The following is a 114,160-nucleotide window of genomic DNA, read 5'->3' on the forward strand; positions in this document are numbered from 1 at the left end:
AGAAAAGGGGCAGGATGTATTTAGGTATCTAGCTCCCACTGGTCTGGTCCTCTAGATGCCTGACTGACATGCCAGAAGGAGGCACTTCCCTCTGCTCAGAATTCCAGGAGAAGGTTCATGGCTGAGAGTTAGGCACCAAAGCCAGGTCAGCTGCTGAGACAGAGGCCTGCTAGGGCATGGGCTCTCATGAAAAGCTAGAGAAAGCCCCAATTATAGCCAATAATCCAATGGTCAGCAGTACCGGATTTACCATGGTGCCAGGCCCAAGGTCCAAAGGGGGCATGACCCACTCTTCTCCTCCCCCCGCTCTCTCCTGTGGGGGCAGAAGCTTGCCAGAGCAGGGCAGGCTCCGCCAGCAGCCAAGCTCCTCCCCTGCCTCTTCCCACAGCGTGCTACAGTTCCCTCCCCTCCTCCTCTCCCTGCTGCCGATCAGCTGTTTGCCGAGGGGGAAGAGCGGAGCCTCAGCATGCTCGCTGCTCCAGGGAGGAGGTGGAGAAGAGGCAGGGGTGGGGCCTTGGGGAAGGGACTGGAATCGGGGCATACCCCCTCCAGTCCCCTTCCATGAGCACCCCCATGACCCCAGCCAACACCCCCAGCCCTCTGCCCATCCTGACCCTTGCACCCCCTCACGCCTCCCCAGCCCCCTGCCCTGACTCCTGCAACCCCCCGCACATAACCAGCCCTCCCTGTGTCCTGACTCCTGCACCCCCCCACATCCCCATCCCCATCCTGAGCACCAAACGGGAGCTCCTGCACCCCCCCCTGTCTCACCAAACAGGAGCTGCCCCAGGTAAGTGATCCACACCCCAACCTCCTGAGACCCCTCCCTCACCCTCCTGGCCAGACCCCGCACCACAATGTTTTTTTTACAATATTTGGAAAGATCATTATGTGGTCCATCGAGACCCTCTGCGATTTTCAAGTAGTCTGTGGAAAAATAAGTTAGATTACAAAAACAACCAAGGTACCTCACTTTATTTTCATTTACTTGCTATTACTTATAGGAGGAGAATGAAGAAAAAAAAAGAACAAAAAACGGGGGCGGGGGGAGATAAGAGAAAATGTTCTTTTTCTTGGCTGGGTCCCAAGGAGAGGCCCCAAAAATGAAGCTGAGCACAGGGATGGGGGGCACCACTAACTCTAAATCCACCACTGGCTGTCACATCACCTGGGCTGGGGATACTGTGTCGACTGATCCCCACAGTCTCCAACCTACCTGGGCAGTACAGCAGATATGGCCCTGTGGGAGGAGGGGCAGCTCAGTGCAGAGAGAGACAAAGAGAATGGGCTAGAACCAGGTAGGTACCCGCTCTATGTGGGCAGAGGCGGGGGGGATTCTGTTTATCCCCTCCCCAGCCCTGCTGTGCTTGCAGTTTACCCCTGGCCCCTTCCTTGCTCCAGGGAGCAACCCAAGCTGCCACCCCACTGTGCTTTTGACCCCAGCCCCTTTTACAATCATTCCCCAGGGGGGCCCACAAATATGTTTGGCGCCGGGCCCACAAAAAGTTAATCTGGCCCTGGTGGCCAGGGAACTCCCCTGAAGGGTGGGAGATGTGGTTTCAAATCCCTGATCTGCCTGCTTTGGAGCAGAGACTTGAATTCACATCTACCACCACCCAGGTAAGTGTCCAAGCCACCAGGCTACTGGGTATTGTAGGGTGGGAGGTCACTCTCTCTTGTTGGAGCTGTTCTACTTCGTATAAATAATTAAATATTCATTAGGCCAGAGAGAGAGAAAATGACTCTAGTCCAGTGGTTAGGGCATTCAGGTGGGATGTGGGAGAGACAGAGAGACCTAACCCCAAAACACTCAATAGTCTAGTGGGCTAGGGCACTGACTGGGAGGTCGAAGACGTGAATAAAAGTCCCTGCTCCAAATCAGGCAGAGCAGGGATTTGAATTTGGGCCACCTACATTCATAGATTACAAGGACAGAAGGGCCCATTGTCATCTCCTGCTCTGACCTCCTGTATAAGACAGGCCATAGGACTTCCCCAAAATAATTCTTGTTTGAACTAGAGCAGACGTTTTAGAAAAATGTCCAGTCTTGATTTTAAAATGGTCAGTGATGGAGAATCCACCACAACCCTTGGTAAATTGTTCTAATCGTTAAGTATCCTCATGGTTAAAAATGTACACCTTATTTCCAGTCTGAATTTGTCTAGCTTCAACTTCCAGCCAGTGGATCGTGCTATACCTTTCTCTGCTAAATTGAAGAGCACATTATTAAATATTTGTTCTCCATGTAGTTACCTATATATGCATCCCAAGTGAGTGCCTTACCCAGTAGGCCACCAGATGCGCACAATTGCCCCCACCTCGGTTTTGTGACAAATATAATATTTTAGGTAGGCTTTGAGAATGCCTATGGGATTGGGCCCCACTGGAGAGAGAGGCGAGGGAACACCTCATTTAAGAATCCCTCTTTGGACGGCAGGGGCTTCATCTTCATCTTTCTAAGCCCTTGTTACATGTGGGGCAGTATCAGCACTTAGGTGGCTTTGCACATGCCTACTGGCCGAAACTTTTACACCTATGGGACTTGGGCATCTCTGGGGTTAGGTGGCAGCTGAGCAGTGATTTTGAGAATGTCAGTATTGCATAAATGGTTGATTTAGGCACCTAAAGGAGCAGTTAGACACATAATACCTTTGTGGATCTGGCCCTAAGTGTTTACAGGACTGGGCTCCAGTAAGTTGTCATCTGGCTGTGGAAAGGGGTAGTAAGGCATTTCTAGTTGTTTTAAGTTCACCTTAGTTATCAACAGTAAATGCAACATCTCTTGTTCGTGATAACTGGTTAGATAAGTATGGAAACTAGTGAGGCAGCACCTGTGCCTTCAGCGTCTATACTGACTACTTCACTAGAGAATGGACAACCATTAATGTAGAATAGCTTGTTGCTTTGGGGAAAAAAGACAGCTCAGGTCCTGAAGACACATCTTCATTGGTTCTCTCAAGCCCCTGCAAGAATCAATATAGTCCCTAAGAAAAGGTGAAAACCTAATAGTTTTGTATGGCCTAGGTAGATCAGTAACATAATATTTATCCCTGGGGATCTATTCAGTGATGGCATATTTAAATAGTCTCCTCTATTCCATTAGCATTCTAATGCGGAAGAATATGCATAATTTTTAAAGGTATACTTATCTTATGGCACATAGCCGATTACTGTATTATCTGACAGTGAGGCGGAATTGGATTCTTCCTGTATAAATTTACTCATCCTCATTGTTAGAACAATCTGTTACAGGATGTCATTTAGTATTCAGTGGCAATGCTGTCTGTCATCTCTTTAAAAGTAGGTATATTAATAAATACTTTCCATTTGTACTTGGAGTCTGGCAGGTTAATCTATTCATAAGTCAAGAAGCAATCCATTCTCACAGTTTAATTCTGTGTACAGATTTTTTATCTTCCAAAATACAAAGGTGCAAACACAATGCGTGCCCCAAAGACTTTACAATCTTAAAGACAGAGCTACCAGTTCAACTACTGCTGACAAGTGAATTTATTTTAGACTCTTTTAAAATGTATTTTTCAAATAATAGTTGATCCCTTTAAAAGTGTTTTGCTACATCTGCTAACGGGTACTGAACAATTTGGACTCTGCACTTTTTTCTAGGGTTGTTAAGTTTCCAATTAACTAAAAATTAAGCATTAACTAGAATACCAGAAATGAGAAAAAATATAAAAAAATGAAGTTCATTTTTAAAATTAAAAATTAATTTATTGATTTGTAACATCCATCACTAATTATCTAAAAGAAAAAAAATCACACTTTTTGTTTGTCTCTAAATGTCTATGGTGCCTGGGTCTTTAAGGCAAGCAAACATGAAAAATGTCTTGTCCCCATATTAACTTTCTGCAACACTTGTTCAAGTGTAATTTGCTTGTGTTGTACCTATTGCTTACCCAGATGACTGAAGTACTCTCCACATACCACACAGTGACATTGCTAATTGTCCAGGATATAGTGAAAGTCAAGAAGCATGTTAGGGATACAGATTTTAGCTTTGATATTTTGTTTTGGTGGAATAGGAGCTGTTATTGCTGCCACTGCGTCAAATGAGTGGAAAGTAACCAGCAGAGCAACATCAGTTATCACTGCAACTTGGGTTTTCCAGGGTCTTTGGATGAACTGCGCAGGAAATGCACTGGGTGCTTTTCATTGCAGACCTCATTTTACCATCTTCAGACTAGAAGGTAAGTAGAGGTAATTTTACTCGAACTATGACAGTGCATGAAGAACTACATCAGTACAGGGTGATTAAGTAACATTTACAAATAACTCTGAGAATTTCAAGATGTGAGCCTCAGGAGGAAGATAATGATTTTGGTTTGTACAACAGGGTATAACTAGAAACAAGGGTATAAATTTAACAAAAGGAAAATATAAAATTAATATTGGAAATAATTTCCTGACAGTAACATGCATTCCTCTCCTGAGGAAAGACGTAATTCCACTATGTAAGACATTATACAAAAAAAACAAAACACTCCATACTGGACAGAATTCTGGCAAATATACTTTTGGTAACAAACTTCTCTTGGCAGAGGTGGACTAGACTCCCTTGTAGAAATTGGAGATGATAAAGGTCTATGTGAAACTAAATATACTGCTGACAGGAGAGGGTAAGTTATGACAGGATCTCTGACACGTATCAGAACTTCTTACAGTAATTAGGGGCCTGGTCCAATGGTGCATTTGTATATATTCTTCACTATAAGCACATGAGTGTAATGGAACTACGGACATGCTTAGAGCTAAGCACCTATGTACGTGTTTCCAGGATTGGGGATGACATTTTACATGTTAAGTTATAAAGCAGGATATTGTCAAAGGTGAGTTAGAGAGAGAGAGAGAGAGAGATGTATTGTACATCATCTATTGATTTGTAAAAAAGTAAATGTCGGCTGCTCAACTACTGAGTGAAGATGGGGGTGGTTCTCTGTATAGAACAGCATATGGAGAAGCATTTGGTTTAAAATATATGTAGTACTAGTTAAACTTTGAGACACTAAACCATAAAGTCCTTTCTAGAATTTGCATAGTAGAACTACTCAGCTACCAGCAGTCATGCTCCTTCTTTCCCTTGAGGACAAGGGCAAAGGAATTTGCTGAAGCTGGGCTCTCCTGGATGACTGGGGCAAATGAACAAGGTGGAGTAGGTCCACCATAATCCAGTGCGTGGTGGGGGACGGTACTAAAAGAAGACACCGCTAGTAATTTCATGGAATCAGGGAAGAAATCCAGGCCGGAGGCAACCTTGCAAATTCCTCAATGAGAGCTACAAGAATCACTAGTGGGAGTCACTCGTGGCCTGTGGGTCATATAGGCCAATTCCTGGACCTATTGAAGTCAGAAGTTTTGTTCTAGACCTCAGTAGAACCAAAATTTGGCCCATCATGAATAGCTATGAGTTTATACATCTACGCTGCCTTCAGAGCATTTACCTGCTTTGAATACTAGAAATCCATAAAGGAAAAGTTGATTGTCAAAATGACATTATGATGATGATGCAATTATGGGCTTAAAGTTGCAGTCTTGGTATAGGCAAAGCTCCCAGTAAGATCAATGGAACATTTATGTCTCTTTCTACATATTTTATCAGACAGTCCTCAGAACGGCAAAAAATCATGTACTAATTATCTGAATCAGTGAGAAACCTTTTACTTATGTTACAATATAGCTAAAATTAATCAAAAATGGAAAAAAGCTATAAAAACTCAAGTGTACTATTTAAAAATCTGTTCTCTTCTTTTTGAATAGTTGTTTATGGATTGTAATGCTTATTTTTTCTTTAAGTTTTTTTAAAAGAAGAACACTTTCGGTTCAAGAGTATAAGTTAAATTTGTCCTTTAAGTACTTCAGTGACTATAAACTCTCATTATTATAATAATTGTTAGGAAAGTTATTTTCAATATAATCAATCACATTTGTGACTTAAAATTTTACTGCTTTGAACCATTTAATCATTGACTGACTATAACTGGCATAATAAATATGATATGAATATGTATGAATTTTTTAAACAATGTATGTGCAAATCCCAATAAGCTTTTGCTTATTAGTAGTTTATAATAATACAAATATGAAATTAACAGCGTTGAGCAACATGTTCTTATTAAAATGAGATGGCAGCAATAATTTGAATTGACATTTAGGAAAACTAATTTTAATCAGCCAGTGCAAGCACCTCCAAGGTGTCATATTACATGCAGAGAAAAATAGATATGCAAAAATAATGAAGCATTTTGTTTTGTAAAATTACTTAACATCATGATACTCTGAAGAAAACAAGAAATCTGCTGGAAGAGCTTTGCACATAGTGCTATATTGTAAAATATTAATCCACTATTATTCCAAAAGTAACAAAAACTGCTAATGTGTCTTCCAGAGCCCAGTGGTGCTGGAACAGTTTTTATAGTTGGGGTGCTGAAGGTGGAAACCATGTATCTGGGTTATTATTACTACTTCAAACCAGACGGTGTGCCATACCCTTAGTTCCAGCACCTATGCCAGAGCCTCTAGATATCATCATAATTGTTTACATAGTGACTGTGGGCAGGGACTAAGAAATAGCTTTACTATTGCTCACTTATTTTATAGCACTTATTTGCAGTTTGTTATAGCATAAAATACTAAACTGGCTATGCAAGCTCTTCGTTTCTTTAGTAATCTTTAGACAGCTGGATGGGGGGCCAGGAAGAAACAATGCGTTCTAGTCCAAGCTCTTCCACTTACTGGTGTTAATAAACTTCATGGCCTTATCATTTAGCAAGGTATCTTTCTAAATTAAAAGGCAGGAAAGTCTCTTTTCCACATTTTACAAATGGTATAGCTGAGAAGTTCCAGAACTGGAAACTGAATCCTATCTGTCGCATAGCAGACCCAGTTCTCATTCACAGCTATACTGTCTTTCAGAATGGAATTGCCAAACTTATGTGTATGGCAGAGATGTCTGTAACCGTTATACTACCATCATCTCTGCAGCCAGGAATAGTACGCAGGAATCCTGACTGCCAGTGTTCCACTAGGGGTCACCAAATGAAATTAATAGGCAACAGGTTTAAAGCAAACAAAAGGAAGTATTTTTTCACACAATACACAGTCAACCTGTGGAACTCCTTGCCAGTGGATGTTGTGAAGGCCAAGACTATAACAGGGTTAAAAAAAGAACTAGATAAATACATGGAGGATAGGTCCATCAATGGCTATTAGCCAAGATAAGGAGGGATGGTGCCAGAATCTGGGAATGGGCAACAGGGGATGCATCACTTGATGATTACCTGCTCTGTTTATTCCCTCTGGGGCACCTGGCATTGGCCACTTTCAGAAGACAGGATACTGGGCTGGATGGACCTTTTGTCTGACCCAGTATGGCCGTTCTTAAGTACTGACTAGCAAATAGTTGTTTAAACCACTGGTATAGTATGTCACATCTCCTTCTTGTGACTGGTTTACCTAGAGGATAATAGCGTACTACTACTACCAGGTACTCCATTAGCTCAAGTGGTAAAGGTCTGTGTAACTCATGTAAAGGTTCTGGGTTCATAACTTGAACTCATTTTGGTTTAAATATTAGTTATTTAAAAAACATATGTTTAAAAAACATTAAGGTTGCAAAGTCAAGCACTGAAAACCTTAATCCAGCCCCATTATGAGTATTGGTTTGTCTAATTACACAATCACATGCTTTCTGATCTACTGGATTCCTGCTTCACCCAGTGCACAAGATGGACAGTGAATGGGGCACAGGGTTGCAAGAAGGACAGGGATGTTCTCTTGTGGTTAAGGCACTGGAATAGAAGACGAGAGCTGGGTACTTTTCCTGGCTCTATCACATCATTGTACTGTATATGAGGTTGGGCAACACTCTATCATACCCAAATATTAGAAAGTCTAGAACTTAACAGAGAAGGCCCTGATCCAGCAGAGCACTTAAGCGCTGAAATAATTTAATGCAATTCTCATTGTCCCCAACTTACACTGCTTGCCTAAATGTATGTTTGCCCCTTAGCATATGCAATGGTCAAAAATAACAAACCACTATGAGATTACTAAGTACCATTTCCAATAATCTTCTAGAAACAAGTTAAAATATAGGCAAAGAAGTAAAATTAAGTGTGTAGAATTTTTGTAAAGAAAACGTAATATTGGTCTGAGGTATTAGCTGGATACCACTGAAACATTCTTGCAGCTTTAATTTGTGCATAACAAAGGTGTTTTGGTTTTTTTGGGGGCAGGTGGGGATTGGTTTTCTTTTAATAGCACGCTAAGCTCCACATTCTGTATTATTGATTCTTCTGCTGTGTTAAAGTCTTCTGAAAAAAGAAAAGGAGTACTTGTGGCACCTTAGAGACTAACCAATTTATTTGAGCATGAGCTTTCGTGAGCTATAGCTCACTTCATCAGATGCATACCGTGGAAACTGCAGAAGACATTATATACACACAGAGACCATGAAACAATACCTCCTCACACCCCACTGTCCTGATGGTAATAGCTTATCTAAAGTGATCATCAAGTTGGGCCCAACTTATCACTTTAGATAAGCTATTACCATCAGGACAGTGGGGTGTGAGGAGGTATTGCTTCATGGTCTCTGTGTGTATATAGTGTCTTCTGCAGTTTCCACGGTATGCATCCGATGAAGTGAGCTGTAGCTCACGAAAGCTCATGCTCAAATAAATTGGTTAGTCTCTAAGGTGCCACAAGTACTCCTTTTCTTTTTGCGAATACAGACTAACACGACTGTTACTCTGAAAGTCTCCTGAGAAATCCTTGCTTTTGTTCATTAGGGTGTACTATTTTATACCATAAAGTAGATATTTTATTAATCTTATGTAGCAACATTTTCCTTGAAGACCCAGAAAGTCTTCTGTTGGAGTTTTAACTTCTAGCTCCTTATTTTTGAAAAGATAAATTGTGAAGATTTAGCTCGTTCAAACCAACGGATTTCAAAAGCTAAATCCACCCACACCTTACAGTTAAGTGCAGTTATTCTTCTCAACTGGAAGGCCTTCTATGAGGTTTTCCCCACATGCTTCTAATTTTTTAAAATATTCCATGTTGTTCTACAGAAATCAGTGACACCAACATGCATAACTGTTGATATTTTCATATTCAAAGGAAATCAACTAAAATGTGGTATCTTATTTAACATGAGGCTCTTCTTCTACCGCTGACAATCAGATACAAGACATGTCTAAGATTTATATTTGGTTACACAGTACATTTGTTCAAAGTGATGAACACTGATTCATATTTCCAAAGGAAATGTGAACTTAGGAGTTCTGTATTTCCTTTCCCAGATGGAGATGTTCCAAAATGCTCTCCTATTTGTAGACTGCTTTTCCTTTCTCCAAAAGTGACATTATGATAAGACAGAATGAAAACTACTTCTACTGACATCAATACCCTGTATATAGCAGAAATAGGAGAACAAGCCACACCAAAAAGAGTGAAAAGTGACTCACTGACCCCATTTTATCATGTTAATTAATTGACCTACCAGCGGATTCATCCTTCACAGGGACATAAGCACCTTCTCAGCTACAAGGCTGGCCAAAAAAACAAACAAAACAAAGAGCTGTTCGGAGCTCAGCCTCCAGGGCAAGCCTTGCAATGCACAGGTCAGCTCTATTTTCAATTCCAGAAGCGGCACAAGGTAGGGGAGGAAACAGTATAATTAATTAAAAGAACAACACACACTGCCACCACCACCTAGCTCTTATATAGTGCTTTTCTTCAAGAGATCTCAAAGTACATTACAAAGGAGGTAACGCCATTATTGAGAGCGGGTTCAGAGGGAGAAACAATTTATGGTCTGATTTTACCTCCTTCCAGCATCTTTGGGCTTCACAAAACCTAAGGCCAGCCCTGCTCTGTTGCTATGAAATAGCCTCTCATATCCTGGTTACATAATAAGAAAAGGAGTACTTGTGGCACCTTAGAGACTAACCAATTTATTTGAGCATGAGCTTTCGTGAGCTACAGCTCACTTCATCAGATGTATGCCGTGGAAACTGCAGCAGACTTTATATATACACAGAGAATATGAAAAAATACCTCCTCCCACCCCATTGTCCAGCTGGTAATAGCTTATCTAAAGTGATCATCAGGTGGGCCATTTCCAGCACAAATCCAGGTTTTCTCACCCTCCACCCCCCCACACAAATTCACTCTCCTGCTGGTGATAGCCCATCCAAAGTGACAACTCTTTACACAATGTGCATGATAATAAAGTTGGGCCATTTCCTGCACAAATCCAGGTTCTCTCACCCCCTCACCCCCCTCCCAAAAACCACACACACAAACTCACTATCCTGCTGGTAATAGCTCATCCAAAGTGACCATTCTCCCTACAATGTGCATAATTAAGGTGGGCCATTTCCAGCACAAATCCAGGTTTTCTCACATCCCCCCCACCCCCATACACACACAAACTCACTCTCCTGCTGGTAATAGCTCATCCAAACTGACCACTCTTCAAGTTAAAATCCAAGTTAAACCAGAACATCTGGGGGGGGGGGGGTAGGAAAAAACAAGAGGAAACAGGCTACCTTGCATAATGACTTAGCCACTCCAAGTCTCTATTTAAGCCTAAATTAATAGTATCCAATTTGCAAATGAATTCCAATTCAGCAGTTTCTCGCTGGAGTCTGGATTTGAAGTTTTTTTTGTTTTAAGATAGCGACCTTCATGTCTGTGATTGCGTGACCAGAGAGATTGAAGTGTTCTCCGACTGGTTTATGAATGTTATAATTCTTGACATCTGATTTGTGTCCATTTATTCTTTTACGTAGAGACTGTCCAGTTTGACCAATGTACATGGCAGAGGGGCATTGCTGGCACATGATGGCATATATCACATTGGTGGATGTGCAGGTATACGAGCCTCTGATAGTGTGGCTGATGTTATTAGGCCCTGTGATGGTGTCCCCTGAATAGATATGTGGGCACAATTGGCAACGGGCTTTGTTGCAAGGATAAGTTCCTGGGTTAGTGGTTCTGTTGTGTGGTATGTGGTTGTTGGTGAGTATTTGCTTCAGGTTGCGGGGCTGTCTGTAGGCAAGGACTGGCCTGTCTCCCAAGATTTGTGAGAGTGTTGGGTCATCCTTTAGGATAGGTTGTAGATCCTTAATAATGCGTTGGAGGGGTTTTAGTTGGGGGCTGAAGGTGACGGCTAGTGGCGTTCTGTTATTTTCTTTGTTAGGCCTGTCCTGTAGTAGGTAACTTCTGGGAACTCTTCTGGCTCTATCAATCTGTTTCTTTACTTCTGCAGGTGGGTATTGTAGTTGTAAGAAAGCTTGACAGAGATCTTGTAGGTGTTTGTCTCTGTCTGAGGGGTTGGAGCAAATGCGGTTGTATCGCAGAGCTTGGCTGTAGACGATGGATCGTGTGGTGTGGTCCGGGTGAAAGCTGGAGGCATGCAGGTAGGAATAGCAGTCAGTAGGTTTCCGGTATAGGGTGGTGTTTATGTGACCATTGTTTATTAGCACTGTAGTGTCCAGGAAGTGGATCTCTTGTGTGGACTGGACCAGGCTGAGGTTGGTGGTGGGATGGAAATTGTTGAAATCATGGTGGAATTCCTCAAGGGCTTCTTTTCCATGGGTCCAGATGATGAAGATGTCATCAATATAGCGCAAGTAGAGTAGGGGCTTTAGGGGACGAGAGCTGAGGAAGCGTTGTTCTAAATCAGCCATAAAAATGTTGGCATACTGTGGGGCCATGCGGGTACCCATAGCAGTGCCGCTGATCTGAAGGTATACATTGTCCCCAAATGTGAAATAGTTATGGGTAAGGACAAAGTCACAAAGTTCAGCCACCAGGTTAGCCTATTTCCTCTTGTTTTTTCCTCCCCCCCCCCCCGCCAGATGTTCTGGTTTAACTTGGATTTAAACTTGGAGAGTGGTCAGTTTGGATGAGCTATTACCAGCAGGAGAGTGAGTTTGTGTGTGTATGGGGGTGGGGGGGATGTGAGAAAACCTGGATTTGTGCTGGAAATGGCCCACCTTAATTATGCACATTGTAGGGAGAATGGTCACTTTGGATGAGCTATTACCAGCAGGATAGTGAGTTTGTGTGTGTGGTTTTTGGGAGGGGGGTGAGGGGGTGAGAGAACCTGGATTTGTGCAGGAAATGGCCCAACTTTATTATCATGCACATTGTGTAAAGAGTTGTCACTTTGGATGGGCTATCACCAGCAGGAGAGTGAATTTGTGTGGCGGGGTGGAGGGTGAGAAAACCTGGATTTGTGCTGGAAATGGCCCACCTGATGATCACTTTAGATAAGCTATTACCAGCTGGACAATGGGGTGGGAGGAGGTATTTTTTCATATTCTCTGTGTATATATAAAGTCTGCTGCAGTTTCCACGGCATACATCTGATGAAGTGAGCTGTAGCTCACGAAAGCTCATGCTCAAATAAATTGGTTAGTCTCTAAGGTGCCACAAGTACTCCTTTTCTTTTTGCGAATACAGACTAACACAGCTGTTACTCTGAAACCTGGTTACATAATATCTTCGCTAATGCCCCAGTTGCTTGCATTTAATCTATACAAACATTCATGATTTTACAGTTAAGCATCCTCCTTTGTAATTTGACAACAATTCAAGGACTGTGTTCTGGATCTGCTAACAATGCAACAGCAGTGTAACACACCTCCTCTACAACGTAAAGTCTGAATTACTCACAGCCACAAGGATATGTGATTTGTGCATTGGCCTACTAAACCCAGGGTTGTGAGTTCAATCCTTGAGGGGGCCATTTGGGATCTGGGGCAAAACTTGGGGATTGGTCCTGCTTTGAGCAGGGGGTTGGACTAGATGACCTCCTGAGGTCCCTTCCAACCCTGATATTCTATGATATGGATACTCATCTACAAGAAGGGGTTCTACCTGAGGGGTAAAAGGTAGTGGTATTCCAAACTCTGCCTACAAAATAAACTTCATCTATTCAAGAAGCCAAAATGAGACACCATTCCCAGCAGATAGTGCAGATGTTCAGAATATGATTCTGTGCACTCCAGTGGGTAGACTTGGGCAAAAAAAAAAATCAGCAAAAAGTAAATTCACCCCCCCAACTGCATTTTTCTGCAAACAGTTTCAGCTGAAAAACAAAACATGCAAAAATGTTGAAACAGTTTGTTTTAGCCATTTCAAAAGGAAATGTTTTGACTTTTCATTCTTGAAATGATATTTGTTTTCAAAAGTTAGCTAAGAAGAAGTGAAAGCCACTCAAAAACAACCTGAAATAAGGCACCAAAAGAGTTGTTTTGGGTCAAACAAATGTTTCATTTGACCCAAAATGAATTTTTTTTCATTTCAGCAAGAAAAAACAAAAAATTTCCATTTGGATTTGGACAGAATAATCAATTATTTGCTCAACTCTACTACTGGGCTCCCCTCAGTGTGGTTTGGAGGGCCACAGAGCCCAGCAACTGCACATGGCTGCCCTGCTATCCTTCTTGGTAACATTGTTATTCTTCCATTGACTGCCTTCTTTCCTATCTGTGCAGCAGCAGCTTCAAAGAGCATGAAGAAGCAGCTAACGCTGTCTGGAACAGCATTAACTCCCAATCACCCACTCAGATATCTAGGTGGGTTGCAGGAAAGCAGACTGGAAAGAGTAACTGCTCCCCTATAGAGCCCTGCGTGGGACTATTTTTTTAATCCCGCTCCCGTCCCATCCCACCCCGCAATACCCACTCCCACCTGCATTGTTTCTTGCATTTTTTCCCCGCTCCCACCTGCAAAAACCTTAGATCCCACAAATCCCGCATGAGAGACAAATTTCCCCATGCTACTAAAAACTAAAACCAACCAAACAGGTTGGTTAATATATTAGATATATAAACAGAATTCAGAATCAACTTTTACCAATAAAAGAATAAAACAAATCTTGCTTAAACCATGTAAAAAGATACTTCAACTCCTGTTATAACAGACATCTAGTCTTTCTATCCCTCACTATAATTAAGTATTAAAAACTTTATTTAAAAACAAAAAAGAAAAACTTGCTTTACATTGCTGAAAGTCTATTTATGACAAACTGATGAGCGATGTTGTGGTTTCCCACAAAATTACCGCTGTCTTGTTTTTTGCACATCCCATCCCGCCCAAAGAGGCGACGCTGGGGGCAGAGGAGGTGGGAAGGGTTGGCCGCCTGCCCCCCCCAGAAGCCTGCTAGGGGCACTTGACTCAGTAGCCAGCCCCGGCTGGGGAGAGCAAGGGGCGGGGCCAGAGCCTCTCCTCTTCCAGCCATGCTGCACGGTGCAGCGCAGTGGCTGCCCTGGGGCTCAGCTTCTCTAGGGACAGTGGCCGAGCGAGCCGGAGCCCTCCCCAGCATCCTCAGAGACAGCTCCTGTCCCCAGAAGCTGAGTCTGGGCAAGGCAGGGAGTGGCGACAGTGGCAGTCCTCTCCCTGCCCGGGTCAGCTTCTGGGGACAGGAGCCAACTCTGAGCGTGCCGGGGAGGGTGGGGGACTCTGGCTCGCTTGGCCACTGTCACCAGAAAGTGAGCCTGGGGGGGCAGGTGGCCTTTGGGTTAGGGTTAGGGTTAGGTTTAGGGCATGGCTCCGCAGCCTGGCTGCCAGAAGAGCAGCCGAACAGCCAGGGGAAGCCAGGCCGGCACAGCAGGAGGACAGCCCAGGTAAAGTGGGATGGGGAGGATGGGATGGGGAGAGTGTGGGGGCCCTCACCTGGGGGCAGTGCAGGGAAGAGTCACATGGGGGTGTCACCTGTCCCTCCCCCTTAGCTGGTGCCCCTCTTTGTGTCCCTCCCACTAGTCACCTCTGCCTGCCTACAACAAAGTATATTTTATCCATTCCCACTATTATAGCAGTGGATCCTGCAGGACCCACAGGATTCCAGTCCCGCCGCAGGGCTCTACTCCCCTGCTCAGCTCCCTCCCTAGAGAACGACATCTTATCCCTGCAGTTGACCGAGGGCTCATAAAATACTTCTAAAGAGTAATTTTTTGCTTTAGGAATGCATCATATGGCAGGTATTTTCCAAAAAAAAACTTCCAGAGATCTTCATTCTCCTCCCGCACTTCAGTCTGAGCATGCTGAACTCTGTGTGCTATCCTATCAATACAGTCACTGTACTTTACAGGAACAAAGTAGAAACATTTCCAGCAAATGTACTTAATACAAGTGTGTTTGCCAAGTGACTCTGCAGCCTTCTTTGGTTATGATTTCGAGAGGTGTTTTTGTTTAAATGAGAAACCAAGTGGAAAGGTTTCCTATTCCCTCACCCTTCCTGTCTGCAAATACTTGCTTCCTTGGTACACAATCATTGTAAATTTCAGAGTAGCAGCCATGTTAGTCTGTATTCGCAAAAAGAAAAGGAGTACTTGTGGCACCTTAGAGACTAACCAATTTATCTGAGCATGAGCTTTCGTGAGCTACAGCTCACTTCATCAGATGCATAAAGTGGAAAGTACAGTGAGCAGATTTTATATATACACACAGACCATGAAAAAATATACATTGTAAGGAGAGTGATCACTTAAGATGAGCTATCATTATATCATAAGCATTATAAGATATGGGAGAAAATCATGTGATCCTGTTGGTAAAATGCTGGCAGTACATCACTTGCTTATCGTCCACTTTCCTGTCTATCATGTAGCTTAAAATAAGAAAATGTTCAACTATCGCCTTTAGGATCACGGATTAATATATCCACTGCAGGGTCACTATGGAGACCCTTCCCGCTCCCAAATGATCTTAAGAACGACAATGGGGAGCAGGAGAAAGATGTAGGTCAGTGGCCTGGGCCATCAGATCAGATTCACACCCATTCTAAGACCTTAAGGAGCCAGGGTCAGTGGTGATTTAGCCTTAATGGAAGCAGAGCCAGGAAGAAGGTAGGATCAACTTCCTCCCCTTCCCCTATTTACCTGGAATTTAATAGGTCATGTCTGGTGGAATATGTGGCAACAAGTAGTTCCAATGTGGAACCCCTTGGGCAAGAGATCATGAGACTGAGCTAGCAGAGAATGTACACAGCAGCAGCTACTTGAGAGCAAATTGGGCAGCCTTACGGCAGTGTGAAATTAAGAGAGTGGGGAAATTAAAAGGCTGAGTCACATGGAGCCTGAGAAAAATGTGGGGGTGGAAAAGAAGCAGGGAGTAGAGCAGGCCCAGACAAGGCAGCTGCAGGTCTATAGATGGAATCAGAACTGGGACTCAGTGATTAGAAAAGCTGTCCAAGCAGAGCAGTGGTAACTAGCCTGGAGTCGGAGCAGAGGCAGCACTGGGAGGCAGGCACGGTCCAGAGGAGTATTACCCCAGTAATGTGTCCAGCCCCTGGTGCTCTGTTCACAAATGTTTGTAGCTGGTAAAAGGAAGTAGAGGAGATCTGGGAAGCAACTCATGTGTTAGTATTAGTGTTTTGTGCACTCTCACCTCTAGAAAAAAGAAAAAGAGGACGGACTTGTGGCACCTTAGAGACTAACAAATTTATTTGAGCATAAAATTTCATGAGCTACAGCTCACTTCATCGGATGCATCCGATGAAGTGAGCTGTAGCTCACGAAAGCTTATGCTCAAATAAATTTGTTAGTCTCTAAGGTGCCACAAGTCCTCCTTTTCTTTTTGCGGATACAGACTAACACGGCTGCTACTCTGAGACCGCTCACCTCTAGGGCGCCCCTAATACCTGTTACAAGGAACTTCGCTTCTTTTGACCACTTTTGACCCTGGAGTGGCCTGTCTCTCTCCAAGTCTTCCATGGCCTGGCTCTCCAGCCAGGTCACCTTTAAGTGCTTTAAAGTGCAAGCCAGCCAGCAACAGCCATTTCAAATTGTGACTATTGTCTCAGTGCTGCTCTCACTGAAATGACTTTTTTTTTTGCCAGTAGGCTCACTCCTGTTCCTGTTGAAATCAAAGTTCTGTCTACAGTCTTAGCAAAGGCTAAATATTAAAACAGCAAAAAATAGACCATTTAAAAGAATTGTGGACATTTTTGTTAATGAAAAGCAGAAAAGTCTAAAATAACCGAGAGAACATGGTCAAGGTATTTTCAATACTTTATCTTTATTTTTTAAACTTTATGTCCTCAGGGAGTTTGAAACAAAAATCTGTAGGAACAAAAAATGTAGCCCATACTTATACAATGGGGGACTATCTGCAAAGCAGTGACTCTGAAATAGGATTTGGGGTCATAACGAATCATCAGCTGACCAGGAGTTTCCAGTACTGAGATCACATAGGCTAATCTGACCTTTGGATTTATAAACTGCAGAATCTTGAGTTGGAGTAGGGAGTTTAGATTACCTCTGTATTTGGCACTGGGACAATCGCTGCTAAAACACCATGTTTTGGTGTCCACAGTTCAAGAAGGATGTTTATAAACTGGCGACAGTTCAGAGAAGAGCCAGGAGAATGTTTGCAATTTCGGAAAACATGCCTTATTGTGATAGAGTGAGCTCCTTGAGTTTATTTTGCTTACCAAAGACAAGGTTCAGGGGTGTCTTGATCAGTCTATAAGTACATATGTGGGGAGAACAAATCTGATAACAGAGGTTTCTTGAACTTAGCAGAGAAAGATCTAACATGATCCAATGGCTGGAAGTTGATGCTAGGCAAATTCAAACTGGAAATAATGTGCACATTTTTAACAGTTAACCATTGGAACAATTTACCAGGGGTTGGGAAAATTTTAAAATCAAAATTGTATGTTTTTCTAAAAGATATGCTCTCATTAAAACAGGAATTAATTCAGGCAAGTTCTATGGCCTATGTTATACAGGAGGTCAGACTAGATTATCACAATGGTCCCTTCTGGCTTTATAATCTATGAATTTTCAACAACAGAACTCCATGTATGATGAACTTTCTGTGAAGATGAAAAGTCTGTTTCTAACCAAGAATAGTTGTTGCTGTGAGTGAGTCATAGAGAGTTACTTCCTGAGACAGAGACTTTATTGGCAAACTTCACTTCTCTCCACTAAGGAAAAACAATAGTATTGTTCACCATAAGGAAACAAAATATGCTCTTTTAGGTCTTAAGTGTTTTGTCTCTTGTTTGCTTTTATTTTAATTTTACCAATTAGCCGATTTTCTATATAGCTTTATAGTTTTCTTTCATTTTCTTTGTTCCATGAAACTGTGTACTAGTCATTGTTAAGCAACTGTGTAATTTTACTATCCATGCCAAAAACCGCAAAAGCTACCACCGAACGTTTAACCTCCTTTTTCTAAGTAAGCTAGTCAAGAAGCCAGCAAAACCACCTTTCAGCGCCATCTGTCAGCATTATGGATTCTTTGAGGCAGGCTTCAGGTCAGGGCATGATACAAAGACAGCACTTGTTGCTCTGGTGGATGATCTCTTCCTGTCCATAGACAAGGGAAGTACATCCTTGTTCATCCTGCTTGACCTTTCTGTGCCATTTGATAATGCAATGCTGATCACTATATTCTCCCGACCCATCCCCAGGAACCTGCAGGAGCAAACAGAGGTACCCTGAACTGGTATTCTAGTTCCTCCACCTCCAAAGCGCTCATCTCCAGCATCCCATAGGACACTGTCCTCTCCCTCTCATAATCAGCATCTATATGAAGTAATTGGGAGAGCTGGTGAGGCAGCGTGAGCAGAAGTGCCAGCAGACGTCTTCTTTATGTCTAGGCTTAGAAGGATTAGATTGGTATCGGTAAATGTCGATTCCACCATTCACACACACAAACCAATGAAAAAAATATTTCCATTGATAACAATAGAAATCTACAGATAAGCAAAGTAAGAAAAAGGTCTGCTTAAGAACTTTAGTTAGAGTTTGATTTAAGGCTAAAATTTTGACATATGATGTTGACAATTTCTTGTAACTGTTATCAAGCTTTAAGTTGTTGAATCTCAGCATCTGTTCTCATTAAATAATTATTGTCTCATCCCTCCCCATTGTCTGACCCTCCATGATTTCCCACAACTGTAAAAATTTAAATATATGTAAGCAGTGTCAGGATGAGCTCCACCCTGACATCTGGTGGTGAGGTGTGGCAAGTTGTGGAAAAGAACTTCAGGGGCTGATCTCATTTGCATAGGCACACCCACCACGCCTAGAATGAGACCATAGCTGCCCAAATGGTCACTTTGGCTGTTGTGGGATCCCCAGTGTCTCTGTTATTGGGGCAGGAAGAATAAATTGTTATTACCCTGATTATGGGAACTGTGCTTGGAACTGTACGTGGCCTTTTGTTATGATGGAGGGATTCACCATCAACTAAGTAGCACTCGCTAGGCAAGGGTCATGGGTTCCAAAACTGTGTGAATGGAGAGAGGCTGGGGACAAGTATTAATACTTGGTGGCATGGGCCCCTTGGTGAGGGCCTTACATGCTGATTGCACTTCCTCCTCTCTCCACTGTGGAATATCAGAGCTAATTTTGGTTTCATTAGAAGTCTGGTTATAGGCTGCTGAGCTCACTTTGGGCTGACAGTGCACCAGCACTGGGGCTCCCCTACTATAAGCTGAATTCACCTAAGAGCTGAAATCACTGAGTGTTGTGTTAAGTAGTGGGGGAGCCTGAAGATATATTGTGGAGCAGTTTGCGGGACGGCTGGTGAAGCAGTTCGACGCGGAGCAGTGTGTGGATGGCAGGAGCTGCTTGTGGGCCGTGGAGCTGAGCGAAGGAGTTCGTGGGGCGGCTGGTGGAGCGGAGCGGAGCGCAGCTGAGCGAAGGAGTTCGTGGGGCGGCTGGTGGAGCGGAGTGCAGCTGAGCGAAGGAGTTTTGTGGGGCGGCTGGCGGAGCGGAGCGCCGCTATGGAGCTATGGGGTGGTCAGCTTCAGATCACGTAAGGTGCCTCTTACCCCTGTCCCATTTCCACCCAGGTTGGGAGGTAAAGCTCCGCAGATAAACTTTCGAACTCTGGGGCTGCCCTGACCAGGGACAGAGACTTTTGGGGCATTGGACTTTTGGGACTTTGGGTGATTTGGGGTTGCTGGACTCAAGAACCAAAGGGAAAAGGGCATGCCCCAATTTGCCTGGGGTGGGGTTGTTTTTGCTCATGGGTTGTGTTATGAATCCTGTTGGTGGTGTTTCCCCAACATAATGCCACATTGTTTCTCTCTGTTATTAAAAGACTTTTGCTACACTCAGACTATGTGCTTGCGAGAGGGGAAGTATTGCCTCTTGGAGGCGCCCAGCGGGGGTGGTATATATTTGTCCCAGGTCACTGGGTGGGGGCTCGAGCCGGTTTGCATTGTGTTATTGGAATGGAACCCCTAGATATTGAACCCGGCCCTTGTTGCTGCCAACTCTGACGGGCAGAAGGGTTACATATATAAAAATTGGGGGAAAAAAAACCTTAAAAACAAAGATCAATATTATCTGTCAAAAATACAAATCTAATTCTACCAAGCCTATTTATATCAACCATAAACAGCACCATCTCCCTGCTCTATCAGGGTTTAACTAAAGTCAGCTCCTGGATGATGAGCAGCTGGTTAAACCTGAAGTCAGACATAATTAAAGTGATGCTGGTAACCCTCAGACAGAGACAAACACCTACAAGATCTTTATCAAGAATTCTTAAAACTACAATAAGGGAAGTGAGGAAACAGATTGACAGAGCGAGATGGGTACCTAGAAGACAGCTACTGCAGGACAGGCCCAACAAGGAAAATAACAGAACACCAATGGCCCTCACGTACGGCCCCCAGCTAAAACAGCTCCTGCACATCATCAGTGATCTACAACCTATCCTGGAAAATGATCCCTCACTCTCACAGACCTTGGGAGACAGGCCAGTCCTCGCTTACAGACAGCCCACCTGAAGCAAATATTCACCAGCAACTACACCACACCACAGAAACACTAACCCAGGAATCAATCTCTGTGGCAAACCGCATTGCCTACTCTGACCCCATATCTACCCTAGCGACACCATCAGAGGACGCAACATTAGCTACACCATCAGGGGCTCATTCACCTGCATGTCTACTAATGTGATATGTGCCAGCAATGCCCCTCTGCCATGTACATTGGCCAAACCGGACAGTCTCTATGTAAAAGAATAAATGGACACAAACGAGACATCAGGAATGGTAACATACAAAAGCCAGTAGGAGAACACTTCAATCTCCCTGGACATTCAATAACAGATTTAAAAGTAGCCATCCTTCAACAACAAAAAGAACTTCAAAAACAGATTTCAAAGAGAAACGGCAGAGCTACAATTTATTTGCAAACTTAACACCATTAATTTGGGCTTGAATAGGGACTGGGAGTGGTTGGCTCACTACAAAAGCAATTTTCCCTCTCTTGGTATTGACACCTCTCATCAATTATTAGGACTGGATCACATCCACCCTGACTGAATTGGCCTTGTCAGCACTGGTTCTCCACTTGTAAGGTATCATAGAATCATAGAATCATAGAATATCAGGGTTGGAAGGGACCCCAGAAGGTCATCTAGTCCAACCCCCTGCTCAAAGCAGGACCAATTCCCAGTTAAATCATCCCAGCCAGGGCTTTGTCAAGCCTGACCTTAAAAACCTCTAAGGAAGGAGATTCTACCACCTCCTTAGGTAACGCATTCCAGTGTTTCACCACCCTCTTAGTGAAAAAGTTTTTCCTAATATCCAATCTAAACCTCCTCCACTGCAACTTGAGACCATTACTCCTCGTTCTGTCATCTGCTACCATTGAGAACAGTCTAGAGCCATCCTCTTTGGAACCCCCTTTCAGGTAGTTGAAAGCAGCTATCAAATCCCCCCTCATTCTTCTCTTCTGCAGGCTAAACAATCCCAGCTCCCTCAGCCTCTCCTCATAACTCATGTGTTCCAGTCCCCTAATCATTTTTGTTGCCCTTCGCTGGACTCTCTCCAATTTATCCACATCCTTCTTGAAGTGTGGGGCCCAAAACTGGACACAGTACTCCAGATGAGGCCTCACCAATGTTGAATAGAGGGGAACGATCACGTCCCTCGATCTGCTCGCTATGCCCCTACTTATACATCCCAAAATGCCATTGGCCTTCCTGGCAACGAGGGCACACTGCTGACTCATATCCAGCTTCTCGTCCACTGTCACCCCTAGGTCCTTTTCCGCAGAACTGCTGCCTAGCCATTCGGTCCCTAGTCTGTAGCTGTGCATTGGGTTCTTCCGTCCTAAGTGCAGGACCCTGCACTTATCCTTATTGAACCTCATCAGATTTCTTTTGGCCCAATCCTCCAATTTGTCTAGGTCTTTCTGTATCCTACCCCTGCCCTCCAGCAGATCTACCACTCCTCCCAGTTTAGTATCATCCGCAAATTTGCTGAGAGTGCAATCCACACCATCCTCCAGATCATTTATGAAGATATTGAACAAAACCGGCCCCAGGACCGACCCTTGGGGTACTCCACTTGATACCGGCTGCCAACTAGACATGGAGCCATTGATCACTACCCGTTGAGCCCGACAATCTAGCCAGCTTTCTACCCACCTTGTAGTGCATTCATCCAGCCCATACTTCCTTAACTTGCTGACAAGAATACTGTGGGAGACCGTGTCAAAAGCTTTGCTAAAGTCAAGAAACAATACATCCACTGCTTTCCCTTCATCCACAGAACCAGTAATCTCATCATAAAAGGCGATTAGATTAGTCAGGCATGACCTTCCCTTGGTGAATCCATGCTGGCTGTTCCTGATCACTTTCCTCTCATGCAAGTGCTTCAGGATTGATTCTTTGAGGACCTGCTCCATGATTTTTCCAGGGACTGAAGTGAGGCTGACTGGCCTGTAGTTCCCAGGATCCTCCTTCTTCCCTTTTTTAAAGATTGGCACTACATTAGCCTTTTTCCAGTCATCCGGGACTTCCCCGGTTCGCCACGAGTTTTCAAAGATAATGGCCAATGGCTCTGCAATCACAGCCGCCAATTCCTTCAGCACTATCGGATGCAACTCGTCCGGCCCCATGGACTTGTGCACGTCCAGCTTTTCTAAATAGTCCCTAACCACCTCTATCTCCACAGAGGGCTGGCCATCTCTTCCCCATTTTGTGATGCCCAGCGCAAGAGAAGGGTAACTCCCTTCTCTTCATGGGTCAGTATATCTCTACCTGTATCTGTAATTTTCACTCCATGCATCTGAAGAAGTGGGGTTTTTTACCCACGAAAGCTTATGCCCAAATAAATCTGTTAGTCTTTAAGGTTCCACCGGACTCCTCTTTGTTTTCGTGGATACAGACTAACACGGCACCCCTCTGATACTTGCAGCCAAGAAGGGAAGGCCCATGAGTGCAGGAGATAGACCTTTGATGGAAACTGAACATAGACTAGAGAATTTACTTCTGCAAGAGGGCACTGCCTATTCCCAGAACTGAATGTGTAACTCATTTCTCTTACACAACTTTTCTGTGGTACATTCACTACATACACAAACAAAAGCTCTATAAACGGATCAAGTTTCTCCTACAGGCTAGGAAGGAAGGAAATTCTTATTTTTATTTCTATTCTTGAAAGGTACTCCAATAATATGGGGATGGGACACACCACCACACAGCCACTGGATGCTCCTTCCACTACCATGCATTCCAACAGCACATGTGGAGGAGGAAGAAGTGGTAGAAGGACAAAGTTGCTATAATGCTGAAAGGTAGCCATGTAGAGGCTCCAGCCTCCTCTCTTCTCTGTCAGTGCCTGCCTGCCTACTCAGCTCCAGCCTGGACTTTGAAGCACTGTTACTGGGAGTGAGCCTGAAACCCTACTATCCCTTAAGCACCATCATCCATGAGATACACACTCCACAGGGCCTCCCCCATCACCAAGGGCAATCACCTACAGTCTGAAAAGCTCCACCCATTCTACAAAAAACAAAGGGAGCCTGCGCTCTACTTGACCAATTCTCCCACAGCCAGAGGCCACAGGGAAACCCCTCTGATACCACAGCTGCGGGCCCCACCAGTGCGGAGCAGCTGACAAGTAGGGGAGTTCCATGGCAAGGTCTCTGTAGTGAGGTAGTGAGTAGGGGGAAGATTAATTGATGGAGAGGCTGGGGATGAAAGAATGTATAGATTGGGGTGGGGAGTGATGGAGCACAGAATAGATGGACTTTTGCGGGGAGTGTTTAACTTTCAGAATGTCACAGGCTGACAGAACATTTTTGAAGGAGTGCATTGTTCAGATTTTGGCAGCATTTGCCTGGTTAGCATCAAATAAATTATTCATAGTAGCTAAGAATAATGATAACAAGATAAACAGAATTTTTCGGTCAAGTCTGCAACTAAACCATCAGCAAGCCTCATTTAAAATCCCTCAGTGTAACTGAGGCATAATTACATTTCTAATCTTACTGTGAGTGAGCAATTCAGTCATAGGTGATGAATAAGTTACACTGTATAAAGAAAAAGGGATTTCTGGGTGTAATTAAAAATTATTTTTGAATTGCTGGTTCCAAGAACCCAATGGCAAAACTCTAGAGATTCTGAGCCTGATTAGTCACTGAATTGCTCCAGTTTTATGCCAGGGAAACTCCAGTTTTGATAGAGTCAAACCAGCCTACAGCGGAAGTAAAGAACTGGTAAATCAGGCCCTTACAGGCTCGGGAAGTAGGAGTGCATGGGGTGCTGCAGCACCCCCAGGTTTTATGCAGCTCCCAGCTGCTGGCTCACACGTGGGGTCCGCTACTGGCCTCACACTTGCCCCCAGCCTCGGCCCCCTTATCCCTGTCCGTGTCCCTCAACCCCCGCACCTGGAGACATGGCCCTGCTCCTGGCCTCATCTGCAGGGAGGGCAGGGAATGGGGGAGAACGGGGGACAATGAGGTAAAACGTTTGGGGATAGTTTTGCTGGCTTTCAGCACCGCCACTATAAAAAGCATTCCAGCCTCAGACTACAGAACTACTTAACTGCTATTTGAAACAGTAGCGTTGCCAAATATTTTAGAAGAGGGGTTTGGGATCTGTTTATAGAAGAATAAACATTCTTAACAAGGTGATCTAATCATACTCTTTCACTTAGGACAAGATTGTCAGCAACTAGTCCCTGCTTGATTGCTTTATTCCAGTTACCAAATGTACTTCCCAAAATAAGATAAATTTCTAAATTAAAAATAACTTCAATCTACCTTTATCATTTTCCTAGCTTTGAAGTACAGAAAAAGAGTACTAATTGCCATCTGATAATATGACATATTATTTGCTACTTCTTTCTGATTATCCCAGTCACACCCTATGTAAGTGATGTGGGAGGGAGGGGCGAGGGGGGATATTCTTTTAACATTACTTAAATCTACCCAATGTGAATATTATATTTCCCCACACTTTTTGATAACTAGTGAATGGTCAAAGGGGGAGGTTCAAAGAGGGGAGTAGTAGGGGAAGGGAATGTTGCCAAAGGGTGGAATGTCTGACCAAACTATCAAGCTGCAGTTCATAAGAGAGATACAGGAAACTTTTCAAGAGTTGAGCAAGTTATAAATGGTACTAGAAAACTTCATTCATTAGTTATTTACTTCTCCTGGTCAATAATCTAAGGCCAACATTTTCAAGGTTGGGTGCTCAAAGTTGGGCATTTAAATCCATATTTAGGCACCAGAACAAGTGGCCTGGTTTCTGGGGTGCTGAGCATTCATAGCTTCCACTGTCATTTGTGGGAGAGAGCAGCATCTCTGAAATCAGGCCACTTTATACTGATGCTTAAATATGAATTCGGGGACCTAAATCACATTTAGACTGGGGCTATTTTAAGGCCCTTTTGTGCTTTCAGAGCAGTGTAAATATACTTTACTCCCACATAAAGGCTCCTTTGACACTGCCAGAGTGGTGTAAAGTGGCTTTAGCATAAATAAGAATCAAGTTCTCATTACATAATTTCAGGCACCCAAGTTTTAAACTTTGGCCTAGGGTCTTGCTGTCTGGGTTGAATTGTGGCTTCTCTGCACTGGCGTACCCAAGGGGGTGCAGTAAGCTTCGCCCACCCAAAGAATCCACACAGGCCCAGGCAGAATGCAGATACCAATTCACCCTAAAGCCTAGGCAGTGGAAGAGGCCGGTTAGCACACCTAATTCTGGCAATGAGCCATGTGGAGAGGGAGTGGAATCAATGCCACCTTACACACCTTTTAGCGTATTTCTCATTGGAATAAAATTTGACAGCAGAGATTAGGAAAGGTTCACATTGCACTTTTCACCAGTACAGCTCCTAGAGGTGTTCTGCATGCCTCTGTCCTGCGCAGGTAGGTACAATGTTTTAAAGCACTTCCAATTGGTTGCTATTAACCCCCACATTGACAGCAGCACATTCCAGGACTTGCAGCTTCCTCAGAGATAGCAGTGATGGGAGTAGTGTAGACAAAGTGCTTGCAGACATCTGCATTTTAACCTACATCTCATCTATATTTGCTCTGAGCAGAGTTAGATAATAAAGTGATTAAACCATTGGCGGCTGTTTGCATGCCTACTCACAAGAGCACTCTCATAATTGCTACCACCAATGAAGATCCACTTGTAGTAGCAAAGACAGTAAACTGTAAGGGGAAAAGTCTGGTGTAGACTCAGCTGTACTGCTTTCGTCATCCATACTGAAATCCAGCTGTGAATGAACAAGTCTGGTTCAATTTAGGACTACTGCTCACCACGGTGAGAAAGGGATACATAGTCAGGCCTCAAATGTCTCTTTGAAAATGAGCTCTGTCTTCTGACTGACTGGTGGAGGGGATGTTGGAAAACAAAAGCAAACTTTAGACTTTCAGGAAGCTGAGTTCCAATTACATCTTTTATTTCCCCAGCAGCCACAGGAAGAGAGAAAATATTTAGCAACAAACTGGTCAGAAGAATTGACAACAATAAATACCCCCAAATTAATTAAATGTCAGAACATACTGGATGACAGCGTTCTCCCTCAACAGAGTCACACTTGTTGGCTAACCAATAACCTACCTGAAGTAAGAGACTCATCCAAAATATTGAGAAATGTTATTGTACTAATTACTTTGTACAATTAGTAAACGTTATGTTGTTAAAGTCTACCTGGACTTCAAATTTACTTAGCTTAGTGACTCTGTAAATGAAAGACAAGTAAATCTTAAAAAAAACAAACAGTAAGGCACGTGCCTTTGCAAAAACAGGTGTATAAAAGAGGTTGGGGAGAGAGTACCCTTTCAGCTTAGAAGGCCACAGGGAATATGATTTTCATATTCAAATTTGGCAAGCTAGCCGACAGACCTCTCAAATTACTACACCCACATACTTGGATGTGACTTGTGCACATACATCAGGCAGTTAGATCTCTATGCATTTTACTTTTTTGTGTCAGTTTGTACTGATCATTGAAGGTGAGTTCCTGATGGATACAATGGCTATTACTTTTTAAGAGCCAGATTATGATTCCTCCTCCCTTACACTGCTGAGCAGTTGCTCACATGAATTGTCCCACTGAAGTCAAATAGGAGTTCTTATGTAACTAAGAAATGTGTGTAGGACACCACATAGCCCAAGAATAAGGGTCAGATTCTGTGACCTACAGTACACTCATGTTGAGTGGTGCCTTACACCCACAGGTAGTCCCAGTCAAGTCATTAGTAAGGACAGTAGAATCTAGCCCTAAATAAATACTTTTTAAAAAGTACAGGATGCATAAGCTCCCGCATATGTGGTCATGCAGACAGAGGCCTGGATGAGACCATATTGAAAAACTGGCAAATAAAGTGTCCGAAAGTAAACTTTTATTACAAATCACTTCTGATGGTCTGTTATCTTCCCTTTTACAGTCTCCTGTATCTTCCATATATTTTCATTCCAGCACTAAGTGCCAGTATCCTTCCTGGAAGGGAGAGAGTCAACTTGAAATCCTATTTCCATCTGAAAGTGTTGTGCAATACCTCATGATTACAAGTAACCACTAAGTCTTTGAAAAAGGTTAGAGGAAATATTTTTGTTATTTCAGTTTGTTTTCTTTGTGTATTTGGCATCATTTTGTGTAATTATTTTCACTGTTCTGCAATGTGTCATAGGCTGGAAGGATGATGTTTTCATGCACTGCTCTGTAGGGGAACTGACATTCATGCTCTTCACCACATTCTGCAAGAGGGCATTTAATAGGAACTGCGGCAGTGACACTGAGACTGGCATGTCATTTATTATGTGTATCCTTGTAGCACCCAGGTGCCCCTGTTATGGAGGAGGACCCCATTGTGCTAGGCACTGTACAAACACGGAACAAAAAGTTAGTCCCTTCCCCAAGGTGCTTACAGTCTAAGTAATAAACTTAAGAAATGGCAGGCAGGCATATACATAGAGAATGGGGGAAAGGGAAGGAAAAGCAGATCCAAGCATGTTAGGTGATGTTGCTCTAAACATCAGCAGAGGAGAGAAATCCTCTATTTTTAAAAAGAGTCAGGATATACTATTTAAAGATGCTCTAACCCATTGACAGAATTCCTTCCAATACTGTATGCAAGCTACTTCAGCCATCTTAAGGTCCCCTAAACCTACTCAGATCTTTGGGAAGCTGTTGCTTCAAACTTTTGGGATGTACTTCATCTGGCTCCACTGCTTTCCCCCTCCACCCCACCCAACTTTTAATTATTTTGGTCTAGTATCTTCTTATGCAAATACAATACCTAGCCCTTCCTTTTTAAAGATATTTTACATCGCTTGGATATCCTGTGTCTAGAAAAAATGAGTTAGAATGACAAGTCAGGCTGCACCCAAAAGCTAAGAGGTAAGAGAGCTATTTGCAACATTCAGTACTATAGGTGCTGACTTTTATTTTTCCCTGGGGGTGCTCCACCCCGAGACCCTGCCCCCATTCCGCCTCTTCCCCCAAGGTCCTGCCTCAGTCTGCCTCTTCCTGCCCCTACTCTGCCCCTTCCCCCAAAGACCCACCCTCGCTCCGCCTCTTCCCACCCATGCTCTGCTCTCTCCCTGAGGCCCTCACCGGCTGCTCTCCACCCTCCCCCAAGCCTCTCTGTGAGCCAGCTTGTTGGTGGTGCCCCCGATCAGCTGATCGGTGGCAGCGCTGAATAGCTGTGGCTGGTGGGTGCTGAGCACCCACTATTTTTTTTCCCATGGGTGCTCCAGCCCTGCAGCACTCAGGGAATCAGCGCCTATGTTCAGATAGGACACAGTATGTACAATAGCCGTGCTCTGTAGCATCACATAGGAGTTCAGGGTGTGCTCCCCAGGTCTAGTCATTAGCCTTGAAGGCTTTGGTGGTGTGGCGTTAGCGGTTTAAACAGCCATGTAGAAAACCTGGATTTCATTCCAAGTCCTCTTCTTACTTAACTATGTGTTTCTACCTGGTGCACACAATCTTGAGGCATTTCAGTAAGGGCCTGAACTGAGGCCTAGATTTTGTCCTAGCCTTCTGTGCAGGGTTGAACTTTGCCCACATAGCCCATAATCTTAAATGTTAGTATGAAGAATACACATCTTCATTTCCTTCGCCTGATGACTCGCATATGTAGTTATAAGGAACATTAGTTTGAGCAGGGATAGAAGCTCTTGATACAGCTGGTTGCACCTAAACAGATAGATAGTCTGCAATACTTCACCCAGAAGAATTAGAGGTTTGCTTTGGTGGCAGAGTTACATTTGATTTTAGCCTCTAGAAGTAACCACCAATCAGTCAGTCAGGGGATGTCTATACTACACAAAAACACCCTCAGTTGGTCCATGTCAGTAGGGCTGTGAGGCTATAAAATTACAGTGTAGACAGGGCTTGGGCTGCAATTTTATAGCCCCCAGCCCTAGCCCCATGAGCCCACCTCAGATTACATGATCCAACCATGTTTATTTTACCGCAGTATAGATTTAACCCGGTGTCCCTACTTAATGTCCATTGTTCTTTTTTCTATTTGTGTCCACTGCTAGAAAAAGGTCATTCAAACAAACATCAGTGAAAGGGGAATCCATGCAGGGAGGTGTCAGCAACATTCCAAATCCAATGTAATAATGCTGTGTCATTTCTTATTCTTAGAGTAATCAAGATAAAAAGGCTAGTAGGTCTCTGAGACATTCAGCAGCTTATTGTTAAAGAAGAGTTCATTAATTCTGAGTCAGTGACAATGGTGGCTGTAGAGAAAAGTTAATTTGCATGAGATGTTAAGCCCAGTTTTAAAAAAAAATCACTAACTAGAATTGCAGAGTGTCCCCCTCTCTTCAAACACCATTTCAAGATCCAAGATGATGCAAAGAACCCATTCTTATGTAATCCTGGAGAAGGGCCTCTCATTCAAAATGTTTCTTGATAAATAGCAATTATTTTATAAAACTAACAGCCCTAAGGTAGAGCAAATTTACAGCAACATGAATCAGCGAGCTATAAGGGCCAGATCTGCATTCTAAACGGACAACAGCCTTCACTTGTAAATAAGAGCAGAGTTAGAAATGCTTTTAAAAAAAACCTGCATAATTACAATACCTGTTTTATAGACCTATCAGCAACAAAGTAGTTTCTATTTGCTACTTAGTTCTACAACCTGAAATGAATGACTTAAAATTGTTCAGAGAAATTCGAAGTGTCCTTGTACGTGCTAAAGAGAACAGGAGAGTGTCGATAACCCAGGGCTAGAAGAATAACTAACATGTTCATTTGTGATATGCAGTGTAGTTGTAGCAGTGAAAAAGAGCTCTTTATAAACTCAAAAGCTTGTCTCTCTCACCAATAGAATATTATCTCACCCACCTTGTCTCTCTTATGTTCATTTGTGATACATTTGGGGCCTCCCTGTAATAAATTGCCTGTAATATCAGAGCTAAACACGCCATAATAGCTTATATTTATGCTATCCCAAAAGAACCCAATGGTTTTCTATCCCAAAGGAACCCAATGCCTTTGGAGCACTTAGGGATGATCCTGCTATCTTTACTGCCACAGAATTCTCAATGAATTGGGATATGTCCATTGAATGAGAGTTTCTCATGAGAAATACTGCAGGACCAGGCCTTATAGATAGAATAGATGGGACAGACACACAAAGGAATCACTTCACCCACCGCTGAAATGCAGCTACCTTGGGAGTGGAGCACAGCAAACATTCACAGAGCAATTTAAACGGTTTTCTAATGCTAGATAGAGAATACAGATTAACATGGTTTTTTTACTAATTAAAAAGCCAGCAGTTGTTCATTACAATCTTAATTTTTAAAAGCTTTTCACTTCCACTTAATGCACATTTGTGGCACTATACAAGTAGTAGCTATGGTGCTGGCTGTCAAATCTCAGAGAGTCCACAAGGTTATTTTTCGAGAAATCGTTACAGCGACAGATAACTCACTATGCTAGCGGCCGCAAAAGGGAGTGTGCAAACTCCTATTTTTTCCACATCACTCTCATTTGATCCATAACTTAAGCCCCAACTCAGGAAACCAGAAAAGAACATGTTTAACTTTCAGCATACGCTTAAGTCTCATTGATTTGCTTAAGTGCATGCATGAAGTTAAGCACATGCTTAAGTGCTTTCTCGAATCTAGGCCTCACTGTCATCTTTCCTGCTTTTTAATCCTTCCCTGCATCTTTTATCCCATTTTCCATATAAAGAATGTGAGAATGTATTTAATGGTCATGGCAGATGCATGAGGGCACTTGGCAAGCCAAAAGGTCTCTGGCTCTAATATTGCTCCTTGTGGTTTGGTTAAATTACCACATCAGAATAGGGGACCTTTATGAAAGGCCATCTCCCCTTTTTTCTGATGCCCTCTGCAGTGTTGAGTGCTAGGGATGCTATTTCAACACTAATGCTACCAACAGGCCCATCCTGCTGCACTATCATCAACCCTGGCTCATCTCTCCATTACATTCACACACAAATATCAATGAAAAGGTACCCTCTGGAATTTGAGGCCTGCTTGGCTGATCTATTGGATCCGGTCTTAATCTATCACTCCCAATGTCCCATGCCAAAGGATTTCTGACCTCCCAGTGGCAGTATTATGCATCTTTTGGGTTAAAGTTAGCCACTGTGGAATTAGGGCTATTTAATATGCTCTTACTGGTGCAACAATGTGGGGACAGGATAACAAATAACTTTTCTTGACTGTATGTGCACTTTTGGTGGGGGAAGGCTGTTTTGAAACCCTGGCAGCTCTAGAAATGATCACCAGGCCATAATAATAAGACATCCTGTCAGCTTTCCTAGTTAACTGAACTGGAGATTCCTGCTTTCATTTCTGTTCACCTCCCCACCCCCACTAATCCATTACTGATAATAAGTGCTGACAGCACTCTATGGCTCTGATTCAGCAAAGCACTTTAAGCATGTGCTTAAGCTGGTCCCTATTCTACAAAGCAATTGAGCAATGATTTAAATGGGCTCAAGCACATACTTTAGTGCTTTGCCAAATCGGGATGGACTTAACCACATGCTGCCTACATGAACTGGTAATGGCACCCAAGGGACTGTCTACCAGACAGCACCACTCTCCAATCACTCCTCCTCTTCATCACTGATGTGCCGTTCCCTGCCGACTACATGGTCCGTATACCTGGGGCTGCAGGGAGTGTGGTATAGAAGCTCACTACCCTGGTTGTGTGCCTCTGGGGCGTTAGTCACTTTCCAGACAGAGGAGGGCAGAGAATCTTGTCCAGGAGGTTTTTGCTGTGAGAACACAGGGAGAAACTGTAGTAATTTCAAACAATACAAACTAAATAAAAATAGTAAAATTCTTTGAACAACTTTATTGTGTGTGTTAGAATTAAAAATAAAAATAAAAGCACTTGCTACTTTGGAAAGTTACCATGTATTAATACATTTTGAAATTGTTCTCCATTTTACAAGATTGCTTCAAAAGATTATTTTCCATATGATTTTCTTTGAACTATGTAAAATCTAAAAAGCTACCTGCCCAATAAGACTTTTGTGTTTTTCCAAGGAAAGAACCTGGCCTTAATCTTTCTATTTGACTTTTAAAGATAGGACCAGATCATCCCCTTTACAGGTAAAAGTCATGCAGGACCCAGGAAGTTTCAACTCACAGATTTTCCTTCAAACTATTCTATCTAAGCAGGGAGGGGGAATGTAGACCCTGTGGGATCTTAAAAAGAAAAGGCGTACTAGTGGCACTTTAGAGACTAACGAATTTATTTGAGCTCTATGAGCTGTAGCTCAGGAAAGCTCATGCTCAAATAAATTGGTTAGTCTCTAAGGTGCCACTAGTCCGCCTTTTCTTTTTGCGAATACAGACTAACACGGCTGTTCCTCTGAAATCTATGGATCTTAGAGTATCAACAGCTCCACTGCACCCTACCACCCTCAATCACACCTTCCTCCAAAGCCATGCTCCCATGGCTCTCTGCCACTCCAAAACCCTTCTCTGAGAGGGGTTTCTATCTGTGGAGGAAGAATTATTTTGGGGAAGTTCTATGGCCTGTGTTATACAGGAAGTCAGACGAGATGAACATAACAGTCCCTTCTGGCCTTGGAATCTATGAATCCCTGAAAGATAATGCAGAAAGCTTTTCCTACACTGGCAACTTATGATAACTTGCTTCTGACTTTTGTTGTGTGAGGGCTCTCATTCTAGAATAAATGAAGAAGATGCTCATATTTGGAATGCTGTGGTCCAAAATAGCGAAGGAGCAAGGAAGTCAGGTATGGTTCAGGAATTTGGTTGGTTGGTTGAAGATCTTAAGTTCTCTTGACATAACATTCCTTCCATCTCCTACATAAAGGCATCCTTTGGATCTGCTTCCCCCTAATGGCCATGTAAGTTACTATAATATGTACGGCTACTAGTAATAACATTCAGGTCTCAATAATAAACAAGTCAATATTTGTGTGCATTATTTGGGTACTTGGGGTGCGGGGGTTTCTAAGAAATACAGAAGCAAGTGTTTAAAGTTTAGGGTGACCTGATTTTATAGGGACAGACCCGATATTTGGGGCTTTGTCTTATATAGGCGCCTATTACCCCACACCCCGTCCCGATTTTTCATGCTTGCTGTCTGGTTATCCTATTAAAGTTAGTCTTTTATAAGAAAAACTAAGGAAAAGAATTTACATCAAGTACCAGATTTAAGTAGAGTTTAATAGTGAGTAGCACCTTTTATCATGAAAATACTTCAAAAAAACATGATTTAATTAATTCACACTCCTTATGAAGCAGTATCCCTATTTTATAGAAAGGGAAACTGAGTCAAAAGGTGACATATTTGTCCCAGGTGGAAGAAGTCATTAACATCACCAGACTTAAAATTAAGGTGTTCCTGATTCTAAGTCTTGTGCTCAAACCATTAGGTAATATCATTCTATGTACTTTTCTGTCTTCATAGTGTTTGGCTGGGAAGTACATAGCATTAATACTATTCCAGTTTGTGTGTGTCATTTTAAGTAAGGAAGTTTTTTGTATAGACTTTGGGAGGAGTGTACCTGACCTCAGATGTCAGAAAAAGAAGGGTTTTCTGCCACAGATGTTAAATAGAACTATACCCAGGATGTTAAGTTAGGGCAAAAATATCAGAAACAGATGCAATAAGCTGAAAAACATTTTTCTACTGGAAAGTGCCTGGCAACCAAGATAGCTCACTATAATAATAGCATAATATAACGACACAGGGAAACTGATAAGTTATACCACCACTACGGCATCAATGATGGAGAAATATAGAATGGGATTTTCAAAAGCACCTAAGTCACTTAGTTACGAGCCACAGTTTGGCCACCCCCGGTCTATAAAACCATGAATGGTATGGGGAAAGTGAATAGGGAAATGTTATTTACCCCTTCATAGAACACAAGAACCAGGGGTCCCCAATGAAATTAATAGGCAGAAGATTTAAAACAAAGATAAGGAAGTACTGCTTCACACAATGCATGGTCAGCCTGTGGAACTCGTTGCGAGGGTATGAAGTAAAGGCCAAAAGGATAACTGGGTTAAAAAAGAATGAGATAAGTTCATGGAGGACACATCCACCAATGGCTATTAGCCAAGATGCTCAGAGATGCAACCCGATGCTCTGGGTGTCCCTAAACCTCCAACTGCCAGAATCTGGGCCTGGACTACAAGGGATGGGTTACCCAATAATTGTCCTGTTCTGTTCATTCCCTCTGAAACATTTGGTATTGACCACTTTCAGAAGACAGGATACTGAGATAGACAGACCATTGGTCTTACCCAGTATGGTTGTTCTTATGGTCTTAGTCACTCCAAAGGAGCCATAGTGCACCAGAGGATCTTGCTGACTATTGTTATTGCCCAACAGCTTCAGTCTTCACCACCACCATCTCAAATCCTTGCCATACCTGACAGCACCAATACAGTGTAATGGTGAGGACATAAACACAAAGAGCCATGCTTTAAGCAGCAATTAGAAAACTCCCTAACCAGGATGTTCCTACATTTGTTAAGCTCTCCGCTGCAACACATCCTGGTCCTCTCTTGTAACTGTGGAGGTCCAGGAACTCTATAACGACTCTAAGTTTTAATCTTTTATTACAAAGAAAGGGAGATGTAAAGTATAAACCAATGTACGTACATAGACGAGTTCAAAATAAAAACTTCTAATTCCTTAAAGCTATTTACACTATGTTCCCTTATCAAATATATTTCCATAGGCCTGAGCAGTATTCTAAAGATCAGGTCTTTGAAGGTCTCTGATCAATTTTCCAGACCATGAACTCACTTCTGTTGAGTTTGTGCGTCAAGTTCCCTGTGGAGGGGGCTTACTTCCTGACAGAGTACTTGCAGGTCCCAGATCCTACCCTCATTGTATTTGGAAATATTGAAGATGAACCTGATTCCTCCAGAGAAGCCTTTTAGAGTCTCCACTAGGTAGGATATGAGAGTTTAACAGTTCCAGATGTCTGGGAGCCTTTGAGCCAAACTTTGTCCCATGGTCTCAGCTCAGGTAGTGCTTTGTTCTGTGCCAAACAAAAAAGTTTTCTTGTTGCCGAATTTTTATTTTCCATTTTTGAAATTATTTCGGGTTTAAGCTGTATCAGTGCCACAGCTGAAGGAATCCTTAGTTGTCTTAGACAGTCCAGACACAAGCAGTGTTGACTGATATGCAGGAGTGCTTTATATTGGTCCACTGATTTTGGAAGAAGTCCCTTTAAAGTCTGCACTGCTTTCTTTGCCTCCCTGTTGCTCTGAGGGTAATGTGGATTACTAGTGCAATTGTCATAAATATAAAGGGAAGGGTAAACCCCTTTGAAATCCCTCCTGGCCAGGGGAAAGCTCCTCTCACCTGTAAAGGGTTAAGAAGCTAAAGGTAACCTCGCTGGCACCTGACCAAAATGACCAATGAGGAGACAAGATACTTTCAAAAGCTGGGAGGAGGGAGAGAAACAGAGGGTCTGTGTCTGTAAGCTGCGCTTGCCAGGGACAGAACAGGAATGGAGTCTTAGAACTTTTAGTAAGTAATCTAGCTAGGTATGTGTTAGATTATGATTTCTTTAAATGGCTGAGAAAAGAATTGTGCTGAATAGAATAACTATTTCTGTCTGTGTATCTTTTTTGTAACTTAAGGTTTTGCCTAGAGGGGTTCTCTATGTTTTTGAATCTAATTACCCTGTAAGGTATCTACCATCCTGATTTTACAGGGGGGATTTCTTTATTTCTATTTACTTCTATTTTTTATTAAAAGTCTTCTTGTAAAAAACTGAATGCTTTTTCATTGTTCTCAGATCCAAGGGTTTGGGTCTGTGGTCACCTATGCAAATTGGTGAGGCTTTTTATCCAACATTTTCCAGGAAAGGGGGGGTGCAAGTGTTGGGAGGATTGTTCATTGTTCTTAAGATCCAAGGGTCTGGGTCTGTAGTCACCTAGGCAAATTGGTGAGGCTTTTTACCAAACCTTGTCCAGGAAGTGGGGTGCAAGGTTTTGGGAAGTATTTTGGGGGGAAGGACGCATCCAAACAGCTCTTCCCCAGTAACCAGTATTAGTTTGGTGGTGGTAGCGGCCAGTCCAAGGACAACGGGTGTAATATTTTGTACCTTGGGGAAGTTTTGACCTAAGCTGGTAAAGATAAGCTTAGGAGGTTTTTCATGCAGGTCCCCACATCTGTACCCTAGAGTTCAGAGTGGGGGAAGGAACCTTGACAGCAATGTTTAAAATCAAAGTCCTGTACAAATGCTAGGAATGTTACAGAGGTAAAATGAGGCCCATTATCAGATGGGTAAATGTACACGGAAGTCTTCCTAAGTCAATAGATCTGGAGAAGTAATCAACTACAATAATGTATGTGTGGTCGTTCCCGAAAAACAAGTTTGTGGCTACCTGCTGCAAAGGTGTGTCAGGTAGCTTGGAGAGAGTAATGGTTGGCAATTGTTTTGGGGTTTTTTTCCCTTGTTACATATCTTGCACCCCTTACCATGGTCTGAATTTGCCGACTCAGACCAGCCCACCATATGGATTGCTGTGCTCATGCCACATTGTTTATACCCTCTCTTTTTGAGGTATCACAGGGATAAGAATGCATTGTCCTTTCAGAAACAGGCCTTCAGCCATGCAAAGTTTATTTTGGTAGGTGGTCTGTTGGAAGTTCACTCCTTCGAGCACACCCTTTTTGGCAGAGCTGAGTCAGTTTCTGGCAAGTCTCATCTTTTAGTTGTTCATCTCTAATTTGCTGAAGTTGGCATATGCTAGAATTGATGCCAGAACAAGGCTTTGACATCTCTCTCTAAAGCTTTTTCTTCTTCCATTGGTGGGTGCTCAACTGGGGCTCAAGACAGAGTGCTTTTCCTGGTATGTGTTCAGTGGTGAAAGAAAAATCACATCAGCCATAGTCAAAAATCTTTTAATCCTAGATTGAAGATTATCCAGTGGTTTTCAACCCATAATGCCAGAACTGTCCCTTACAGCAAATCAGGGCAACTGCCCCGGGCCCCACACTTTGATAAAATTGTGAGGAGGCAGGTGGGGAGGTGAGATGGGAGGGCGAGGTAAAGAGGCGAATGGGGAGGCAAGTGGCAGGTGCATGTGGGGGTGAGGAGGATATCCCCTACCAGAACCTCCCACTCCCCCCAGCACCTCCTGCCCATTGGTGGGCCCCGCCGACCAGCGCCTCCCCCTCCCACCAGCGCCTCCTGCCCATTGGTGGGCCCCACCGATCAGTGCCTCCCCCTCCCTCTCAGCGCCTGCCACGGATCAGCTGTTTCATGGCATCAGGAGACACTGGTGGGGAGGGGAGAAGAGTGAGGGTGCAGTGTGATGGGGGGAGGGGGCAGAACTGGGCAGGGAAGAGGCGGGGAGGGAAGAGGCAGGGCAGGGGCCGAAGGGGCAGGGGTGAGGCTTTGGGGGAAGGGATGGAGTGGGCACATGGCCTGGGTGGAGCCAAGGGGGAGCACCCCCCAGCAGATTAGAAAGTCGGTGCTTAGGTCCCGGGCCCTGCACCCTCCTAGTGACGGCCCTGCATAATGCCACTAAGGGCTGGTGATTGGTTTCTATGTCAAAATTCAAGCCGAATAGATATGCACAGAGCTGTTCACAGGCCCAAGTGACTGCTAGCGTTTCCTCTTCTACTTGAGTTTACCACTGCTTGGTTTCTATGAGGCTTCTTGCTATGAATGCAAAAGGTTCTGGTCTCCTACTGGCTGCTTTTGTGTGAACACTGCTCTGAACCACATAAAGATGCATCTGCTAGTACGGTTGTCGGATAATTTACTGAATATTGTGCCTGAACATGTGGAGATGTCAGTAGTCCTTTTATTTTATTGTGTGCTCCCTACATCATATTGTGACCATTTAGAAGATCACTTAAGGGTTTTGTTAGATGAGCTAAATTTGGTAAGACTTTCCCAAAATGATTTGTCATGCCCAGAAATCTTCTTACAGCAAAAACATCTTTGGATTCAGGTAAGGTAATTAATACCTCCAATTTGTCTGAAACTGGCTGAATTCCTTGTTTGCTAATTATTTGTTCTACATATTTTATCTGCTCCTTTCCAAATTCACATTTCTCATTCTGAGTGAGGCCAGCTTGCTGGAAGCATCACAAAACAGCATGCAGTCACTCATCATGTTCATTTTTATCTCTGCCGTATACCAAACACCTCATCTGTATAACAAAAGATGCCAGACAAACCTGACAAGATCTGAGAGATTCTCAGTTGAAGATGATCTGATGCTGAAGATATGCCAAATGGAAGATGGTTGAAATAGTACTGTCCAAATGGGGTGATGAATGTAGTTAATAGTACAGATTCTTTAGCAAGGGGGAATTTGCCAGAAGCCTGCTATAGCACCAAACTTTAAGTCTTTAGCTGCTGATAACTGAACTAATGACTTATCAACTGCAGAAAGCTGGCATCTTTCTCTTTTTATTAAGTTGTGTACAGTCCACACAAATCCAGATGCTGCCATTGGGTGACTGTGGTCCCCCACACACCAGTCAGTGGGTCCTTCTGTTATGGGAAATAACCCTCATATCTTCCATTTTCTTTAATTCTTCTTTGACTTTCCCTAGCAGAGACATTGCACTCCATATGTTTTATGGAAATATGTTTATAAGTGTGAATATGATGTAACTGGAATGTGCTTCATGCAAAAGGTCTCTTGAAAGGTATCATTACAAAGCTTATAATCTACTGAGTGTGTTCATCCTATTTGTATGAATGTATCATTCTTGTATATGAAGCAAGAAATATGAAGTAGTACTCTGAAGTCCTATTGTAACTATGCAAAGTGTGAGCCATTAATGGTGGCCTGAAATCTTGATGGTTCCCATTAACTAGGACAATTGGTTGTAAATGGCTCTTTTTACTTGCAAGCCTTCCTGTATACAAGGGTGCCAGCCAGTGAGTAATGAAGTCTCACAGGACATGTGAACATGTCACATGATACTGAAATCCCTCTTAAACCTGGTGCTTTTCCATTTAGAAGGAAGGGTGAGAACCCAGAGAGAGACAAAGATATAAAAGGGGGTGGAACAGAACAAAGTGGGCTGCCAGTCATGAGAAATCCCCTAGTTACCATCTGAGCTGAAACTAACAAGAACTGTACCAGGGGAGAGGGATTGGGCCCAAACTAAGAAGGAGTCTAGTCTGTGAAAGAAGGTTACTGGAAAATCTCTGAGGGTGAGATTTACCTGTATTCAGTTTCTTAGATGTATTAGGCTTAGACTTTCGTGCTTTGTTTTATTTTGCTTGGTAACTTACGTTGTTCTGTCTGTTATTACTTGAAGCCACGTACATCCTACTTTTAATACTTAATAAAATCACTTTTGTTTATTAGTAAACCCAGATTAATACCTGGGGAAACAAACAGCTGTGTGCATATGTCTCTATCAGTGTTGTAGAGGGCGGACAATTTATGAGTTTACCCTGTATAAGCTTTATACAGAGTAAAACAAATTTATTTGGGGTTTGGATCCCATTGGGAGCTGGATGCTGGAGATGGGTGACTTGCTGAGCAGTTTTTGGTTAAAGTCTGCAGCTTTGGGGGCATGGAACAGACCTGGGTCTGTGTTGCAGCAGGCTAGCGTGTCTGGCTCAACAAGGCAGGGTTCTGAAGTCCCAAGCCATCAGAGAAAACGGGCTCAGAGGTAGTCTCAGCACATCAGGTGACAGTCTCAAGGGGGTCTCTGTGATCGAACCTGTCACAATGTCATTGATGGCACCAGTTTTATTTTATATTCCCCTAGTCACTTTCCTAGCCATGTGAAGACATCTCTTTAGTTTGCTTTTTGCCATTAACACATTACAGTTTCTCTGCTAGGTGTAGTCCTTCTATTGCTGGAACCTAGAGGGGGAGTTGTCAGTCCTTGCATTAGATATCCTGTTTGGTGAAGAACTTTCCATCCTTTCTCCAGTTTCCCAAGGAACTGGCCACAAACATCCAATGTAGTGTTGCAACTCCCCCATAGAATCTTATTTGGTCTTTGCAGATCTCCATCGCAGGAACAACTTTAATCTTTTTGGGCAGTTCCAGTGACTTCTGTCCCAGCATCACTTTTAAATTTAATGTTTTCACCATTTAGATTCATGCTTGTGTATTAAGGTGATCATAGAAGATTAGGGTTGGAAGAGACCTCAGGAGGTCATCTAGTCCAACCCCCTGCTCAAGGCAGAACCAACAGCAACTAAATCTTCCCAGCCAGTCTTTCTATTGAGAATATAGTCCCTAGAACTGTGGACTCACCATCTGATAACATGTCCTCTTGGATTGTTTCCACTACTCTTAGTGACCTGCATGTTACTGTCACATTTTGGGCATCTCCTATATTCTGCCTCTTTAGCTGCACAAACTTACTAGCTGTGGCTGGGTGTCTTACCACATCTACCACAGATTTTCCAATCTTCCCTCCTATTAAGTTTCATTGGTCTCCCACTTTCTAACTGAGCACTGTTCTTAAATTGTAAGTTTGGTCTGACTGCTCTTTTTACATTTGTGATTTCTCTTTACTGATCAATATTGTCTGATTCATTTTCCCCTATGCTGCTAGCATGTAAGGCACAATGCCAACTCTTTATGGTTTCTTGCATTCCCATTTCTGCTATAGCTTTTGCTAGAGTGAAATCTGGGTCTAACCGAAGTTGTGATGATAAATTGGTGTGTTACAGGGCAATACTCTGTTCCCATCCTCTGATGCCCCAAAAATTACTCAGACCCACTTTCTTTCAGTATTCAGTCTGTATTTTATTCCAAACCCTTTCACCCTTTATTCCAATAGTGGGTAACAGCACGTTTTTTAATCCCCATGTCTTTCAGCCCTTCTTTATCAGGGCCTTAGCAGGAGAGATTGCCCTGTTTTGGGAGCTGTTGGGATCTGTGCTCAGCTGGCCTCAGCCTCCCCACCCTTGTAACACTTCCTTCCTGGCTTTTATCAGGTTAGCCTGCTGAGAGCTAATGAGTTCCTTACCTCCCCAGTCTCTCCTGATTAGCTAATTGCTCCATCAGCTGTCACTGGGGAAACTAATTGAGGCTACAGTGATCAGAGATCTCACCTGTCAGGTCTCAGCACTCTGTCATACAGCATCTCTTATACTAACAGCTATCCTGTCTCTTATTCATACTTCTTTTCACATTCCATGTTTGCAATGTTCAGCAAGACCATGAAGATCAGTAATAAGTCTCAGCTGTTTCCCCTTGTTCCTGGCATCTCCTTTTAAAGCTGACTCTTTCATATACAAGATTCTGTCTGCCTATGAAATGGGTATCACAAACCTCTTTCACTCTGGAGCATTCTCGCTTTTCCTCCTGAGTGAGGGGGAGGGTACATAGGAGAGCAGCAGCAGCATTACCCTTGGCAAATATTAGGGCATTTTTCTGGTATTCCCATGCTTTCTCTGTTAAACCAGAAGCCATCTGGAATTGCTCAAATCTACAGATGCAGCAAGGCCAGCTGCCTGAGTTGCAAAAAAAAAAACACCCCACACACCACAGTTCTCTAACAAAGCCATTTGTGCTGTGGGTGCCATTGGTCACTGAGACAGGGCCCTTCCTCCTTCAGGCTGCAGCTTTCACATATCTCCTCCCTCATTTTCTACTTTCCTCACTCAGTAACTGCTCTGGTGATCTGACGTGTGTGGTCTTTTCTTAACTCCTTTTTTTAGAGAGAGGGAGTCACTCACTTCTGACCATGTCATGTGAAGACGTAGACACAAAGAGCTGTGCTTTAAGCAGTGTCTACAGAACTCCTTAACCAGGCAGTATCCCCATCGATTAAGTTCCCTGCTACAACAGGGTCCTCTCTGGTAACTGTGGAGGACCAGAACTCTGAAACCGCTTGTGACAGGTTTCAATCAGTCCACCGAGCCTCTGGGGGGTGATGGAGAGCTACTGTCCCACTGGCAGGCCTTAGTCACACCTTTTGGGCCCTGGGGAATTAGCAGAGAAGGTGTGCCGGCCAGAGAGTGTGCAGCGCGCCCCCGCAGGCAGGGGAGCGCCGGCCAGAGAGTGTGCAGCGCGCCCCCGCAGGCAGGGGAGCGCCGGCCAGAGAGTGTGCAGCGCGCCCCCGCAGGCAGGGGAGCGCCGGCCAGAGAGTGTGCAGCGCGCCCCCGCAGGCAGGGGAGCGCCGGCCAGAGAGTGTGCAGCGCGCCCCCGCAGGCAGGGGAGCGCCGGCCAGAGAGTGTGCAGCATTCGGGATTCCGCTACCCAAGGCGGGTTGGCCAGGGTAGGGGAACGCAGGCCCACCCAACTCCACTGCGTTCCAGCCCAGAGCCCTGACAGCGGTGGGAGGAGAGGGGCCCGCCGCTGGGTCAGCGGAGAACCATCTGCACCCTGCTGACCAAATACGCCCACCATATGGTGCAGTTTTGCCCCTGGGCTACTTCCTACCCGGTCTCTCAAGCGGGCCTCTCTGGTCCCTCCAGCTCGTCCAGGTATTCAGCTGCTGGCAGCTCCAGCTCTCCCTCTGGCCCGGGCTACAGCCTGGCCCCTCCAGGTCCTCCAGGTACTCAGCGGCTGGCAGTGCTGGTCACCTCAGTCCTTCCTCCAGGTCAGGTTCATCCAGGCCCAGGGCCTTCCCTGGGTCGGCAGCAGGGTCTGGAGCGAACAGACAGCAGCCTGTGTCTGTCTCCATCCCTGGTGCTGCCCTCACTGGGCAAAGGGCCCCGCCCTTTGTACTTCCTGTTCCATTCCTCCCCTTCAGGGATTGGCGTAAGCTTGGTCTGGCCCCGCCAACTCAGGCTGAAAAGGTGGCTTTTTACCCTCTGGTTTGGAGGGAAGCCACCCTGGCTCCCTACATACCCCACCCCTCAAATCCAGCTCCCGACCATCGGAGCTGGCGTCCTCACCCTCTCTGAGGCAGGATAGAAAGTCCACATTGGCGTTGTCCCTTCCCGCCCGATTGTGAATCATGAAGGCGTAGGGCTGCAGAGCCTGACATTATTGTCCTTCATCTTATTAAGCCACTTCAGGGTTGCATAGTCCGTAACCAGTATAAAGGGGGCTCCGAGGACGTAGTAGCGGAGGGTATCGACCGCCCACTTAACCGCTAGGGCCTCTTTCTCCACGACGGAGTAGTTCTGTTCTCTGGGGAACAGCTTCCGACTGAGGTAAACAATAGGGTGTTCCTCCCTGTCCATCTCCTGGGAGAGGACTTCCCCAAGCCCTACTCCTGAGGCATCAGTCTGAACGATAAAGTCGCGATGAAAGTCAGGGCTGAAGAGTACTGGATCGCTACACAGCCATTCTTTGATAGTTCGAAAGGCCATCTCGCATTCGTCGGACCAATGCACCTGACGGGGGCTGTCCTTGGTCAAGAGCTCCGTCAGCGGGGCTGTAACGCTTGCGAAGTGGGGTACAAACTGCCAGTAACCACCAGCTAAGCCCAAGAATTGATGCACCTGCCTCTTCGTGGTCAGCGCCGGATATTCTTGGAGTGCTTGGACTTTCCCGATGAGGGGATGGACCTGTCCCCGGCCCAAGTTGTACCCCAGGTAAGTGGTTTCCTCCCACCCGATTCGACATTTTTTTGGATTGGCCGTAAGCCCGGCTGTGCGGAGGTCCCAGAGGACCGCCGCTACTTGGTTAAGATGTTCCTCCCAGTTATTGCCATCATAGATGACCACATTGTCCAAGTAAGCCGCCGCATACTTTGTGTGTGGTTGCAACACCCGGTCCATCAAACACTGGAAGGTTGCCGCAGCCCCATAGAGGCCGAAAGGCATCCAGGTGAAATGGTACAACCCTGAAGGGGTGGCAAACGCTGTCTTCTCCTTGGGATCCAAGGGGATGTGCCAGTAGCCCTTTGTGAGATCTAAAGTGGTGATATAACAGGCCTCCCCGAGCCAGTCGAGGAGCTCATCGATGCGGGGCATCGGATAGGCGTCAAATTTTGAAATGGCGTTTACCCTCCGGAAGTCAATGCAAAACCGCCGGCTCCCATCCAGCTTTGGTATGAGGACAACGGGGCTCTGCCACTCTCTCTGGGAGCGCTCAATAACACCCAGATCCAACATTGCCTGGGGACTTCCTCCTCTACGGCCTCCCACATTCGCCTAGGCAATGGCCGGGTTGTCTCTCTGACCACTCCCCCGGGTTCAGTCTGGATCACATGGTAGGTGAGTATAGTCCACCCAGGTTTCATGGTGAATGTCTTGGGGAATGCCTTTACTAAGCAGAGGGCCTGTTCTTGCTGCTCAACTGTGAGTGTCTCTGCTAGCTGGGGCTCACCATTATCAGACTCCTTGGGCGATTGGGGCCCCAGGTCCGGTTCGGGGGGGGGTACGGGGCAACTAGTATTCCTTCCCGTTCCCGCCAGAGTTTTAAGAGGTTTACATGATAAATCTGTTTTTCCTTACGGTGACCAGGTTGCTGAATTTCATAGGTGACAGGCCCTACCCGGCAGAGGACCTCATACAGACCCTGCTAGCGGGCAAAAGCTTTGATTCCTCCGAGGGGAGCAGGAGGAGTACTCAGTCCCCTGGCATAAATGATCGACCCTGGGTGCCCCTATTGTAGTGCTGCTCCTGGGCTCTTTGGGCTGTGTTTACGTTCTCCTTCGCGAGCTCGCCAGCCCACGCCAGCCGCCCCTGCAGCTGTAAGACATATTGTAAGAGACCCTGCATTGCGGACGGGTTGTGTTCCCAAGTCTCCCTCAAGAGGTCCAACACCCCGCAGGGTCGCCGCCCATAGGGGAACTCGAACGGGGAGAACTTCGTGGATGGCTGTGGGACTTCTCGAATTGCCAGTAGTAAAGGAGGGAACAGCTGGTCCCACTGGTGGAGGTCCTGGGTGGGGAAACGCCGCAACATTCCCTTCAGGGTCTGGTTAAAACGTTCGACCAATCCGTTGGTCTGGGGATGGTAGACTGAGGTCTGCAATTTCTTAATCCCCAATAGGGCACATACCTGATGGAACAGAAGTGAAGTGGAGTTGGTCCCTTGATCAGTGAGTATCTCCCGTGGGAGGCCCACCCTTGCGAAGATCTTCACGAGCTCCGCAGCGATAGTGTGGGTGGTGATACTTCTTAAGGGGATGGCCTCGGGGAAGCGGGTGGTGTAGTCCATCAGGACAAGGATATATTGATGGCCTGCCTTACTTTTTGGAAAAGGTCCCACCAGGTCCATCGCTACCCGCTCAAATAGTACACCTATGACTGGTAAAGGGACCAGCAGGGCCTTCTGTACCCCTACCGGGGCTGCATGTTGGCAGTCCGGGCACGACACACAGTAATCCTTCACCTCACAGTGGACGCCGGGCCAGAAGAACCTGGCCAGGACCCTAGCCACAGTTTTTTCCTGCCCTAAATGGCCGGCAGCCGGGATGTCATGTGCAAGCTTCAGGACAGCCCGACAATGAATGCGGGGGACCACGAGTTGGGTCCAGACCTCTTGGGTCTGGGGGTCTCAATCAAACGGTAGAGCCGCTCGTGATTGAGTTCAAACCTAGGCCATTGGGTGGTGCACCGGGCCTCCACGACCTCCCCATCCACCCGGGCCAGCTGCTCATAGGCAAACTGGAGTACGCCTGGTCTGACCCTGCCCACTCAGGCTGAGATGGTGGCTTTTTACCCTCTGGTTCAGAGGGAAGCCATCCTGGCTCCCTACACCGCTCCACCTACAGTATGGGGTCTCATTCCTCCCTTCTTGTACACACATTATTTCCATGAACACAATAGGAGTTACACATCTATTAAAAGGAAATAGGCTTTAAAAAGATATTATTTCTTCACTCTGTGAATGAGTCCTTTGTCACCCTGTAGAGTCTCCTAAGGCAGACAGAAACAGCTGAGTGTTAAACCACCTCTTGGAAGTTATAATGCCTCATTGCACCAGTTCTGAATTTGCCCTAGTTGGTTATGTCTGAATATTAGCCCCTTTTTCTTGAAGATATACCTTTTTAGTCAGTTACTCTACCTCTCTCCCTTAAACCACTCCCAGTGTAAGCCCTCTGAAACATGTTTCTGCTTTGTTACACACGGCTCGCCAGCTGCATTGCAACTTTCTGCACCTACTGCCTCTGTTACAGAGGATGTTGCTTCATGCACCTCACCTCTGGATCTAGCCCATAGATGTAAAACCAAGACAAGCAACAAAACATCATAAATATAGGAAGATTTTCCAGTATTGGTGAGACAGAATTTTTTACCAAAGGCATTTTGGAACAGCTACAAACCAGTTTTGCAAGAATTCTGTCCAAGCTATTAACAGAGACAAATAGCCTCGTCACCAGTAAGAGGAGAACACAATGTAAAGTAAAGTGAGATATCCTTATTTAAAGTAAGTATTATTTTACAAAAAGCATTATGTGCTTTCTGTAAGTAATGAGTAAAATTTACATTAAAGGTGGGAATGTACAACCAGATAAGATTCTTTTCCAAGAAGGAAAAGTATTTCAAAGAAAAAAACCACCACAGAAACAAGGAAATATTTCCAACCAGATCTTGCCACTAATTTCTGTAGGAGCAGGATCCTGCACTGAAAAAACAGTTTAGAAACTGGCTTATTTGAAACACACTGTTTTTAACAAGAATTTTAGACTCTGTTCTCAAAGATGTGCATTAGATTTTATTCTGATTACTAACGGTTAGCTGTTCAGTGATTTTCTTGTTTGACTGAATGAATGTAAATAGATTGCAACTAGATTTTTCCCTTCTGTTCCTCATCAGATAGGCCATTGTTCTACAAATATGAAAGAGAATTCTTTCTTTCTAAGTAAATTTTGTATGATTGGAAGGTACCAGATTGGTTGGAAATCTGGTCTCTGTGTCTCTTTTGTGGATAAATAGGGAACTTCTGTCTTCTGGGGAGACAGTCATGCCACTGTGCTTCAGTCCTGCTCCATCTAGACCACCTCTGGAAGGGAGAAGTTAGCTAAGTTTCCCTGCCCAGCAAGACTGGTAGTCAGGTGCTGTGGATCTCAAATACAGGTCAGTGGGATTGTCAAGTAAGAGTCTTACCCTCTCCACCACAAGGTCAGACCAGAGAACTGCGACTAATAGTTCGCAACCAGAGGCTACATCCACCGATTCAGGAGGATCACATGACAATCAGCAGTTTGCTGATTGGACATCACTTAATATAAAGCTTCCTTTTTCTTGCCCCGCCTCTTTTCTGAGCAACTCGTCTTTTGACCTGTTGCTGCCCAGACCCTTTGAGACCAAAAACTGCTGCCATCCAAGCCAGTCTTTTGACCTGGCTGTACCCCATCCTGACCAGCCTGCCCCTGCATCTTGCCTGTTCAGCCATCCTCCCATGACTGATATCCTGGCTGTTGAACATGCCTACACCCTGGACTAAGAAATCTGGCTCACTCTTCAAACTACCACCCCTCCTTGATCTCTTGGCAAGGTCCAACTAATCTCTGACCAAGTGCATCGGCAACACCCACCAGCCACACAGCCTCAGCCCCTAATCTTGAACCCCATGGCTCTGCTTGCTCATAACAGGCCATGTCACCAGAATATCAATGAGTGCTTTTTACAGTGATGGTTAGGGATAGCTGGTCATGTGTGTTGTTGATCCAGTTCAAATAACTGTGTCTGATCTGAAAGGACTAATTCTATGGCCTAGATGTTCTGCTCCCTTTCTGTGGTACCATGAGAGTGGCTGGGTTGTTAAGTCTGGAGCATTAGTTAGGACGAAGGAATTGGGATGCCTAATTTTTGTAAGCCTTTCCAGCTAGTTAAGTGGCCTGAGAGTCCATGATCATAGCTGACTACTTGACAAAGCTGAGGACAGAGGGGCACCTTGTTTTTCCCGAATCCTGGGGTTACCCTATACTAGGCCAGTTCCCCAGCGCATTAGAGTAATTTACACCATCTGCCAATGGCCTTGGCAACTGGGAACTGCTGGGGCAGAGGGGAGCCCTGGCCACAGAACCTTCCCACAAGCATGCCCCCTCCTTGGCAGCTGGTATAGGGATAAGAAGAAGAGTGTAATAAAAGTTGCTTCCGTTACTATGCCACTCCAGGATCCCCCTCCCACAGGATTTGGGGCCACTTTGCAAAAGTGGAGTGGCAAAAAGTTCAGCGCAGTTCAGGAATGGGATGTTTTAACTCATTGTTCTGCAGGTGTCTTTTGTTCTTATCAGTGCCTATAAAGAACACAGATTTCAGAACTAAAGCACTGATTGGTCCATAGACAGCCATGGGGTGTGTGTTTATGGAGGAGTGTTGGGGTGTCATTCTTCAAAGTTTGGGAAGTCAGTGATATTGTGCCATTGAGAGAGATGTACTGACAGGAAAAAGATTCATCTGAAATTAATTTTAAAACAGCTGAAAAAAAATGTTGAGCAGTGCATTCTAAATGGCATATGGCTCAGATGTGTGAGAAGGGGGACAGGATAATATAGAATTAGGGAAAGAAAATGTTTCCAAGTAGGAAATATTTTTGAATTGTGTTGATAGGCTAGAAAAAACCACCACCACCACTGGAGAGGTGCTGCTTGGAAGGTTGAACACTGGAGATCTAGAGTGGAGTTATATCCCTGTTCACAACATTAAGACTCATATAAGCCTCTAAAAATTAGCAAGAGAGTTAGACTAATTGTCTAGCTGGAAAAATTGGAGAGACAAGGTATGTGAAGTAATATCTTTTATTGAACCAACTTCTATTGGTTAGAGAGACAAACTTTTGAACATACTCAGTGTCACAGCTAAATACAAGGTTTCTCTTAGAAGAAGAAGAGCTCTGTGTAAGCTCAAAAGCTTTTCTGTCTCAAAAACAGAATTTGGTAATATCTTTTATTGGACCTCACCCACCTTGTCTCTCTAATATCCTGGGAGCAACAGCTACAATACCACTGCTTGGAAAAAATTGAGTGGATGTAACAAATTGGTAATATATTGTACAGAGACCCATGTTAAGCATTTCACCACGGCTGGTGACAAACTCAAGCAGAGAATTTACCTCCCAGAAGGAGGAGTGCCACAGACTTATGGGGGTAGTCCACTAGGGAATTTGTTCTGGCTGTCAATTTTACATGGAGGTTCTCAGATACTACAGTGATGGGTGGCAGTAGAAGAACTTAAGAAAACTAATCAAATAGCCATTTTAGGCTAATGTCAGCTACCCTCATCAAAAGGAGACTGAATCTCCACCTGTAGCAAACTCTCACAATCCTCTAACAAATAGAATGCATCTGAGACTGATGAAACCTCGGGGTAGAAAACAATTTTCCTTGTAATGGACAACATTTGAAAAAATTGTAGTACAGTCAAGAAAACTGTGTGGTTTGGGGTAGAGAAACTGATTCAAAGAAAATTTTGAAATGGTGAAACCAAAGTTGGGCAAGCTAGTATTAAGAGGAGACCTGATACAGATCCTTGATTAAGGAATCAGCTTTATAGTAGGAGAGAATGATGTACTAAATATACAGGAAAAACAAAATGGCCTTGTCATGGGATGGTCCCCGAAAGTCATTTCAGGCCTTAATCAGAGACCATAACCACTCCAGGTCTCTTTCACCACCACTGTGTTTTACTGTATTCTTTCAGCAGGCTACAGCCTTCAGTGTTATTTACAGGCCAGAGCCAGCTTCCCCACTTTCTTCTCGGGAAGGCAACAGTACTAGCAGCAACCAGGCCAACCTACCTTCAGGCTCCCAACTCTTCCTCCTATACTTCCTTCCAGTCCGCTTATATGGACTTAGCTGCTGGGGTTACTCCCACCAGTTTTGACCGTCAGATGTATCCCCACTCAGTTAACTGGCCTCCTGTGCCAACTGCCTGTCTTTCAGCCAGAGTTCAATTAGTGTGGACAGGTGGGGATTTGAGTAATAGCGTATTGAGTTAGTGCAAGCCTACAAGAAGATGAAAAGTAGGCTGGAAAGGAGCAAGGGATATCAGGTGAAATGCAGTGAGGAATCTTAAAAGATATCCAGCAACCTAGTATCTACCAACCCCACAGAGATGCTGTGAGGCTTACTTAGTGAACGTTCATAAAACACAATGAGGTAACTTAATTGAAGAGTGCTGTCTAGGCCTGATCAGCAAAGGTGCACCATCCATTAACTTCCTGGGACTCTCTACATAAATGAGAATAACTCACATGAGTAAGGTTTGCCGGAACAGAAAGACAGAAGTGAAAAAAAATTATTCTTGTTTTGGACAAGACTGTATGCATTGGGACTCCCACAATAGCTGCATGTCAAACAAATACACAAAATGGATGCTTCCACAAGCATGACTAAGTGCATTGAATAAGTCTGCTTTAGAAACTCTAGTATTTAATCCTGCTGTTTAAATGAGAAAGATATGGCACTGTATTAATAAGTTGTGGGGGCAGGGGTGTCAAAGCTACAGTACAGTAATCTGATAATGGAGCTACTTCAGGTGTGACGCTTAATGGGGTTTAACTACCTCCCAGAGCACCTTTCATCATCCCCTCTACCTCTCCACAAGGGTGGCACGGAAGAGTTAGGAGAACCAGCCCCAGGAGCATGAGCCTCCCATTACCCCTCACTTAATGGGAGGAGAGCAGCTAGAGCTACATCAGATGGCAGGTGGGAGATGTGCCATGGTAAACATACTCAGTATGGTTTGCAACAGAGTGAAATTTAACCATTAGATGCACACTGTTCATTCCTATCAAATATCATAGAGCATCATATATTTGCCTGGCACCTTACAAATATGCAGTAAAACACATTCTTTGCCCCAGACAGCATTGTGAGGCTCTCAGGAAACTGGAGAAGAAATAAAAAAAACACAAACACAGATGCTCCTTAGCACTGATGCGCAACCTGCAGGATTTCTACCTTAAAGGATAAAAGGATTATCCGTTGTTCCATGTGCCATCTGCATGGGACAAGGAAGATATGTAAAAAGGCATGTGGTTTTGCAGAAAGCATATGTATGCCCAGCACAGATAACTTTCATAAACCACGAGCAGTAAACGGTGATATATTTGTTTTTTGCATACACCTGTTCTATCTGTCCTGACGGTATGACTGATGCATTAAAACTTATCTAGCTCTGAAGTGCAGGGAGATGTGGGTAGTACTGTGGAATACCAGAATTACTAACAGCCAAATCCTGCCATCCTTATTCAGGTTGAATAATACCTAACTCTGCAAGTAGTCCCATTGAGTTCAATAGCACTCCTTCTGGAATAAAGTATTACTCAATGTGAATGAGATTGGCAGAACATGATCCTAAGGGTATGTCTATATGACAACTGGGAGTGTCTCTGTAGCATGTGTAGGCATATCAGAGGTATCTTTGATCAAGGCAGCTGCTAAAAATAGTGTAGTCAGAGTGGCACAGGCCAGTCGTCAAAAGTATGTGTCCAGATTCCTGGGCAAGATTATACTCAGGCAAGTAGACTATGCTGCTGCAGCTGCCCTGCTATTTTTAGTAAGCTGGCTTGATGAAGCTAGCTCAGGTCTGAGCTACCTATGTGGCCATTGCCCCTCCCAATTGCAGTGTGGACATACCATAAGCGGGTGAGGTGTTTAGCCCTCTGGCACATATGTCACAGATTTCAGATCTTATATCTAGCATAGTTCCTTGCTACAAAATGACCAACTATCTCATTTCCATTGTGCCTCCCTGGCTACACACCACAAGAGGCGGAGGTGCTGCATGGTCAGCAACAGTCCCCAAACGTGTCAATTTGGCACCACACTATAAATGAAATAATATCATCACTAAATGAGAAAGATATGGCAGTGTATAATTGCTGGCAGTGACACAATACAGTGCAGCAAGAAGCTAACATGCCAATATAAGAGTCACTATTCCTCTCTACGTATGTGCTGAAAACACTGTCATTGCTACTAAACTACTCACTTACTGTCCTGCCCTCGTGAGTGTCCCTGACACGAGCGGTCTGCTGTGGCACAGTGCACCACTACTCTTGCTGCCCTTGTGAACACCCGGGCAGAGATCATCACTTCCTTTGTGCCTACTCCTATGCATCATGTTTATGGTGTTTCTGCTGGTGCTTAATGCCACCCCACAGTGGTGTTGCACAATAGAAAGCCACTCACACAGCTTTTCCAATGGACCAATGCTTCCTCCCTTGCAATCTCTTTCCCACAGGCCTCTTTTCACTCCCCACTGCATTCCCCCTCTCCCCATTAGAACCGCTGCGCATACACACGCGCACACCTTCCATGCAGAACAATGAGATCTGAAAAAATTCCTAATTCGCTTTCATTGCTAGATAGGGCAGGGCTTTCCGATGCAACGCTGCTACAGAGGATTCATTTCCCCATGAAAGTGTACCTCTTGTCAATGGAAAGTCTGGCTACACCACTATGGAAAGCACGTGGCTTTAAAACATAAGAATCCTAAAATAGTTTTATTAGCAAGCAAACCAAACAGACTTCTCTTACCCAGGGAAGCCCGTCATGCAGCACTAGCCATTGATGCTTGCCATATCCAACTGATGAATTTCTCATTCAGATGCTTCAGAGTAAAGAATATGAACTTCCAAACTACGTCATTAAAAACTCTATCAGCTGGTAGAAAGAAAGAGGCAGACATTGAGACAAAGGTACTGAACAAGTGCAACAGTGACAGTTAACTTCACAAAACAGACCTCACTTGTTTTTACTGGAAAAGTTTGTCTTTATACTGAAACTAAATTGACTGGAATGGACTGATTATTTCAGTGACCTTTTTCAGGTCACTAGTCAAGATTTGGGCCAACATGTTAGTGTCAATGTTAATATATATTGTTGGCCTATAAGAGGTACAAACAGTAGTTTGGCATCTCTTCTTTTTTCAAATACAATAAGGTCTTTTGTTGACATATGTGGTTAGCCAACATGTAGCATTTGAGTGATCAAACATAGTCAACAGGTGGCCATGTAGCACAAGGGAAAACAAAAGACATTATAAAAACCTATATTGAGATCATGGGAACCAAGAGCTTGGAGGGCTAATTACTTCCTTTGATTTTTTTACTGTGTAAATAAGGATGCTAACTAAGCAACATCACATGATTATAATTCAGACAAGGTCAATTTTGAGAACAGGATTTAGACTACAGCCAGAGGGTAAAATTCCCCCTTCTTGCACAAAAGTCTGGGGACTCAGGGGATGTATTAGGTGATTCTTAATGTAGCATACATGGGGTACAAGGTACCTAAAATGTTGTCCCACGTATCTGTTCTGCACCTGTTAAAGTTTGGGACAGTCGTCGATGTTGGGACTGAAATAACATTGCTTCCTGCTGCAAAAGTACAGAGGCTTCAGTATGGAAAGGGATAATTGCTTATTTATTGATAACTAGTTTAACATTTTAAAAGCTGAAATTATCACCATCTATTTGCCTGGCATTGCTTTACTGAAAAAGGCCCTACCTGACATATTTGAGCCTGTTTTCTGAAGTAAATATGTGATGTGGCCCTAGCAGATGACAGTTCTTCCTACAACTGAAGGGACAAACCAGTGCCTTTTTACTTGCCATTGCATATCACCTCTGATTATGAACTCAGAACTATGTAATTCAAAACTAGGTCCATGGAAGCCAGCTGAATTATGCCACCGTAAAACTAACATAAGCGAGATCATATTCAAACCCATTAGATCACTTGCTCTCTCAGCTAAGCAAGCAGGTGATGGTTCTTTTTTCTTCATTATGCATTAATTGTCCCTAAGATGATTCACTTCAGGGCCACATTCATTGAGACCTAGACAAATTATAAACATCTGGGGAGTTAGCTGCTAATGATCTGGAAGCATAAAATACTAGTATTCATAGAACATCAAAGTGCAGGAAATAAATTAGGGGTGGGATCCATGAAGGTACTTAGGCATCAAAGTCTCAGGTTTAGGTGTCTAATTCCCAGTTTTGGCTCCACTGCAATCCATAAAATGCCAAACTCTCTAAGCTTCTAAACTCACTTGGTGCCTAAATTTTTCAAAGTAAAAGTTCCCTAGCTACCCGTGTTCCTGATTCTGGGCATGCACCCTGCTGCCTCACTCTAGGCATCCATGTGCCTAGCTCCCACCTAAGCCCCAGACCACATCCATTGCTGCTGCTGCATCTCTCACCCCTTCAGTAATTTTTAGCCCTGTTGTTAGAGTACTTGCCTGGGACGTGGGAAAGCCCGGTTCAATTCCCGCCCCCACTCTCTGCCTGAGGGGGAAAAAGGATTTGAACAGGGATCTCCTACCTCTCACAAAAGTTCTCCAACCACTGAACCATGGGATAGTTTCAGAGGGGCCTCCCTCAATTTCTCTGTTGAAGCTGTTGCACTCTGGATAAATAATGGTTAGATAAATAAAGAGTGGTTAGAGCAGGGAGACTGGTCCCAGGGTCTCACACATGGGTGCCCTGCCCACTGAGCTACAGAGTCATCTCATTCTCTCGCTCTCTCTTGCCCAAGTTTCTATCCACAGGGGAATACTCATTAAGAGGGAGAGAATGAGGTAATTTATATGTTCTAACTGATTTTTCCAGAAGAGGGCGCAAATTTCATATATATTAATATTAAGTGTGTTGCTACCGGCAGATGTTTACATTTAGCAAACAGCAATAAGAATGGTTTGGTTTGGTTTTTCAGCACTGGAACAGCAGTGGAACATGGTGTGTCTCGTTGCCTTTTGTCAGATTCAAGCCCATTTTATTTACTGCCGCTAAGGAGTAGTTTAATTGTGGTTAAACTAAGTATAGCTGAACAGTTACTATAATTTTAGGGTTAGATTTTCAAGAGTTCTCAGCTCTCATTCAGGAATCTAAATGACATGCTCAGGGCACTTGGGTAAGCTGTTCTAAGAAGACTGACCACTTTCTTTAGGTACCTAAATAAGAGCTGAGCTCTTTTGAACATTTGGCCCCAACTGCAGATACCGGCCCTTCTGATTTTATTGTTCTTTCACTGGAGAATCACTGTGATGAGACTATTTCAAAATTCAGCCTGTTTTGGTGTGCAAATCAAGGTACAGAATAGTATTTCAGACTCCAGTGTAAAAGGATAATCTAGCATGTGTTTACATAATAGCCATGGCTGAGGCCTTGCCTTCTGTGTCATTAGTAAGTCCGAGTTCCTACACAAGGTTCAGATTTCAACTTATCCACATAGATACTGTTCTTTAAGGCAAAAATCTTTATGCCAATGTCGAGCCTGAGTAGCTCTGCAGGGCAGGGGGCAAATGCTCTGGGAAGATGGAAGACAATGCTCCTTCCATACCACCTCATTGAAGCAACAGGGCCTCCTACACACACACACGCATGCCTTGTGCAACACAGATGGGAGCAGCATTTGCCCCTGGGAGTGTGGTATGCTGCAAGCGAAAAAGTAATTATCCACTTGTTAAAAAATATAAATTAGAATAAACTTTTTGAATGTCCTAATTACTTCATGGTTATTAATAGTGCCCAGCAGTCCTAGTCAGGATGAAGTGTCCCTTTGTGCGACACATTTTACAAGAAGATACTAGGGATTGTAACAAACAATAGGAAGGGAAGGGGGAGAGAGTATGAGAATAACAGTGATTGGAATGTCCTGTGACATGGTCTGCTATTGCATAACCTGGTGGGTTCAAATCATTATGACATTGTGTGTGTGTGTGTGTGTGTGTGTGTGTGTGTGTGTGTGTGTGTGTGTGTGTGTAAAAGGACACACACACACAATTACCCTTTTACTTAGCTATTATCAGTAGGCACTTTCTTTTAGACTTCACGGTACAAGTGGATCTTGAGGAAGAGTCTGACATTTGCATTCGATTCTCCTCCTAATTAATGTTTCCTCATGACTATTCACAAAAGAATGATCATTCATGGGGTGATTATTCAGAAGAGTGATTCATTTTCAAAGAAGTGTATGTGCTGTGCAGAGAGTATCATCTCAGTTTTAGGCAATGTAATCTTCAGCTCCTACAGTAGCTTTATGATTTATATCCGCACATGGCTTTCAACTTGAAGTTATAACCCTGACCTTTAAACAAATGTACTGTATACCCTAAGGGGCTATACAATAGTCATCCACCAAAAATGCTTCTATAATGTGGCTCTCCCATGCAAGTTACACAAGACTGGTGTGCAGAATATGCTGCACATTTTTGGCCACATTCAAGTAAAGTGAGCAGGTTACATAGTTGTACTCTCCTTTTGCGATATTGGGGGAGGGGGGAATACTTTGCATTTCTATAGTGTCTCCCATCCAAAGACATGAATGAGTTTGGTCTCAAAACACTCCTGGGAAGTAGGCATTATCGGCAACTATTTAGTAATGGAGCTTTTAAAATAAAATTATAAACAATGAAGACTTACATACATATACAAAAACATGTCCAGGAATATCTGTATGTATATAGCAAATTCATCCCTAATTTGTCACAATTTAATGCTTCACTCAGAATACTGCTTGACGACAGTACAGTCTGGCATTGGTATGTTTGGGAGGCAAAAAGTTGTCACAGAAGCATCTGCACTGAAATATCTGTTGATGGAGATTCACATGTGGGTTGGGATTGCCCTTCAAGGTGATTACTCACTGGCATTCGGTTCCAAAGCACTGTGCCACTCCACTAGAACCGTACACAGACTTATAAAGAAATGCTGGTAATTAGTTTTGATAGTGAATGGTTTAATTAATAGGTTTATGGGCAGAAATCAAACAAGGTAGACCATCAATCACTGGAAGCTATATTACAGAAATCACTGTTAAAACCACAATCTACACTTCAGAAGATGATAATCAAATTGGAAAATTATAAATCAAGTATGAAATTAAGGCCTGCTAAGGAGCTTCTTATAGCAAATGTGATTTCAAGAGTAACAGTACACAGTGAAAGCAAGGACTTGCAGAAATATTAATTTGAAGTTAATATGACCCAGGTAGCCCCCACAATATTGTCAAACTCATGTGCTCAAAAAATCAAGGGTCTGGCAAAAAAAAAAAAGAATCACGACATTTCAAAAATAATATATTTTAGGTTCTTTTTATTTGCCTTCTGGGTTTTTTTTTTTTTTTTTTTTTTTTTACTTTTTAGGATAAAACTTGGGTCCAATTTTTAATTTTTTCCCCCCACAACCTTCTGGGCTAGAAAGAAAGAAAGGATTCTCATGAAATAACATGACTCCAGGAGCTGAGGCTTTAAGAAAAAACACTAGATATCATAAGACTCACAATAAAATCCCAAGAGTTAACAACACTAGGACCATTTCTGAAACAAACTCTGACAACTTCAAGTAAGAAACACAAAATGGCCTAACCTTACAAAAGCATAAAAGATTAATTTTAGGTGGCTGACAGAAAAAGCTTAGGCACCTCTAAGCATAAAAGGATATTGGGATGACAGCGATAAAAAACCCCCATTGCATATGGTGGATTCTGTACACAGAACATTAGATCACAGCATGAGATCAGAAATGCAAAACATAATCCATAGTGCCCATCTAGGTGTTAAGCAATGTGAGAACATTAAGATGTATGTATTAACATTAAGAAGTCCCATTCTGGCCTGGCACGAATGCTACCATTACAGAGAAGCAATCCAAATGTAAATTCTGCAATAAACATTGGAAAGAAGATAAGAGACTCACTGAAATCACATGAAATACCTCATTGGCCAAAGGTCAATTAGAAACAAATGGGGAGAAATACCTCTTAGTGGACTATTACTCAATATTTTTTAAAAAATCAAGCTGTTGCACAAGCTATCCAAGTAGCAATACAAACAACACATTGTGGAATCTTGAAACTGCAGTTTACAGGAGTTAACAGACAATAGCCCACAATTCACAAGTGGCTGATTTTGGCAATTCTCTTTGCTATATCAAGCTCCCACTATGTACAGTCAAATAGGTTAGCAGAAATGTCAAGGTTAATTGCAAAGAACTTGATAAAATCAAAGCCTTGGTACGTTGATGGGATCTATATTTAGCATTCTTAGAGTATCACAACACACTTGAAGTATAGACAATTCACCCTGAAGCAGTGATAAAGAATATGCCAGGATACTAAAACAGAAGAAATACTGATAAGAATGCCAACCAATTGCTTCCTACTCTCCTCTTGCAAGTGCTAGATTTCAAAGTGGATGCCCCCCAGCCAAGATTACAGCTATACCTCCACATCAAGATCTTGCACTGTAATGACACCTGCAAGTCAGACCAGCAGGAAGAACAAGAGACATCCAAACAAAAATGGTGATGCCACTGTCTGTTTCTTTAGGTCATCCAAAATGCTACTGACAGAGCTCATGCACCAGCAGAAGTGATATGTCCAACCAATCACAGACAGACAAAGAAACCAGGAGCAGCAAACACAGGCTCTAGATGCCAGATCTACCTCAGCTGATGAACAGGCCATTGCAGAAGTATTCTGGGGTGCGTCTCTCTCAATCTCCACCATTGAGACTGTTCCACAATAATATTAATTGTGCCAGAAAGCAAGTAAGAATAACCCAATAGCCTGGTGGTAAGGGTATTCACTTGGGTCATGGGAGGCTTGAGTAGAGTAGGGTAGAGTAGGGATTTGAACAGAGATTTCTTATCTCCCAGGTGAATGATCTAACCACAGAGCTATGGAGTATAAGGGACCATTGCTGAGTATTATGCGGCTTAAGCATGCTTAGGGCACACCTACCAACTCACACCCCCTTGGACAGGGGAACATCTAGTTCAAGGGTCTCAAACTCAATTTACCTTAGTGCCAGTCTTCAAATCCTCCCAGCGGGCCAATAATGTCACTGAAGACGGTGTTCAGAAAGGAAAATGTTTATATTGTATTTTTTATTTCAAATTTCTTAGACATAATAAAACTGTCATACAACTTTATACAATTCTTCACCTGTCAGAGAGTTTTTAGTGTTTGCCAGACACCTGGCAACGCTTCAGTTCTGTCAGTTTGTTGATGTTTGGCCTCAGTGACTGAGCAGTTGAAACCTGCAGGATTGCAGCAAGGTGGGCATCAGGTAGTTGTGTTCAGTATTTTGACTTGTTTATATTCATTGTGGGAAAAAGTGATGCTGCCTCCACAGCTGACTCTGCCTGGTGACTAGTGATGGCATCTCTGTCCCTCTCCCCCAGCCAATGGGAGCTGCGGAGGGTGGCACCTGCAGCAGACATTGCGGGCATGGTGTCTGCCTGCGTCTCTCCTCCGCAGTGGGGAGGTTCTTAGGCCACAGATAGCCCATGGGCCGGGCGTTTGAGACCCCTGGTCTAGTTTGTGAATCCTGCTGCGTCTTAAATATGACTAAGGCACCGAGCAGCTCAGCAGTGTCTGGACTTCAGTGGCTTTGTACGTGGTACTTAGGTTCCTACAGGATTAGGTGGCCAACTGAATGGTGGTTTTATAAATGCCAGTCGTACCTAAATGATAGTTTGAGACACCTAAAGTGGCAGTCAGGGGCTTAAGTCCCTCTTGCAAATCTAACCCATAATAGTCACAGATATGTCTAACAAGAGAGAAGAATCCTTTCATCTGTCCAGAGAATTTGAGTTGTCCACCCTCACCTGCATCCTAAACATATGTGTGTTTCCTTCGTTCTGTTTCACTAATTGGCTGTGTCCATTTGTGGTCATTGTTCTTGGGTTTTTCTGTTTGATTTTTGTTTTTTAAAGAGGGAAGATGTAACAGTAGCAACCAGAATTAGTGGATGATGACCTCTCATGTATCAATGATATAAACTTCTTGTAATTTGGACTCATATCATGTGTCTGGGACCAGAAAATAAAGACCTGTGTCTCACCAGCCCTTCTGTGTGTCACAACCTTTATTACAACATAGGTTGACACTTTAGTATTTTGTTCTCAGGCTCTTTTAGAGATTTTTTTCTTAATGGATTGGTGGTTTGCTTTTCAGGCTGCTTTAAAGTTAGGGGGCAAAATTCTGCTCTCAGTGATGCTCATGCTAACCTAATGACTTTAGTAAGTTTGCATGTATGTACCAGCAGAATTTGTCTCCATATATTGAATGATACATGTCCCACATAAAGGGATAAGGATGATTTCGTAGAATGATCAGTATGTGGCATGAATCATCCCATTAAGCATAGCTATCATTTCTGGTGTACTTGAAGGAAGTCTCCACACAGTTTGTTTAGTACACTAAACTTATAGTTCTGAAGTTCAGACACACTTCTCACCAGAAGTTACCTGTGAAATTTGAAAACATACAAAAAAACCCCACCTAAACGGTGCCTGAAAAACTTGCTAGTGTACCCATTGCACACACAACATTCATATTTATGAGCATAAAATGGACAGTTGCATGCAAACAGGTACTTATATGCAAAACATTTAATTTAACAGACTTTGTTAGTGCAAGTGTAAATTATACAACAACATATTAGCCAAATTATCAAAAATTAGAATAATTTTTAATCTCATTTGGAATTTCAGAACCCTGCTGCTGGTGGAGGGTAAAAAGATCATTTGTGATACTGGCTTTGGTAGAGACCTACTTTAGAGCTATAGAAAGTAATCTGCATCTCTCACACACACACCACACACAAGTGGTAGTCTTCCTGATATCGATGGATACCTGGTCCATTGGGAAAGGGGCTAAAATCAACAACTTATTTCATGCAGCCACCAGTCATCAGATGTCAACAATTTTCCATTACTATGGATCTGGCCTGTGTCTTACCTACATCACTGGTGTGTGAATCAGCTAGTTATGTTCACAAAGAACACCTTTGGGATCCCAAAACTCCACTACTAGACTTGATTTTTCCTAAAGATGACAGTTTGCTCAGGGTTTCCCTTAGAGCAGCCTGCAGCTTTATTTTTAAGAGGAAAGTTTGCAGCTATGGGGAGATTTTACAGTGTTGCCATTCCCCAGGTACTGTTGATGATTCTAAGGTTGCTGTGGACTTCCTCCCAGATGGCTGTGCTGACTCCTCTGTCAAGGAGAAAGTATGATCCCTGTCTGTCTTAGCGTTTTGTAGTGGTGACTATCATCATAGTATCTGAACACCTCCTGTATTTATTAGATTGGAATGATGAAATTCCTAACAGACTCCATCCTCAAGCTCTTCTCCCTGCTGGTTACAGAGAGGTCTGCTTGAGGAAGGGTTTTTCTTGGCGTGGGGGGTAGGGAGGAGAGATGTCCAGGAAAAGTGGTCACAGATTCTACATTTACACAGACCTAGTGTATCTACTGCATCTCTGGAAGGTGCCCAGATAGCGCACTCATAGCCACAGTACAGGAACATACAAAGAATAGTGATCCCAGCACATATCACAATTGACCTTGAAAGGCTGTCCTCCATTGAGAGGATGGATGTTTACCTGCATTTCGCTCACCTTCTCAGCTTGTGCACCTTCCAGAGATACACTATATGTAGTGCGTCTGTGTAAATGTGAAACCAGTTATTTTGGCTTTATGCTGGTGAAATGAATTTTATCCATGGTCTCTTTTACATTTTGTATTTATCAGTGAAATATGTGAAGCATTTTACATTAGTAATGAATACATAAAAATACATTTGAATCTGTGTTTTTAAATTTGTATTGGACTTTAAAACATATTTGGTAACACAACTGTGGCTGCTGCTGTTTATGTGCCTGATCCACCTCATACTGAAGTCCCAGAGGAGCTGCATCCTTTTGTGGTGGATTGTAGTGATACAGGCAAGTACAGTTTCCCCTTTAGTCCCCACAGTCAATCAAGTTGCCCATCTTCACCACTATGTATCAAACCAATGGCCACCTCCCCCAGGAAAGGAATGTTGTCCCTCTCAGAATCCAATTTAATCCCTGCTTCTGGCAGATTCCTCAAAGTAAGACCCTTCTCAAAACCCTAAAATAAAACAGATTAAAATTCAGCAGTTCTTCATACCCCTCAAGGGTCACCTTCAGCAGGCTACTCACCCAACATCCACTCTGTTCTTCAGTTCCTCTGCCCATATTCCAGGGCCACACTCTCCAGGTGATCAGCCTGCCTCAGCAGTCATTCTTCTTCAATTCCTGCACCCCTACTGCAGGGCCTCCAGACATCTGGCAATTATCTATGCTTCTTACAACTCTTCTTCCACAGCCCTCACCTCAGGGCTTCTGCAACCAGGCTCCTATAGTGTTCTACCCCCCATGTGGAATCCTAACCCTACTGGGCTACTTCTCATAGGAGCCATTTTCCAGAATCAACCCTCTTTTTCCTGGGCTCAGACTCAACGGTTGTTCTCCTCCTTTGCCTAGAAACCTCTGTATGAGCCTTCTACTCAGCAGGGTTCCCTAGGTCTGGCCAATTCATCAGTTCTCTCTCTATAGCATCTCTCTTTCACCACCATCTCTCAAGTACTGCAGTCGCCAGTCTCATGCAGGGCTCTTAAAACAACTCCCACCATTTCCTTCCTTCTCACCTTTCTCAACTGCTGACTGGATCTTAATAGGGGCCAGATGGCCTCAATCTAGCCCCATCAGGAGGCAACTAACTAATCACAGGTGAACTGAACCCATTCAGTCTTAAAGAGACCATAAGTAACAGAGTCTTTCCATTGACTTCAGTGGGCATCTGACTGGGTCTTATGAGAATGATGGGGTAAAGTACTAGTGTATCACATTTTTAGCCCTAAAAATTAGGGGATTTTCCCCATATATACATTAAAAAGTAAATACTCTCCATGGTACAGCAAAAATACCTTGTTACGCTGTACATCCTAAGGAACACCTTTTTAAAAGAGCTTTCAATCCAAGTTCCACTTTAGCAGCCACCATTACTTGTGAGCACAAAATTAATATTTCAATATCTAGCTAGTAATTACACCAGTCATCATTAAAATCATTTTTACCAACAGTTACCATAAAGTGCTGTCAGACACCAAAAACAATCGCTATGGCAAGCATAGTGGAAACAGTGGTATCTCAAATAGCTGTTGGCATTTTGTTGTCTTATTGTTATTGTTCAATCTACAGACCACATTGCTGGTTCACCATGAGACTCCTGAAATACATGAATTTATTGCCAGGATCATTTCTGATTCTGCTTCCATGTGACACATATGATGGCCCAACTAAAAAGGATATGCAGAAATTCCTACTGTTGAGAAGAATGATTGTTTTACTTTCTCATTCTTCTACACAATGCTACAATAATGCTCACTGCAAAAACTGCAGGGAAAGGTTTACATTCAAACAAATGACTGTTATGATAAAAAGAAAATGTACATTAGGTTTTGTAAAACTTTCCTTTCCATTTTTAAAAAACTGAAATTGAGCCAAATCTATTTGAGAATCTCCCTTTTTGTGATTCATGGAAAATATTTTAAGTTTTAATTGGATTTAATGCAAAACCTCTTAACGTGAGGGTCAGTCAATCTCACCGAAATCCAGAGTTAAATTCAGGAAGCCAGAACTGATTCCAGAGTGATAATCCTAATTCAAAACATTTTTCATCTAGGGAATGAAATGTGAATAATCAGGAATCAGAAAGAAAAGAGGAAAAAATACAGCATGATTCTGAAAATATATGGTCATTGGCAAAACTGTTTCTGTTTCTCATGGACAAGAACAAAATGAAACTACTGTAATAATGGAGGAACTTTATAAGCAGTACATGAAAATCGTACTGAAATTGTAACTTTTTAAGTAAAGATCAGTTGGATTACTCACAATATGTAAATTAAGCATGTGCATATGTCCTTGCTGGATCAGAGCCCTAATGAAAACCAACATATGCCACAAAGTGCTAATGATTTAAATTATAATTATAGAGGGGCATACGCAAGAAGTTTGGATAAAGATTCTGAAGTGGAACTTTCCCTATCTTTGTGTGTTCCATTTCAAGGTTTCTATTACAAATATAGACCTATGTCATGAAGTTTGACCATTCCACATTCACAAATACAGCATTTCATTAAAACAACTTCATAAACATCACCCAGAATTCATAAGTTGTACAGACAGATTCCCCACATTGTCACCTCTGTACACCTACTCTCTCTACTGTTTATATTTCTAATATGCCCATCACTGTAAAATCTAGGCACCAAACACAAGGATCAAAAGAAGTATTACTGCTGAAGGATCAAAAGTACATTAATTTTCAGATGAACCTTAGTTTGCCACATGCTTAAAAGGTCTGCACTGGACTCACACATTTAAACAATTGTTTTTCGTAATTTCTCTTGTTTCCAATCTGAGAATGTGATTCTAAGTCAAATGTTAACTCTCCTTTGTCACTGTAAAGCTGCGTGCAGTGACTGAGAGCATGAGTACCAACCTCAGGGCAGACTGTTAGGAACCAGGGCACAAACCCCAAATTGGTTGTGAGTTCTGTATTTAGATTTCATCAACCAATTATCAGGTGTAAACTCCTCAGGCCTAAACATGGAGTTACTGACAGTCCCCTTTGGTACTCTGCTCTATTTTGCCACCCAGCTGAGCATACCTTTGTGATAGATGGTCCCTTACACCAAGGATCACAACATTATTCAGGTTACTTCCTGTTCCAAAAGACCAGTCACTTACCCCAGGTCCATTGCACCTTAGATATCACACCAAAGACAACGCTTGTAGCCAATCATATAATAAACTATATAAAGATTTATAAAATAGCAAAAAGAAATTAGAGAGTTACTTACAACGTTAAAGCCTCCAAAAATATATGCACAAATGAGTTACAAACTTAAGTTTCAAAAAGTAATAGACGCTTCTATAATAAACAAGTTTTATTGTCCTTTAGGACTAACCTAGGCTACGACACTGCGGCTGTCTTGCTTATGCCTAGTATACCTTGTCCATCAGAATCCAAGCAGCATAGAGATACAGTTTCTTCTTGTTAGGGGTTTTTATCCCTCTCTTCCCTTGTGCTCTGATCATCAAATTCAGCTGATGGGAGGAATCCCCTTGCATGATTCATCCTTATGGCGTGGGGAGGGGAAAACAACCAACATCTTTTGTCCTCTTTATCATCCCACAATAGTCTGTCTGGTGTCAATGGACCTTTCCTGTTGGGCAGGACGGTAACACCTTCTGTTGGAGATCGGCACTTCACACTAGTTAAAGTCTCTCTCCTGTCTGGTGATTTACACAGTCACAGAGGCTCATAATACAACTGCTCAAATATTACCTTACAATATGGGATACAGATTTTATAAGTGAGATTAATGCATGCAGCAAATCACAAACCTTCAATAAAGTCTAAACACATTCTTATAATTCTAATACCTATTTTAACACACAAGTGAGCCAGACTGATTCCAGCTGTGTATTAGTCAGTGTTCAGTTGAGACATGGGGACCTTGGCATAAGCTGGCACCTGGTCTGCTGGCGTCAGTCGCCGTAACTATTCTGAGTCCAGCCAGACCAAATTCAAATTAAGTCACTCTGCTCAAGGTTTTTGTTATAATGTGCTGGAAGGATCATGTTCTGTACCATTAACAGTGGCAGCTGATGCCCAACATCAGCAGTGGGGCTGAAGGTATCAGTCGATAACCCCCGCCTCCCCTGACTGATCATTTTCAAAGTGAAAAATGGGCACATTGTGGTTGTGAGGGTGGTGGATGGGAGGTCACAGGGAAGCACTTTGTTTGGGCATATGGGAGGTACTATCCCCTCCCCTTTTCAGAATGAAAAACTGGACACGTAGTAAAGGGCAGGTTGTGAGAAAACAATATTAATCTCTGCCATCCCTTCACCAATCTCTCCTATTTCTTACCTCTCCCTTGTCAATCTAGCCTCTGCCCTACCATCCCCTCACCACACCAATTCACCCTTACCCACAACCTTATTCAGTAATTGACCCTCCCCACTTGCGCTCAACCCAAGCCATCTCCCTCCCAACTCGAAACCTCCCCAAACCACCTTGGCTCCCTCTAACTCAAGCCACAGTTACACAGAAACTTCCACTATCTATCTCACAAGGCTGAGAACCCACCCCTCTACAGCTTGGATCCACCCCCTTTAGTGCTGAACCCTATGTCACCCAACATCCCTAGGCTCAGAACCACCCCCCACCATACAGACCCAGCACTCCAAGCTCAGAGCCTTTCCCACTCCTACCTGAGCCCCCACCCACTACCTCACTCAGAAGCCTCCTACTCTGCCCACCCCCACCACAAACACACAGGCCAGAAGCACTCTTGAAGCAGCCGGTTATAGCCTCCAGGGCCTGAAGGAGGCATAATCCTACCAGGAGCTCCCAGTGGCAGCAAGTGGTACTGCACCCTACAGTACATTGGCCACTCAAAATGCTAGTGACTCTAGTGGTGAAACTTAACCTACTTAGCCCCTAATGGCCAGCCATGCCTGACCATACAGGGCAAAGTCTAAAAAACGATGATCGATCCTTCAGTAACAACTTCCGAATTTGGCCCTATTTGTGCAGTCCATTGGGAAGCTATTTGATTACATATGTTTCATTGTAATTTTTTACACTGACTTCACTTAGATTTATTTTTAATTTCCTAGTTATTCTGGCACTTTCTATGGTAGCATCCTCCAGAGTTTGGTCAAATATGTAGAAACCAGCCAAAAGGTGTGGGGGAGGGGATTCATAGGCAATACAATAATTACTTGAAGATGCCTTTTAGAAGTAGTTTTGTCGGCTTATAAACTGACATTTGATTTTGTTTAATCAACTGTATATCAGCCTTTTCCTGTTCTTCAAAGAAAAGACAACAGGTTATAAATCTGTGCAGCTTTCAACTAGCTTGAACCAGCATTTAGTGATTGTTCTTGCAATGTCATACAAATCTCTCATTATTTTCTAATGGTGCTCTGTTTCCTTTAGAAAACTAATATATTGATTAGATCTCCAGTGAAGAACATCTACAGTATAATCAGTTCAGGGGAGATTAGTTGACTGGCTAATATCCGTACAGCCTTATATTCTTAGAAAGGTTCCTGGTGCCAGGAATCCTAAGGGTGCGGTAACCTCAGGTAAAGCTACGCTTCTCATGCTTTGACTCTCCGGATCTGTTATTAATTCTCCATTGACACTAGGAGCATTTACTTCTTAAATATATTACACTCAATTAACTTAGGTTTAAGTCCTAGGTCTCCCCTGTCCCAATGCCGCAATTCAGATTCTAGGACCCAACAGCATTAAATCCACCTGGAGAAGGGGAACAGTACCCTGAATCCCCCGCCTCAGCACTGACAGTGGAGAGGACAACCCAGGAAGGGTCAGGGCCAGGCCAATCAGGAAAAGGACTGATTCAATCTCTTTCCCAGGCAGCCTACCCCAGCAGGATTCCTGTGGAGGCACAGACAGAAGGTGTGAAGTCTCCTCTGGAGCAACCACCTGCACATTCCACCTCCACGCATTCATGGCGGAAAGAAGGCTATCCTTTTGATATACTTCGTTGCTCACCTGAGACATTCAGAAACAGCTCCTTTGCTGGATAAAAGGCCTATATGCGCCCTCCTCCTTTCATTTTTTTAACATATAAAAAATACTGTCAAAAATGGTTGATCACAAAGAAACAAGCAATAGCTCCATGTGAGAAAACAAAATGCTCCTTTTAAAACAATTATGAATTGGCATAGTCAGCTATAAATAGAAACATTTTAAATATGGGTGAAACAGCTTGAAAACTGGAATTATCTTTTCCTATATGCAGTCACATCCAGTGTTTTGCAAGACAAGATTTTATTGTTGTTATCATTAGTGCAAAGTGTGTTCACTCTTAAAATAGAAATACAATAGTCCAAATTCATTCTCTGTGTAACTCCACTGACTTCAATGAAGTAATCTTAGGGATGAATTTGGCCCAGTCTCTTTCTCTGGGTGACCTTTTGCTCAAAACGCTCACTGTTTGGTTCTGACCAACCACATTTCTGTAAAAACCAGCTTTTTACTCACAGGTCCCTATATTAGAAGCAATGACAGGCTGTCAGTAAGTGTAAAACAAGCAGTAAGCAAGGTTTAGAATTTATTTATTTTATTTAATTTAATTATTATTTATTTAATTAGAAATTAGAATGGCTACCTACCAAAGAAATTGTTCCTATAGTCATGTCACTTTTTAAATTATGTTACAAGGCATAACAATGAGCCAACCAGATCTAAATTCAGACATTTTCCTTAAATCTACTGTATTGGGGGATATTTGTAAGGAAGAACACTTTGTAACTGATGCAACCCCAGTTATTTTATTCTACTGCTCCATACAGGAGTTATTTATAAGAGGAGTTATTTGCACAAACCTGGCTCTTAGCAAAGACACCCTGAATTCTCTGCCTCTGAGTTGTGCCTCCAGTGACATTTACCAGTTATTACCTTGTAAGTCATTTCTATTTTAAAGTCATTTCTGTTTTTAAAGTTAATGTAGTGCTCAGGAAAGATACCAGATTGCTAACCCTGCCCATTTATCTATGTGCTGCCATGGGAATTGAGGTTAGTAATTGCATATGAAACAACAGGCCTGGGGTTGGTGGCAGGGTATTCTCAGGAGAAGCTCCTCAGCTCTGGAATTCAACTCCCCCACTGATCAGCATCAAAATCAATTGACCTTTAGGACACATTATAAGGATCATCTCATGTTTCTGGAGGTTGGTAACTTCATATGGGCAACTGTGGGGTTTTTTGCAGGAGTGAAATACCCTATTTTCTTGTATGAGGCATTTTGTACATGCATTCTAACCCATGTTACATAGGAGGTATTTTATAAATCAGTCAGTCAATAGATAAAATATTTCATCTGGGCTTATAGATTGTGATCTGCTTGTGTAGCAAGACCAAATTTTATGGTCAGAAAACTTCTGAACCACTGAAAACTATATTTGTGTTGTTTGCCAGGTGGAATGCACATCACTTAAAGCAAGAGATATATTTCTGCAGATTTCCTGTTCAGTTTGTTGAACAGGTTATCTATTTTTAAAAGCATTGTATTTAAAAAGTTCTGAGTGAAACCCATGCTCTTTTGAACCAAGTCAGGCAAGCTGTAAAAAAAATTAATGCATTAATCCCAGTGTCAAGGACTGAAGTCTTTCACTTCAAAATAGACTGTACAGCATGCAAAATGGGATGGTAGGAAATTTAGCAACTTTTATGAAATCTCATTTTTAACTGTTTTTAAATCTTTTGTTATCATTTTCAGTGAAGTTTAATCTTTGTTATGTAATATACGGACAATGTAACTGTAATTATTCTTGTCCTAATAGTTTATAAAATAAGAATGTCTACTTTAACATATGTTTTAGGATAATTTATCTTCTGATAATTTATCTTCTGATATTGGTAAAAAACCAATAGAAGTGGCCCTATACAAACAAGAGTTGTTGACTGTTAGCTGATGGTTAAAATACTATATTTCAGTTTGCTCCCACTATGAAGGATCTCCTCGAAGCCACACAACAAAGATTAAAATAGGAAAGTCACTAATTTGACAAGATTCTTTTAGAGAGCTCTGCTTATATCTTCCTTCATTTTGGGAAGGGGGGATGTTTTCACTTTACAGAATAGCTTCCACTGGAAAACCTGCATAGCAGAATAGAATTTCTGCATACACAGCATAGTCTCTAACCCGAGCTCTTGGACTGTTAAGGGTGGAATCGCTAGCTCCAAGACATCCTGTAGATCTTTCACTCTGCCCTTAACCAGCAGACTACACTAATGAGTCAGGTTTCATTTCCTGCATTTCTGATTTCCCTTTTCAATACTCAATTCTTCAGAAGCATTCCAGGATACAAGAGGGCTTACTCCCCCATACTGCACAAATAATATTTTCCTGTTTTCTTTGATCAGGTGCTCCACATGCACCTTGAAAACCATGTCACAGGAAACAGTTTGAAGCTTAAAGACTGTAAAACTAAAAGAAAAACTTATCGGGTACACAGGCATGACGACCTTAATCTGTTTGTACTGGCTAAAGAACAAATAATGCTATCATCCACTATTTAATTTATGACTCAATAATAGTTGCTTGTGATTTTACTCTGCAAAAGTTTAAATGTAACTGTACTTCAGACTTAGCAACAAAAGTGTTTCTGACAGACTCCTCCATGCAAGGTAATATAATATCCTTTTGTATATCATGCAAAACTATCAAACTGTTTCCGTCATTTGCAATCTATGTGTAACAATAATCATATATTGTCTATGACACCTTTAACAAGAAATCAGTAACAGTGCCTGATTATTTAAAAAGGAGACTGCACAACTGCATACGCAATATATGTGTAATCTACAGATACAGTTTTTACAACTGTGTATGTAAATGGAATAAATATATATATGTAAATGACTGTGGAAATGTACTAATGCAATTTTTGTGCAAATCAGACACAAACTATATACCTAACTTTTAAAAAAAATTGGCCCATAATTTGTCATAGCAATTGCAATTTACCCTCAAAAAAGTGGTAGCTTTCTACAATAGAAAGTTTTACCAGCAAAACTTCTGCCAGCATACTGCTACTGACATAGCTGTTTTGGAAGAGTTCATTCATGTTTGATTGCCTTTGCTAGTGCAGTGTGTCCACACAACACCAGGTTGTCTTGGCAGAAGATGTGCAGCACTGTATAGTGCATGCCAGCGTCCCCCAAACCACCATCCAGCACACAAGCTAGTGACAAAGATTTGCAGTATGTTACACGATACCAGCACTGTGGTGGGAAAGTCCTACAATTCCCTCTGTTCCATCCCATAATCTACCTTTTTGCACCGGTTTTCAATCTCTCCACCATCTTGCCATCAAAAACATGGATGCTGAACAGATCAGCAGAGCTCTCTGGTCTGTTTCAGAGGCAGGGCAAGTGATTCTTTTGTATTTGTGGAACTGCAACAACTACCAAGGCCATGCAGCAGGAAACTGAGAATACTGAGGAGGAATAGATGATATGGACAGTGAATGAAACTGGCCAGCTGTGGCAGGTATTGCTGTACATTGGGGATAGACAGTATTGGGCTCATGAAATGAGCACTGAGTGGTGGAATTAGCTCATGATGCAAACCTGGGACAACCAGGAGTTCTGCAGAATTTTCAGATGTGGATGGCCAGTTTGCTGAAGTCAGACAGTGTGACGCTTTGTTTTGCTGCAATACAGAGTAATTAGCCGGTGCATGAATTATTTCTTTGCTTAAGGGAGCTATTGATTTGTGGGGTTTGCATCTCTGTATTGTAAGACAAAGAGAATAAATCCTGGTTTTCACAAAATAGAATTTTATTATGCAACAATAAACAACACATAAACTACTAAAAAAGAATGCGCAAGATGCTAACAGCTCAAGGGCGCATCACAGATCAGAGTAGGTGTATTCACAGCAATCCTCCTTATTGTCCGCTGGGGCTGAGCTAAGGCATACTGCTTCAGGGAATGCTGGTGCCTTGAGGAGAAAGGTGTAGGGGAGGTGAGGTTGGCCTTGGCCCCAGGAAGAAGGAATTGTTGTCCATGCAGTGTATTGGCTGCTGGAGTGCTCTACTCCTAATGCTTCAGAGCATCCGAATTTGATATCTGAGGAACTGCATGATGTGTGGGTGCACCTGTCCTTTCTCCGGCATTCAGTCCCAGCAGTCTCCTGGGCTCCAGTCTCAGCAGTCTGGAGCAGTCCTGAGAACCTGTCTTCTCTTGTCTGTTTCTCTTTCCTCCCTATCATAGTGAGTCTCTCAGTGGGTGTAGAAGGGGCAGCCCTCAAGGATTCCACAACCGAGGTCACTGAAAACTACCAGGCAGAGAGCCACTGTTAGATGTAAGGGGTTAGCTGGCAGCACAAGATAATTAACTCCCTAAATTTTTTCTCATATAAAGCTGCATAAAAAGTATGTACAGGCCCACAGTCACTACCACTTAACAATACCCAGCATGGTGAGTACATGGGGTCACTTTTCAATCCCCCTATGTGAGGAGTGGGCAGGACCTGGGGAACTTTAGGGACAGTGTAGTAAACATTGATTAACTTGTTACAGGCAATGGTGATGCTAGCGGATATATCACTCATGAGGATACCAAAGGCCCAGAGAAGGCAGCTGTTCAAGAGGATTTGCGGTTACCCGGAGCCATATGCTGCTGGGTTTTTCACAGCAATGGTCACCCAGAGCACCTCTGCAGTGTGCGTTCGGAAGATGTCCTACCACGGTGGTAGAAAGAAGGCTGCTCTGCCTAGGAATGTCTGGGCAAAATCAAACACAACCTGCTCAAAAAGTTCTGTGAAATTGTCCCAGAGGACCAGGAAGCTGTTGGGGCCAAGATAAACCAGCGGCTCCATATGCAGCAGAAGATTATGACTGCTGAATAGAGTTGTGAATCTGTCCAAGCCAAGATCTAACTACACACTGTTTCTATCTCTTTCCTGAAGCTAACCACAACATACAAGTGATGAGTTTTGGACTTGAAAACCACAAGTTTGAACAGCATGTGTAATGTGCTTTACACTTGAAAATCTGCACACTACAAGTTTACAATGCATTTTCTGAAAAAGCATAGTCAGAATACCCAGTTGCTACTATTTTCTATTTTTAGTATATTTAATTTTATTGGTTAGCAGGCAAGCACTGTCTCCATATGTATCTGAATGCTCAGGTATTAGTTTGCACATAGCTTACAAGTGCTGGAAGCTTTTTTTTTTTTTGCCCGTTCACAATGTATAGAATTTTATTTGGTTACCTTCCCTGCAAAACTATATACTTCGAAAGCAAAATTATTTTCCAGCATTATGTATTTGTGAATGTTTCTGGCTGCTTTTCCCTGTTTTCTTTCTGTCAGTTTTGCCTAGGAAGGCCAGTGCATGCTCTTAAAATAAACCAGCTACTTTAAAGCAGAATTCCTTTGTTCCCTGTTCACACGTGGTCAGCTGCCATTTTGAGAGAGGAAGAGGAGAAATTTGGGAGGCCCTGGAAAAAGTAAAACAAATGGCATTCACTAATGAGACCAGTGACTTATACCCACCTGAATTCCTTTCTCCTTCCTCAATGGAGTTCAGCCGGGTCTTGAGGAAGTCTTCGCTCTCCATCAGCACTGCATCATCCATATCCCCCTCTTCAAAGAATTTATCATTTGTGTGCAGTTCAAGGGTTCCTTCTTTTGGATGTCATGAGATGTCCCCTGCCCATAGCAGATAGATGGTGGGATTCCCTCTCAATATGGCGTAGAGCTCTACATAATAGCAGAAGCTGTGGGAGACAGCATTAGATTTTTTGTTGCTCTCCTTTGTCTTTTGGTAGGATTGCCACAGCTCATTCACCTTTGCCCGCCATTGGAAATTATCCCTGTCATACCTCAGTTTCCGCAACCTCTATGCAATATCTGCATAAACATCTTTATTCCGGTGGGAATTCCGCAGCTGTGCCTGCATGCTCCTTCTCCCACAAACCCAGGACATTCAAGACCTTGTTTCTGGACCAGTCAGCAGCACGAGGCTTAGCTGGAGTTTTCCATGGAGCCATACCTGTGTGCTAGCAAAGGTGGGCTAGTAGGAAAAGAGACATTGCCAAAACACTCTGGGGATTTTAAGCTGGGGGGCAGGCATGGGCTACTGGTCTTTGTAAACCCTTGGCAGCAAAAATTCAACCAGAGCAGTCACTCCCATGGGCACAATGACATTGTAAACTTGTTGCTGGAGGACTGCTTGTACTGATACCGATATGTCCACGTTCACACAGGCACTGTGCTGGTCGAACACTACTGCTAGAAGCCTTATGTCACTTGGGAAACTGGTTTAACTTTCGCTGGCAAGAATTCAGAGTTTTGTTGGCAGGACTGAAAATTCAGGGTGGATGCATGCCAGTAAAATTTTACAGTACAAACCAGGCCTAAGAGTAGAAGCAAAGTAAATCCCAAACATCCCATACTATATACAATAAATAGAGTCGCACAATAAACAGTAGTACTAATAAGGAAACAAACGCCTGAACCATGATGGAAGGATGTAGAGGGGAAAAGAATTCCGGAATTGTAGACCACTGATTCCAATCCATTCCACATTTTACCTAGGAAAAACCAGGAGGGAAGGGATGAGCCAGTGCAATGTGGAAAGATTGAAGTTGGAAGATTTGTGACTTAAAAAGGCCATAACTGAGGAAGTTTTAGCAGCCCAGAGAAGATGTGATGAATAGCTGGTAAGGAGATAAAAAGAAATGTGTAAAGGAATCACCCTTTAAAAGAATAGGATGAATAGTATCATGAAATATTTAATATTTATATTAACCAAGTAATGTATGAAAAATACAAACACCAATGGGAGGAATACCTGTTGTAACTGCCACCCTCCTCCTCAGTTCAGGGACAGGGGGAACACAAAGGAGAACTGGTTGCTGTTAACTGGTTGCCAGTCTCAGTGATTTTATTCTGGATTTACACCAGTGTAATTGAGATAGTCTCACCCATTGTCTCTATCTATATTTTTTAAAAAGACAAAATAATAAAGTTCTTATTATTATCTCCAAATATTTTTCAGAAGAAATTTTTTTTTGTGGAACAGAATATTCAGTTGAACAGAGGAAAATTGTTTCTTACAAACATCTGGGGGAAAAGTAACTACCTATCCCAAAGAATGCAAATTGCCTTTAATAATTGTCCTGCCACATTCTGGACTAGCTTTGGCTTCTGAAAGGTCTTGAATTGTAGCCTCAAGTGGAGTGCATCACAGTAGTTTAATCTCAAGATACAAAGACACAGAAAAATGTCACCAGGTCCACATCTGAAACAAGACATCTATGACAGAGTGCTGGACAACAGCAACTGATTCAGCACTCTGATCACTGCAACTTCAATTAGTTTCCCAGTGCTCACCTGAATATGGGAACTGTACCAAACTGATCAATTGGCAATAGGCTGAAAAGATTAAAAGCTAATTACCTCATTAACTCAGAGGGTACAAAGGCACAGGAAGGAAGCACAAAAGGGAGAGAGAAAGTGAAAGAGCTGTAGGCTGGTAGAGCTAGGGCCACAGAAGGTCTCTGCCTTACAGCCCCAGGATACTATTAAAGCTGCTGCACGATCTATAAAGGCGGTGGGAATGAACTTTGTAAATAAATAACTGGGTGTTTGACTTGAAGAAGGTCTCCGAATAGTTTGCTTGTCTTGAAAGAGGCAAGAGTGGAGCATGTCCCTGCCACAAAGTTATACAACTCAGCAAGCAAAGATGGGAAAATGTGTTCTTCAGGGCCGGTATCAGGGCACACAGTAATAGCTTTGGGTCAAATAAGACCACTAAGTTGTGAAATTAATTCACAATCAATGGCTGCACAGTCAGTTTGCCATGCTGATATAATTCTAGTCAATTCTTGTGTTGCTTTCCCAAACCTACTAATGTTATCTCAGCCTTATCCAGACTGAGCCTCAACCAGCTGGTCCTCATTCAGGACTAAGTCTCCTGGTCATCCATTACCCTGCACCAAAGGAATCAGCTGTAAGGAGAAATACAGCTGAGTAACATTCACCTAGTGCAGACATTGTAGCCCACAATCTCTTTATTAACCTTCCTAAAGGTCTAATACACATATTGAAAAAATGGGTGGGCAATACAGCAGAACCCTGCAGTTCCTAGCATGAGAGAGTCTTTGGGATGGATGAATAATCACTTTCCGGTTCCTCTCTGATATTAAGAAACAAAGCTACTTCCGAGCAGTTCCATCTATTTCTACTAAGGACCATGGCATTGTCATCAGCACCTCATGATCAACCACATCAAAGACAAGGGATAGACCCAATAAAGTCACCATGGACATTGTGGGCCTGGTTCTCATTTCACTGTCATTGTAAAACAGACCTTAAAATATGGCTAATTTACATTTATACTCACTTTGAGGCCTATTTACTCTGCCACATTGATGTAATGTATAAAAAAGAATCAGATCTAGTATACAGAAGAATCAGATCTATTATGTTCATCTATAAGCTGGAGATCATTGACCAGTGCCTGCAGTTTTTGTCCCATACCCAAGTCTAAATCCAGATTTACTAGCAACAAGAAAATCTCAATACTGGTAACATTGCCATAGCTGCTTCATCGCCATCTTCTTAATGATCAACCCCCACAAAGCAGGAGACTCAATACCAATAATGTGTTGGTGAGAGCATCAGAAACATGAGTTGATTTCTTGAGTAAAAGCCTCACTGACGCATCTTTGAACACGCCTAGCATCCAACCCTCACACAACAAAGCAATGATAACTTCCACCAACAAAGGACCCACTCTCTCACTACTGGCCTTTACCAGCCTGGAGTGACATAGTTCCCAATGCCCAGGAGGAGGCCCAAAGGACCCTGAACACTTCCACACCTTCAGGGAGAAACACTGACCAAAACACAAAGAGTGATCTGCATTTGTCTTCCCCAAACCTTATCCTGCACCCATGAATTCAACAAGCTGCATCTACAACCAACAATTTTATCAACATAGTAATCAGCAAATTCCTCACAACAAGAAAAAAGACTCGATTCAGTTTCCAAGTGTGGGTAGATTGGATTAACCAAGCTATCCACTACCCAAAACAATTCAAATGTGCATAACGCTACCGAACTATGATGGAGATAAAACTTACCCTCTACTGCACAGCTTCCAAATAAGATTTTTTAAAAATGATTTATGTCATATAGATCAGACTTCGTCTGGGACTTTGTCCACTGGTATTATAACCTTCTTCCCTCTCCTTTCATCCTCTGCAAGTCATCTGTGAACCACAGTGACCTGGAAGGGCAAAGTCAGAGCAAGGGCATTCAGGAACCACTGTATCAGTAGCTGTGGACTTAGATCTTGATAATACCCCCAGCCCATCAATAGAGTGGGAAACTGGCAACAGAGTACACTCCCTCAGAGACTTTCTGAAACATGTCTGCCTACCTAACCGTTGCAGGCTTTTTAAACTGCTATATATCAATGAAGTAATTAAGTTAATGTTAATAACCACTTGATAAAAAGCAAAAGAACATTCATTATAAAAGAAAGACGTAAAGGCTTGTTCTTCCCCTTCAACCACTGCCTGTTTGGCAAAAACATAAAAGATAATGTAACAATTGTTTCAAAACAAATAAGAGAAAAGACAAATTAACTTGTGTTCTTTTCATGTCAACTCCAAAGGCATTGTTGAGCTTTCAATTGGAAAATAAATAACTATTGACCATAGGAGAAACCAGGATGTAGAATTATATTAATGCAAACTCTGTCTTGTGGAATATCAGTCTGTTAATTAAAAAAGTTGCAGGTAGAAAGTTACAAGTCAACACATAATTAAAAAGTTGGGGCAACAATATTAAAATGGCTGGCATCTAAGCTCGTTTTCAGAAAAATCAGTAATAGAAGGGAAACAATTCAAATTGGGGGCTATTTTTAAAATGTTTATATGAGTTTATACAGGTTGCCTTAGCACTGCCCTGGAAAACAAGTTTATTCTTTATGCTTGATAAACACATATTTTTACGTGCAATGTTTGAAACCATATTTTATTCAATATACACTGGCAAGGATTTTTCTCTGTGTGTTGTGTGTATGATTATATGGAGAAATACATATCCATATATTTAATTAAAATATAGATTAGGTTGCTATATGGAGATAGGAATGCTCTTGTTTCCCAGAGCTGATAAATAAGGCTTGTCAAAGGGCAAAAAACCTTTGGCTCCAATTCAGATATTTCTTGTGGGAAGGGCAAATTCTGGTTCCCCCTCCTTCCTTGGCAGGGATCCTGGGCACCCACTTGACTTCCCCACTCCTTCAGGGACCCCAGGTATCCTTTGGCCAGGGAGTCTCCCATCTCTATTAACCACATACAATGCATGAGCCAGTGCTACCAGGAGCCAAATTCTCTGTGGATTCCCCTGTGCTCGACTGTACAGTACAGGAACAGAGTGTCCCAACACTGTTTGATCCAGCTGCCCTTCCATCAGTACGAAGGGGCAGCTGGGTCAGATTTCTGTGGCATTCTGACCACGCATTTGGAGTGTCACTTCAGACTGCTCCGGCAGCAGCTGCACAGACTTAGTACAGGACCTCTGCTTAACAGTGGCTCCACAGCCAATGCAAAAAGCTTGGGGGTGGCACTTGCACCATGCCCAACCCCCCAACTAGCACTACTGCGACAAACAAAGCTAGAAAATATTAAGAAATCCCCCCACCTACTATCATAGAATCTCAGGGTTGGAAGGGACCTCAGGAGGTCAGCTACCCCAACTCCCTGCTCAAAGCAGGACCAATCCCCAATTTTTGCTCCAGGTCCCTAAATGGCTCCCTCAATGATTGAACCCACAACCCTGGGTTTAGCAGGCCAATGCTCAAACCACTGAGCTATCCCTCCCCCTGTTAGTGACAGCCCCCCTATGTCTGCTAGTGAGAGCCCCCAAAACTCTCACATGCACAAGAGTATAACAAATGCAATTTCCGAAAGTGTTTCTCCTGGTCTTTTTCATTATTATAAAGAACAACCCCCTTCCACCTCCCCCCACCCAAAAAAACCCCTCCAAACAAATCAACAAAACACCCTCTTATAATCATTTCCATCCAACGATTAAACTTTGCCTATCCAAACTACAGAGCATTACAAAGGCTTGATTAGAAATGCTGGATAGACAGGAATGTTTCAATGGATCTACAACCCCTCCTCTAAAGCCTTGTCGACTAGCCAAAATTGAGGGGAATAGCTACTGCGAAATAAGATATAAACACATCCCATAAACAAATTGCTCTCCATAGGAGAGATGAGTGTATATACATTGCACTGTCACCAATCCTAGCGCCTTCTCGCTATCTATAGGCTAGCAGCTCAATACTACATTAGTGTTTCCCCTTACTAATCAAAGGAAGACCATAGCTCTGGCTAACCTATGTGGGCAGGCAGGCAGGCAAAGAGCATAAGGTATAAGGAGCCCCAGAAGCTGAGGCAGACCATGATGCCTCCTGATACAACAATATTCTGGTGCTTTGGAATCTGGATTATTCTGGTGGACTAGCAGAAACTGTCTATGTACTACATTTTAGATGGTAAGAAAGGAGGGTAAGTGGCCAACAGATATCCAGATCCTATAGGACACAGATGGCAAAGTAGGGCGTTGACTCCAGAATATGCTGGGTGCACATTGTTTGGTGGAATAGTAGAAACAACCATTACTGGGTTTGTGGCCACGATCTGGCAGGATCCAGATGCCACATCCAAGTTTTTGCAGCACGGTTGCACTGGAGTGCAGCCGGGCCCAGATTTAAACACAGGCTAAACATGTTCTGTTCTCCATCGAGGCCGTGGGATCGGTGGGATCCAACAGCCCGCATCAGCTGCAGCGGCCAGACCTGGGGTTTCGCGGGGCTGTCATGCCGGGCGGGGTCACGGTCCAGTGTGCACGGGTGCAATCGGAGCGTCTCCCCGTGTCCTCTATTCGCACTGGGGGGGGGGGGGGGGGACAAACGCTGGCGGGGATCCGGCGCGGTCGGGCTCGCAGCCTGGTCCCTTTGTGGTTTAAAAGCAACACGCCCAGCACAGCCGCGGCTGCTGAGGGGGAAGGGAGGTCCGGGAATAAGGTCGGTGCGAGCGGCTACGAGAGCGGGAGAAGAGTAGCTGCGCCCCTGGGCTGGGGCTGGGGCTGGGGCTGGGGCTGGGGCTGGGGGCGGGAAGGGGCGCCGGCTGCCCGGCGCGGCGGGAGGAGGTCGCTCATCTCGCCCCGGCTAGGGTTTCGCAGGCGGGGGGAGGATGCTCCGCGGGCTGCAGGGGTGGGGTCTCTGGGGCTGCAGCTCCCTCTGCTGATGCGGCTGGCGAGCGGGGCGGCTGCCGGGCCAGGTGCTCTGTGCAGCTCCTCCAGCCGGCGCCTGCTGCTTCGGGAGCGCTCCCCGCCGCCTCCGCCTGCCGCCGGCGCCCCGGGCTCCGCTCGCCCAGCATCCCCCATGGCCAGCCTGGCTGCGGAGATCATCGCCTTCCTGCTGGCCATCTCGGGCTGGGTGCTGGTCTCCTCCACGCTGCCCACGGACTACTGGAAGGTCTCCTCCATCGACGGCACCGTCATCACCACCGCCACCTTCTGGGCCAACCTCTGGAAGACCTGCGTGACCGACTCCACCGGCGTGTCCAACTGCAAGGACTTCCCCTCCATGCTGGCACTGGACGGTCTGCACCAGCCCCTGCTGGGGCTTCTTATACCTCTTTGCTTCTCCGTGTCTGTCTGTCTGTCTGTCTGTCTGTCCGCCCGCCGGCCAGCCGCGGGGCTGGGGTAGGCGTCCAGAGCCCCCACCCCATCCCCAGGCTAGTAAGCAGCCCCCCCGCCCTTCCCCCGAGCTACTGGCCTCCAGCGAGTAGGGGCTAGGCTCATTGTGTGAACTAAACACACACACACGTCCCCAGAGCAACGGGCCTGCTGCAACACAGCTGGCGAGGCGTCCTAGAGGGGTTGCAGATGAGAAGAGCTGGCAGTGAGGTGACCCTCTCCAGCCAGCCTTTCTAGTGATCTGCTACAGTTCGGGAGGCAAGAGGTTAATGATTTGGTGGGCGAGATTACGAGCGTTTGTTTGCTGGGGTCGGGAGAGTGCTCTTTATAACAATGAAAAAGGCCCGAAGAAACCCTTTCAGAAACCATATTTTGGCCTCTTCAGCTTCTGAATGGGAGAGTTTGGGGGGATGACAGTAGCAGCCATGGTTAATGGAGGGATTTCTCAGAATATTCTCAGCAGTTTAATTTCTATTTGGTGCACTTCGACTCTGTTTTTAGCCCTTCAGCAAGTCTTACTTACCTGCCATAGGAAGCATTCTTTTTCTTGGTATATCAGCATAATCTGTATTTTAATTCAATGCATCAACATAATATCTATATAGAGAGAAACAATCCTTGCCAATTTACAGTTGAATAAAATATGGTTTCAAACATTGCATGTAAAAATACCTGTTTATCAACCATAAAGAATGTGCTTGTTTCCCAGGACAGTAGGGAAGCAAGTTTTATACACACATTGGAAAAAATTTTTAAATAGCCCCCAGTATGAATTGTTTCCCTTCTATTATTATTTTGCTGGAAATCAAAGACCTTAAATGCAAATTTTAAATATTACTTGATGAACTTGTAACTTTCCTCCAGCAGCTTTTTTAATTAACAGAAAGGTATTTCACTAGATACAGTTTACATTAATAGAATTCTACATCCAGCTTTCTCCTGTTATCAAGAATTATTTATTTTCCACTTGGAAGCTCAACAGTGCATCTGGAGTTGATAAGAAAAGAACGGGAGCTATTATTTTTATTCTCTTATTTGTTTTTAAACTATTGCTATATTTTCCGTTATGTTTTTGCAGTGATTGGAGGGAAAGAATGTGATTCTTCTGTAATTAATGTTCTTTTCCTTTTTATTAAGTGGTTTTAAACTCAGATGTAATTACTTCACTGATATATATTAGTTTAAAAGTTTGCAACAGGTAGATAGGCACAAATATGCATTGCTTAGTTTTGAAGGGATCAGCAATACAGAATCAAAACTTTCAATTTGAACACAGTGTTTAAAGCTAAATATTACTTTATTGCTGCAAATCTCTACTTTTGTGTAATTTAAGAGGAATCATATACACTCTTTAGGCAGGAATGATTTTTCTTAAAAAACCTTTACACCATTTTGAGTAAACTATATAGACAATATGTTGGTTGCTACGTTACTTGTTTCAGTGCTTAATCTATTGCCTGGATTATATTTAACTGTTGCTCAACTTTTCATTTGAAGGGTTGAAAATGATGCAGGAAATTTAGGCAATTTCTGAAGTTCTAATGACATGATTATTATCACAGTGCAATGGTCAGACAACGTATCCCACCAACACTACAGATAATCTCTGAGATAACCTGCTGATATTCAAAAAACAGAAAGTGTGAAAACAGGCATGATCATTTCTGTAAAACAAATTAGGATCTACAGTATTTGGTATATTAGCACTCCCCCTTTTGACATGTGGCTGTGAGAGAGGGCAATAATATTTCTGATGTGGAAACTGCCTTTTAAAAATGGTTGGGAGCTGAATGGCTATAGGGGATTAATAATGAGATATAAAACCTTTAACTTATGTCTCCTATAGAAGGTCCCTCTAGAGCTGATCAGCGATACAGTGCCAGGTTAATGTAAGTTACCTTGAACTACTCTTGCTTATGCTGTTCCTCATTTATGGATAAATAGAGGAGTTCACACTCGAATCCTGCCACTTGTTCCATGCGAGCAGACCACGGCACTGCGTAGAGTCAGTGGGCCAGATCCTCAGATACTGTAATTTGTCTTGGCTCCATTGATTTAAATGATGCCATGATAAATTACATCAGTTGTTATGATATGGCTCACTGACTTCAGTCGGGTTTGGCACTGGTGCTGCGATCCTCCTCCTTGGAGTCAGTTGGAGGATCATATTCAAAGGCTGCAGCCATTCGGTCATCTTTAAAAATTACTAGGGCTGTCAAGACATTAAAAAAGTTAATCGTGATTAATCGCACAATTAAAAAATTAATAGCACTGTTTAACAATAATAGAATACCATTCATTTAAATATTTGGGGATGTTTTCTACATTTTCAAAAATATTGATTTCAATTACAACACAGAATACACAGTACACAGTGCTCACTTTAGATTTATTTTTTATTACAAATATTTGCATTATGTGATATTGCATGGCCAGAGAGCAGCAGGAGAGTGTTTTTTGTTTTGTTTTTTTGAAGCAGAAAAGAATTTTATTTGTGTAACACTTACAAAGAATCACCAGAAAGGATAAAGCAAAACTATGCAACAAAACAAAAGCAAACACAAGGTATAACACAGCAGCCTTCAGGAGGGAGAAGTGTTCAGGCTAGCCTGGGCCCAGAGCGGTGGGGCTTCCTCGACACTCATGGTCTTCCACCCCCTCGAGTTACCTAGTGCCACGCCCAGTGTAACCGATTATTCCTCTCCTGAGAGTGCCCGACAAGATGGGCATGGCTGCGGGGTGGGCAGTTTGGAGGTGGCGGGACGTACACCACGTTTGATAGGACCCCTCCTAGGTGACAGTGATGATGGTATCCACAGCGGCAACGGCTGGGGCTGGGGTCTATCGCTCTTCCCCTCAATCAAAGGGTCAGACGGAGGGAACCGGACGGGGTCACCAAGCAGAGCAGGAGAGTGGTTTTTTTGTTTTTGTTTTTTTTTAAGCAGGAAAGAATTTTATTTCTGTAACACTTACAAAGAATCACCAAAGAGAATAAAGCAAAACTATGCAACAAAACAAAAGCAAACACAAGGTATAACACAGCAGCCTTCAGGAGGGAGAAGTGTTCAGGCTAGCCTGGGCCCAGAGTGGGGGGGGGGGGGCTTCCTCGACACTCATGGTCTTCCACCCTCCTGAGTTACCTGGTGGCCTAGAGCGGGGGGGCTTCCTCGACACTCATGGTCTTCCACCCCCTCGAGTTACCTAGTGCCACGCCCAGTGTAACCGATTATTCCTCTCCTGAGAGTGCCCGACAAGATGGGCACGGCTGCGGGGTGGGCAGTTTGGGAGTGGGGGGGACATACATCACGTTTGATAGGACCCCTCCTAGGTGACAGTGATGATGGTATCCACAGCGGCAACGGCTGGGGCTGGGGTCTATTACTCTTCCCCTCAATCAAAGGGTCAGATGGAGGGAACCGGCCGGGGTCACCGAGCAGAGCAGGAGAGTGTTAGAAGGGAGACTGATTCCCTATAGGGGGAAGAAAGTTTGCTATAAATTAATTAAAGCACCTGAAGCCAGTTAGAGCACCTGAAGCCAGTCTCCTGATAAAACCCCCCTGCTTCAATCAGACAGGAGGAGTTGAAGCAGAGTAGATTGGTGTTGGCGCAGAGAGCAGTTTGGAGGAGTTGAAGCAGAGTGGATTGATGTGGGAGTAGAGAGCAGTTTGGAGGAGTTGAAGCAGAGTGGATTGGCATTGGAGTAAAGAGCAGTTTGGAGGAGTTGAAGCAGAGTGGATTGGTGTTGGAGCAGAGAGCAGTTTGGAGGGAAGCAGAGGAGAGTTTGGAGAAGTGCTGTGGTGGGCTAAGAAGACCAAGACCCTAGGTAAAGGGACTCCTGGCAGGGAGGAAGGGCAGGAAGCTCCACAAGCTGAAGAGCAGGAGAGGGAAGTAGCCCGAGGAAGGAACTGCTAGTTCTAGTGGTTTACCGCTATCCCTAGGGCCCCTGGGCTGGGACCCAGAGTAGAGGGCGGGCCCGGGTCCCTCCCTCTCCACTCCCCTCTTCTAGGACATTAGTGGGACAATTAATACCCTAGTTCAGGGGCAAGAAATGGTGCCCTGAACCACCCCCACCCCCCTCAAGAAGAGAAAGCACGAGATCCATCATAGTAGTGCCGGCAATTTGCCACCATTGTAAAAAACAAAAGAAATTTTTGTTTTCAATTCACGTAATGCAAGTACTGTAGTGGAATTTCTTTATCATGAAAGTTGAATTTACAAATATAGAAGTACGTAAAAAAACCTGCATTCAAAATTAAAACAATGTAAAACTTTAGAGCCTACAAGTCCACTCAGTCCTACTTCTTGTTCAGCCAATCACTCAGACGAACAAGTTTGTTTACATTTGCAGGAGATAATGGTGCCTGCTTCTTGTTTACAATGTCACCTGAAAGTGAGAACAGGCATTCTCATGGCACTGTTGTAGCCAATGTTGCAAGATATTTACATGCCAGATGCACTAAAGATTCATATGTCCCTTCATGCTTCAACCACCATTCCAGAGGACATGCATCCTTGCTGATGATGGATTCTGCTCGATAATGATCCACAGAAGTGTGGACCGATGCATATTCATTTTCATCATCTGAGTCAGATGCCACCAGTGGAAGGCTTATTTTCTTTTTTGGTGGTTCGGATTCTGTAGTTTCCGCGTAAAAGTGTTGCTCTTTTAAGACTTCTGAAAGCATGCTCCACACCTCGTCCCTCTCAGATTTTGAAAGGCACTTCAAATTCTTAAACCTTGGGCCAAGCGCTGTAGTTATCTTTAATAATCTCACAATGGTATCTGCTTTGCATTTTGTTAAATCTCCAGTGACAATGTTCTTCAAATGAACAACATGTGCTGGGTCATCATCCAAGAGGACTATAACATGAAATATCTGGCAAAATGCGGGTAAAACAGAACAGGAGACATACAATTCTCCCCCCAAGGAGTTCAGTCACAAATTTAATTAACACATGGTTTTTTAACGAGCATCATCAGCATGGAAACATGTCCTCTGGAATGGTGGACAAAGCATATGGGGATATGTGAATGTTCAGCACATCTGGTGCGTAAATACCTTGCAATGCTGGCTACAAAAGTGCCATGCGAATGTCTGTTCTCACTTTCAGGTGACATTGTAAAAAATAAGTGGGCAGCATTATCTCCTGTAAATGCAGACAAACGTGTTTTTTTTAGTGATTGGCTGAACAAGTAATAGGACTGAGCAGATCTGTAGGCTCTACAGTTTTCCATTGTTTTGTTTTTGAGTGAAGTTATGTAACAAAAAAATCTACATTTGTAAATTGCACTTTCATGACAGAGAGATTGCACTACAGTACTTGTATGCAGTGAATTGAAAAATACTATTTCTTTTATCATTTTTACAGTGCAAATATTTGTAATAAAAATAATAATAATAAAGTGAGCACTGTACACTTTGTTTTCTGTGTTGTAATTGAAATCAATATATTTTAAAAAGTAGAAAAATATCCAAAAATATTTAATAAATTCCAATTGGTATTCTATTGTTTAATAGTGCAATTAAAACTTTGATTAATTGTGATTCATTTTTTTGATTGCGATTAACTTTTTTCAGTTAATTGCGTGAGTTAACTGCAATTAATCAACAGCCCTAAAGATTACTAAATCCTCCTTTCTAACTGGGTATTTAGTTCCAGGCTCACTTTTTATTAAGGTATGTAAAATCAACAATAAATCTTGTGGGATCAGGAATATTTGGTCAATCAGAATACCAAAGAGAAGAAAAGATAGGATAGAAAGAAAAATTTAAAATACAAGATCAAGAAAACATGGACTATCAGGTAGTTTGCTTCACTCTCCCTAGCAAGTGCAGTTCAAGTTAACTGATCAGCAGCTGAATGTTTAGTTTTTATTATGTAGCTACAGCTCACTTGGGCACAAACTAGTTTGAAATGAAAAACTTACAAGGCCTGATCTGGTCACCGTGACAAAATTAATAACTTAGAGAGGAGCAGGAATGCAGTTAATAGCTCTAATAATAAACAATGTAGGGTCAAATCCTGGTTCCAGGACACAACGTGAGTGAATGACAGGGAGTGTTAGGAGTGACATCATCCCTCAAAGCCAGGGCAGGATGTGGCATCGCTGAGGAGCAACTACATCAGTCTAAGATTCAGCAGGTGGATCTGAGTAGCAATGAATGCAGCAGCCAAACCTATGCCCACATTCCCCTTCTGTGGGGGGCTGGAGAATCTGCCAAGGATCTGTGTTCCACAGTGGCAGGGGTATGCGTTCCCCCTCCCAGCAAAGCAGAAGTACACAGGCTGTACTGCACTTTGCATATCCCATGGGCCAGGAAGGTTTCTGCCTCAACATAAAGTCAAATTCTGCCTAGCTCTTAGGATATGTCTACCCTGCACTGTTAGCCCAGGGTTAGTAGAACTCGAGTTAGTACTGTTTGTGAAGCTAGGCCTTGAGTATCTACACTTATTTGTAACTCAAGTTAGGAATTGTTGAACCCTGGGTCCCAGAGTCTACACTGCATTATGCATGCCGGAGTCCAACCACACATATTCCAGACTTCCTAGTTCCCAAAATGTGGCCACTGAGACCTTATGTTCATGGTGCAGTGTGCAAACCAACCTGTAGACTTTCAAGCCCTAAGTTAACAAACCCAGGATCTTCTAATTCAAGTTCTACTAACCTTCGGCTTACATTGCAGCATAGACAAACCCACAGAGTCAACAGCTTAGGCTAAGGACTTCCTAAATGTTATTTAATTTTAAGACTGTTCTGATAACTAAAATTATCGAAAGAACAGGAGTGTCTGTGGGATTGATGGACTCCCAGAGCATGAGGTTGTGTCTATACTGCAAAGCAATAGGTCTTCAGCCCTGGGTCCTGTCTTGACTCAGGCTTGGGCCCTCCACTCCCATGGAGCCCTGGGACCCAGGGTTTGAGCTGTGAGTTAGTGCAATTTGTGTGTAGATGGGAGGGGAGTTAGGCTTGAGCCTGAGTACAAACCCTGGACTTCCATTGCAGTGTAGGCATACGCTTAGAGAGCTTCCCCCCATTTCCCCCTGCACGGCCTTCCTAGGACTAAACTGAATTCCAGTTCCTATGATCAAGGCAATGTAGGAACTGCATCCTCCCTATTCCCCTGGGTAGGGAAGCATGAAGGAGTGAGGAAGAAAGGAGGTGGATCAGTTGCTCCATCACCATTGCCAGGCTCTAGCAAGCGGAGCTACCCAGCCCCATGCAGAGAGAATGTGCTGCACTCTCCATGAAGGTGGGTAGCAGTGGCCATGCTCCCCATGCACTAACAGTGTGTGTGTGCATGTGTGTAAAGAAGGGATTAGCGTTGGGGGAGTCTGGGAAGAACACCTTTGCTTTCCTTTGGGACAATGCAGCTCCGTAATGCCTCTTGCTAGGCCCTATGTATAATGGGCACAATATAGTCCATCGTGTTTAAGGGCCCAATCTGACACTTCTTACACGGGCAAAATCATCGTGTGGTGTGGGGTGGAGGATTGCCTGAGTAAGGAGGGCACAAACAGGCCTTTAATTTACCACCCTTTTAATTTTGTGTGTTGCTGGTCACAGACATAAACAATAATAAAACAACTAAACAACATCAGCATATCATTTACAGCATTCCACACCAGTGGATCAAATGACAAGTTAAAATAACGTAGCTGAACAAATATGTACTTATGAAATAAAAGGGGCATTAGAGCTTAGAACCACAAATGCTATAGGTGTGTGTTTGAAAAGGGAATCTGTGCAATATCCATAAAGCAATCTCACCATTTCCCATGATGCAGTCTTAATGATAGCATAGCAAGTATTTATTTTATTTATTGAAAGCACGCATCCCCAGAGCACTGTACATTTTTCCGTGTATTATACTTAATAGATGTGTGAGCTCCACATAACTTTTTGTCACACATGACGGCAATGAGACACTAAAGACCATTACCTAACAAGATTCTTTGGAATGTGAGACAAAACATATTTGTTAAAAAAAAAAACCCTGAAATAGTTTTCTATTGGAATGTTGCTGACCATGCACAATGTGGTGAAAACTTGTCAGATACTCCTAATAACTATTTTGTTTCTACTCTGTTTAAAATGTGTCACTTTCAGTCTGTTTTGGCTGTTGTTTATTTGGATGCCCAACAGATGTATATAATTATACCCCAGTTCCAAATAATTCATGGTGACAATATGTGTGTGGAAACAGTGGATTTCTGGTCTTCACTAGAAGATACTGAAGAAGTACATCTTGGCAATCTCCCCTTTGACTTGTTTGGCCTTTCTACTTTTTATTGAGCAATGTCATGGTCTTATCAGCTAGTTTGTGTCTAAGAAAAAATCAACAAAGCAAAGATGTGTCACTGCTGTAACCAAACACATTCATACGCAATACGTTTAACCCTGGTCCAAGCAAGCAGAAGTTGGACCTGATAAAAAGATCATTACCCTGGTTCTCATTTCCAAGTCAATCTCTAACACATCTTCTGCAGCTAGCTATACATCTGCAGTTTTCTATATCATCCAGCACCATAGTAACTAGGTAACTCCCAGGTAAATTAGAGCTGTATAATGAGGTCCCAAGTGGAACTCATGGAATCTTCTCCCCGGCTCCCTTATTTCGTTTACATTGTCAAAATTTTATTTTCTAAATTCTGCATTAAAAACCACCCTAATTGGATGATTTCTTTGGTTGAGCTGAACTGAACTCAGACTCTAGTCGGCCTACAAAACTGAGAATTTTTGGGCAACAGATTCCAGTGATATTCCAAGTCATGGTATTTCTGCTAATTGAAACTGCTTCCTTGTTTGAGTGAGTTAATTATTTCTTGCAGTCTCACTACCCTCTATTATTTCCAAAGTGTGCTTTGACATTTACTAAGGAATGAATCTCAGCCATGTTGTTTTTTGCATATGCTAGTTATTTTTGGTAAATGTTTAATATTTCTCCTTGGAGATTTAGCCACAAATTAAGCTTTAGAGTACCTCTGGGTAAATAAATTCATGCTTCAGCACCTTAATATGTTAATTAGCAACTAACAGTGGCAGTAAATTGTACCTGTCAAAAATAATGGCTTCCTTGGCCAGTTTTCATCTACTGCTTTACTAAATGGTGTTACCACAAAAACATTTCCAAAACAAGGAAAATAAGGTGATGAGAGATTATGAATATTTATATTGCTACAGTTAAAAATGAAGCAGCTTATTAGCTACATATGTACATAATTATGTATTTTTTAAAGATCCAGATTTTGAAGTTCCTGTTAAAACTTCACTGCTACTGACATCATTGTCAGCTTTGCTTGAGTAAAGAGTGAATAAGAGTGCAGGATTTGGCATAAAAACAGGAGGTTCATTATCAGTGGAATAGGAATTGAAACAATTTTAGACTCTCATTCTCCGTTTCTCCTGGCATTCTACTACTAATAAAATTTCACTCTGTCCAAGTCAAGTATATGTGACTTTTCCTACATAAACCTTCCCACAAGTGGGCAAGCCTTTTACAATATGTGCCCGCGCAGTCTAGAAAGTAATTCAAATTATTCACTGTTAGGCATACCCAAATAGTTTGGTTCGTTCCCATAACTTTTAGTCACTAACTTCTTTCTGGGTTTTGGGAACAACCCTAAACATTTGGAGGTGCTCCTATGCTCTATTCAAGAGTGGTTTAGCACTGAGCATACTGAAAGAATTTCTCCTCTAAGGCTCAATAGAACTGTGTGTGGGAATTTGATTGCATTCTTAGCTCTACCTACATTTTGCTGATGAACCCCATCAATACTAAATACCTCCTATAGTTACTTTGAGCCAAATGTGTGTATGTGGAGCTGACGGGAGAGATGCGAGGCACTCTGGCTCCTGGGTGAGCTGTGTTGCCAGGAGGGTGGGGCTGGGGAGATAAGAGAGGGGTAGAGCCCTGCACAGATACAAAATTTGTATCCACATCCGATCCGCAAAAATGATCCATGGATAGCCACAGATTTGCAGGGCTCTACAGAGTGGCTCTCTCAGAACATCCTACAGGATCTGCAGAGCTGGAACCAGTTTTTCCACTTTCCTCAGGCTCTAAAGGTTTCAGGGAACATCCCTTGTCCTCCCTGGATGGCCATTAACTCTATCCCCAGAGGAGACTATCTCTTAGGTCTTCTGGCCACTTTTTAGTATCTGCCACTTTTCTGCAGATAGGGGAAAGGGGAGAAAATAGACCTTACTTTAAAAAAAACCTCTGCTCCATCTTAAAATGCAACGTGTTCTGCACATAGGAATTCCAGAAGCAAACTAGAAAAACGATACGTGAGTATCCAGAATACTTTTCCAGCTCACAGCTATTTCACAGCAATGTTGGTGTAACAACTCTGGTAGCAAGCTAAAATGTCTGGGATATGTTTTTTTTATGCACTGACTTTTTTTTCTACATTTACTTTGCCACATTTATACATGTGTATACATGACTTATCATATATCGGATGTTTGTAAATAGTTCAAATTTATTCAGATTAATACTGTTTTCCTTCAGCAGACATTTGTCACAGGAATGCTATATAAATAAAAGATAACTATATTATAGGCAGGGCTGATATAGCACCATTTATTTGCCTGGCAGTTCCCATTATAAAATCCTGTTTTCAAGTATAATTTTGCCAAACTTTAACTGTGTCTACCTCAAGCTACTTTTTGGGGGAGGCAGAGGGGGCTAAAAGGTGGAGAATTTCAGCCAGAACAATTCAAATATTTCTTAGACTGAGGCTAGGGAAAAATACATTGTTTTGCAACATTAAAAAAATTCTGGGAATTTTTTCTTTAAGAAGTTTTAGCACTCCCATGCGTTGGAGCATGGACTTGAAAGGTGGCAGGGGAGTGCCCTTTGTTTCAGGGATGTGCATTTTGTTATCCCTGTAAAAACCAGCCCACACTGTGATTGAAAAAATCACAGTTCGCACATGCTCAGTCGAGACTTCTTATAGTTAAGTAAAAGTAAAAGTAAAATCACTGAAGACTCTTCCCTCGCTGATCATGCTCCAGCATCTCACAGCTCCTAAGCTAGTGCTGACATGACTGCATGCATCAGTCCTACAGAGCAGGTTCCCTCCATCCTAAGGCTACAAGGGCAAAGCCAGACTTCCCCTGCTTTTGGCTGCTTGGGGCCGGGGTGGGGCCAGACACTAGAACTGAGAACAGGGAAATTGTCTCTCCTGTGCTCTCAGTGACCACCCTGCTGGTGCTCAGCCACACTGGAGGAGGAAGCCACCTGATTTGAATTCAGAAGGCATAGGTGCCGACTCCGTGTGTTCTCCAATAGTGGGTGCTCAGCACCCATCGTCAGCTCCACGGATCAGTTCCTCCTCCTCCTCCCAGCCCTCCCACCTGCCAGTGGGCTCTGCCAGTCAACTCTTCCCCCTCCCTCCCAATGCCTCCCGCCTGCTGTGATCAGCTGTTCAGCAGCATGCAGGAGACACTGGGGGGGGGCGGGGGGAGGAGTAGGGGCAGGAAGGGGAGGGGACAGGAAGAGGCAGGGTAGGGGCAGAGTGGGGGCAGGAACAACAAATAGATGTGAAACCTACTGGCAAGATATCCCAGCCCTTTCTACTGCTGGGCCAATTCGAGAATGATAACTCCCTACTGCTACTGTTCACTCCTTTAGCTCAAGAGGCAGAGATCTGTGCAGTGGATCTAAAGATTCCAACCCTGCTAATGATCCATGTAGGTGTCAATATGATACCACATGACGGAATTTGTTTTTTCAGTTTACTTTTTTTTAAAAAATGCCTTAAAACTACATTATTAAGATTGCAAAGTCAAGCACTCAAAAGATAGGAAATATCAGAAGTAAAGTTGTCTATGCAACCTTAACTTGGCCCCTTTGTGCATATGCATTACGATACATGATTACATGATCATTATTGACATGATCACATCTTTTTTCTACCCTATTCTGGGGCTGAATCATAGTAGTATATTGAAAGGTGTCTTGAGGACCCCACCTCATTTGTTTCAGAAGTTGGAAAGTCTGTAGTGAGTTAGTCAGTGGACTGCAGAAAGAGAAAGGATGATGTCATAGTCAAGTAGAAAAGGAGTACTTGAGGCACCTTAGAGACTAACAAATTTATTTGAGCATAAGCTTTCGTGAGCTACAGCTCACTTCATAGTCAAGTAGGGTTGCCAATTTTGGTTGGACATATTCCTAGAAGTTTTCTCAGATGGCATAATCTTTAATTAAAGATTAATCTTTAATTTCTGGAGACTTTAGGACAATTCTGGAGGCTTGGCAACCCTATCAAGGCAGCTGCCTGCTACTCTAGAGCATTGGATGCTATTCCTATGGAATGCTAAGGAAGTCATTTAACCCAGACTTTTCACAGGTTGTCACTAATTGTGGGTGCCTCGTTTTCTTGGTGCCCAATACGAGTCTCTAGGGTCTGATTAGCAGGAGGGCTAAGGACTCACAGATGCCACTGAAGTCAATGGGAGATATGTGTTGAACATACTGAGTGCTATATAAATGCTACATACTCTGAAAAATCAGGGCTTAAGTGTCTCAAATTGGGCACCAAAAATTAGTGGATATTTTGGATATTAATCTCACTGTGCCTCAGTTCCCCAGCTGTAAAATGGATTAATAATATCCCCTCATCTCACAGCGGTGTTGTGCAAGTAAATCCATTAATGTTTGTGAAGTGCTCAGATAACTGTAGTGATGACCACCAAAGAAAACAGTATGAAGGAAATTAATAATTCTGTCTTCAGAGAAGGATTTGAAAAGTGTGCAGTAAATAAGGCCAGGGGCCACACACTGAACAATGAGGAGAAAATAAAGTATTTAATAGTTGTTCATTAAATGAGCACTGTCTCTCTCTTGTGCACCAAATGAGGCAGGGTCTTGTGAAAAAAATATGTGATCGCATCATTATAGACTGTGTCCTAATGCATACACACAGAAAGGTCCAATTAAGTTTTCCCAGGCAACTTAACTTCTGCCATTTCCTAACTTTTGAGTGTGTGACTTTGCAATCTTACTAATGTTCTTTTAATATAGTTTTTTCATGTGCAAGGTACATAAATAGTTAATAGATAATTGCCATTAGCTGGTGTTCAAGAATACATAGGATAGTTCCTGAGTTCTGTAGGATCAATAAAACTTGGTGTACACTGCAAATGGCTTCTTGTATGTTACTTTTTACATGGAGCTCTAACCAGTAGTCTTTTAAAATATTTTGATGAATGCACGTTCCATTAATTATGTACTTTTACACAGGTTTCCTGTTTATTTGGTATCTATCATTAAGAAATCTATTAAGGCTGTGAGGGAATGGGTAAAGTATAGCATGTTTGAATAGTAATAGAACCAGAAATGTTTCACACACACACACCGCCCCCTGCTATCAAGATGAAATGAATAAACAATACTAATGCAAGTGTATATTCATTTTAAATGAACGCCATAATATGTTATGAGGAATAATCTCTTATGGTGATTACTTAACTGTACAATATTGCATTGTCCCCCCCCCCCCATAATTACAGTACTGTTTATCACAATATTTCAACTATAATTAATTTTCAGAAGGTAGAAAATAGTATTCAGTCTATCCAGTTCAAGGGCCTTACCTCTGTGAGGTACTGGGCGTCCTCAACTGCCACTGAAGAAAGGCCCTCATTCAGCAAGGTACTTAAGCATATGCCTAACTTAAAGCATACTAGTAGTTCAACTGAAATCAATACTCATGTGCTTAAAGATAGGCACATACTTCAATATTTTGCTAAATCAGGGCCTTCAGCCCTGCTTCTCACAGGTAGGTAGACTCCTAATTTCCGCTGAAATCAGTGGAAGTTAGGAACCTAAATATATTTGTGGATCTGGGCCTTAGTGCTTGATCCAAAGCCCATTGCATTCAATGGGAGTATTTCGATTGATTTCAATGGGATTTGGATGAAACTTTAATGAAGATGAAGCGACTGATCATCTTGTAGGTGGTATACAGTACCCTGTATGGCTGTGCTCAAAAATGAGATTAAATCACAAGAAAAGCCAGGCCCTAATTCTGCTTGCAGTTATTCCTGCGCAACCATGGGCAGAGTCAACCAAAGGGACTACAATGAAAATCATTAGTTAATGCTATTCTAATATCAGGATTACACATTATGATTACAGGTTATATCCAAGCCTGCAGAGGACTCATGATTGCTGCTGTCAGTCTTGGATTCTTTGGCTCCATATTCGCAATGGTTGGGATGAAGTGTACGAAAGTTGGAGGCTCAGATCAGACTAAAGCTAAAGTCGCTTGTTTAGCTGGGATGATTTTCATACTTTCTGGTAAATATGCAATTCTACCTTTAAATATATATTTGAAGTCACATAAGACCTCATCCTACAGCAGGGGCGGCAGGTTTGTATAATTTTTGGTGGTGCCCAGAACGGGTCCAAGTCCTGCCCCCACACACCTGCCTTGTAAGCTGATATATATTTTTTAAAATAATGTAAAAATGTGAGGGCTCTGGGGTGGGGCTGGGGGTGAGGCATTTGGGGTGAGGGAGGGGCTCGGGCAGAGGGTTGGGGTGTGGGGGTGAGGGCTGAGGCCGGGGATGAGGGGATCATGGTGCAGGAGGGGGCTCAGGGCTGAGGCAGAGGGTTGGGTTGTGGAGGGGTGAGGGCTCTGGCTGGGGGTGCGGGCTCTGGGGTGGGGTTGGGGATGAGGGGTTCATGGTGCAGGAGGTGGCTCAGGGCTGGGGCAGATGGTTGGGCTGTGGGGGGCACGGACTCTGGGGTGGGGTGGGGCCAGGGATGAGGAGTTTGGGGTGCAGGCAGGCTACCCCAGGGAAGGGGCCAGAGAGGAGGACTCCCCCACAGCTCTCTCCCCCCATGGCAACACACTCACCTCACACCATTGTCACTGCATGTGTCCCTAGGGCCCTCTCAGGTCCAGGAAGCCCCCTCACCTTCCCTGTGGTGGGTGCCGGGGGGGGGGGCTGCCATCATGTGTGCACCTCCTTCCCTGCTGCTGCCCCTCACTGTAGCCTCACTGTGGGTGGGGGATGGGGCTGCCCTTGCCCAGTGTGGGGCAGGAGCAGTGACTGTGTGTGGGGGGACACGGACCTGTGCTGGTGAAGGGTCCCGCCGGAAAAGGGAAGGGTCCGTCCATCCAAGGCGGAAGGGCAGGGGCAGGGTCAGCCTGGGTCAGCCTGCCCTGGCACTAGTGGTTAGGGGGCACTTGGACCCTGCGGCGGCAGTTGATCCCAGGAGCTGGCAGAGTGCAGCACAGCACCAGCTGCAGGAGGCAGCTGCCCAGGGCGCAGGGGGGAGGCACACAGGGGCGGGCGGTGGGGCCGGGGGAGAAACCCAGCCCCGACCATTGGTGGAACTGGGTCCCTGGGCCCTGAATATTACTTGAGCACGGGCACCACGGGCCCATATAACTCACCACCCCTGGGCACTACAGTCAGGCCCATAATTATTATACTGATGCCACTGAATTATTTATTCATCTGGTGCATTTTAGGGTTGTGCTCTATGACTGGTTGCTCCCTGTATGCGAACAGAATTACATCTGAATTCTTTGATCCTACTTTTATTGCACAAAAGTAAGTACTTTTTTATGCCTGTGAATTTTTCAAACAAATTAGGCCTTAGATTGTTTAAAACACATACCAAAGTATGTTTGTAAAGAAAGCAGATGTTCCCAGTCCCAGACACAAGAGAAATGTTGAGTCTGTAACTTTCTTTCCTCTTATTACTCAAATCAAAAATATGAAATTGTACATAGCAACTTATTGGTGAATTTAATGAACTAACAAAAACAATTACTTATGTCAAGCCTTCCCATATCACTAGTAAAGCAACCATATTTCTCTGCCTAAAGGCATAACTATGTTCTACAGCAGGTGCAGAGGACTGATTCAATTTAGCTGAACTGATTCATATGTTTATATTTGTCACTAATTCAGAAGAAAAATTTTAGAAGATTTATCAGAAGACAGAGATGCCCATTGAGCAGATAATTCAATATTCATCAACAGATGGAACAGAAATGCTCTTTCATGAACATTTCATAGAAAGTATGATTTTCACAAAGGGATAAAACCTTACCATAAATTCTAAATCATCTTGCAAATATTTTCTAAAAGTATTCTCCAGGGCAAATTTTTTCAATCCTGAGTGCCTAAAATTTGGCTTATAAATCCTTATTTAGGCCATGATCCTATAATCACTAACTTATATATTTAATAGGGCTGTTGATTAATCACAATTAACTCATGCGATTAACTCAAAAAATTTATTGAGATTAAAAAAATTAATTGCAATTAATTGCAGTTTTAATCGCACTGTTAAAAATAGAATTCCAATTGAAATGTATTAAATACTTTGGATGTTCTTCTACATTTTCATATATATTTTATTCTGTGTTGTAATTGAAATCAAAGTTTATTGTATTTTTGATTACAAATATTTGCACTGTTGAAATGATAAAAGAAATAGTATTTTTCAACTCACCTCATACAAGTGCAATCTCTTTGTCATGAAAGTGCAACTTACAAATGTAGATTTTTTTTGTTACATAATTGCATTCAAGAACAAAACAATGTAAAACTTCAGAGACTACAAGTCCAGTCAGTCCTATTACTTATTCAGCCAATTGCTAAGACAAACAAGTTTGTTTACATTTACAGGAGATAATGCTGCCCTCTTCTTATTTATAATGTCACTAGAAAGTGAGAACAGACATTTGCATGGCACTTTTGTAGCTGGCATTGTAAGGTATTTACATGCTAGATATGCTAAACAATTGTATGCCCTATCATGCTTTGGCCAACATTCCAGAGGATATGCTTCCATGCTGGTGATGCTCGTTCAAAAATAATGTGTTAATTAAATTTGTGACTGAACTCCTTGGGGAGAACTGTACGTCTCCTGCTCTGTTTTACACGCATTCTGCCATATATTTCATGTTATAGCAGTCTCGGATGATGACCCAGCACATGTTGTTCGTTTTAAGAACACTTTCACTGCAGATCTGACAAAACACAAAGAAGGTTTAAGGTCAATCCAACGTTTAAGAATCTGAAGTGCCTTCCAAAATCTCAGGGACGAGGCATGCTTTCAGAAGTCTTAAAAGAGCATTCCAGTGTTTCACCACCCTCCTAGTGAAAAAGTTTTTCCTAATATCCAACCTAAACCTCCCCCACTGCATCTTGAGACCATTACTCCTTGTTCTGTCATCAGCTACCACTGAGAACAGTCTAGATCCATCCTCTTTGGAACCCCCTTTCAGGTAGTTGAAAGCAGCTATCAAATCCCCCCTCATTCTTCTCTTCCGCAGACTAAACAATCCCAGTTCCCTCAGCCTCTCCTCATAAGGCATGTGTTCCAGTCCCCTAATCATTTTTGTTGCCCTCCGCTGGACTCTTTCCAATTTTTCCACATCCTTCTTGTAGTGTGGGGCCCAAAACTGGACACAGTACTCCATATGAGGCCTCACCAGTGTCGAATAGAGGGGAAAGATCACGTCCCTCGATCTGCTGGCAATGCCCCTACATATACATCCCAAAATGCCATTGGCCTTCTTAGCACCAAGGGCACACTGTTGACTCATATCCAGCTTCTTGTCCACTGTAACCCCTAGGTCCTTTTCTGCTGAACTGCTGCCGAGCCATTCTCATAAGCTTATGTTCTCATAAGCTTCGTGGTCAGGTACAGCTCTGTATCTGAAAAGGGAGCTTTCAGGTTTGAATATGCACTAGAAGCCTACCACCTCTCTGTGATCTCAGTTTTGACTATACGATTGAATGACTTATCCAACTTCTATGTACAGCCACTAGCTAGGATGCAACAGCATTTTCAGTGACTAGAAACTCATTTTTGACAAGGCTGGAATCTCCAGATAGACTGCCAGGCTCTCTGACTAGAATGAGTAAAGACCATCTGTGTGATGGACTCTCTTCATTGAGCACACCTGACTTGATCAGCCATTGAATGAGTTCCTCTCTCTTATTAATGGCCTCCTGTTCATAACCAGCAGATATGAATTCCTGTTTCCTCTTGTGACCACCCAGGAAAATCCTGTTGGCAATTGCCTCTAAGGATTGATATCCTAATTCATGGAAAGTTTGGTAGGAGTCATTTATGTTAGCTGGACACGCCTGTCAAGATAACTAACAGACATCTCTAGTTCTTCTTGAAAGACCTACCACCAACCTTTCCAAAAATTCTACTGCGCCTTCTGTAGACTGTTCGTTGTTGGTCTCCACTAGCCCATGTGATCAAAGACAGCTGAGGCTAAAACTCTGAAAAAGCTTGAAGCACATTTTGCTCCATGACCACTGGCAGCAATTGCCCGAAAGATGAAAAGGTGGTGTTAAGTGAAGAGTCAGCACACAAATCATCACATGCAAAGGGGAAGGCTGAGGGATACCAGGATAAAGCCAGTAGGGGTAGTTCAAGGGATGAACTTGTTTTAGAGTATGACTAGTATGTCAGTTGACTGCCCTCTCTCCCTTTGCAACAGGTTTTGGTATTCTTTCCTTAAACATTCTTTCCTCTGTATATACTTGCATACCTGGGCCTCAGTAATTATTATTCTGCTGTTACAGGATGCCTGTGTGACTTCCTACTCTTCATTCCAGTGCCTAAAGTCTATCCCATCAATGTCTGTCGTATCATGCTTATCTGTCTCCTAATGGACAGCATTCAACCTATCAAGTTTTTATTTTGGTGTATTTATTGCTGTCCTACTATTTTTCTGCCTTTAAAGTGGTTTTGTTTTTTATTCACCTTCTTAGCATGATGCACACCCTAAACCATTTAAAATATATTTATCTGAATTTACTTGGCATACAAGCTTTTCCCATTTCTCTTTAAGCTGTGAATTGATTACCGGGCTAGAGAGGTTTAGTGATGTTGGACCATACTTTAAGGCTGTAAGAACCTCCAGGGGTGGAACCTAGGACCATAAAGACTCTGGGCTACTAACACCTCTGCAGCACTAGTGGAGGCTTAGGCTTGGCTTCCACAGGAGGACCCTATGAGGCTGGGCTCAGCAGGATGTACTTCCCAGCACGAGCTGAGTGGTGGGTTCACAGAGCCCACTGATTAGCCTGTGTCAATACTTAAACCAGGAAGTCATGAAGGGGAGCTGTCTGAGCAATAGCACAGATTGCCTATCTGTCTTTGCTCCAGACCCTGTTTGTGATTAGACCCTAGGCGCTGGCTTGTCCTTGACTTTGCTCTTTGATTGCTTTCTGTAACCTAGTGCCTGACCCCAAGCTCCTGGTAAACTGACCCTGCCTGCCTCCTGCTGCCTGCTCTGACCATTAAGTCTGACTGCCCATGTCCTGGTTGTGTCAGATGCCTTGCTGATGTAAGCCGGGCTTGAGTTTGCTTTCTTTGACGTCTACTGATGAACTGGGGGAAAAGATTTCAGGAGCAGACCATGTTTAGATAGACACACCTACTCTGCCTGGGTGCTCAGCATAACAGAGCTGCTTTGCCAAAATGATCACTTTTGGCTGGTGTTGGGTTTCAGATCACTTAAGTATTGTGGGGGTGGGTGGGTAATGAAATTTGTTATCCTTATTGTATGAGTAAAGGCTAGCAGAACTGTACTTACACCTCCACTTGCTCTCTGGAGCAGCCCTTGATCAGCCAGTCATCGAGGTATGGAAACTCCTGAACCTGTCGCCTACGCAGGAAAGTGGCCATGACCGCCATGCATTTGGTAAACACTTGAGACACCACTGAGAGGCTGAACAGGATGACTGTGAACTGGTAATGAATGTGGTTTACCACAAACCTGAGGTACCTCCTGTGGGACAGTGATTGCGGTTGAAAATAAGTGTCTTTTAGGTCGAGGGCGGCATACCAGTCCCCTCCATGGAAGGGCTGATGGAGGCTAAGGAGATCACGTGAAACTTCAGTTTCTTCATGAACTTGTTGAGATCTCTCAGGTCTAGGATGGGCCTGAGCCTGCCCTAAGCTTTCAGTATTAGGAAATACTGGGCCCTTAGCTCCTGAGGAACCTCTTCCACTGCCCCCAGCGGTAGGAGTGAGTGCACCTTCTGTATGCGGAGTTGCTCGTGAGAAGGGTCCCTGAAGAGAGACAGGGAAGGGGGGTGGGAGGGACAAGAATTGGAGGGAGTATCCCCTTTCTACTGTGCCAAGCACCAAATGGTCTAATGTAATATGGGCCCATGCAGGGTAGAAAGGGGATATTCGACACAAGAAGGTAACATGGGGAGGATCCAGTGTTCGTACTGTTGCGCCATCCTTGAACGTGCCTTCAAAAGGCCTGGTTTTGGCCTGAAGATGGCTTCAACTGGCCAGAACCCTGACCTGAAGAAGGATGAGGTCTCTTTCTGGAGTTCCTGTTCCTCCACCGGGAGCCATCTTGCCTGTTATGGGGCGTGTAAAACCACAGCAGAGGTTGCAGCCTAATGGTTCTTGAGATGACTCTCTCCCAGCCACTTCAAACACGAAGTGTGTGGGTCGCTCTTGGGCATAGACTTGCCACAGTTCTCACAGGCTTTAAAACCTGGGGGGACCAAGGCATGCCCTGGTGCCGGGAGAGAAAGGGGAAGGGGAGGTACCCCGAACTAAATCTATAGACAACAAACTAATACTAACTGCTAACTATATGCAGAACAGGAAAAAGTTCACTGCTAAAGTGGGGAAGCTTGCCGAAGCAAGAGAACAAACATTCCAGCTAACCGTCACTGGCAGTAAGACAGACCTAAGGGGGTGGTGGGTCGGCAGGGCTTTTTATTGAGCACCATGAAGGTGTGACCCCAAGGAGTGCCCAGGCCAACCCGACAGATACTGCTAGGGGAGAACTTTTCCGGCTGCTGTGCATGGGGTGCGCGCACACCAGATTGGAATTGACATGGGCAAGCACTCAAAGAAGAACTCTGTTGCTTAGGAATTCACTCAACTCCTGCTACATATTCCTCCCCTGAAATTGTACAGTTCTGCTTGTGACAACACAGTTGGTGCTGGGGGGAGGACTGTGATACTATTAACTAAAAATTACGTCACCGGGTGAGGAATAAGCAACATCATTTGAACTGGAAGAGCCTCACTCTATTCTTCTGCACTTCAGCAGTGTAATAGGGTAGCAGGGTTCATAACAATTGCATACAGAGATGCAGGGACTGTGTTGTCCCATCTTGATAGTAGGAAACAGAAACCTGCGTAAAGCTGCTGGGTACCTTCTGCTGACTTACTGTGGTAGATACAGCTTGTTACTTCCAGCAGCATAGAGAGGTGGGCACAAATCTCTAGTCAGAGAGAATTACCTGCAGAGACACCAAGGTCCTGCAGGAAGCCCCAGGAACAGCCTTGCTTAGGGAGAAACCTCATGCTGAGTTATGTTCTGATCATGTGATTATTTGCATTACCAGTGAAGTCAAACTCTAGAAGAGGCTAAAAGTCTGACCTTCTAGGGCACGTGTAGACTGTTTGGAGCAGAATGGGACAGCAACCTGCGCACGGGCAAGGTTGATTGAACTTTTTCTAAGCCATCTCCAATAGATGGATCTCCCTCTATATCTGTAATAACGATGTTTCCAGAGCTGATTTTTCTAATGTTTACACCAAATATTCCTTGCTGTAGTTTAAGTTCTATATCTTTAGCTGTTCTTATTGACTGAGGAGTTTTTAATTGCAATTTAATCCTATATTACCTAGTCCTACCTTCTTGATTACATTAAATCTCTCGTTTTGAACAGTTGTGGATGGTTTTCAGTTCATGACACTATTTCCTGTAGTTTTTTAGTCATTCTTTTAATTTTTCTGCAAAAAGTCAATTCTTCCAGCCCCTTAAACACTTTATTGCTCTTCTCTGAATTGTTCTTCACCAATTTCTCAGCAAACTGTATCAAGGTTATATGGCATTAGGGCCTGATCGAGCTCTCATTGAAGTCACTTGAAAGACTGCCATTGATTTCAGTGGAAGTTGGATTGGGCCCTTACGAAGCCAGCTAGTTTAACTTCTAAAGAATAAAGATCCTTCTTCATTTAAATATTCTTAACAACAAAACAAAAGGAAGAAAAACCCAAAATATTGAGAGCTGTTTGTAAAGAAAGTGCTTTCAAAAATGTTCAAGAGGCAACAAGGTCCGTAATGGGTTTTAATATGGTACATAATGGAGTTTGGATGGCAAGCTTTGAGGTTGGTTACTTAAGCACTGAAAAAATTGGATTAGATAAAATTCATTGTACTGTATAGAGGTTGAGAGGATAGATTTTTCTTTTCCAACTAATTTCAAATAGGAGGAAGGTAAATGGCATTGAAAATTAGGTAGGAATGACTTAATACCAAATACTGGTGTAAGTCAAAAGAACTCTACTTTTGTAGAGAAGTAGCGAAAGAGTTTTGGGAAAATGCATTTTGTAACTAGAGATGAGGGATTAAATGGAAATATCAGAGAACATTAGTGAGGAGACTAAAATCATTTGTATAAAGCCACATTGCACTATTGTGCCACCCTTTGGACAGAAAAGAAACTATCTATTAGTTCATTGCGGGGGAGAAAAAATTCTATTCCTCTTTTGGGCAAAAGTGGAGGAAGATATCAGTAAAAGAAATTACCACATACAGACAAACTATATGGATTGAAATCTTAGAGGAAAGCCGGAAAAGCAACTGCTATATCCCTGAACTTAAAGTGATGCACAATCATAAAGTTATGGACTTGAATGTAGGCAGTTTTGCCAAGTAGTCAGGGCAGGAATCAGGTCTAGTGGGCGGAGCAGGCATCCAGGTTGAGGAATGAAGCTAAGGGTCAGCACCATAATCAACCGCTAGTTACCAGAGCCAGGGGTCAAGCCAGAGACAGAACCGGGAATTGAAGTGGAGGATCAGAGCAGAGGTCAGATGTCAAATACCAGCACCAAGGGTCAACTGAGGTAGGAGGACAGGCAAGGATCAAGCACAGAGCAGCACGGTGGAAACCAGAGCAAAGGCAGGAGCAGAGCAGGAATCAGGAACAGGGTTGGATGTAAGAAGCCCGGTCCAATATAGCCACAATCAGAAACCACCTTGTTGCAGCCTCAGACAGACTTCCTGTGCCTCCTTCTCATTAAATAGTGTAGTTGGACCAGTGGAGCTGGGCAATCCTCCAATCAGAGCTCCTGTGGGAGGTGCCTTTGCAGGGCCTATTATCCCGGTAGCTTCTTAGCCCAAATGCTTTCAGTAGCCACTGGGTAGAGGCCAGGATGGGACAGCTGTCTGGCGACTACCAGGCCTGGGTTCAAAACTTAGGACATCACCCATAAAACGTTTAGCATCTATCAGCTCTTTTAATGGTGATGAGACAGATCAAAGACATTAAACCCCCAAAGTGGTGGTGTCAGATTTATTGAAGCACACATTTCCAATTCTAGACCTGATACGTTGTTGGATTGTGGGGGTCTGTAGTCAGCATGTTAATTGCACAAAACAACTGAAGCAATATGTGTCTGAATTTTAAAGTACTGATTTAGTTTTAAACCCCATTTTAGATTTTTATTAAGATTTTTTCATTGTTTAGAAATATTTAAGCGCAAGATATCAAGAAATGTATTTAACTATCTTGAAACAAAATAAACTTAATGTCTTGCATAAATTAGTTTTCTCTTTTTAGTGGATGGTTAATGATATTGATATGACAGAAAGTGTGTTTGGCTTTTTATCATGAGTGCCATAAGATGAGGAGTATAATTGCACTGGTGCATATTATATTGGTTTCAAGTGTCTTTTCCATCATACAGAATATTTTATCAAGTAAACAAGTTCTTACTATAGGTGTCAATTCCGGGTTGCGCTATTGGAGCTGAAATTTGGATATAATGTGACATTTCTACAATCAGCTTGATGCTTAATGGGAGGAAGGAGAGAAGCAATAATATAAGGATGATGAAAGGGCGATGTCAAAAGTCTAACCATTCCTTCATCCTCAGTCTTACCTGTTGATGGCCTGCTCTTGCTTCCCAGCTCTTCAAGGGAATGTTGGCTCTTCCTCCACCATTTTTGCAGGGGGAAAGACAAGGAAGTACCACCGTGCCCTAGGTGGTATTTTAGGATCTGGATAACTTTTCTTTCCCAGTTCTCGGTTTTCAGCACTGAAACTCAGAAATGTTCCTCTGGGTCCTGCTATGGTCCCTTTAACTTTAAAGCATGCAGAGGCTCAGATGCCCTTGAGTGCACAGTGCTATTTACACATTTCCATTCCCACACAAGGGAGTCTTAAGAAAAACATCTTCACAAACAAGGGAAGGGATTACCAAATGCAGCACTAAAACCCACAAATATGAAACCAGCAAAGCAGTAGACAATAACTTAAAGAGGAACAATTCCATGTGGTACAAAAACCAAACAAAAAGGTGGGTGAATTTAGATATGCCACCTGGCCACTTTCCATTTGGAACTACTACTGCTGTAGTTTTCTTTCGTAACAACTTACACATTTCAATATATCTGGTAAGAACATTAATGCTGACATTCTTCTGTGTTAAATATCTGTGCTATACCTTATATAATCTGAGTTTTGATTAGCATTCTTAAGTGCCAGTGTAAGACTGACAGACCCTAGTTGTCAGCAGGCAGGATTGAACCTGGGCCCTATGGAGCTAAATGCATAAGCCTCTACTGCATGAGCGGAAAGCCACATGGCCCTTAGCTAAAGCTATAGCAGACTCATTAATCTCTAAGTGGTCTCAGTGCCAGGAGAGGGGCCAGAACACCACACCCAGGAGGTAGGTGGGTTACACTATTGTAATAAAAACACATTTATAAAAACATTCAGGAGCTTCACAGAACAGTTTAAGGGTGTTCTCAGCAGTATGTTTCACTTCATATTAAAGTAGGCATTGTTGACATGGAAATAGTGTTCAGAATTAAGGCAAAAGTATGCTGTTTCTAAACTTTCCTCTGCTTCACATCAAACAGGGGTTTCTATTGAACTGCCCTATTCATCAATGCAGATTTACTATAAGCGGCTCACATGGACTTCTCGAACATACAATCCGGATACCACAGCACTATTGTCAAGAGGGGAGGGGGGGAAGGTAGGTTGTGGATGGGGAGGGTCCCTATTCCCTGTACTGAGCCCTGAGGTTGGGATGTAGGTTTTAGGGCTCTCCATGGAAGATTTGGAAGTTATAACGTTTGCCCTGAGCCTGGTGGGGAAGCGGAAGTATCAACTGGGAAGGGATGAGGAGACCACTGAGCCTGTAGCCTTTCTGAGCCAGATCATCTTAATGAAGAGACCAGCCTTGAACTGAGAAATAGGGAAGGGGAGGATGAGCAACCGGGGTTAGCAACTCTAATCTACTGCTCATCCTCACAGTTCAATATGGTTTTAAACTGGTAAAGCCCCCAGAGGGGTAGAGAAGGCGGTTTTCTCCCTAGATTCAGCCATCAGTAGGATCAGCTAGCAGCCCTTGGGAGATCAAGGGTCAAAAGATACTTGGTGGCTCCAGTCTATTCAGCAGCTCGTCTACCCAGGGCATCAGATAGGCATCAAATTTTGAAATGGCATCCACCTTCTGAAAGTCAATACAAAAACAGGGTAACCTGTCAGGTTTTGGCACCAACATGATGGGACTCCACCATTCGCTCTTGGATTCTTCAACTACCCTGATTTCCAACATAGCCTACAGCTCCTGGCAGACCATTTCCCACATCTTCTGCAGTACTGAGTGTGGGTTCTCCTGAACCTTCCTCCCCAGCTCAGAGGCTATGTGGTGCTGTACTACATGAACCCTGACCAGTTGACACTCAGGGCAGGAGGTGCAATAACCTTTAACCTCCACATGCACCCCCCCCAACCAGTAAAACCTGAGCCCCACTCAATCCAGGGTCTTCTCATGCCAAGGTGCCACCCCAGAGGGTATCGTATTGGCCACATGCAGCACCTGCCCCCAGAACCTCTTGGGGGCCAGTAGTTGAGCTTGGGTCTTGCCTGTTTGTGCATGTTGAGTCATCTGCTATAACCGTTCCTCCTGCAATTCAAAATAGGACCATAACCACCACGCCTACTGGGGATTAACTACCTCCCCATATACTTTGGTGTGCTGTTCATAGGCCTGGCTCAGCGTTGGATCCTCCTTCTGGGCACTGATAAAGTCCATCTCCGTAGTCAGTTCCTCCCAGTTTTGGGGTTTGTGAGCCTCTGCCTCCCTTTTGGTGGCTCTAGGGCCGAGCGGCCTTCTCCAGGGTCATCATCATTCCTTCCTTGATCCAGGTTCCCTGCCTCTGGAGGGTCTGGGTCCTTTCCCTGGTGACCTCCTTCTTCTCTGAATTTTTCAATCTCCCTGAATTCCTCCAGATCCTGCCCCAGGATAGCTGGGTACATGCGGGTCTGTGAGACCGCCAACTAGGGTGGATTTGATTTAAGTCACTAGTCAGGAAGACTCGATTAAACCATGGATTTCTACATAAAGTGCATTCTTGTTGCTTGTTATAACCTTAATACATAGTCTTCACAACTCAGATAGATGTAGGTTTCATTTTTAGAAGGTACACACTATACATTTTTAAAGTGATTGATTTTGAAAACTTTTCAGATTAGTTTTACAGCAATATCAGAAAATGAATGATTGTTTGGTTATTTCATTTACCAAAGGTAATTGAAGCAGATAGTTCACCTCCCAATGATTTCATAAATATCTCCAATTCAACAGGTTAATATTTGGAGGATTTTCTTGCCATGCTGTATTAGGAGAACATCACCAGACAGACATTTAAATTGTTTTATTTAACTAAAACAACAACGTTATGTATTCTGGATTTTTTTCTTCTACAGCAAACATAATATTTTAACAAAACAAGCATATGAATTTTTGAATTTAGTTAAACATTCAAGTTTTTTAACTTCAGGTTTGTTTTTGTTAAAATTGTTTTTAACTAAAATAGTTAAATGAAATACTAAAAAAAATTAAATCAACTAGGTCAGCCAGGTCAACATGAGAAACTTAAAATATTGGCTTCTGCAGCTAACGCAGTCGTCTTCACCTTCATTTTCCTGTTTGTTCATAATCTGGAAAAGAAAAACAAGCTTTCCTGCTTTTTCAGGTCCCAAACCATTTCTCAACTTGGAATGAATTAGTCCAAAGGAAGAAAATATTCTTGTTACACTGGCAGAAGAAGCTACTGCTGTTAAAAGTGAGATTATCACTTCAACAGTCTCTGAATCCAAGTGCTTAAGTGACTACCACCACCAGTTCACTGGTGTGACTTTCTTTAAAACATCATCAGCAAACGTATATTTCTTGAATAGTTCTTATTCCCTAACTGGGTCTCTTTTACGGCCTGCTGCCATTATAGGTTTTCCCTTCTAGTGAGAGAATGGTATGGTAGATCTCAAATCAATGAAGGCTACACTCAAAAAGACCTCAAGACTTCTGGAATATGCTGAAATATGCTGCTCAAACAGTTTCACTTTTGTTTCTACTGCCTGTCCCTCCCTTCTCACATTTATCTCCAGATGACTTCTCCTTGTCCAGATGTATTCCGCCCCCAACAATCTTCTATTCACTGAACTTTTTGAAATCTATGCAGAAGCCCATGGAATCCCATAAGATTGGGTCCCTAATCCACGAACTATTGGAACTCATTTACAAAACTTTTCTTCAACATTACCTAAATATATTGTCTCACACTATAGAATTAGAATTTATAATCCCTATTCCATGATGAGATATCTTTGAGCTATAATGTATCATCTTATGAAAAAAATCCAATTTAAATAAAACTGATTTTTTTGATTTTTTAAAATAAATCATTGATTTTTATTCACCCTGCCCCAAACCCGTACTATCCGGACATGCCCCCTTATCTCAAGTTCTGCGGCCCTCACGGGATACAGGTGCACATCACCCTGGATGTGGGGTAAATCATATCCACAACATTTCCCTTGTCTACCAGCTGTCTCCAACCATGGTCCAGCTGCACCTCGAGTCAATTAGCGTTGTCATGGGCACTCCATTGATCCACACCAGGATGGTCTATTTGGCAATCCCTTTCTTCCTGACCTCACTGAAAGCCACATCCCGCTATGGGGCAGCAGCCTTCCTCACAGCAGGGGACAAATCCACATTAGTAGGGGAGGGACAGAAGCTACACTAGATATATGGGCCAAAGCTAGGGAAGCACAGAGCATCTGAAATCAGAGAGAAGCCTGGGCTTGGGACTTACATTGGTGACTATGGTGTGGAGCAGAACTCTTGTCACTCAGACCCATGTAGTCTAAAGCAATGTTTCTTAACTTTTTTGATACCAGGAACTGGCTTGCTGCTTTCCTAAACTGTGTCAGGAACGTCGTAGGTTTTTCTAGACCAGCATTGCTCAATGACAGGTCCATGGACTGGTGCCAGTCCCTATCTGAGCGAGGCATTCTCGGGCTGGCTGTGCAGGCTGAAAAGTGTTGCAGAGACGCACATCAGAGCCTTAGGCTGAGCACTCATTCACTGAATAAAAGGAAAATACATGACAAGAGACTCGGTATTTGTAGTTAGTTTGTTGTTCATTTTGCAATTATATCTGTGTCATGTATTGAAAGTTATTTAGCAAAATATGTTAATTTATTTAGCTTGTTTGTATGTCTCACACACAGTTAAATTTAGTCTATATCCTGAGAAAACAATTTATTAACATATTTATGACTTTCCTGCAGGTATGAATTAGGAGCAGCTTTATTCATTGGATGGGCCGGAGCATCACTTTGCATAATTGGTGGAAGTATATTCTGCTTCTCAATAGCTGAAAACAGTAAATCCCCAAGGTACAGAACCCAAGTGGTTGCACTTATTTTATTGAAATAAATCAATATATTAGCAAATTTGTGATTAAATGTATAGAAAGGTAAGCTATACAGCTGGAGTTTGATTATGCTTTCAAAACAATTCTACAACCAGCTTTTGAAAAAGATTGTGCAAAAAAAAAAAAAAAAGAAAAGAAAAGAATAGAATTTAAAGTTAATGTTTTTCTTTTAAGAAGTCACTACCAACATTCAGGAAAACCATTGTTTCAGATTACATGTACTTATAAAGTTGCTGCCATGTGTCAGAAACTAATGGAAAAGCAATCAGTTGCATAGTACAGCCAACATACCATATGTGCATTCTGAACAGATACATGTTGCCCCTTCATAACAGAAGTAACCCAAAGTTGCTTGACTGTTAGACGATGTACACCAGGATTCTGCAACCTTTGGCACACGGCCTATCAGTGTAATCCACTGGCGGGCTGCGAGACATTTTGTGTACGTTGACCGTCTGCAGGCACAGCCCCCTGCAGTTCCCACTGGCCTCAGTTCACCGTTCCCGGCCAATGGGAGCTGCGGGAAGTAGCGTGGGCTGCAGGGACGTGCTGGCTGTTGCTTCCCGCAGCTCCCATTGGCCAGGAATGGTAAACTGTGCCACTGGGAGCTGTGGGGGGTCGGGCCTGTGGACGGTCAACATGAGCAAAATGTCTTGCAGTCCGCAATCAGATTACCCTGATGGGCTGTGTGCCGAAGGTTGCCGACCCCTGATGTACACATTAATAAGGAGGTGGACTGAAGAAGAGGAAGATGTTGGAGGGGAAACTATGAAAGGTAGTAGATTAGATTGAAACAGATGAGGTTTACGTTAGAGAGCAGGAGTCTTTGCTGCCCTAAACAGAATGTTTTAATGCATAGCCACTGAGGTGTTGGTCTTGTTTGCTCCTCCTCTACTGGTGAGAGGTGGCAAAGTGAAATTGATAATAGGTCTGTTTTTTGCTGGGAGAAAGCACGCATTATTTTCCTAGTTTGAATATTTTTTTTACACACTCACATATAATTGTTACCTGTTCATAGAATGAGCTGTAAATGGATAGCTTTTTGTCTTTCAGAATGGGGTACACATACAATGGAGCCACATCTGTGATGTCTTCTAGGACAAAGGTCCACAATAGTGCAGCAGATTTTAAATCACCAAAAGGCCCTCCAAAGCACTTTGACAAGAATGCTTATGTTTAATTGTACTGTTCTATGATACAAAGCTAGTTTTCAAATCAGTTTGTACAGTTCAGTCACAGAGTGATTTCCAGAAGAGTACCAGCATAATCACCACCAGGACAATGAATTTTTAAAATATTAACTTGCAGCATTTTACATATTGATGTAAATTTTCTTATACAATATTTTGAAATTTATGTTGGTATTATACATAAATTATATATCTGTAAATCACTTGCTGTTTTTGCTTTCTACAAAAAAATAAATAGGTTATTTACAGATAACAGTATGTCACCTACTTTATTTGTATGATATCAAACGCACAGTATCTAATGCAGTACATCACAGCAGCAGCATAGGAGCAGGTTCCAAAATAGGTTTAGTATTTGGAGACAGAAGTCAAGTTTTGTGCAGCTCCCTATGTGAAATTTTTCACCAGTGAGAAACAGTCATGTAGAGCCTGATTTTCAGAAGTGCTAAGCACCTTGCAAGTCCAGTTGAAGTCAACAGGGGCTAAGGTGATCAGCAGCTCTGAAAATCAGGTCCTTATTTCTCCCTTAGGGTGCCAGTGAACAGAGGAACAGGTGTGGAGGGAGGCAAGAGCCAATCATTCACATCCCACAGAAGCGAGAGAGAGACAGTTAGCAAGAGTTTAGGGGCTGGGGGAACCAGGGCTGACGAGGGAGCCTAGAGAAGAGAGTTGTGACCAGGATATTGGAGGGAGTCGGGGCAGACTGTGGGAGAATGGTGTGTTGAGTCTAAGGCAACTTGAAAGGAAATTTTGGGGGACAGAGTAACAGCACCTGAAGTCTTGGGGATTTGTGTGGAGGGCTGGGGCAAGCTCCTCCATTCTGCTCCTCCCCACTTCAGCTTGTATCCTCTGAGCCTGCTGCCATCCCTCCTCCAGTCTACCACTACCCCAGCTGTCCCTCCCTCTGTTCCCCTTTTGTTCCTTACTGCAGCTGCTAGCAAGCCATTTGCTCTTCCATTTGCTTACTCCTCCTGCAGACTGGCTAGGTTCCAGGCACCAGAATGGCCTCCAGCAGCCACAAGAAGTGATTACAGGAAAAATCTGCCAGTGCCTGCAGACGACTTTGCAGGAGATTCCAGGATGGCTGTGGGAATGCATGAGAGGGCTGCCAAATGCATGAATGTCACATGTAAATTATGTGACGCGTGGTAACCCTGCTGGATGATCTTGAATTAGTTAGGCAAACATTTCTAAGATCTCAGTTAAGAGGGGGAGAGTGAGCAGCACTGTTTTTCTTTCCACTTGGAACTGTGACAATTTTCAAAAACAGTTATTTGTATGATGATTCAATGAGTCAGATTTATTTAAGAGATTACGAATGACCACAGCACACCTTTTGGACATATGCCCTATAATTAAGGCTCCATGTTTGTCACGGAGGTCACGGAAGTTATGGATTCCCTGACTTCTGCAGCGGCCGGTGCACCTGGCCAGAAGGCCGCCTGAGCAGCTTGGGCAGCCCCTGGCCAGGTGCACCGGCCGCTGCCGAGGCAGTCTTGGGCCCCCCTCACCCTCCAGCAGCAGGAGTTTGGGTGTGGGGGGCAGCTCAGGGTTGGTGTGTGAGGCAGTGCTTATGTGGGGGGGCTCCCCGGAAGGGCAACAGAAACTCCCCATCCCTCAGCTCCTAGCTCCACATACTGCATCCGTCTGCAGGCACCGCCCCTGCAGCTCCCATTGGCTGCAGTTCCCAGCCAAGGGAGCTTGCAGAACCAGGGCTTTGGGCAGAACAGAGGCAGCATATGGAGCTAGGAGCTAGGGTCGCTGCTTCCCAGGAGGCTGGTAGGGAGCCTGCCCCAGCCCCCCCTGCCGACTGTCACTCCTCCTGCCCCGAGCACCCGCAGCTCCCTCCAGCACCTGTGATGCCCTCCGGGCCACAACTCCCTCCCAGGTTTTAGTCAGGGGTATATAGTAAAAGTCATGGACAGGTCATGGGCCATGAATTTTTGTTTATTGCCCGTGACCTGTGCATGACTTTTACTAAAAATACCCGTGACTAAAACGTAGCCTTACCTATAATGAATTATAGTTTCTTCTTAAAAAATCAAACCCATACCCTTCTTGAGGTTTGGACAGGCAGAATGGCTAATTTTGATCTAAATCAGTTGCAGCCATCTGTATTTTCCTTTTTTCTCCAAGGTTTTTTTCATATCAAAGTAGGTAGGCATTAGTTTCAGCTCTGTGGTTCACATTCAATCCACACTGATCTCGTTTCATGTTAAGCTTACCTATAAGATGTTCTTCCTGACACCGGGGCCACTCCTGCAATCCTTTATTCAGGTTATTCTCATTAACAGCTCTACTGAAGCAAATGGAACTGACATGACTACAGAGTATGGGTGACTCATAAGTAAGTGTCTGCAGTGTTAGGTGCACATTTAGAAGTGCCTTTAAATGATTATGCCAGCAATGGGGCCAAAGTCTGTCCTGATTTGCTCCCCGTTCAACCCCAAGAAAGATGGAACCCCAACCTACTGCCCTGAAGTCAATAGCAAAGTTCCCATTGAATTAAATAGGAGCAGGACTGGGTGTAGGATAAATCAGTCATTACTTATTGCAGTGGTCCCCCAACTTTTCATATTGTGCCCCCTTGCCCCTGTCTGCGCCACCTCCGAGGAGCCGGTCTGTGACCTGGGGGAAGGGGGAGATGCGGGAAAGGTGACTGAGGCTGGGGATGGGTCTGGGGCCAGGAGTGGAGCCGCAGCTAAGGGCGGGGTTGGGGGCAGAGGAGGGCAGGGCTCGGGTGGTGCTCCTTCCCTGCCCTCCGTGGGAGCTGGCCCGGGCCCTGCTCTGCTCCCTTGAACGTTCCCCCGCACCTCCTTAGGGGGCGCGTCCCACAGTTTGGGGACCACTGACTTATTGAGTTGTACTGATTCTCAAAGATTAAGTCACCAACAATAACAAAAAATGAAGACCTTCAGAGTTTCGGTGAACCTATTTTGGGAGGCAAGAGGATAAATATATAAAATATATCCTCAACAATCCTAGTTTTTAAAAACTCAACATTATAGAAAAGGAATAGCTTGTATTACATTGTAATTAAATAAAAAATAGGACATCTAAAAATACAGTACTAATCATTCAAGCCTTTTTAAATTTAGTGGTTTATTACTATTTAAATTCAAAAGCTGCTAAGTCTTTTTTTACGAAGGCAGCTACCTTGGGAAATTAATGCAACTGCAAGAGCAAAAGTTTATTGAATATAAAAACAAAAAAAATACAATTAAGTGTTCAATGCCACATCTGTACCTTTCTTGTACCCGTTCAAGTTGTCTAGCTATATTTTTATAATTTGTAGTTTTATATGAATATACATTAAAACCTATTCTAATAAGTAAAGCAGAAACACTTTCCCAGTATTAAGTTTCAAGGCATATACAACAAATCTGTAAACTATACCATTTTTCAGCCTTTGACACTTACTTTAAATCAGTGGTTCCCAAACTTGTTCGGCCGCTTGTGTA

The 114,160-nt window shown here is 43.3% G+C and overlaps 1 protein-coding gene across 3 annotated transcripts; it reads left to right on the forward strand.

The window, feature by feature from the left end:
• Positions 1-555: 555 nt before the first annotated feature.
• On the forward strand, positions 556-110,952 carry CLDN10 (claudin 10). Of its 3 annotated transcripts, XM_073347911.2 has the most exons (6): positions 556-790; positions 4,041-4,205; positions 94,875-95,036; positions 96,220-96,301; positions 109,364-109,471; positions 110,563-110,952. In XM_073347911.2, the coding sequence occupies exons 1-6, from the start codon at positions 562-564 to the stop codon at positions 110,687-110,689; spliced, it is 873 nt and encodes a 290-aa protein (XP_073204012.1). In that variant the 5' UTR covers positions 556-561; the 3' UTR covers positions 110,690-110,952. The 3 variants fall into 3 exon arrangements, with proteins under 3 accessions (XP_073204012.1, XP_073204030.1, XP_073204022.1); XM_073347929.2 differs by lacking the exon at positions 556-790 and having other exon boundaries at positions 3,819-4,205; XM_073347921.2 differs by lacking the exons at positions 556-790; positions 4,041-4,205 and adding an exon at positions 80,256-80,630.
• Positions 110,953-114,160: the final 3,208 nt, after the last annotated feature.

The sequence above is a fragment of the Lepidochelys kempii genome, chromosome 1 (assembly GCF_965140285.1).
Source record: "Lepidochelys kempii isolate rLepKem1 chromosome 1, rLepKem1.hap1, whole genome shotgun sequence".
Lineage (NCBI taxonomy): Eukaryota > Metazoa > Chordata > Testudines > Cheloniidae > Lepidochelys > Lepidochelys kempii.

Coding starts and splice junctions, on each gene's coding strand:
- CLDN10 (XM_073347911.2), top strand. CDS start 562: ATGAGCACCCCCATGACCCCAGCCAACACCCCCAGCCCTCTGCCCATC. Junction 95,037..96,219: donor GATGATTTTCATACTTTCTG/GTAAATATGCAA, acceptor GGTGCATTTTAG/GGTTGTGCTCTATGACTGGT. Junction 109,472..110,562: donor GAAAACAGTAAATCCCCAAG/GTACAGAACCCA, acceptor TTTGTCTTTCAG/AATGGGGTACACATACAATG.